This window comes from Schistocerca nitens, chromosome 4 (genome assembly GCF_023898315.1).
Source record: "Schistocerca nitens isolate TAMUIC-IGC-003100 chromosome 4, iqSchNite1.1, whole genome shotgun sequence".
Taxonomy (NCBI): Eukaryota; Metazoa; Arthropoda; class Insecta; order Orthoptera; family Acrididae; genus Schistocerca; species Schistocerca nitens.
In genome coordinates, this window is record NC_064617.1 from 174,128,987 (window position 1) to 174,273,165 (window position 144,179).

At 43.6% G+C, this 144,179-nt stretch overlaps 1 protein-coding gene across 5 annotated transcripts; it reads left to right on the top strand.

The window, feature by feature from the left end:
* Window positions 1-1,673: 1,673 nt before the first annotated feature.
* On the top strand, window positions 1,674-103,503 carry LOC126251640 (basic salivary proline-rich protein 3-like). Of its 5 annotated transcripts, XM_049952189.1 has the most exons (9): window positions 1,674-1,776; window positions 13,552-13,591; window positions 32,739-32,918; window positions 39,245-39,430; window positions 53,933-54,097; window positions 62,637-62,783; window positions 72,121-72,300; window positions 96,213-96,347; window positions 102,756-103,503. In XM_049952189.1, exons 1-9 carry the CDS (start codon window positions 1,714-1,716, stop codon window positions 103,073-103,075), a joined length of 1,416 nt encoding a protein of 471 aa, XP_049808146.1. In that variant the 5' UTR covers window positions 1,674-1,713; the 3' UTR covers window positions 103,076-103,503. The 5 variants fall into 5 exon arrangements, with proteins under 5 accessions (XP_049808146.1, XP_049808147.1, XP_049808148.1 ...); XM_049952190.1 differs by lacking the exon at window positions 96,213-96,347; XM_049952191.1 differs by lacking the exon at window positions 72,121-72,300.
* Window positions 103,504-144,179: the final 40,676 nt, after the last annotated feature.

Below are 144,179 nucleotides of genomic sequence, written 5' to 3' on the forward strand. Positions count from 1 at the left end.
CCAGTGTGCCGGCCAGCCTGGATGTGGTTTTTAGGCGGTTTTCCACATCCCCCTAGGTGAATATCCCGCTGGTCCTCATGTCCCACCTCAGTTACACGGCTCGCAGACACATGGAGACATTCACACTGTTCCGTGGATTACACTCGACACAGACAGTTGTGGTACACTAATTCCGTCTGGGGTATGGGGTGGCGGCAGGAGGGGCATCTGGCCACCCCTTCAATTAACCTTGCCAACTCCGATTAACCATGCCGACCCTGCGTCATTGCGGGAAGTATGCTCAAGCAAAAGAAAAGAAAAAGACTAGTAGATGTCACTTTGCCCAGTGAACCCCATATTCATTATTTTGAAGTTTAGTACCTTATTTACACTTCAACATTTTTTTGAAAAGTATGTTGTGCGTAAAAGTCACCAACAGTCAACGAAACTTGCACTTGTTGTAATTTTTTTGGGGTAGGCGAAAGTATATCCCCCCTCCCACCCTTGGCAGTACATGTTATTAAAAGTGTATTGATATTGCTAAGAGTGTGCTACAAGATATTTTCTTGTTCTGGACTCAGCTAACATACCAGTGCCTTTTTAAAAAGTAAGTTGTTAATATAAGTCATTTACAGTTACTGAATTATTTTTTGGCTGGGCATAAAGTAGCTGCAATCCCTTGGTAATGCGCGTTATGGAAAATACGTCGGTGTTGTTGTTGTTGTGGTCTTCAGTCCAGAGACGGGTTTGATGCAGTTCTCCATGCTACTCTATCCTGTCCATGCTTCTTCACCTCCGAGTAACTACAGCAACCTACATCTTTCTGAATCTGCTTAGCCTATTCATCTCTTGGTCTCCCTCTACGATTTTTAACCTCCACGTTTCCCTCTAATACTAAAATGGTGATCCCTTGATGCCTCAGAACGTGTCCTACCAACCAATCCTTTCTTCTAGTGAAGTTGCCCCCACAAATTCATCTCTTCTCCAGTTCTGTTTAGTACGTCTTCAGTTATATGGTCTAGCCATTTAATCTTCACCGTTCTTCTGTAGCATCACATTTCTAAAACTTCTATTCTCTTCTTGTCTAAACTATTCATCGTCCATGTTTCACTTCCATACAAATACTTTCAGGAAAGACTTCTTGACACTTAAATCTATACTCGATCTTAACAAACTTCTTCAGTGACGCTTTCCTTGCCAGAGCTAATCTACTTTTTATATCCTCTCTACGTTGACCATCACCAGTTTCTTTGCTCCCCAAATTACAAAACTCATCTACTACTTTAAGTGGTTCATATTCTATTTGAGCGATTTCCGAAATCTCTTGTATTTGGAGTCAGCGGCTGGTCGATGGCGTAGATGCTGATGAGATGAGTGAACACTTACCCGAGGTATTTTCCGTGCATCCAGCTATTACAGATGTTACAGGAATAGCTCTTAGCACAGAGGATGTGTGGAAACGTCTGGATCAGATTTGCGGGCGCTCGCCGTAAAACTCTGTCATTAACCTTCGCGCAAGTGATAATGACAAACTGTGTTATGCGAAAATTTGACACTCTGTTGTGAGTGCACAGTGCGTGGCGCTCTGTGACCTCTGCTGTCAGCAGCTGGACGGCCAGGTCAGCAGCAAAAAAAGCGCAATAAAAATGATACCCGGGCCACCAAGTTTCCGCCGGAAGGGTATAAAAGCGAGTCTGCAGGCACGCCGCTGTTAGAGCAGCAGCAGTGCTCACCATGGGAAGAGTCCGACACAGCCCGCCCCCGCTCTGGCTGGGGGCTGCCGTCGCAACCTGCCTGGTGAGTGAGTCCACATCCTCCGCTCACTTCCACGTCCACCGCGTCATTCTTACCGGGATTAGACAGTAGATAATACAGACCACGCGTGACGTCATTATGTTGAAACCGACATCTCGATCAGCTGACGAGAGCGGCTGTATCCCGTTGCACGCAACTTCTGGAACACTGTTCAGTTCAAGTGAACATAGCTACAGTAGTTTCAGCAAAGGTTTCTGTATTGCAGTGGCGAAATCTCGCGTAGCGTTTGGTCACATATGTGACGGAAAGTAATATTCCGTTCTGCAGGTGAAGTTGTTTGGGATTAGTGAATTTACACGCTCAAGCTAAGGACTGGTAGAGTTACCAAACGGGTGCGAATGGTCTTCTATTTGCCACTACTTATTTTTAATATGAATCGAATGATAAATATGATCGCGTTAAAAAAGAAACTTCTGTAGTTTGAGAGGTAGTACAATCGAACAAAACAATGAAAAAAGTTCCATAAAATTTCGGCCATGCAGCCGCATAAATTCGACATCTTCTTCTAATATTTCGGCTGTATACCGTCCAGGCATCTTCAGAGTGAGCTCACTCTGTACAATATTCAGCTAAAATGTTGGAAGAAGAAGTCGAATATATGCGGCTGCAGGCCAGAAATTTTATGGAACAGTCTTTGCGCCACCAAAATATGAAAATGGACAACGAAAAAAGTTCAGTAAACATTGCGTCTAAAACACATATCTTGGGTTATGTGCGCTTGTTGAAAAGGACATGTGTTTCAAGGCAGTAAAAATCAGCAAGTGCCAATAGCTCGTAAGATATGCATTTTAGGGCCATGTATACTGGACATTTTTGTTTTGTTTCAGTGCACACTGTCATCTCTGAAAATATTGTTGTTGTTGTGGTCTTCAGTCCAGAGACTGGTTTGATGCAGCTCTCCATGCTAATCTATCCTGTGCAAGCTGCTTCATCTCCCAGTACCTACAGAAACCTACATCCTTCTGAATCTGCTTAGTGTATTCATCTCTTGGTCTCCCTCTACGATTTTTACCCTCCACGCTGCCCTCCAATACTAAATTGGTGATCCCTTGATGCCTCAGAACATGTCCTATCAACCGACCTCGTCTTCTAGTCAATTTGTGCCACAAATTTCTCTTCTACCCAGTTCTATTCAGTACCTCCTCATTACTTATGCAATCTACCCATGTGGTCTTCAGCATTCTTCTGTAGCATCACATTTCGAAACCTTCTATTCTCTTCTTGTCTAAACTATTTATCGTCCATGTTTCACTTCCGTACATGGATACACTGGATAGAAATACTTTCAGAAACGACTTCCTGACACTTAACTCTATACGCGAAGTTAACAAATTTCTTTTCTTCAGTAACGATTTCCTTGCCATTGCATTTACAGTTTATATCCTCTCTACTTCGACTATCATCAGTTATTTTGATCCCCAAATAACAAAACTCATCTTCTACTGTAAAAGTCTCATTTCCTAATCTTAATTCCCTCAGCATCACCCTATTTAATTCGACTACATTCTATTATCCTCGTTTTGCTTTTGTTGATGTTCATCTTAAACCCTCCTTTCAAGACACTGTCCATTCCGTTCAACTGCTCTTCCAGGTCCTTTGCTGTCTCTGACAGAATTACGATGTAATCGGCAAACCTCAAAGTTTTTATTTCTTGTCCACGAGTTATAATTCCTACTCCGAATTTTTCTTTTGTTTCCTCTGATAATATAGAATACTTTTTTGCAATATCCTATTTACAGGGTGATTCAACTGCCCCTAGCTATAAGTTTTATGCAACCTGCAACGCTTTCAAAGACCATGTGTGAGATTTTCATGTTCTCTCGCTTGCTATATGCAAACTGTTGGTCCTGCAGAAAAAACTAAACTGGACGTTTTTGTAGGAACTTTAATGTGGATAAATTTTGGGGTGTAGTACATTTTCGCTGGAGGCCGTAGCTACCGAATTATTCAATAAAAGCCAACAAAAATGACTTTCAAAAGTATTTTTATTGAGTGACTCAAACGCTGTGTCCTGCAGCAATAACCAGTCCCAGTACAAAATTTAAGTACATAAAATTTCCTACAAAAAGGTCCTGTTCATTCTTTCTGTACGACAAAAAGTTTGCGCATACCAAGTGAGAGAATATGAAAATGGGGAACGTCGTTTGTGAAGGCGTTGCAAGTTGCATAAAACCCACGGGTAGGGGCAACTGATTCACCCTGTATAAAGGGCCTCCCTCCTAAGAGTCGTCAGGATCATCTTTTCTGGTGTTTCAGCAGATACCTGCAGTTCAATTTTGGAATGTGCAGGTGGAGTCACCTCAAACAGATATTGCTAATCACGTCTTTCATGTGACACCCAATGCCAACTCGAAGTGTTAGTTTGTTATTCACTGCAAACAAAATGAATTTTTTAAACAGAATTTTATGTACCCTTTCACTGTGGCGGACCGGAATTATGCTAGCGAGATATTCGTTTTACCGATATGTATTTACAGGGACAGTAAAACACAAATAATAACCAGTGCTCTAGCAGTGACCGAGCACCGCCATTGCCGGCCCTGACTGTTATCGCTATGCACCAGCGTCACTTGAAAAAAACTCGATTAATGATATATAAACCTTGCACCTCACATCCAAAGCTTGATGGATGACAGAAATTTTGAGACGAGAGGACGTTAATATCAAACTCAATACTCATTTTCTAATACAGCATGCTTCTTATATTAACATTGTTTCGCTGTCTGTACTGGACTCAGTGAAACGCATAGAACATAATCACTTATTTTTGTGAAAACCGGGCATTATGGAACAGAGACGTATCTCATTTCTTATAAAAGCATAATAAAATATTTCACATGTATTGTTGAGGAGTTGTCAAAGACTAAATACTTTCTGTCAAACCTATGTTTTCTTTTTTACTCCTGTGGTAGCAGCGAACTAATTGACTCACTTTGATACAAATACAGGAATTCAGCGAAGAACTGTAATTCTGTTGCTTGCAACATAAAAATCTTTCACACAGGGTTCAAAATGTTTCTTATCGTTACACACGGACAAACGTAAAGATGATAACTATCGTACTAATACTGGAAATTTTGGACAAGTTGCGTTAATTGTACTACTACATGAGTGATACTAATACAAGACATTCAACAAATGAGGAAAATCGTAAACGTCAGCTCTACTTCGCACAGTACGTGATGTTAGAAACTCGCTTTTTTGCTCTCCGTCACACGACTCAAAGGCTGATTTCAAACCTCAACATGGCAGAGACAGGGAGGAGCGCAGTCTGCGTTGCCGGGTCTGCTTCATACAGCAGGTGCTGGTGCTACGGAAAGGGGGCCTCCCGTAACAAATAAAACTTGTTGTCATCACTACTTATAATATGCTACATAGCCAATGATTTTAATGACAATAATAATAAATATATAATATGATTTAATATAATACTAATCTGTTTACATCAGCGCTTTACCGAGCGAGGTGGCGCAGTGGTTAGCACACTGGACTCGCATTCGGGAGGACGACGGTTCAATCCCGCGTCCGGCCGTCCTGATTTTGGTTTTCCGTGATTTCCCTAAATCGCTCCAGGCAAATGCCGGGATGATTCCTTTGAAAGGGCACGGCCGACTTCCTTCCCTAATCCGATGAGACCGATAACCTCGCTGTTTGGTCTCTTCCCCCAAACAACCTAACCTAAACGCTAAACATCAGCGCTTGGTTTGAAAGTTACCTGAAAGATAAAGTTCATTAATTTAAAAAATTAAAAACTAACGAAACCCCAGTCATAAGTAAAACTGAGAACAGATATTTGACATGCTACATCGTTGGCGAATTTCAGATTTTTACGTGATTTTTATAACAGTTGGAGATATTAAACCTATTTACTATTCTCCGCGGAGAGCAGAACTCTGCGATGACTTCCTGAAGACATTACTTGTAACAAAAATGTCGTAACCTGGACCCTAGGATATGGCGTCCCAGGCTTTTCAGTTGGTAGATCTCTGTGCAGTACGATCCTTCGTAATGACAGAGCCAGCTTTCGTGTTTGTTCTTGCAGATTTCGGGCCATTTCCCTTTAATTTATCGGAAACATATGTGATGGTGGTTATAATTCCATGTTCATGGGTGCTGATAATGTCGTGGATTCACCCCAGTTCCAAGAACTCCTGAAAATAGACGTTGAATGTGGATATTGCATCACAGACACAGTCTGTTCAGTATTGTCATTAACCCGCCCAAAGATGTAACCATGAAAGAGCAGCGCTTATTAGACGGAAGGGTTCCAGCAGCCGATCAGTTCCAGTCATTCCGCCAGGAAGGAGGTACACGGCTCGTGTTGTCTGTAGTTCAACAATGCCTAGACGGTCAATACCGCGGTTCGATCGCGTCCGCATTGTTACTTTCTGCCAGGAAGGGCTCTCAACAAAAGAAGTGTCCAGGCGTCTCGGAGTGAACCAAAGCCATGTTGTTCGGACCTGGAGGAGATACAGAGAGGCAGGAACTGTCAATGACATGCCTCGCTCAGGCCGCCCAAGGGCTACTACAGCAGTGGATGACCGCTACCTACGGATTATGGCTCGGAGCCAGCAAAGCTATCATGTTGAATAATGCTTTTCGTGCAGCCACAGGACGTCGTGTTACCACTCAAACTGTGCGCAGTAGGCTGCATGATGCGCAACTTCACTCCCTACGTCCATGGCGAGGTCCATCTTTGGAAACACGACACCATGCAGTGCGGTACAGATGGGCCCAGCAACATGCCGAATCGACCGTTCAGGATTGGCATCACGTTCTCTTCACCAATGAGTGTCGCATATGCCTTCAACCAGACAATCGTCGAAGACAACCTGGTCAGGCTGAACGTCTTAGGCGCACTGTCCAGCGAGTGCAGCAAGGTGGAGGTTCCCTGCTGTTTTGGGGTGGCATTATGTAGGGCCGACGTACGCCGTAACGGCTTTACGACACGTGAATGCCAACCTCCGACCGATAGTGCAACAATCCCGGCAGCATATTGGTGAGGCATTCGTCTTCATGGACGACAATTCGCGCCCCCATCGTGCATATCTTGTGAATGATTCCCTTCAGGAAAACGACATCGCTCTACTAGAGAGGACAGCATGTTTGACACACACAGTGGTTACGGTTACTACAGGCCACACCACAAGTTGGGAAACGGGGCCAAATTTCTAGTAGTTTACTGTCGAGTTGATATTCTCACACACAGATGTTTTATTCATATCTTACAGAAACTAGCAATACGGCAATAAACAGCCTTTTAAACACGCCGCTAACGGCAATCAAATCATTTATAGCAATACAACAATTTAAAAAAAATTTCTTTTTAAAAAAATGGAAGTGACAGTACGGCAATCAACAACCTTTCCAAAACACGCCGCTAACGGCAATCAAGTAATTTACAGCAATGCAGCAGTTTAAAAATTTCTTTTAAAAACGGCAATCAAGCTATTTATAGCAATACAACAGTTTAAAATTAAAAAAAAAGCAGAAGCTAACAGTACGGCAGTAACAGCCTTTCAAAACACGCCGCTAACGGCAATCAAGTACTTTGTAGCAATACAACAGTTTAAAAATTTTAAAGAACATTAGTAAACAGGCTACTACAGTAAATACAGAACTTTGTTAATAAAGTTCGGTGAGGTAGTGAAGCTACCCACACCGCCATTAAAAAAAAAAATCAAAGGCCTCAGCAAACACACGATTAATGGCAATAAAGGAATGGAGGAATTTAAAAGGTTTTTAAACAAAAGTGTCCTGGAATATCATTAGAACATAACAGATATGACGGACCCGTGTAAGGCGGCCACAAATCACCCACTCAGGGATGCTCAGGCTAGGCAGAATACTGACCAACTTAAATACGCCCGTAAACACAATTGCCACTCTCAGGCTGGTCACTGCACCGACTTTTAGCCAGCGAAAACTTGTAATAAGGTGGCTTAACTTGCTGACAGAATTAGAGCTAACCTCGTGCAAGGAAACATTACACCACACAGTCCTGAATGAGCGACCACACGATCAACCAACAAGAAGCATGAATTTACTCATAACACACGACATAATAGCGAAACAACTTCAATTACACTGGTGCCAGGGACAGGAAACCCGATCGCCGGAGGCCACAAGGCAGAAGAGACACTGGTTACGCAAACTTATTACTTAATGATCAAACCTTCCACTAACTTAACTTGCAATTATGCTCGAACAGGCAGTACACGACCTCCGATGGTAAGGATCCACACATCCGACCGCGCACGCGTCGCCAGTGTACCCAACACGCCACGGTCACGCGACAACACGCTCTGTCACCAGAGTTCACGTCTTCTCTGCAACGTTGACGGGTAGTGACCGCTCCTTCATGTTAGGTGTCTCCTTTTAAACTCCAGTGTTGAAACGGAGGACTTAAAGAAGCTTGTTAACGTCCCACCAAGGTGAAATGAACAGCAACTACTCGTGGGGCGATTCTGTATACAACCAACCCGCGGGGAGCTCTTCCGTCAACTCGACCGCTCGTTCCACACAACCGACATACATCACATGGCGACTCGGTACAACCGACCACGGCTAGTCCGCGCTGGCGAGCCACACTGCCCTCCCGTGTCCACCACACTCTCTCAGCGCACTCCGCCCCTACTTCCGCGCCACCACACAAGGTTACAATCGGTCAAAGACCTCACATCCTCCACAGCAGTTTCCCGGAAGCAAACGCAGATATCGATAGCAGAGGGAAAAGACAACCAAGCAGCCACTTAATGACAGACAACATATCAAACAAACATGTCATGGGAAGAAGAAAACCAATGCAATCTAAATACAAGGTGTAGCACGAGTCGATACACGGCTCAACCTCCTCCCCTCAAACTAGAACCTGGGGGGTGATATCGCGAAATAAACTAACTAGCAGCTTATAAAAGGCACAAGACAATGACCACGAAAGGCCGCAAGCGATACACTCGGTCGGACCCACCCCTGCAGAGGAAACATGCCCTCAGGCTACCTCGACATCCCTGCCCCGGGACGGCACCGACCTAAGACCGACAAGACGACCAACTCACAGCCATTGCTAAGCCAGCAACGAAAAATAGCGAGATACCATTTCGGGCTTCAACCATGCAGAGGAAGCATGCCACTGGCAATCCGACATCTCTACACAGTAGAAGGCACCGAGCTAAGCCTCACAAGATGAGCAAGGTTGAAGGGACTATTCGAAGCTGACAACCAATGAGCTAACAGAGGTTAAAGACCAGAGGGTAATGCTCGGAACCTAACGGACGCGGTTGATCAACACAAAACCAATTGTGTGTCGAGTTATCTGAGCCACTTAATTCAACTGACCCTAAGTCACGTACCCGATTACCGAGGTGAGCTAACTGCGCCCGCACCCTGTCTAATTGCCTGCCACTAGGCTGAGCATCCTCTAAGAAGGATATAGTATCTCTGAGACGATCAACCGCCTCACCCAAGAATTTTGCTGACGCCTTACCCTCACCAATCACTTCCGGCGTGATGACCACCGGAGACGAAAGTGCAGACCGTAAACGCGCTGCCAGCTCCGACACACTTCCTCCCGTGGGCTGCTGGCGGTTAGCCAATTCATACAACAAATGTTCCCTCTTCAACAAGTTTATTCCAGGACACTTTCGCGGTTCCATAATTACTAGGACGCTGAAACATAACAAACAAATCAGCTTTTGCGCCACACAAAGATTTCAGACAGTGAAACAATTTCTCGAACTCAACAGTAAGCAACTGACCAAGAGACCGTAACCACGCACTGCTACCAAAGCTGACACACACAGTGGTTACAGTTACTACAAGCCACACCACAAGTTGGGAAATACAAGGTGTAGCATGAGTCGATACACGGCTCAATGTTCTACAGACATGAACCCTATCGATCATGTCTGGGATAGACTGAAAAGGGCTGTTTATGGACGACGTGGCCCACTAACCACTCTGAGGGATCTACGCCGAACCGCCGTAGAGGAGTGGGACAGTGTGGACCAACAGTGCCTTGATGAACTTGTAGATAGTACGCCACAACAAACACAGGCATGCATCAATAAAAGAGGAAGTGCTATTGGGTATTAGAGGTACCAGTGCGTACAGCAATGTGGAGCACCAAATCTGAAGGTCTCGCTGTATGGTGGTACAACAAGTAATGCGTGGTTTTCGTGAGCAATAAAATGGGCGGAAATGACGTTTATATTGATCTCGATTCCAATTTTCTGTACAGGTTCCGGAACTCTCGCAACCAAGGTGACGTAAATTTTTTTTTGGTGTGTATATGTTAGTGAAACGTTCTTAGCAAATAGGAAAGTTGTATTTATGGATTATCGGCTTATGATTTGGATACTGCTACAGAACCGATTATAACAATAAATGAGGCTCAAGATCAGACAGGGGCGAAGAGGAGATGGACAAGGGATGAGAGGAAATATACACAGAAAGTGGAAAGGTGGGACGAGCTAGAGAGTGGATGAACTGAGAAAGTGGGCAGGAGATGATGAACGAGAAAGTGGTGTGAGAGGCGCAGGAGGGGATGGAGAGAGGAGGAGAAGATGGGCAGAGAAGAGGGGAGGTGATGGACAGAGGGAGAGAGCTAGGAGGAGATAGGGAGGAGAAGATGGACAAAGGGTGGAGGAGGTGATGGGTTGAGAGAGGGAGAAAGGCAGGAGGGGATGGAGAGGGATAAGAGGAGGGACAGAGATGGGGTAGAAGGTGATGAACGGAGAGATGGGGAGAGAGATGTCCCGGGCAACAGTAGGTGGACAAAGAAAGAGGGTGGAGGTGATTGAGGGGGGGAGGGAGGAGGGTGGAGAGTGGCAGGAGGAGATGGAGAGAGAGGGGGGGGAGAGAAGATGGTCAGAGAAGATGGACAGGAGAAGGAAGAGACATATATCCAATTTCCATACGTATTAGAAACGTGTGCGTTTGTCATTTTTCTTTCTGTTCATTGTAACCAGACCCAGCCACAGCAATGCGTGGCTGGGAACAGCTAGTTCTCTACAAAAATCTGAGTTTTCGACGTACATCGTCAGGGAAGCAAGGGTGACTATCGAAGTGATGGAATCACACATAAAAGACTGTGATAAACTGCATAAGAATATGTCACGAATTACACATTGCGATAGAAACAAAAACACCGCGGACGAAATATGATTGTTTCCAGTGTAATCTCTGGTCACAGTGGTCGCTACCACATCCTCACACATGCTCATAAATCAAAGATAATTGCAAAACTGGCGCTAAAAGCATTAGCACATAGGGAACATACACGACGCAGATCTGTAAGTCCACTGTGTTGGTGATAAGTTGAGAAAACCGTCCCGAAACACATGTGCTACAAAACGCCTCTGTTTCCTGCGCATGTACCCCGACATCAATATGCGATATGATCACCATGCACACGTACACAGGCCGCACAACGGGTTGGCATACTCTGGATCAGGTGGTCGAGCAGCTGCTGGGGTATAGCCTCCCATTCTTGCACCAGTGCCTGTCGGAGCTCCTGAAGTGTCGTAGGGGTTTGAAGACGTGCAACGATAAGTCGACCGAGAGCATCCCAGACGTGCTCGATGAGGTTTAGGTTTGGAGAACAGGCAGGCCACTCCGTTCGCCTGATATCTTCTGTTTCAAGGTACTCCTCCACGATGGCAGCTCGGTGGAGCCGTGCGTTATCATTCATCAGGAGGAAGATGGGACCCACTCCACCCCTGAAAAGGCGGAAATAGTGGTGCAAAATGACGTCCCGATACACCTGACCTGTTACAGTTCTACTGTCAAAGACATGCAGGGGTGTACATGCACCGGTCATAAGCCCACCCCACACCGTCAAACCACAACCTCCATGCAGGTCTCTTTGAAGGACGTTAAGGGATTGGTATCTGGTTCTTGATTTACGCCAGATGAAAACCCGGCGAGAATCACTCTCTAGACTGTACCTGGACTCGTCCGTGAACATAACCTGTGACCACTGGTCCAGTGACCATGTACTGTGTTCATGACACCAGGCTTTACGGGCTCTCCAGTGACCAGGGGTCAGTGGAATGCACCTTGCAGGTCTCCGGGCGAATAACCCATGTCTGTTCAGTCGTCTGTGTCTGGAGACAACTGTTCCAGTGACTGCAGTAAGGTCCCGAGCAAGGCTACCTGCATACTCCGTGGCCTTCTGCGGGCACTGATGCTGAGATATCGGTGTTCTTGTGGTACTGTACACTGTGGACGTTCAGTGCTGTAGCGCATGGACACGTTTCCTGTCTGCTGGAATGGTTGCCAAAATCTTGAGATCACACTTTGTGTCACACGGAGGGTCTCTGCTACGACCTACTGTTTCTGACCAGCCTCCAGTCGCCGTCGTATTCTACCCCTCATAACGTCATCGATACGTGTTCTTTGAGCTATTTTCAACACACAGTCACCATTAGCACATCTGAAAACGTCTGCACACTTACTTGCTCCACCGTACTCTGAGATGCACCAACACACCTCTGCGTATGTGGACTGCTGCCAGCGCCACCGTGCGACGACCGCAGGTCAAATGCACCGCATGGTCATACCTCGAGGTGGTTTAAACCCACAAACCGCCCGCCAGAGCGTTGTTTCACCATCCATCAGCACTATCCTTACTTTATGAACATGAGTGTAGTTCATCTGCCACTACCTTTACATGGGTTTCCCAAATCCGGTTTTCGTAAACCGATTTTGGAATACCGCTTCTGGTTGTCACTTAAACTCTCCAAAATCTACTCTGGAACTTCTTCAATCTATATTTGCTCACATGAAAACGCTGTACCGTTTGCAACGCGTTACAGGTGTCAGGTTTATACTCGCCTTTAAAAATTTCGACTTATCTTGTCGGAGTGAACTTTTATGCAGCGTAGGACAAGAACAAGAATTAGAAACAGATTCAGCGAGAAGTGTTCACTACCTCTCCAACCCCTTGCCCCCCCCCCCCCCCCCAATAAGTCACTGAAGAGAAACAGTCACCGTACTGACTGAACAGACCACGTGTGTGTAAAACCGATTATCGGAAAACCGATATTTGACGGGGCTGGCAAAATCGGTTTAGATTTTCGTATGTAAACTGGTTACGACAGTAGATGCCGACATCAGGTTTTCGTCTTTCACAAGTGGCATCGCATTTAAAGGTGATGTGTGTGTGATTCAGACACTTCTTTCACATTTCGGAGGTTTTATGAGGAAGAAATTGCTGGATATTGTTTGAAGCTCGGATTTTTGTAGAGAATTAACTCTTTGGTGTAACGTTTTCAATGCAATGGACAGCTTTTAATGGTAACTTCTCTGGCATTTTCAAATGCATGCATGGCATAACACAAGCAGGGAGTTCCCACTGTAGTGGGGATGCCTCTACGGCCTCATGCCTGACTGAAAACGCCAAAGAAGCGACCATTAACGGCCATCCACTTAAGTGGATAGTAGGCGCCACAGGGTTAAAACAACTAGTGCACCGAGAACATTTCATATAACACATCCGTTACTGAAAGACTCCGTAGTTATGTATTACTTGTTGTTTGCCGGCCGAAGTGGCCGTGCGGTTAAAGGCGCTGCAGTCTGGAACCGCAAGACCGCTACGGTCGCAGGTTCGAATCCTGCCTCGGGCATGGATGTTTGTGATGTCCTTAGGTTAGTTAGGTTTAACTAGTTCTAAGTTCTAGGGGACTAATGACCTCAGCAGTTGAGTCCCATAGTGCTCAGAGCCATTTGAACCATTTTTTGAACTTGTTGTTTCAGGTGACCGTGGGATTGGGATTGGCTGTACCCCAGGGTGCAGGTGAGTTGAGTAGCATCCAATAACGCAGTACGTGAGTGTACCTTATTATAATACTGTTCGGAGAACTGACGCTTAGGTCAGATGCTACTGTACAGAAGATCTGTTCTGTCTTGCCTGTAGCTCGAGATGGCGTTTCCACCGTATGTAAATTCATGTCGAACTAGTTCCGAAATATCACAGTATGCTAAGTGAATTATCATTGAAACTAGTTGTTTGTACAATGGACCATTCTTTAATAAAACTATTTTGGTATGCAAGACATTTTGAGCTCATGGAGCATTAAAGTTGTAGCTTCGTACTCTGGATGAAAACGATACTCAAAAGCTCCTTGTAGTAGGAACTATTTGTTGGCTGCAGTACAAAGACGAGTTCGGGACTGTATGGAAGATGTGTAGCTTACTCACCCACATGTTGCTAAGGTTGTTTCCACCACGCTGCAGAAGTTTCACTGGGAAGCCCTCACACATCCGCCATACAGACGCAACCTCTTCCCATGTGGTTTCCGTATTTTGGGAGCCCTGAAGAAAGACATTCGTGGACGTAGATTTGCGTTTATCTGGGTACAGTCGTGATTCCGTAGGCAACCGCTAACATTTTTCCATGGAGTCATTGAACGCCTTGCCTCGCAGTAGGATAAAAGTGTTAACAGTTATTGCCATCATTTTCGATATAATAAACAGTTTACTTACGTTTTTTCATCTGTCTCATTCTCATTTGACTACCCCGTTCATGTGGGGGCTCACATATATGGAGAAAAATACACGATACGTACATACTGTTCGAAGACGGAGTTATTACTGCATCGGGTTAACACGCAAAGAAGATTTCTGTATTTATTTCTGAAAAAATAAGCAGGAGATAAATGAAGAATTTAACTTTTGACTCGGGTGTGTTTCACTCTGGAAGGATTTCAGGGCACAGGCCACTGCAGTTCCAGTTAAATATCCCATGATAGCAAGAGAACGTTGTCACGTTTATTCTGAGAGCATCTGGAGGTAGAATAAACAGAATAACAGCTCTGATATCAGTAACATTTTACAAACAGACCAGAATGAACTCCACTGTGATAATGTTTAGCTACGCCGCTATTTTGCAGATAAACGATACGCGGTTTTCGTGTATACGCTATAGTTTACCAAACAGAAATATTACCGTCTGTTTGCTAACGAGTACTACGAAGTCTGCAGTGTACAGACGAATGGTGAATGAAGCTTTGATGTAACTTGTTAAGATAATTAAGCCAGAATTCAACAACGCAGCAAGCCACATATAATGATAGTACCGTGTTATGCTACTTGATCCGTATCTTCCTATATCCCAGATACTTCGCTAAAAGATGTACTTGAAGTGACAACAAATAAAATCAATTTTAATTGAAATGTGGTGCAGCAAATGAAAGGTCCGATGACATCCTCAAAACAAGAATGTAAACACGCTTTAGGCCAAATTTTACCGCACATTAGTTATTCAGCTTCTTTTTATTGTTTAATATGTTAAGATGTGGCTATTAAATACCGTTTTTTAACTGTAGTAATTGAATTACTGAAACTAGATTTATAATGTCACAAAATGATTGATCCACAAAGTTCCGAATTTAATTGTTGTGTTGTTGTGAATGAGAGCCATTTTTCAAATTTAAAGCAAAAATGATAGAAACCGGCGCAGCTGCACTCGAGGTCTTTTGCTTGTGATTTTGGACTCCAGTGAACCACAATCAGTAATTTGTCAACGTAAGTGTTCGCGATTACATTTTGCAAGTGACTGTTTCATTGTCCCAGTGGAGACTTAGAGACATTTGCGGTCACTTTGGTGATAGATCCTCGCTGATTTTCTGCGAATCACTACGGTGATGCAGCAGTGGGGAATAGAAAAATTTGAGGACTGTAAGAGCGTTGGAATTTTGCTAAGTTGAGCAGCTTTATATTTTGGAACTAGGCGGCTTAAAATGTCATGATTGACTTTGTGCATGTGTTTGTGACTAGATGGATTTCTGGAACATTTAAAAGCAATTAATGGGATTTGATCGCATACTAAAACAACCACCTCTTTAATTTTGCTTTCTGAGTCAGTGTGAGAACTCACTGAACGAACAAGTAGTTCATTCTTGGAAGTAGATAGTGTCGATTACAGTAATTTATGACATTTCGTACTAGTTTTTGTGAAGTATGTCCGTTTTCACAGGTGCTAGATCAGCATCCTTCAGTGTAGTTTGAAATTTGTAAGCAATTATATTATCAGGCCATAATGTTCGGCTGTGGGAAGCTTTCCCACGAGTAGACATGTGAGCTAAAGTAATGATAAAAACTGTACAGCAGCCTGAACCCCATATTTTCACATTCATGTAATGTATTTCTGTGCATAGTGACCACATTTTTTCTTTCTATACCGACGGCAACCTCACGGCAGGTGTCTGGGGATCCTGTGCCATCAGTATCCACCAGCTGACAATTGGCGTTTGCTGTAAACATTCAATAATAAGCCGCCACGTCTTGTTCAGTGCCTCGTTGATCTCCATCTGGAGTGGAGAGACTTGTACCAGACAGTAAATGGGTCTTTTGTTATGGAGCAGAAGAATGATAATCGTTCTTAACGTTCGTTGCTGTGGAGGGGGAAGGTATAGGACAGATTAAAACTACGTACCAGACCGAGATTTGAACTCGGGACCTTTGCCTTGGGCGGACAAGTGCTCTACCGTCTAAGCTACCCAAACACGAGATCATGCCCCGTCCCCATAGCTTTGCTTCTGCCAGTACTTCGTCTCCTACCTTCCAAACTTCACAGAAGCTCTCCTCCGAACTTTGCAGAACTAGCACTATTGGAAGAGAAGATATTGCGGAGACATGGCTTAGCCACAGCCTGGGGGATGTTTCCAGAACGATATTTTCACTCTGCAGAGGAGTGTGCGCTGATGTGAAACTTTCTGGCAGCGCACACTCCACTGCAGAGTGAAAATCTCATTCTGGAAACATCCCCCAGGCTGTGGCTAGGCCATGTCTCCGCAATATCGTTTCTTCCAGTAGTGCTAGTCCTGCAACTTTCGCAGGAGAGCTTCTGTGAAGTTTGAAAGTTAGGCGACGACGTACTGGCAGAAGTAAAGGAATGAGGACGGACCGTGAGTGGTGTTTGGGGAGCTCAGACGGTAGAGTACTCACCCGACATAGGCAAAGGTTCTGAGTTCGAAGCTCGGTCCGGCACACTGTTTTAATCCACCAGGAAGTTTCATATCAGCGCACAATCCGCTGCAGAGTGAAAATCTCATTCAGTTAGGACAATTCAAAGTGAAGATTGTGATTATAACCGGCTGTAATGTTTTTGCATAACTACATATCAATAAGAATTTTAAAAACAAGAGGTTCAAAATATTTTTACGTACTTTATGCTGTACTATACAGTGTGGTTCAGCTGCCCCTACCTATGGATTTTAATCACTCCACAATGCCTTCGAAAATCACGTGTGAGATTTTCATATTCTCTCACTTGCAAACTACTTGTCCTACAAAAAAACATTAGGAAATTTTATGTACTGAAATGTTATGTTTGGATACGTTTCTGCTGGAGGCCACAGTTTGCGAATTATTCTAGAAAAGCGAAATTGAAGGTCATTTCTTGAATAATTCTAAAACTACGGCCTCCCGGCCTCTAACGAGAACGTATCCCAGAACGAAATTTAACTGCATTAAATTTTCTACATAATGGCCCTGTTCATTTTTTATGTAGGACTAATAGTTTGTACGTAGCTTGCAAGAGAATATGAAACTCAGGTATGTGATATTCGAAGGCGTTGTGGGTTGCATAAAAACCATATGAAGGGACAGCTGAATTATATTTAGTTCTAATAAATATGGCGACATCAATTTTAACCCTTTACCCGCTGTAGGTGTCCTTTACATAGTACCTATCATCCGTTAGCATAGGTACATTATTGTCTTTGAAACGATCGTTTTGGAGACAGCACTACAAGGACGCCACCAATGGAGAGACTCTCAGCTGCTTCACAAGAATTCTAACTTGTTGACCTTTCGACTGTTAATCTGTGTACCCGTTTCATTTTATCATAGAAAAGATCTGTCTCTGGAGACGAATGAGTCAGGATGGTACTTTGTGGGATGGAGGGTTTCCCCAAGCAGATATCGCAGACCATAGTTGCTGCAGAGTAATTGGAATCTTCTGGAAGTACTAGAATTGTATGGCCATAAGACTTCGGCATGAATTCCCTTAGCCCTTAGTTTACTGTGTTAAGTGTTCCCTTGGGGATGCTTTCACCATAAGTGATATTCTCCTGCTTATCCTTCATTTACCAGTGGAGAAGACGTCGTGTTTTGCGAAATCCCAGCATAATCTGTGGGCTGTCTGGAGGTGTCGATGGGTTTAGAGGTAATAACCTATTTTCTGTTGCTCCTCCAAGACTTAGCCCAGTCAATTTACAGATGTGTTGAGATGTCGCCTGTCCAATAGGTGTTTTTATATCCGAAGCAGTTTCGGAAGTTAGTGTTATTGTGTTTTTGTGTTATTATCAGTATAAGCAATCCGCCTCGTTTCCTCAAGTTTCCGAGTCTTGAATTTTCCAAAATACGTAGGACATTCCCCTTATTTTAAATGCAATTGGGATACCATGCAGCAGTTAAGTGGAGTGGAGTTCGAGCTGGGGGTTGTGCAGAAGTGGGGCTAAATTTGACAATTATTTCATTTAACATCAAAGTACAGGGTATCCCAGAAACCTTTCCCTGATTACAGACGCGAATAAGGCAGAAAATATGACATGTAGACTTATATCTTTTAAATTGACGTGGAGGTTACATATTCTAGTTATTATGTACACACATCCGAACCTCATTTTGGGGTTAAAGGCTTGTACCTGTTTGGATACAACATTTCCGGGAAGATGCATTGGACTTGGTGGTCGCATCAATTGGCCTTCAGAATCACCCAACATATAACCACTGGATTTCTTCCTTTGGGATTACACCAAGTACTAAGTTTACCGAACGTCAGTGACTCTCTGGAGGCCGTTAGACACGGACCAAGAGCTTGAAGGTTCCATCTGCACCTTGCGAATATCTTTAGAAATGGTGGTTATCCAGACAGAGCCCCTTATGTGTATACTAAGCTAATAAGCAAACCAAACAAGACAGCGAGTAACACCGGTTGTTACCCCAGACAGAGCCCTTTATGTGTATACTAAGCTAATAAGCAAACCAAACAAGACAGCGAGTAACACCGGTTGTTACCCCAACAATGGTGTCAGCTGGTCGAGTAATAGAGTCCACATGGTTTTTCAGGTATCCCACTTTCAGCTGAAGTCGCTCATTAATGACTGGATCTCGCAGATTTTCAGCCTTACTGCGATGTTCATACCTACGTTTCACTCGCTGTTCCAAACAGTCCCAACCATTTTCTGCTGGATTAATAGTCTGATTTATCAGTCCAGTTGATCTGTGATTGGATGCCTGACTGTTCTTCAAGCCAAGGACACAGGTACTGGCAGAAGTAAAGCTGTGAGGACAGGGCGTGAGTCGTGCTTGGGTCGCTCAGATGGTAGAGCACTTGCCCGCGAAAGGAAAAGGTCCCGAGTTCGAGTCTCGATCCAGCACACAGTTTTAATCTGCCAGGAAGTTGCAGGGACACGACTGTTGTACACCCCAAAGGCGGAAGCGTATACATAATACAGATCGAGTTGTGAGACAAGGGACGACACTAGGTCACCGAGAAAGTGGAAATAAACATCCTGGTTCACGTTCACAGTACCTTCAATCAACGGGCCCGTCATGATACGAGAACCACCCACAAACATTGCAGAACCACCGCAGGATTGAAATACACCCACCCCATACTACGGGTTAAAAGTCTCGTTGGGTCATCGGTGCATCGATTCCTTTGCATAATTTGGAAACAGACGAAATTACGAGTAGTAGGAGCACGCTACACGTCTCCAGTCAGATACTGTCCAGTTTCGGTGTTGTTTGCGCCATTGGAGATGTCCAGATTTATATTCCTCAATGAGCAGTGGCCCCTTGAGAGATACTGGACTCCAAATATCCACTGTTCGCAATGTTCGCTCGCAAACTGGTTCAGAATCTGGATTCACTGACAGCTCTCTCATTGCCACTGACAAAGCGTGACACTCAAACTCTGTTGGCCCATCATGGGATTTCGGCTGGTTAAGTACTTGTCAATGTCAATGAAATTGCTTCTTGGATTGCAGGTGTGCTTTGTTGCTATCAACTCTTCGAATGAAACACTAGTGCAATGGCTTAATTCACGACATCCAGAGATTTATGTTTCTATATGACATTTTCGTTTATTTGGAGAAATGCATATGGGGCTTGAAGATGAAATAGTGAAATGCTGAAACCGGTAACCTTCAAAGTACAAATAAAATAACATCTTAAGTTACAAAGCTGTTCGTGAATTTCATTGACATTGACAAGCGTCACACTTGCTTCCCGTTTCCGTCGACTGGGATCTTTTTACATCCACCATGTTCTGAAATAGTGTTTTGTTTCTCCACCAGACAGTGCCACAAATTCCTCCAAAAAATCGTAACACAAGACACACACACACATACACACACACACACACAGACACACACACACACACAGACACACACACACACGTCATACTAACAAATGTAAATCCATCTGATGACGGAGGTTTAAATCTTTGAAACGCGTTGTACAAGTGTAAATCCATCTGATAATGGAGGTTTAAACCTTTGAAACACGTTGTGGGAATAAATAAACAGTGACTGGCCGTGTTACATATCTGCGACTGGTACATCCTTCCCTGTAGTCACAGTGCTAATAAATCAAGAAATCTGGCAACGTAATTCACAGTACGGTCATGAACACGTCCAAATACGGTGTCAATCCTATCATTCTGTCACTGCCACGATTCACGTCTGCAGTGGAGAATCACATGATCGTTTGGTACGAATTCCACGCTATCAACGGCGTCCCAAACTGACCAGTGTGCTATATTAATGGGTGTCTAACTTTTGCAAACCCTCGTAGCCAGTTTTGTAAAGGCCTCGTCGCTACTGCTGTGCCGAGTTGCCAGTGTAGTTACGGTAGGCCGAGTTTGTGAGTTCGTGAAACGGCTTCTGGTGCAGTACACCGCTAAGACTATTTCTCCCTGCCACGGTTACTCAGCTATGCGCCAGGTTCAGATAATGTGGTGTCACCGCCAGACACATTCTTGCTAGGTGGTAGCCTTTAAATCGGCCGCGGTCCATTAGTATACGTCGGACCCGCGTGTCGCCACTATCAGTGATTGCAGACCGAGCGCCGCCACACGGCAGGTCTAGAGAGACTTCCTAGCACTCGCCCCAGTTGTACAGCGGACTTTGCTAGCAATGGTTCACTGACAAATTACGCTCTCATTTGCCGAGACGATAGTTAGCATAGCCTTCAGCTACGTCATTTGTTACGACCTAGCAAGGCGCCATTATCATTTGTTATTTATCTTGGGATGCATGTACAGTCAGACCAATGTTCACCAATTATGGATTAAAGTTAAGTATTCCACCAGCTACGTACTTTTCTTGATGATATAATTACTTTACCTGTTCCAGACCTCACGCCAGCCTGCGTGAGCTTAAACGCGTGCCTTTCGGCTTCCTCCAAACCCCGTGAATTGGCTCTTGCCAATTCACAACAGATAACAGGATAGGAGAACGAAGGTTCTACAACACTCCAACAAATTAGTAACAAATGAGTTCAAATGGGCCGGCTGTAGTGGCCGTGCGGTTCTAGGTGCTACAGTCTGGAGCCGCGTGACCGCGACGGTCGCAGGTTCGAATCCTACCTCGGGCATGGATGTGTGTGATGTCCTTAGGTTAGTTAGGTTTCAGTAGTTCTAAGTTCTAGGGGACTGATGACCTCAGAAGTTAAGTCCCATAGTGCTCAGAGCCATTTTTTTTAGTTCAAATGTTTACTTATCTTTGTGACTAGTTGAATGATTAAGTCTGCAACACAGCTTGTAATATAAAACAGAAAAAGGCCCTCAATGGTTAAGTGCTAATTATCAAAGTAAAACTTCACAGTACATAGCAAATACAATTTACAACAACCGTCTGTTCACTTCTAAGAATTCACTAAACGACGTTTCCTGTTTAAGTCAGCCTTTGGACGATGATCTATAACTTCCGAGTAGGCTTCTGTCCGATCGTCCAGTCATTGATGGATTGTACTCGACATTTTGTGCGGTGAGCTTAGACTAGGTCGTGGAAAGTGCCAGAAAGGGTTTTCCGATTCAGCGACCATCCATTCTACAGGCTCGCCACAGACCTTAGAGGTTGAAGTTTTTGGTTTTTTATGTATTTATTTTTTCACATCTAGCCGGCCGGGATGGCCGAGTGGTTCTAGGCGCTACAGTCTGGAACCGCGCGACTGCTATGGTCGCAGGTTCGAATCCTGCCTCGGGCATGGCTGTGTGTGATGTCCTTAGGTTAGTTAGGTTTAAGTAGTTCTAAGTTCTAGGGGACTGATGACCTCAGAAGTTAAGTCCCATAGTGCTCAGAGCCATTTGAACCATTTTTTTCACACCTGATCGTCTCGCAGAAGACTTTCCAGAATAGTTCATTGTACTAGAGGACTGACAGCGTCGACCTTGCCCCAGAACACAAGGAAACGGCCAATTCCCTCCCCCATACACACACACACACACACACACACACACGCACGCACGTACACTCCATTTTATTTCTTGGACACGTAAAGAGTGTAATGTTTATTGGCAGAGTAAACGCCAGGCTTGAACTGAATTTGTGAATATTCGAAGCCTCCCCAAAAATTCAAACAAAAGAAAAATGAATATTTTGTTCTCGTATACTCACACATGATATGCTGATTAGGCAGTGATCTAAAGTAGGCTATGTTACGTCCAGCTACCGAAAAATCAGAAATAATCAACTACATAGCCTGGATGAAACAGGGAGTGACGTGTTTGACGACTCGTCGTCAAAATGTAAGATTTTAAAATGGAAAAGATAGCATTAGTGAATACTTTTGACGGTTTACTGTATTATTAGATCCGTGTGAAGTCTTTAAGCTGCTGTTGTAAGGGATTCTTTAGTTTAAATGAGTAACAGATTCATATTTCATTTAATTTTCTTCTCTCTTAAAAGACAGGTCTTCTCCTCATTGTATCACAATAATGATCCGCCGTTGTAGAGGGATGGTCAATTTTCAAGAAGGTGACACGAACGATCATTTGACGCAAATAATAAATGTCTTAAGCTTTGTGAACACTTTTTCTTCTTCGATACTGTGAAACAAATCTCTTCTACTGCTAGCTCATTGCTTTCCGTATTTTGGAAGGATGTAGTGTGGACCAAAAGAAGAAAGAATTGTCTAGTAAACATTGGCTATAAAATGCATATTTTAAGAGCTATGAACACCTGTTCAGCGGAATAGATTTGTTTAATAGTAGCGAATACGGAAAAGTGCTCATGTCACTTAAGGTGCGCACTTTAGAGCTACGTTTACTGGCTTTTTTCTTGTTTACGTCCATACAACCACCTTTCAAAATATGAAAATCCAAAAGCTTGCAGTAGAAGAGTTTTGCCTCACATTATCCAAGAAGAAAAAGTGTTCACAAAGATGGTGTTCAAAGCTCTTAAGGTATACCTTTTGTTGTGTTTTGTTTATTTTATACCTATCATGACTTAATGTAACCTGCCATAACCTGGACTAAACATTGCTGCATTACATCGCTGAAATACTCTTACCAAAATAAATGCGTTACGAGTATATGCCGTTCTTGTGAGTATGCAGCATAGGCGCCGCTTCGGCCTATAAATAGACATGGTCCTTCAGAATCTGGTCCGCAAGTAGATACAGGCAATTTCTCTGTCGCAGTTAGGATATAACGTTAATGGTCTACAAAATTACCGGAGGACTAATGACACTATGCAAGATAGTAATCATGATGTGTTAGGTGCTTGAGGTCGCGCAAGGACGCCGACCTTCATGAAACGGAAATGGCAAAGCCACCGTTTCCGTGTTGTTGTGACGACTCGCTGGGACTCATTTGCCGCATATCTCCACCACGTGTGTTGTGAGTGACGGCATTTCAATGACTGACGGAAGTTACGTTTGCTCTGACGTAATTTGATGAGTTACGTGTCCTTTGTCTCACTATGGGTGAGTACAGTCATACGAATCTGTACTTTACGTTGAGTACAACACATGTTACATGTTGATTTTGTTTTTTAAATGACTGTTTTTTTTTAGAAAAACTTTCACTGTATCTAGTTTCAAGGATGGTGAGAATCTTTTATGGATGGACGTTTGTTAATAAGTGAAATCACAGAACCCCAAATCAAGCTTACGTGTGTGCTCTGTTCACAAACAATTATTTCCATTGTTTGTACTATTGTGCCAATATACTTGGTCGTATTTGGGTATTACCGGGTAGTTGTAATTAAATCGTAGTTACTCACGGAGGACAATCATGGGTTGTAATTACCGTATGGCAGCAAAATTGGTAGATTTGCAAATGCGTAACCTATTTACACTGGAAAAAATTAGTTCCAATTTCGGCAAAAGTGTCGAAATCTGGCTGTGTACCGTCTTTGTATGACGATATGACACCCACGCTGTCATTTGAAAAGCGATAACGTGAATGAACAATAAGGATACCGAGAAGAGGGACCGTACGCTCTTAGTGAGACTGTTTTATGTGCACAGCAGCAATTACAGCGCTACACTGAAAGAGTAACGCCGACTAAAAAGCCAGAGGAAAGGCCAGATGTCATTAAGTGGTTTAAATGAGATAATAACGGAATTCGAAAACACGGGTGTGTTTGGTGTGGCACCTGAAAGAGGAAGACGTCCTACCCCGGTGGAAATTGTTGACGAGGTTGCTGTTGCTATAGTTTTATAACTGTCAATGCAGTACGTGCAGCGGCGAGTGCTACTACTCGTGCAGTGTCCATCCCACGGCCAACAGTACGGAAAATTTTGCGACCTCTTATAAAACAAGATCGAGGTGGTGCAGCAACCGAAACAGCCGGCCATACCACAATTCATCATGAGTAGTGACTGGCGTATTGTGACGAGCCACTTGCTCGGCCACTATTGACCAGACGTTTTCAATTGGTGAGAGATCTGGAGAATGTGCTGGCCAGGGCAGCAGTCGAACATTTTCTGTATCCAGAAAGGCCCGTGCAGGACCTGCAACATGCGGTCGTGCATTATCCTGCTGAAATGTAGGGTTTCGCAGGGATCGAATGAAGGGTAGAGCCACGGGTCGTAACACATCTGAAATGTAACGTCCACTGTTCAAAGTGCCGTCAATGCGAACAAGAGGTGACCGAGACGTGTAACCAATGGCACCCCATACCATCACGCTGGTGATACGCCAGTATGGCGATGAGGAATATACGCTTCCAATGTGCGTTCACCGCGATGTCGCCAAACACGGATGCGATCATCATGATGCTGTAAACAGAACCTGGATTCATCCGAAAAAATGACGTTTTGCCATTCGTGCACCCAGGTTCGTCGTTGAGTACACCATCGCAGGCGCTCCTGTCTGTGATGCAGCGTCAAGGATAACCGCAGCCATGGTCGCCGAGCTGATAGTCCATGCTGCTGCAAACGTCGTCGAACTGTTCGTGCAGATGGTTGTTGTCTTGCAAACGTCCCCAGCTGTTGAATCAAGGATCGAGACGTGGCTGCACGATCCGTTACAGCCATGCGGATAAGATGCCTGTCATCTCGACTGCTAGTGATACGAGGGATTCAGCACGGCGTTCCTTATTACCCTCCTGAACCCACCGATTCCATATTCTGCTAACAGTCATTGGATCTAGACCAACGCGAGCAGCAATGTCACGATACGATAAACTGCAATCGCGACAGGCGACTTATCAAAGTCGGAAACGTGATGGTACGCATTTCTCCTCCTTACACGAGGTCAACTGCTGTTTGTGTATGATAAATCGGTTGGAAACTTTCCTCATGTCAGCACGTTGTAGGTGTCGCCACCGGCGCCAACGTTGTGTGAATGCTCTGAAAAGCTAATCATTTGCATATCACAGCATCCTCTTCCTGTCGGTTAAATTTCGCGTCTGTAGCAAGTCATCTTCGTGGTGTAGCAATTTTAATGGCCAATAGTGTATGTCAATCAATGACAAGCCGAATAACAGTTTACATAAAGGGGCAGAGGTGAACCAACGCGTGATTGACTTGCTCAGTTTGTGAAGCTCTTTCTCTTAAATAAATCATCCAATTTTTTGGCATTGTAATACTTTGTTTGTTTGTACATCTACATCACCTGTATTGATTTCTGTCCCCATTCAGATAATTCCTACGTGCTGCGTTATGTTTTTGTTTGGCCATGAGCTGCAGATAGACTTGCATGCCACCACTCTTCATTTACTATGACTGATGAAATGGCATAGAGTTCAATCAACATGGAATGACGTATCTGTGTCATCCGAGCTCGGATACACCCGACTCCCAGCCACCCTAAAATCGTCGTTTCTGCCAGTAGTGACAGCTCTGTGTACCAGATTTCACACGTTGTACACTCCCAAACCATCTACAATTCTTCCTTCTAGACCGCATACGCACAAGATAAAATTAAAAAATTTTCTATCTTTCTGGTGTTGGTATTTTATTCTCCCACAGTGTACTTGAAAATTAAGTGCTTAAATGTCTCCTTTAATTATCTGTGACTGAGATCGAAGTGATACGGAATTTGTGAAGAAATTCTTTGCTGTTTAGGAGGTGTACCAAATCTTACACGGCTGTTCTCAGAAAACGGTGTCCTAATAACCATTGCTCACCTGAATCCCCCCGGCTGCGTCTGAAATAAAGTTATAAACACTCCAACACTGTTCATGACTGCATACACCGGCAGCAATCACAAAAACAGTTAAACAGCTGAGCATTACTCATACCCTGACGGATTCTCATGAGCCGTCTTAGTTTACAACGCACCCGCTCGTGTAAGACCACTGTCGCACTAACAGACTCTCCAAACACAGATCTCAGTCTCGCACCTGCTCGTTTCCCTGTTGTCTCTCTGGGGAGCTAGACAGACGATACTTATTTTTAAAAAATATGCTCCACAGAGCGCACAGAGCAGATTCGAATGTGCGTATTTACAGTTCCTTCGGAAACAATGTCCGCTGATTAGGATTGCTTGCGTCGATAATACGTGGAGCACATTGACCGAGGCACGCCTTGGATTTCACGAGTTTGTGCAGTCTAGAAAGTGAGACTCGGATTGTTACAACATGACTGCTTTTACAGGCAAACGCTTTCATCTTGTGGTGGTCGCTTTCTGTCAGTTCGCATCCTATTTAATATTCTGCTTTCCGTGCATCCAATTTTTGAATGGACTGTTGTTTACTTTAAAAAAGTAATTTACTTGAAAAGTTTTCAAATATGCAACCGATTTAAATTTATTGGCTCTACCACATTTTTCTTGAATGTTGATCGATCTTAGAATCTCCTTTCAAACGCATTTTAGGGGAAATTTTGAAGTACAGTAAGAAACAAAAAAGTCCGAGCAGCTGAAAAACTAATGATAAACATTACATGCTTAAAATCTAGAAGTCACAGATCACACAAAAATATATATATCAAGTAAGTAAATTCAGTGTAACAAACGGAAGAGGTTATAAAACTTGCAACATAACTAACTCAAAGTACACTTGGACCGTGGCACTACCAAATTCTTTAGAAAATCAAAATTACAATCTCACCACAGTTATTTAAAGGGAATGGGAAGCCCGGGATCACTGGTGTTGGACAAGCTTGTGATTGTTTTACAATTTTAATTTGACTCAAAAGAGACTTTATTATAAACTTCAATTCGGACATTTGCCCTCTTACTGATGCAATATACAAATCTTCACTTTGATTGAATTACATAAACACGAATAAGAATCATATTATTTTGCGGCCGCAACTAAAATCATTGATAGTAGGCACGGTGAATAATCAATTACAAACAATCGTTCTTGTTTAACCATATCTCAAAAGAGTAGTAACACCTTACACTTCCAATTCAAAGCTACACGTAATACCACAACTTCATAAAGAACAAAGAGATATTAAAGCTTAATAAAGCTGAACTGCCCAGATAAAGGTCGACAGTGAAATATGCTTATGCTAAAAAAAAAAAAAAAGTGGGCCAACTAAGATCGCAAAGCTTGGATACAGGAATAATACAAGTTGCACGTTCATTAAAGATACACAAATGATTAAATAAGAAGGACTAGCAATAACTCAACCAATAAAATGACATACAGAAAAGTCAATATTAACAAGGTGGCCTCACTTTAATTAACGGACATAATGACTGAATGATTCTCAAATTGCACTTAACTTTAGAGAACAGTGTTAAGGCCCACGGCAGTGTTTGGAAGCAATAACGCTAGGGCCGGCGGGCAATGCGAGCGTTCACTCCCCACGGCTTGTGCACAGGGTCACATAGCAGGCGGTATACATTTATATACAATCCGACCGGCCCTACAGTGACCGGTCGTGACACTAATCGATAACCGCGCCGACGCCAGGGAACGAGCAGTCTTAACAAATGCCCTCCAGCACAAATAGATGGCAATGAAAACAAAGTCAAATCAGCACGCCGCCAATTCTTAAGGAGCAATACTCTAACATTACCCGTCTCTCAGTAAATTAGCCGGAAACTTAGAGATCACTTCCAGTTGGCTGAAGGCACTTTCAAGATTAAATAAACATACCAAATGCTGCCCTGACAAATGATTAAACCATTAACTCTACAGCTGCCCGGCACGTACACAACCGCAGCCTGTCCCAAAGCGAACAATATGTCCTAAAACAACTTAAAATTTGCGTGAAAACCACTTAAAACACTCCACGGATGATCAAAAACGGAATGCGGAACATCAGCCTCCTTAAAATACCCATGCCGCGCGGGATTAGCCGAACGGTGTAAGGCGGTGCAGTCATGGACCGTGCAGCTGGTCCCGGCGGAGGTTCGAGTCCTCCCTCGGGCATGGGTGTGTGTGTTTGTCCTTAGGATAATTTAGCTTATGTAGTGTGTAAGCTTAGGGACTGATGACCTTAGCAGTTAAGTCCCATAAGATTTCACAAACATTTGAACATTTTTTGAAAATACCCACTGTGGAAGCAAGTTCAGAATCATCTCCGGCAGCTACCCATGCCACAATAAGTTCCAACAATCTTCTTAGTTAAACGCAGAATAAAAGCGATACGTAACTTGGAGCTTGCAAGTTACGAGCTGGAAAGCTGTTCAGCGTGAGACGACTGATCCAAAACAATTTTGAACGTCAAAGCGCCCAATGATCGGCTCGGTACATCCGGCGCGCAGCAAAGGTCAAGGGCGGTGAGCACGGTGAGGCCCATGCACCACGGTTAGGGTCGTGGGCTTGTTTTCAACACAAGGTGCCTCGTTGAACGCCGACCGGAGACTCCCTCGTCACACGTTCACCCGGAAAACCCGCCGGGGCAGCAGTCAGAGATAGCAGGACAGCCGAATATCGATGTCAGCGATGCAAATCGAACGCCAGTCGCCACAGCTCAACACTGACGGAAAAAAATCGGAACACCAAGAAGGAGTTGCGTGACATAAACGGAAGTTGGCATGCGTGTTTCTAGATCTAAAACATGGTCCTTCAGGGTATCAGACCGCATCGTCATAATTTAAAATGCGCCAACGTTTCGGCCAGCGTTGCAGCTAGCCTTCATCAGGCCCTGATGAAGGCTAGCTGCAACGCTGGCCGAAACGTTGGCGCATTTTAAATTATGACGATGCGGTCTCATACCATGAAGAATTTTATTGAAGAAGACAACGGCCGCGGAAGCCTACGCTTACACTAAAATATGATGTTTATTCATATTTGGCACCAGTCTCAAACGTGTGTGGCGATAGTAGCAACACAATGAGGTTGGCTTTGAATACACGCTGTAATGGTCGTGAGCGTTAGTTTCCTTTGCGATCGGACGTGGTGAGTTGATGTTAGGTAAAAACGCCTTTAAGGTGACAAAGACGCCGCCATCAACACCTCAGTATGTTTGAATGATGTTGTATGAATGTCTACAAGAGGCTGCATGTACCTTCTGCAATACTGCAGAAAGACTTGGCAGGAATGTAGCCACTGTTCATGACTGCTAGCTGCGATGTTGACGAGAATATACAGTCAAAAAAAGACCGGGCTCCAGACGGCCACGTAGCACAGTCGAGAGGGAGACCATCGTGTTCGGCGTATGGCTCTGGTGCAACGTACTGCATGTGCAACGGCAGCACAGTTACACAACGAACTGTTAAAAATCGTTTACTTCAAGGACAGCTCTGAGCCAGAAGCCCTGCAACGTGCATTCCAATGACCCCAAAACACCGCCATCTGTGACTCCAATGGTGTCAAAGGAGAGCTTATTTGAGGACAGGGTGGAGGTCTCTTGTGTTTTCTGATGAAGGCCGGTTCTGCCTCGGTGCCAATGACGGCCGTGTGTTGGTTAGATGGAGGCCGACTGAGGGCTTGCAGCCAACCTGTCTGCGTGCTATACAGGTTGGACTTACACCTATGGTCTGGGGTGTGATTTCGTATGATATCAGGAGTATTCTCGTGGGTATCATATGCAGCCTAACAGCAAACTTGTATGTCAGTGTAGTGATTTGATCTGTTATGCTGCCATTCATCAACAGTATTCCAGGGGATGTGTTCCAACTAGGTGAAGCTCGACCACATACTACTGTTGTCACGTAACATGCTCTACAGAGTGTCGACATGTTGTCTTGACTTGCTCAGTCACCAGGTCTGTCTGCAGTGGAGCACATCATGGGAGGACAGCTCCAGCACCATCTACTACCAGCATTAACCGTCTCTCATTGACCGACTATACCCATCAGGCACGGAACTTCACAAACTGACAATCTGCACCTGTACAACACAATGCACGCACGTCTGCATGTTTGAATTCAACATTCTAGCGATTACACCGACTATTAATGTACCAGCATTTCACATTTGAAATGGTTTATCTCGTGCTTGCATCAACCTGTGATCTTGCTAAGAGCTGGTTTCTCAGGATGGGACAGGATAAGATTTCGATTGTGGATGGGGCCATAATCAGTTACTCTCGGCTGCACAACAAATACGTAAACTTTATTTAAAGAAATTAAAATTTTAAAACAATCTCTTAAAAAAACATAATTGACTGTATGACGGCTGAAGGCCTTATCACAAAAAATTCCACAATTTTGGGGCCGAAGGCCACCAACAATAACCTCAAACAACAAACGACTGAAGTCCTGAATTATAAGTCAGAATCCAAATAGCACATTTAAAATAAATAACTTGCCTAAAAAAACTTACTGTAAGATGGCTGAAGGCCTTACCACGAAAAAAGTGAAATTATTTCTCGGCTGAAGGCCACACCAACAATAATTAGAAAATTACAGATATCCTTAAAACAAACATCACAGTCTAAGGAATCAGGACAAGCGGTTCTCAGCAAGTGTTCCAAGGGTCGGCCTGCGAAGGTAACTCAAACTTAAGGTAAAGTGAGACAGGCAGCCAAGAGCTGTACTCACGTAACAGGATGGAAACTGAAGCTAGGGGCAGCTTAAGCGCTGATCGACCGACTAACCAATCCGCCTAACGTCCGATCACCAATACAACGATGGAATATTTTTAGGCAAGGGCGAAGCGACAGACAGCACTACGTCTTGAGAAAACACCGAAGGAAACACTAGAACCAAGGTAGACCTCCCCGAAAATATGCACAGTACAATGCAAGAGGCTGTCAAACTACACGACGTGTCGGATAGCATCAACAAGACGAGGAAAGGTACACTGCCAGAAAAGTACACTAACATCCAGGGCAGGTAACTGGGGCGTTAGCGGCCACAAGGCAGAAAATACCGCTGGTTGCACTTCACTAATAAGAATAATACTAAATACAATGATGAATAACAAATAGGGAAAGACGGCTGCAATAGGCCCCGGCTTGCCCTCGCGCTGCACGGACCTGCTCGCTGCTGCGCGCCAACCGATCTGATTTCCGTTCGCAACTCTCCACCAAATCCAGTACGCAGACAGCATTAAAATAACTGCGCATTCAAAACCGCAAGATACACACGGATCCAGGAAAGCAATTCCACCAACAACTCACACTGTCAAACAACACGGACGAATTAAAAGTCAGCACAAACAAGCCAGAAGCGGTCGGATGAACAAATGCACGTCGTCCCCTGCGACGGCCGACCGAACGACCGACCAACGGTCGTCCCCACTCAAGTCAGGCACGAGAAAGATCCCAGTATAAATATTCGACGGTCTTATTGCCGTGAGGTCACTTCGACGGGCGGACACACATACACACACAAGTGAAAGTTGCACTACTCCAATATCACGGTCAATTCAACTAAAACTCGCTGAACCCGGTCCTTGACGTGGTCATGAACTCTCGCGACCACATCCTTCCGTTGGACAGTGCATGTGTGTCGCCAGCGGTCGGGCGAGTCCTTGCTGTCCGGACCTCACTGCTGCTCCGACGCAACTCCCTAGCCCGACACACGACGACCCGGAAATATTAGAGGCCGTTCCAAAGATGGTACCGCAGTACGCGCTATCGATAAACGCTGCTGCTGCCACTCACGGACAGACAAGGACAGCAAACGTAGTGGCGCCAGTAAACACTCTATGAAAACGAGACACCACTATCGCTATCACAAGATGCCAAGCTACCAACGGCATCAACGCGAGCCGCACACGGGTCACTTGTAATGTTAATCATTTGAATATCTTGTCTAGACATTTATATTCCCGAAATTTCATTGCATTAATTATTTCATTTGTGCTGCGATCTTTTCCGACAGTGTGTTAACAATTATTAAGCCTTCAAAATCGCACATTACATAAAAGGCAGCTTCAACCTAACAGATCAAATTAAAGACAGAAAGATTCAAGAAAGAATATGCATGGTACGGTTGGCTCTCGTGGTGGCTGTAATTGTGTTTTCCGCACCAGTGTGTGCTCGGATCTTTTTTTTTTTTTTCATGGCTCCCAGTAACTGTCAACATCTCTCCATAGCTGGCTCAGCAACATTCAAATCTGAATGAGTTTTGCATTACAAGACACGTCCCGCTGCTGTTTGACGAACTACCGAGAGTCCTTTGGTTGCAGGCTGGGCGCAGCTCCTGAGGCATCGCCGCAGCAGTAACAGCTCTTCACCACCGGAGCCTCCCAAGGACGCCAACGGCCGCCCCATGCCTCCCCCAGACGGCTACGCCCACGGAAGGGGGAAGAGGGACGCGCACAGTTTTAGTACAACCACAGCAGCCCCACTAGAATACATCAGTTCTGGTAAGTACGCATTATGGTGTACATTGATCATCCACAACGTTATGAACACCCACCTACTGTCGATATGAACGCGTCCAGGCGATAGTAGCGTCACATGGAGGCGAATGATTCCTAGTCAGACATCCGCACGGTGAATGTAGTAACAGTGAGCTTGTTGTCTGTGTGTAGAATGGGGATGGGTGAGCCGTGAGTTATTTTCAAAAATATATTTTTAAGAATTTATTTTATTTACTAGCGATTCATCAAGAACATTAACACACTTAATCACGCTATGTAAACATGGAAGTAGTTGCCAGGGAGTAACTGATGAAATCATAACCAAATTCCTCTTAACAAATGGGAATTTTACTCACTTTAACAGTGCCTAGAAGCATTTTTTAAAAGAAACATATTTAAAATTATAATCAGAAAGCACCCTCTAAATATCAAGTTACAATTTATTCAGAGGCAGAAAGAAACAAGTTTTGACTGTATGAGCTTTCGGGCAGAGAACCTTGCCTCTCCCTTTTGACACCTTTTGACATGGCAGTAGTTACGACCGCTCACAACAGCCTCTGAAAGACTACACTGGTGCAAATCTGCAACACACTAGATTACTTTAAACTAAAAGTTTTAACAATTTAAACAAGCACACAAACTATGCACCCCCATAGGAGGGATGGAAATGGTACAAAACACTAACAAAATATTAACTTTACCGCCGAAGATGCAACTTGATTTTAACTTCTCAGAAAAGTCTTATGGTGAAAGGGTGGGAACTTTATATACTGAAATGATCATTTTAGATAAAAGCCCATGAAATGCAATCTTATATAAAATTCTACAAGGTTGGCCAAACAAGTTAAGATGCTCTACAGTACACAGAAACCGATTCTCAAGATGATAGGCAAAATCAAAACATATTTCAGGTATTAGGCCGTTACACTCCAAGCAATAAATTCATTAACACGCCAAATCCGACAAACATGACAGAGGCAGCTACTAACGTACGGTAGATTGATAGGGAGATTACTGAACAACCCGAACCGCAGATTGCTCTAACCCGCCCCTACTCCACAAGGGAAAAACGGACCACCTAAATTATAAACAACCACGTTCCCGCGGGTGCGCAAACGGAGAATATTGGTGGGACGACCCCAAAGCAAAACGGCTGGTGACCTCACCAAGAAAACAAGTAGAATTTAACAAGAGTAAATCAAACAGCATATCACCAATCACTTAACTTCTAATAAACTGCGATTTCTCGAGAAGACCTGGCGTAGCACCCCCAAAACGCTCTCCCGAACCGTCCGCTACCAGCCGCTTCAACGGACGCAGGAAGGCGTGCCGATCTCCCGTCTCACGGCTTCGCAGCTCGCACCAGCCAGACCGATGTCGTGGGTTGACTCCTGTTGCTCTCGTGTCGACCGTGAAGTCACTACCCCTCGCTATACGGCGAGGCCCACTGTACTCACGTGGCGACCTCACATGCGCCGACGCTCAAGACGGACAAGTCATCTTGTGTCTCAGTACACGACCGACCAGCCGATCGATCCAACCGCCAATGACCATTCCCTGAACAAACTCGAGCAGACTGGCGGCATAACGCGCAGACTCAGATGCAGGAATTAAGCCCCGACGGGGCGACCACTCGCTGACTTCTCTTACTGGCGGAGTGGAAAGACTCTCATTTTGCCGGCCTTAAAGGTTGATCCGAACGACAGACATACTAGCATTCCGAACGACAGACAGACTCAAACTGCCTAACAAATGCGGACGAGAGACAGACTAGTAAGCTGGGGTCGAGAGACTGGCCCAGACTAACCGCCTAGCGAGCTCGTAGCGCCCCTTAAATGCACTTGAACAACAACCTTTCCCTTCCCACCAGAGGGAGACACCAAAGCTGCGACTGCCACAGCGGCGCCACCGCCAGAAACGGAGGGTGACTGCTTCACACTACGCGCTGCGGCGCGCTCTACAAAACAGCAATTTTTACCACGGCTCAATGGGGATGGCGATGTTTCTGAGTTTGACCGAGGACAGGTGGCCCGGTGGCTCGGCATGTGCATTTTGGAAACTGCACGACTTGTCGGGTGTTTGAGGAGTGCTGTGGTCGGTGTCAACACATGGAAAACCAAGTTGAAACCACGTCCAGACGTCGTGGGAGTTGAGCGGCCACCCCTCGTTATGGATGTCGGGCGTCTTATGTTGGACAGACTGGTAAAACAGAACCAACATCAGAGTTTAATGCTGGGCAGAGTACATGGCTGGACATACAGTGCACCAGACACCCCTAATGATGGGCCTCTGCAGCTGACGACCCATGCATGGTTTACGTGGCGTTGTCCACTTCTCCGCCTACCTTTGACGAAAGTGCAGAAACACGCTAGGCGGAAATGGTGTCACTGGGGTCAGGACTGGCATCAGATAGTGTTTTCGTACGAATCCAGGCTGTCTTTGTTTGAAAACGATAGTCGCATTTTGTTTCGCTGCAGAGAAGAGGAGTGGCAACAAAGTGACTGCATTCACACGACATAGAGTGTCAATTCAAGGCCTTATGGTGTTGGTGCGTGTCCAGGGCACTGTGACCAGCGTGACCTACGTGAACAATATCCTGCCACCCGCAGACACACATTTTCTACACAACACTCCAGACGCCATTTTTCAGCAAGACAATGCACAACCACATGTTGCTGCAAGAACAAGTGGCTTCTTGGTGTCGTAGTGCGTCAGACTTTTGCCCCGGACCTCCAGGTTACCAGACTTGTCTCAATCTCAAATTTGTGGGACATGGTGAAAGTACGGTTGCAGCAATGTTACCCAATGCCAACCACCACAGATGAACTTTGGGACCAGGTGAATGCAGCATGGATGTCTATATCACATGACGCCATTCACGCTTATATGCGTCAATGCTATCACGCATGGGACGAGTTATCAGGGCCCATTGCGGACTTTGTGCCTACTAGGCAGCAGAATACATGCTGAACCGAGGTGACTGAAATGCTAATCATTTCTGCAGAACATGCTATTGTAGATGTCCTGTGAATATGAACTTCGTATCTCTAGTTGTTCAAGGTGTTTTGTTTTTTTCCAAACATGAGTGTTGATTCATGATATCATGTTGTTCTACAGTCTATATCAAGAACGTAGCTATTCGATAATCATTACTTGATAAATACGTTTTGAAGAATACTTCACTTACTGACAAAAAAACTGTAGCACCCAGAACATGTAGTCGGATGTCAATGTCACTTCATACACGTACACACCATGGGCAGAAATGTAACTAATTATCGTTGCAATTTTCTGTAACAGGTAGACATGTCACCAGCCTGCTTTAGTGTTGTTTGTATTTGAGTTGTTACGTGGCCTGGTAGGGTATATAAGGGGAGCTAATGCCTTTAGATGCTGAGTGACCACTGTAAAGGACACGGAGAGGTTACGTACTCGTGTGACGCAACGTTATCAGCAAATGACCGAATTTCAAAAGTATCTCATTGTGAATTTCCATTTGGCTGGCTGGGTAAATCGTACAATATCCAGGTTTTGGGGGCATCCGTATGTGGCAGTGGCTCAGTGTTGGACTGTATGGAACGTGAGGGCTGGCATACGCGTGGTCATCGTTCTGGTCGTCGGCAACAAGCGAGGATCTCCGCATTTATTTAAATTCATTTTAAAAACTTAGAATTATCTTTCCTGTTAAACTGAAAGATATTGTGTCTCTAACACATGTGTAGCTGCCATCCAACAACCAGTAATGAACGCCCTGATCCATTGGCTGGAAACTACCAGCAGCCGGATAAGGGAAATACCGACCGATGCGCAGGTTCCCGTTAACACTACACAAACGACTGCGTTCAGAGTCGTGCCATGATGGGGAAGCATAGTCTGGTGATGAATGGCTGCATTGTGTTTAAGGATGAATTACACTTCTGCACTACTTTGGATGGTATGGCGAAGCCTAGGAGAGAGTTCCTATTCTTCCAACGTTTGCCATAGCGATGTTAGTCCTGGCATCACAGTGTGGGCAGTCATCGGGTAGGATTCCATTCACAGTTGGAAGTGATTGAGGGAACTGTGATGGCACAACGCTACGTCACAGACATTTTACTTCCTCAATAGTTACTTCCTACGAGACAGTATAACGCTGCAATTTTTCAACAGGACAATGGTCTTCAACCTATGGCATGTGCCTCTATGAGCTGTATACCGATTTTGGGATACTCCTGTGGCCAGCCAGAACATGCGTGGCACCAATTCGGATCTCAACTCCGTTCCAGTCGCAGTGTCCGCGATATCAAGGACCAGTTACAACTGTGGGCCAGCTTGCCTCAGGAGGGGACAACGACTTTGTGACGTCCTTCCCAACTTAGACGGTGCATCAAGGCCAGAAGCTGTGCAACGTCACACTGACAAGTGGCCTCATACTTTCAAGTTCTTTGTGAATGTAATCGATTTTGTCATCACTGAAATAACATCACATATCCACTCAATCTTTGAAGTATCATTTAGTTTTATCCGCCCCTTCTGGCAGTTGCACTATTTATTATTATTTTTTTTGCAGGATTGTGTAAGATGCATTGCGGTTTTTAACTGTGTACATTCATTTTTCTCGTTCATGCTATCTAACTAATAGGTTGTAGTCTTGATCTGTTCTCTCTCTTGGAATACATTCAGCCAAGACCTTCTCTCGCCCATCTATCATGATTGGTGTGGCTACCAGTACCTCCCCCTTATATTTCACTCTCATGGTGTCTAACTACACTCCTGGAAATGGAAAAAAGAACACATTGACACCGGTGTGTCAGACCCACCATACTTGCTCCGGACACTGCGAGAGGGCTGTACAAGCAATGATCACACGCACGGCACAGCGGACACACCAGGAACCGCGGTGTTGGCCGTCGAATGGCGCTAGCTGCGCAGCATTTGTGCACCGCCGCCGTCAGTGTCAGCCAGTTTGCCGTGGCATACGGAGCTCCATCGCAGTCTTTAACACTGGTAGCATGCCGCGACAGCGTGGACGTGAACCGTATGTGCAGTTGACGGACTTTGAGCGAGGGCGTATAGTGGGCATGCGGGAGGCCGGGTGGACGTACCGCCGAATTGCTCAACACGTGGGGCGTGAGGTCTCCACAGTACATCGATGTTGTCGCCAGTGGTCGGCGGAAGGTGCACGTGCCCGTCGACCTGGGACCGGACCGCAGCGACGCACGGATGCACGCCAAGACCGTAGGATCCTACGCAGTGCCGTAGTGGACCGCACCGCCACTTCCCAGCAAATTAGGGACATTGTTGCTCCTGGGGTATCGGCGAGCACCATTCGAAACCGTCTCCATGAGGCTGGGCTACGGTCCCGCACACCGTTAGGCCGTCTTCCGCTCACGCCCCAACATCGTGCAGCCCGCCTCCAGTGGTGTCGCGACAGGCGTGAATGGAGGGACGAATGGAGACGTGTCGTCTTCAGCGATGAGAGTCGCTTCTGCCTTGGTGCCAATGATGGTCGTATGCGTGTTTGGCGCCGTGCAGGTGAGCGCCACAATCAGGACTGCATACGACCGAGGCACACAGGGCCAACACCCGGCATCATGGTGTGGGGAGCGATCTCCTACACTGGCCGTACACCACTGGTGATCGTCGAGGGGACACTGAATAGTGCACGGTACATCCAAACTGTCATCGAACCCATCGTTCTACCATTCCTAGACCGGCAAGGGAACTTGCTGTTCCAACAGGACAATGCACGTCCGCATGTATCCCGTGCCACCCAACGTGCTCTAGAAGGTGTAAGTCAACTACCCTGGCCAGCAAGGTCTCCGGATCTGTCCCCCATTGAGCATGTTTGGGACTGGACGAAGCGTCGTCTCACGCGGTCTGCACGTCCAGCACGAACGCTGGTCCAACTGAGGCGCCAGGTGGAAATGGCATGGCAAGCCGTTCCACAGGACTACATCCAGCATCTCTACGATCGTCTCCATGGGAGAATAGCAGCCTGCATTGCTGCGAAAGGTGGATATACACTGTACTAGTGCCGACATTGTGCATGCTCTGTTGCCTGTGTCTATGTGCCTGTGGTTCTGTCAGTGTGATCATGTGATGTATCTGACCCCAGGAATGTGTCCCTTCCTGGGACAATGAATTCACGGTGTTCTTATTTCAATTTTCAGGAGTGTATGTTTTCACTCAAGTGTGTGCTCGGATTCATTTTTTTGTTTCCATGTCCCCCAGTAATTCGCATCATCTCTCCACATCTGGCTCAGAAAATTCAAATCTGATTGATTTTTTCATTGTAAGCACTTGTCCCGCTGTTGTACGACGAACTACTGAGAGTCCGTCGGTTGCAGGCTGGGCGCAGCCCCTGAGGCATCGCCGCAGCAGTAACAGCTCTTCACCCCCGGAGCCTCCCAAGGACGCCAACGGCCGCCCCATGCCTCCCCCAGACGGCTACGCTCACGGAAGGGGGAGGAGGGACGCACACAGCTTTGGTTCTGAAACAACCACAGCAGCCCCACTAGAATACATCAATTCTGGTAAGTACCCATTCAGAGATATAGTGACCAGTGAGAACATAGTGATCACCCGCCCCCTATCGATATGAACCCGTCTGGCGATAGTAGCCTTACTTGGAGATGAATGACTCCCAATCAGACACATGCATGGTGCATGTAGTTTCGACGAGCATGCTTTCCATGTTTAGAATGGGGAATGTGCACCATCTGAGTTTGACCGAGGGCAGATTGTAATGGCCCAGAGGCTCGGCACTAGGAATTCGGAAACCGTACGACTTGTTGGTGTTAGAGGAGTGCTGAGATGGATTGCCTCATTACAGTTGTCGGACGTCATATGTTGGTCAGACTGCTAAAACAGGACAGGAGGCGATCTGTGGCGGAACTAACATGAGACTTTGGTGCTGGGCAGAGTACAAGTGTGGCTGGACGCACAATGCACTGAACACTCCTAAAGACCTAGTAGAGGATAAACGAGCTGTTCGTGGATGATGCTGTTGTCTACGATGAACTCGCTACTCTAGAAAATTGTAACGTAATGCATAATGATCATCAGAGGATCGGCGCTTGGTGCGAGGATTTTCAGTTAACCGGCAACATAAATAAATCTACTGCGTTGTTTATGAAGACCAGTTATTGTATAATTGCGCGATTGTCGAAAAGTCACTGTAAACAGTCACGTCTGCTAAGTACCTGTATATAAAGACACGGTCATTTTTGTAGTGGAATGACCACATAAAATTAATTGTAGGAGTGCCAGATGCTAGACAGAGTTTCGTTGTAAGAGTGCTCAGAAAGTGCAGTCCACTCATGAAGGAGCTAGTTTACGAAAGTATTGTTCGCCAGTCGGGGGCGTACAGATAGACCCAAAACGCTCGCTTTCGTGTGACCGAACAGGTCAGTCCAAGGAGGATTTCCAAGTGTCAATAACCAATCTCGATGAAACTTAGCGGGTGTGCAGAAGAGGCGAAATAGTGCCATACATATTTCTTTTTTTGTGCCCAAGTTCACTTTTAAGTGTTGAAACACATCCCAAAAGGTAACGTGGCATTGTTGGTATGGAGAGAATATCTTTGGTTCCCATATAAAAATTGATATGTAATTGACGTTCTTGATAACTGTATAATGGAATTCTGTAATAATTTGAAATTTTGCAAACCACCCTACCACCATTAATTAGTTTTGAAAAATGGAAAATTTTGTTACAACATAAATTAAAGAAGCTTTCAAGCTACTCACACCCATGTGTAATAAAGCTGTTTTCTGAAGTACTATTTCCGGAAAATAAGCTGTATACAATGTGCTGTCAGAGTATTTGCAACATAGCTTATTAAAATACCTGAACATCGACCCACTGTCCATAATTGTGTTGTATAAATGGAGCTGATGTTTTAACTACTGACGACGCCTTTGGCACAATTGTTTTATCAATCTCCATTGCAGGATGTGATTTTAGTGTATTTTACTTCTGATGAAGGTATATTTAGATACACTGAATTTTTAATGAATCTTTATCCTGCAACTGTTTTGGCAGTCATCATTTACCGTGAAGAATTTCAACAGTTGCTGTTTCAGCCATGTTTAAAATCTTGAAATATCTAAACATTCTTTATTAGTCTAGTTGTTTATTATACTCCTTTTTGTTTTATGTTTAAATTGTTATTTTACGTTTTATTCTTTTGTTTTTAGTTTACCGTTTCACATACGTGGATGAGTTGGGGTTGTTTGGGGGAAGAGACCAAACTGCGACGTCATCGGTCTCATCGGATTAGGGAAGGACGTTGGACGAAGTCGGCCGGGACCTTTCAAAGGAACTATCCCGACATTAGCCTGGAGAGATTTAGGAGAATCACAGAAAACCTAAATCAGGATGGCCGGACGCGGGATTGAACCGTCGTCCTCCCGAATGCGAGTCCAGTGTGCTAGCCACTTCGCCACCTCGCTTGTTCACATACGTGTATTTTGTTATTGAAAATAATAACTCGTCATCATGATACAAAATCATCATTATAATATTAATCTGTAAATTGCTGCTTAAAACATAACATTTTGTAACATCTAACACATGAAATGAACGAAATTTGTTCACGTAATGTGCATGATGGAGAACACAACGAAAAATAAATAAATAAATAAATAAATAAAATTAGTAGGATGTTAAATTGTCGTGTGTGATCCACTAAATATCTTGATTTGTATCAGACATATTTCAGTATACTGCTAAGCCATGGCGAAAAGAACTGATGATGCACTAGTGACTGCAGCTTAATTATATTGTTTCTTAAGTGGAGATCGACATCTAACTCATTCAACAGAGCTAGATCTGAAAATCTGTACCTGTGCCGTCGAGTCCTTTGGGATCACCAGGTAAACAAGTCTCTTGTCCTCAGGAACGATGCTATATACTGTTCTTTCACACTGGCAGCCCTAAGAATCTAACAATAATACACATTTTTGTTCAAATGGCTCTGAGCACTATGGGATTCAACTGCTGAGGTCATTAGTCCCCTAGAACTTAGAACTAGTTAAACCTAACTAACCTAAGGACATCACAAACATCCATGCCCGAGGCAGGATTCGAACCTGCGACCGTAGCGGTCTTGCGGGTCCAGACTGCAGCGCCTTTAACCGCACGGCCACATCGGCCGGCTCACATTTTTGTCCTTCACTGGGAACGAAAACATGTTTCAAATATCTTTTGGAACAGTCAGATGTTTGTTTATCAGATTTCCGTGTTGTCACGAGGACATTAGGGCTTCAAAAATTCTCAAATTCTCGGTCCAAAAGTGTCATTAGTTTCTCCTAAAACTATGAAATGGCGGTTGTTCAGTGTGAAAAAACAGTTTTGACTACCACACGCAAGGACAAGAAACATGTTCATCTGGTGATTCCAAAGGTCTTGACGGCGCAGGTACAAACGTGGTACGTATACGTGTACAGCTTTAGACGTTGGAACAACTTCGTGCGAAGAATTTCAAAATTTCAGATCTAGTTCCGTTGGATGATTATGATGTCAATTTATAATTGAGAAACTATGTAATTAAGTTGCTATTACTAGTACATCATCAATTCTTTTCTCCACGGCTTACCAGTGTACTGAAATACGCGTGATATAATTTGGGATGCTTAGAGGATTACCCGCGACAATTTTAAATCCTGCTGAATTTTGTTTTGTATTGTGTTCTACATTATGTATATTATGTGAAAAAATTTCGTTCCTTTTATGTGGAAGATGTAAGACAACGTTATGTTTTAAGCATTTATCTACAGATTATCATTTTTGTAATTATTTTGTACCATAATAATGAGTTATTTATTACTTTCGATTAACAAAATACACATATTTGAAACGGTAAATTAAAAAAGAATAAAACGTAAAGTAATTTAGAACATAAACCAAATATAAGTACAATAAATAACTAGACTAATAATGAATGTTTATAAATTTTAATTAGGTACGTTGGAAATACTGTGACAGTACAATGGATACAGATTATTTTCCAAAAATAGTATTTCAGAAACCGGCTTTATTACACATGCATGTATATAACTTGAAAGCTTCTTTAATTTCTGTTGTAACAAAATTTTTCATTTTTTAAAATTAATTAATGGAGGTGGCGTAATTTGCAAAATTTCAAATTATTACGAAATTCGGTTATACAGTTTTCAAGAACGTTAATTACAAAATGGTTCAAATGGCTCTGAGCACTATGGGACTCAACTGCTGAGGTCATTAGTCCCGTAGAACTTAGAACTAGTTAAACCTAACTAACCTAAGGACAAACATCCATGCCCGAGGCAGGATTCGAACCTGCACGGCCGGCCGTTAATTACATATCAGCCTTTAAACGAGAAACATTTTTTATAGGTCAATGTTTCGGTGTTATTCCCTCCACACCTAATATGCCAGACTACTTTTAGGGATGTGTTTCACACCTTAAAAGAGTAATTAGCAACAAAAAAAAAATCAAGAAACACTTTATTTTGTCCACTTTACACACCCGCCAAGTTTCAAGACCGTTTATTAACACTTGGGAATGTTCCCCTGTTAGTAGATGCAGAATCTTCAGACGAAGGGGAAACATACAAGAATGTGTCGGTGTGATGGCGTCAGAGAGTGCAATATCAGGATGTAAGTTCTAACATGAAAGAATGACTGGACTTCGGGAATCGGGTTTGTAGTTCCATGACATTGCGGCTCTTACATGGCACGCTGCTGCGACAGTGCTGTATGCGAGAAACCGGTGGATAGAGCGGGGACCTACACAGCAATGAGCGGGTACTGCAACACACGCTGTGCCCATCACGCAGGATCTACATCTACATCTACATCCATACTCCGCAAGCCACCTGACGGTGTGTGGCGGAGGGTACCCTGAGTACCTCTATCGGTTCTCCCTTCTATTCCAGTCTCGTATCGTTCGTGGAAAGAAGGATTGTCGGTATGCCTCTGTGTGGGCTCTAATCTCTCTGATTTTATCCTCATGGTCACTTCGCGAGATATACGTAGGAGGGAGAAATATACTGCTTGACTCTTCGCTGAAGGTATGTTCTCGAAACTTTAACAAAAGCCCGTACCGAGCTACTGAGCGTCTCTCTTGCAGAGTCTTACACTGGAGTTTATCTATCATCTCCGTAACGCTTTCGCGATTACTAAATGATCCTGTAACGAAGCGCGCTGCTCTCCGTTGGATCTTCTCTATCTCTTCTATCAACCCTATCTGGTACGGATCCCACACTGCTGAGCAGTATTCAAGCAGTGGGCGAACAAGCGTACTGTAACCTACTTCCTTTGCTTTCGGATTGCATTTCCTTAGTATTCTTCCAATGAATCTCAGTCTGGCATCTGCTTTACCGACGATCAACTGTATATGATCATTCCATTTTACATCACTCCTAATGCGTACTCCCAGATAATTTATGGAATTAACTGCTTCCAGTTGCTGACCTGCTATTTTGTAGCTAAATGATAAGGGATCTATCTTTCTACGTATTCGCAGCACATTACACTTGTCTACATTGAGATTCAATTGCCATTCCTTGCACCATGCGTCAATTCGCTGCAGATCCTCCTGCATTTCAGCACAATTTTCCATTGTTACAACCTCTCGATACACCACAGCATCATCTGCAAAAAGCCTCAGCGAATTTCCGATGTCATCCACAAGGTGATTTATGTATATTGTGAATAGCAACGGTCCTATGACACTACCCTGCGGCACACCTGAAATCACTCTTACTTCGGAAGACTTCTCTCCATTGAGAATGACATGCTGCGTTCTGTTATCTAGGAACACTTCAATCCAATCACACAATTGGTCTGGTAGTCCATATGCTCTTACTTTGTTCATTAAACGACTGTGGGGAACTGTATCGAACGCCTTGCGGAAGTCAAGGAACACAGCATCTACCTGTGAACCCGTGTCAATGGCCCTCTGAGTCTCGTGGACGAATAGCGAGCTGGGTTTCGCACGACCGTCTTTTTCGAAACCCATGCTGATTTCTACAGAGTAGATTTCTAGTCTCCAAAAAAGTCATTATACTCGAACATAATACGTGTTCCAAAATTCTACAACTGATCGACGTTAGAGATATAGGTCTATAGTTCTGCACATCTGTTCGACGTCCCTTCTTGAAAACGGGGATGACCTGTGCCCTTTTCCAATCCTTTGGAACGCTACGCTCTTCTAGAGACCTACGGTACACCGCTGCAAGAAGGGGGGCAAGTTCCTTCGCGTACTCTGTGTAAAATCGAACTGGTATCCCATCAGGTCCAGCGGCCTTTCCTCTTTTGAGCGATTTGAATTGTTTCTCTATCCCTCTGTCGTCTATTTCGATATCTACCATTTTGTCATCTGTGCGACAATCTAGAGACCGTCGTCTTGTCCGCATGGCCGCAACCGGCAGATCAGCTTCGTTCCAGTGTTTGCTCGACGTTGGAGCACTGCAGTCAGAAAGACTTCTATAGCATACAATCTCGCCTTCTCCTTACTCAGTATAACCTGAACAGCAACCTTTAGGTCAGGGAGATTTTAGAGCCCGAGTCACTACACCTTCTGCACGCAGCTCCGCAAGCCACATTTCAATAGGACAAGACCCGGCCACAAGTTGCGGGGGCTGTGCAAGCATTATTTAATAGGTGAAGCACACTAGAATCTGTGAAATACAAAACCAGACAGTGAAAAGTGTATGCATGACGAACGGGGTGTCCTTGTAACAGTAACCTGCGTGACCATAGGCACAGGGACGTCTAAAAACATTGAAAGTTATGCGGCTGTGACAGCACACTTCCTAACCAGGTTACACACAGCCGTTTTGAAAGATAAAGTTTCATAACAACAATTGCTCTGTGGAATTTCGTAGCTCCTCGTGCAGGAAAACATCCCACGAAATATTAAGTTTCTTTTGTTCATCGTTAACTGTCGCAGATAGCTATGCACTATAACAACTGTACAATTTTTTATACTTCATAGTGGTATATCACATTTTCGTAGTACGTGAATACAGGACTGCAGTCAAAGAACGTAAGACACACTTGGAGTAGCAAACGTACATCTGTTTTCGCGTTGTGTGCGCAGTCGACCGACTCTATTCTGCAGTCTGCTCCTGTCGATTGTTACCGAGCGAACGAACACGTTTCAGCCGCCGTTAGGGACTCGTAATAAATCACCCTTGTATTCTCCTTGCAGAACACACAGATATCTTTACGTTGGAGAAACTTCCAAAATGAAGACACGCTGATTTTCAAGGTGGAGCTTTCCCTGAACACCCAAAAAGCAGACTTCTGCAACCAAGGTGTCCACCAAGTTAACTGTCCTTGTGAAAAATGTATGGAATTGTAGAATAAACATGCAGAGTAGGATTAACGCCAACATCAAGTCTCATGGAGACAACTTGATTTTTTAGAGATGGTAAACTTCATTTTTAGAGATGGTAAACTTCATGACTGCACGTCGTGCTTTCCCATCGATCTCATCATATTCTCTTCTCACTCGCTCGCCGTTTCCACATTTACATGACAGCAAGAGCTTATCAGCTTTTTGTCTGTCTGTGTTCTGTTGAGGGAGTCACATGATGTACGGCATCATTTGTCTCTATTGAGCGAAAATGGCGAGCAGGGAATATGTATTGCCGGCTAAACATCAGCGAGCCTGAGCCATGTTAATGAGGACTAAGCGAAGGCAAGTCTGTGGAGCCAGGTCATCATTCACACATTACGCTGTGTTGCTCGGTAGTCGTTTATCTCGAAAGGAAGAGTGAGCAGCGAACATACGAAATGAAGAGTGGCCACTGTCGTTAGTAGGTTAAATATTCGTGCATGTTTTCTCTTACTGACTCGATTTCATTAAGTGGATTTTTTTTTATTTCAGTTGTAGAAACCGTTTCGAACCAGATTTATCAGATTTCGCGATACTAAAAGTGTTTTACTTGAATGTAGACAGAAACTTAGGGTAAATTTTAACTTACAGAGTTCGTAATTTCAAAACAATCATCTGATTTTACAAAGGAATATTTTTTACATAAGTGCACGTACAACTTTAAGGTAGGTAATATAGTTCACAAAATGTTCGATGTTCCTCCACCAGATGCACAATAAACATCCAGACGATAGCAAAATTAGTCTTTTGCTTTCTCGAGCACGCGGGGCGTTACTGCATTCACTCCTCTTGCTACGCATCTTCAGAGTTATGCACTGGTTTACAGAATTCGCGAGGGCCCTGATCACGCCGTTATGCTGAAGTGCACAGGTTCACCGTTTCTGATATAGCATAACATGGACGAAGACGAAGTGCTACCAACATCTTGTCTACAAGCGTGAGGTTAAAGAAAAGCATACGTGCATTGTCAGACTGTTTTAGACAATGTCGAATACTATATTTCTGCTGATTAATTTATCCCATATGTTTATTTGATGTGTTCATAAACTATCGCAAAAAGCACTATTTAGTACGCACTGTTCAAATACAAATGTACACTACTGGCCATTAAAATTGCTAAACCACGAAGATGACGTGCTACAGACGCGAAATTTAACCGATAAGAAGAAGATGCTGTGATATGCAAATGATTAGCTTTTCAGAGCATTCACACAAGGTTGGCGCCGGTGGCAACACCTACAACGTGCTCACATGAGGAAAGTTTCCAACCGATTTCTCATACACAAACAGCAGTTGACCGGCGTTACATGGTGAAATGTTGTTGTGATGCTTCGTGTAAGGACGAGAAATGCGTATCATCACGTTTCCGACTTTGATAAAGGTCGGATTGTAGCCTAACGCGATTGCGGTTTATCGTATCGCGACTTTGCTGCTTGCATTGGTCTAGATCCAATGACTGTTAGCAGAATATGGAATCGGTGAGTTCAGGAGGGTAATACGGCACGCCGTGCTGGATCCCAACGACCTCGTATCACTAGCAGTCGCGATGACAGGCATCTTATCCGCATGGCTGTAACGGATCGTGCAGCCACGTCTCGATCACTGAGTCAACAGATGGGGACGTTTGCGAGACAACAACCATCTGCACGAACAGTTCGGCGACGTTTGCAGCAGCATGGACTATCAGCTCGGAGACCATGGCTGCGGTTACCCTTGACGCTGCTTCACAGGCAGGAGCGCCTGCGATGGTGTACTCAACGACGAACCTGGGTGCACGAATGGCAAAACATCATTTTTTCGGATGAATCCAGGTTCTGTTTACAGCATCATGATGGTCGCATCCGTTTTTGGCGTCATTGCGGTGAATGCGTGTATTCGTCATCGCCATACTGGCGGATCACCCGGCGTGATGGTGCCATTGGTTGCACATCTCGGTCACCTCTTGTTCGCACTGACTGCACTATGAACAGTGGGCGTTACATTTCAGATAGGTTACGACCCGTGGCTCTACCCTTCATTCGATCCCTGCGAAACCCTACATTTCAGCAGGATAATGCACGACCCCATGTTGCAGGTCCTGAACGGGCCTTTCTGGATACAGAAAGTGTTCGACTGCTGCCCTGGCCAACACATTCTCCAGATCTCTCACCAATTGAAAACGCCTAGTTAATGGTGGCCGAGCAACTAGCTCGTCACAATACGCCAGTCACTACTCTTGATGAACTGTGGTATCGTGTTGAAGCTGCATGGGCAGCTGTACCTGTACACGCCATCCAAGCTCTGTTTGACTCAATTCCCAGGCGTATCAAGGCCGTTATTACTGCCAGAGGTGGTTGTTCTGGGTACTGATTTCTCAGCATCTATGTACCGAAATTGCGTGAAAATGTAATCACATGTCAGTTCTAGTATAATATATTTGTCCAATGAATACCCGTTTATCATCTGCATTTCTTTTTGGTGTAGCAATTTTAATGGCCTGTAGTGTATTACAACTTATCATAGAATTTTACGAAAAGTCTTTTTTAACTAAACAAAATATCGCGAACATTCACGAATTAACTTTTGCCTTCGAAATTGTCTATGTCTACTTTCAGTCCACAGCCATAATGAAGTAGTGTTACAGGGAGGACTACCATGGAAATATGCAATTGTAGCAGTAGTGGTAGATACCTAACGAAATCCACTTAAAGAATTATTCAGTACGACAACTGAGTCAAAGCAGTTGACGGAAGCAGAAAATGCAGGCATTAAGAAAAGTACAATTCTGCAAGTTCTTCGCCTTTAGGTCTACAGCGCACAGAATCAAGTAGCGACAAAACCTGTGGCGGAGAAGTTGTCTTAAGATATGTTTACTGATTGTCGATCTGTGTGCTAGTGCGTCTTTACATAATAAGTAAAAGTGTTGTCTCCATTGAGATTAGAGTTGGAAACTAACACAGGTGAACATTTTACCACTGAGCTAGCATACAACTGTAACAGACATCGCTGCCTTGTTGCCTCAGTCATGGCTAAGAAGGATAATTCAGAACCTATACGGCAAAGTAAGCTACAGTTGCTTTAGGAACAATGTTCCTGGCGACAAAAACATGAATTTTCTACCTTCGCTTCATCCCTTAAGTGAGAGTCATTCATAACATTTAATGCAATCGAAAAAAATACACGGAGTGGATTTACCAGGATAATTAAGAACTACCCCAGGAAGTAAATCTACAGCCACATAGTTGCCAAACGCTTTTTAAAATGTTGCTGATTCTCGATTAGACTAGCGACACGCAGAATACGTGTGCTCAGCTGATGCGTTTTCTTCACTGGGAAAGCTTGCGCCGGCTGCCAACGCATTGCCTGGTAGTAGAAATACCTGGTAGTAATCAGTAAGTTTTGTTCGCATCTCTGTAACTACGATTTAGGTCTAAAGTGTAGTTACGAATAACATTCAGATGCACCGACTGCAATTCGTACATCATAAATAAAGAGCAGGGGAAATTATTTTGGCGGTTCTCCTCTAGTTGCTGTCATAGCTATTTTTGTTTTTCTGTCTTAAGCGAACTGCTCACTAGCGAAGATATTCATTCACCGGAAGCGAATCGCTTTATTGGCGTCAGAAGCCACTAATAATATTATGAGTAAATTTCTATAATTTAATATTATTTACTTGGAAACAGCTTTCCTTGTGAATGCTTGCACTGGCACCATCTGTAATACATAGTAACACAAATTAGAAAGACAACTTAACAGATATTACAAAGCGCGAACATCCACAAAGAAATTTCAATAGCTACGAATAACATACAGTTTCAAATCATAAAAACAATACCTGTAAGGAAATTTTTCACAATGACCAAAAAATAGGACCCAAAAGCCGCAGAAAGACAGTTAAACGAGTGAATAATTACAGTGCAAATTCGATTCCAGCTACTGATGGTTAACACTCGTTTCACAGCACTTCCCGCATTCGTGACGTCAATTTGACGTTACACGCAATATTGACGACAGCCCGATCGCTTATCGACTTTGTGGCAAGGGAATGATTTTGCTCTTCGTTTCACTCGTAGCAATTTAAGTTTAGGTTCATGCCTAACCACTCTCTCAGAAATCACCACAAACTCGGAAATAAACAGCGAAATATTTTCAGCAAGGAATAATATGAATGTTACACTTATTCGTTTCACTAGCAGCAATTTAAGGTGTCGTCTTAGGTTCATGCCTAACCATACACTCGAAAGCGCCACATATTCGGAAATAAAGAGCCAAATACTTGTGGTATGAAGAACATGAATTTTATTGCTGCTTATTTCAGTCGCAGCCTCCCTATTTGGTTCTTGATTAACCACACACTCGGAAATCGCTAAATATTTATCTCAATCTACGTTGTATAATCAGAATGAAATCTAAATAACATCTAATACTGCAGAACATACATATACTAGTTTCATAAGAAGGTCGCAACACCGACATGAACAGAAAACTATTTACATGCGGCGAGATATAAACCATTATCTTTCAGCTCCAGAAACAACGACGTTATCTATTACGCTAACACTTACTCGTTTGACTTTTGTTTCTTGATCTGGTTAGCATAGAATTTCTTGAAGGCTTATGTCATTGATGCATTATTAAATGACATTTAAAGATAAAGATGACGTGTTCGTGAAAAATTTTCGATGTTTCGTTAGCTTGGAACGACATACTGCAAATTATAATACTATCGTGTTTCATACTTAATTTGTAAATTAATGACGATAACAATTCACATCTGAAGAGCACTCGCATATGAACGGACTAACCGTCGATAAATCCTTATGTGACGTTCAGTTATAGCAATAATTATAATAAATCATTCCAAGAATGAGGTGTTTCTATAAATCTCTAATACGTGTACATGAAGTCTTGTGAGACGCCTGTATCAAACGGTAATGAAAGTCGATAGCAGTTCCTGTTGTCGTCGATGTTAAGAGTGACGTCAAACTACTGGTGATGCTCTGTCAATAAAAGGGAAAAGCGCCTGGTGAATGTGATTTTTAGTTTTCACAGTTGTCGCATTTTGATTGTAGTTTATTTCCCTGTTGTTTCACTATCTTGTCCGCCCAGATAGCTGAGTGGTTGCCGGCACGATAGCTCAGCGTGTTTGGTCAGAGGGCTGCATGCTCTCTGTAATAATAAAAAAAAACTGAGTCAAGGAATCAGCGATCAACTTGAACGGATGTCTTGTGACGTCCGCCCAGACCAAACGCAACGAGCTATATCGAACAATATGAGGAAAAGAAAGGAAAGAGTGGTCAGCCCGGCGGTCTGTCAAGCCAAGGGGCCCGGGACTAGGTGTTGTCCTCATTATCATTTCATCATCATCAGTGGAAGGCAACGCGAAACCACCACTGGAAAGAGTTCCCTAGACGCTCATGCAGAGGACCTCTCGAACGAGGCTTCCCCCATAACAAGACCGGCCGTAAGGCGGAACACAAAGTTTTTCACTATCTTGCAGTGACGCAAAGCTGCAGGACGCGGATTCGTGTATAATAAAACACATGCTGCATTGAGGTACCAGTAAGAGTACGATAAACCTGTTTTGTACCGTAATACCCCATATTAACCCATAAAAATCAATAAATTAGTTCACTATACGAATCGAAAGACATTTTTTAGTTACGAGCGGTCTCCTAAAGAGCCATGACTATCACCTGTGCTGTCACGTATAACAGTGTTCACATTTATATGGATCAGCGATATTAATCATGTGTTGCTAACAAAAAAGAGAACGATTTTCAATATCAGTTGTATACCAGTGCAAAAGTTTTCAAATCGATGCTAACGATGTGACTGTAATGGTATTGTGCTTTGTATTTATTCTTGATGTACAAGTTGCGAATATGGAGAGTACATTTAAGTCTAATAACGGTCAATCCTTGTTGTTGTTGTTGTGGTCTTCAGTCCTGAGACTGGTTTGATGCAGCTCTCCATGCTACTCTATCCTGTGCAAGCTTCTTCATCTCCCAGTACCTACTGCAACCTTTTGAACCTTCTTAGTGTATTCATCTCTTGGTCTCCCTCTACGATTTTTACCCTCCACGCTGCCCTCCAATACTAAATTGGTGATCCCTTGATGCCTCAGAACATGTCCTACCAACAGATCCCTTCTTCTAGTCAAGTTGTGCCACAAACTTCTCTTCTCCCCAATCCAGTTCAATACCTCCTCATTGGTTATGTGAGCCGGCTGGAGTGGCCGAGCGGTTCTAGGCGCTTCAGTCTGGAACCACGCAACCGCTACGGTCGCAGGTTCGAATCCTGCCTCGGGCATGGATGTGTGTGATGTCCTTAGGTTAGTTAGGTTTAAGTAGTTCTAAGTTCTAGGGGACTGATGACCTCAGATGTTAAGTCCCATAGTGCTCAGAGCCATTTGAACCATTTTTTGGTTATGTGATCTACCCATCTAATCTTCAGCATTCTTCTGTAGCACCACATTTCGAAAGCTTCTATTCTCTTCTTGTCCAAACTATTTATCTTCCATGTTTCACTTCCATACATGGCCACATTCCATACAAATACTTTCAGAAATGATTTCCTGACACTTAAATCTATATTAGATGTTAACAAATTTCTCTTCTTCAGAAACGCTTTCCTTGTCATTGCCAGTCTACATTTTATATCCTCTCTACTTCGACCATCATCAGTTATTTTGCTCCCCAAATAGCAAATTTCCTTTACTCCTTAAGTGTCTCATTTCCTAATCTAATTCCCTCAGCATCACCTGACTTAATTCGACTACATTCCATTATCCTCGTTTTGCTTCTGTTGATGTTCATCTTATATCCTCCTTTCAAGACACTATCCATTCCGTTCAACTGCTCTTCCAAGTCCTTTGCTGTCTCTGTCAGTCAATCCTTATGTAGTATTAAATAAAATTACCGTGTAAATCATTTATTTAAAACCTTATGTAGTATTTAAATCCTTATGTAGTATTAAATAAAATTACCGTGTAAATCATTTATTTAAATTGGGCATTTACTGAGCTGATGGCGTTCGTACTCAAAACTTTACTCACATACAACATAAAGCTGTCAAGAACATTTCTCTACCATGAACCAACCTTAAATTCATCCCATAGTGTTATCATATCGCAGACTTTAAAACAAGTAGTCTGGCAGTCGGTGGATTGCACAAGGTGATAAGAAGGAATCTTGTTTTAAAGGCCAATGTCGTATCGCAGTTTCAAGAGTCCAGGCACATGTTTTCGGACTTTCTGTAGACATAATTCTGCACACACACACACACACACACACACACACACACACACACACACACACACACACACAGGTGCGAGCGCGATAGCAGGCAGAGAGAGAGAGAGAGAGAGTGAGAGAGACAGAGAAAGAGAGTCGTTGTTTTGAAAGTTGTGTCCCATTTGTCGCTGTCGTAAGATAAATAACCTATGTGGAACTAAATAATCATTCAGTACATAGCCATAAAACAACTTGAAAGGTGGACTGGATGCAGCTACTTCGCGACAGCTTAACAGAAGTAACCCACGTTCATGTGTAGAGTATATCAAAACGACCGTAAATAATGACTTGTTAAGGACATCAGTGAAACAGCCCCTCACCGACTTCCAGTTCTATAGAATCTGAAACTTACTGTGAATTTTGATCATACATAGGTTCTGCCAGAGAGAAGCGCAGCAGTGTTGATGACGAGGCAGCGGCGTCACCTCACGTCCTGGAGGTGACAGGTGGCAGGAACCGTCGTTCCAGCAACCATTCGGCGCCACCAAGAGGCCCGCCCCCCAACCGAGGGCGCAGGGCTGCTGGGGACCTTGAGAGTGGTGAGTGCATGCGGCTTTATATACGGAGGCTGTGGATGTGAGAGGCGTACCAGCAGCAGGTGCACCAAGGCATTGTTAGCCGTGTTGCGACAGTCTAGGAATACATGACATTCCTACAGATCAAGGAAAAAATAAAAAAAATTACAACTCGGCTGGCAGATTGTAATCAAACTGCATAACGCATTTTTATCTTCCATTTCCAGCAGCCCTCTCTGTCATACTCGAATCTGGACGTTTCTCAAAAGCATCTATCGTTATTTGATAAAGCTTTTCTACTAAACGCCATCCCACCTTATATTATGTTACACTGTTTTATCTCATTACTTACCTGACGTCCGCGGCTCGTGGTCTTGGAGTAGCATTGTCGCTTCTCGCGTACGGGGTCCCGGGTTTGATTCCCGGCGGGGTTAGGGATTTTCTCTACCACGAGATGACTGGGAGTTGTGTGTCTTTCATCTTCATTCATTCGAAAGTCGCCGTAGTGGCGTTAAAGAAAGACCTCGCGAGGGGTCTCCCGGCCACCAATCCCATACGCTCATTACTTAACTGACTGTTTTATCTGTAGTATTCTTCACTGTTCTCTGCTGTATTGGAAATGGCTATGTCAAAGCTGAGGTGGGAAGGTAAGGGAATTAGAATTAATGGAAGAAGGCTTACCAACTTGAGATTTGCTGATGATATTGCCTTACTGGCCAAAGACTTCGCAGAGCTCCAAAACTTAGTTACAGATCTTGCATCGGAATGTCAGCTGGTTGGCTTGAACATGAACCTTTCCAAAACAAAAGAAATATCCAACAAATGGGTCCCAGATGGAGATGTGAAAGTCAAGGACAGTCTACTAGAAGAGGTCAGTGAATATGTCTACCTTGGCCAGATTATAAATATGAAGGGAGACATAAGGCCAGAAATCTATCGACGCATCAAGCTTGGCTGGCAAGCATTTGGGAAGAATTCAAAAGTATTCAGATCAAAAATGCCAGTAAATCTGAAGAAAGCAGTATTTGATCAATGCATTCTTCCTGTGATGACGTATGGTTGCGAGACATGGACACTGAACTCATTCACAAAAGGGAAACTTAGGACAGCACAGAGAGCCATGGAGAGATCAATGCTGGGCTATACAAGAAAGGACTGGAGCCGGCCGCGGTGGTCTCGCGGTTCTAGACGCGCAGTCCGGAACCGTGCGACTGCTACGGTCGCAGGTTCGAATCCTGCCTCGGGCATGGATGTGTGTGATGTCCTTAGGTTAGTTAGGTTTAAGTAGTTCTAAGTTCTAGGGGACTAATGACCCCAGCAGTTGAGTCCCATAGCGCTCAGAGCCATTTCAACCAAAGGACAGGAAAAGGGCAGATGACATCCGGTCTGTGACGAAGGTTAATGACATCTTAGAGAGAGTAGGTTCCTTGAAATGGCAGTGGGCTGGCCACGTTGCAAGAAGAAAAGACAACAGATGGACGAAGCTGGTACTGGAGTGGAGTCCGAGAGAGCACCGGAGGCCTAGAGGAAGACCACCAGACAGATGGGACAAAGACATCAAGAAGATCGCTGGTAACACCTGGCAGAGAACTGCCCAAGACCGTCCCACTTGGAGAAGACTTCTGAAAGCCTACCTGAATCCACAACTCGAAGAGGCCACATCATCTAATGATTGAATTGGCTGATGATGATGATGATGATGATTCTTCACTATTAACTCTTCTTTCAGTTTCTTAACATCAATGTGCTGTGTGTGTTGATGAGCCGTTTCAGAAAGCAGCAAACTATAAATGTGGTGGCTATTTATTCTATCTTATTCAGTCTAACTGACTCGGAAATCTACTTCAGGGACTACAAAAATGAATTAAAACTGTTTATCAATCAGAAAAGAATATTTGATTGGGCAGCAGAGGCACGTGGCCCATTGAATTAAACTCAAAGGAAGAATGTACAGTAAAGAGAAATGGAACTTCGTTGACAGTTTCATATTGCTTATAAATTGCTCGTACTGAAATGGGATATGCTCAGAGATCATACCAATGTGCGAGTAAACTGTAGGGGAGAATAATCCAGTTTACGGCGCCTGTGACTCATTCCTTAAGCAGTTACTAAACACAGCCTTCCGAAATGCCTTCAAAAAAGAAGACGAAGTAAATATTCAGCTGCCAACATGATTAGCGTAGAAGTAAATATCTTCGAAGTAGTGAAGCAAATTAAAACAATTAATAAAAGCAAGTCTTCTGGTCCAGACTGTATACCAATTAGGTTCCTTTCGGAGTATGCTGATGCATTAGCTCCATACTTAACAATCCTATACAACCGTTCGCTCGATAAAAGATCCGTTGCCAAAGACTGGAAAGTTCACAGGTCACACCAATATTCAAGAATTAATCCACTAAATTACAGACGCATATCGTTCACGTCGATAAGCAGCAGGATTTTGGCAAATATATTGTGTTCGAATATAATGATTTACCTCGAAGGAAACGGTCTATTGACACACAGTCAACGTGGGTTTAGAAAACATCGTTCCTGTGAAACACAACTAGCTCTTTATTCACATGAAGTGTTGAGTGATATTGACAAGGGATTTCAGACCGATTCCGTATTTCTGGATTTCCGGAAGGCTTTTGACACTGTACCACACAAGCGTCTCGTTGTGAAATTGCATGCTTATGGAATATCATCTCAGTTATGTGACTGGATTTGTGGTTTCCTGTCAGAGAGGTCACAGTTCGTAGTAATTGACGGAAAGTCACCGAGTAAAACAGAAGTGATTTCTGGCGTTCCCCAAGGTAGTGTTATAGACCCTTTGCTGTCCCTTACCTATATAAACCGCAAAACGATATAGAAAAGATATCTGAATGGTGCGAAAAGCGGCAGTTGAGCCTAAACAACGAAAAGTGTGAGGTCATCTACATGGGTGCTAAAAGGAACTCGTTAAACTTCGGTTACACGAGAAATCAGTCTAATCTAAAAGCCGTAAATTCAACTAAATACCTAGGTATTACAATTACGAACAACTTAAATTGGAAGGAACACATAGAAAATGTTGTGGGGAATGCTAACCAAAGACTGCGTTTTATTGGCAGGACACTTAGAAAATGTAACAGACCTACTAAGGAGACTGCCTACACTACGCTTGTACGTCCTCTTTTAGAATACTGCTGCGCGGTGTGGGATCCTTACCAGATAGGACTTGCGGAGGACATCAAAAAAGTTCAAAGAAAGGCAGCACGTTTTGTATTATCGTGAAATATGGGAGAAAGCGTCAGAGAAATGATTTAGCGTTTGGGCTGGACATCATTAAAAGAAAGACGTTTTTCGTTGCGACGGAATCTTCTCACGAAATTCCAATCACCAACTTTCTCCTCCGAATGCGAAAATATTTTGTTGACACCGAACTACATAGGGAGGAACGATCACCGCGATAAAATAAGGGAAATCAGAGCTCGTGCGGAAAGATATAGGCGTTCATTCTTTCCGCGCGCTGTACGAGATTAGAATAATAGAGAATTGTGAAGGTGGTTCGATGAACCCTCTGCCAGGCATTTAAATGTGATTTGCAGACTATCCATGAATATGTAGATGTAGAAAATTCCACAGCGCTTGTGAGACACTTTGTAGAAATTTTTGTCGGCGTACAAGATGGTACTTCATGAAATACATTTTTACCTTCTAGGACGACCGTAATCGCTATAACTATTAGTGTTGTTTTATTTTTAGAGATAAAGAGAACATAGTTCTGATTCTGTACGAAAATAAAAATTATTTTTAGGATGGTAGTTTAGGCAGTGAATCGCAAACAGAGATGATCAGTCGGGGCTTACGATTGTTGATGATGGGTAGGTCTAAGGAGACCGCTGTAGCCCTTCTCTTTCCAGGGACGATAAAAACATAGAGAGCTCGATCTGCCCTGTTGCTAAATCGCACCTATCTTTTCGAAGGGGCGCACTAGATGGCCTCTTTCTATTTTTTGTCAATTCGGCCCCGTCGCGCACAAGGACGGAGGTTGGGCTGTCAGCAGTTGCAATTCCCCACTTTTCAGCCAAATAAATGATTTTAATTTTCAGATGCCGCTAAAAATGAATGTTCAATTTAAAAAATTATGGTAAGTCCCGTTGGGTAAAAAACGAAAATCTGGTTTATTGATTTTGTTTAAGGTATTCACACAGAGGAATGAAGTGATGATTCTACGTAGACTGCGAGGGATACCGGTGGGAGTGTCATAAGATCTGCAGTTTTTTGAGTGGCGTGTAGCATGGGTTTTATGTCAGTGGATGTCTGATTGAGGGACTTGGGAGGGTGACGAGGAAAGACATTGTGGACCAAGCATAGGGATATGTGTCACCCTTTCCTCACTGTCCTCATGTGTGACATACGATAGCAGAAGAATGATCGCATAGTCTACTTCGATTAAAGCATTGTTTCGCTACACCTAGGTCGTCTTTATTCCAGAGATTACCCATTTAACTACCGGCGCATTTTTGTTAAAATTAGTTGTGGCCTATACTTACCTATTACGACCCTATGTCTGTTCTGAGGCCTACTTGATAAGGATTCCAAAGACTGGAACAGTATACTAGAGCTCGTCGAAAATGGTGGCTCTGAGTACTATCGGACTTAACTGCTGAGATCATCAGTCCCATAGAACTTAGAACTACTTAAACCTAACTAACCTCAGGACATCACACTCATCCATGCCCAAGGCAGGATTCGAACCTGCGACTGTAGCGGTCGCGCGGTTCCAGACTGTAGCGCCTAGAACCGCTCGGCCACTCCGGCCGGCCTAGAGCTGGTCGCTTTAGTGTCCTGTATGTAATTTCCTGTACAGATGCGTCTCACTTACCCAGAACTCTCCCGATCAATCTAAATCTTTAGTTCGTCTTTCCTAATACTGATTTTACATTTAATATCGCATCTTAGAATTACCCCTAACTAATTACATGACAACACATACTCCAAATGTTTAGCGCTAATCTTGTAATCTGATACTGTCGTGTTTTTTATCTGTGTTGTAGGCATTACCTGATGGTTATCCACATTTAAGGGCAGCTCCGATTCATCACAGCAAGTGGGCATGTTGTCCTAGGCTTCCTGTAATTCCTTACGATAATCCAGTGCGATGCTTTCCCCAACACAACAGCGTCGTCAGGCAAAATTCTAATAGCGCCGCATATCCTCTATGATAAATCATTCACACATATTGAAAACATTTGAGGTGCTGTTCGACTTCCTTGTGTTCACCCTGTGTTACGACATCGTGCTGAAAAAGCAACGGCTCCCAATTTTTTATGTGAAAACTCTTAAAGCTCTTTCTAAAAAAAACAGACGTTACTAACATCTACATCTTTACTCTTCGTTTCAACATAGGCAACCTGGCGACGGACATATTTTTCCCAGCGAGAGACCAGTTTGTTGATAACGTCACTGTAGATTGTTTAACTTGGTTGATGGAGCCACCGCCTCACATCTGGTTGCACCGCTTCGTTACTATCAAACTGAAGTCCTCGAAGGTGTTATTTAAGTTCTTTAAACAGACAAACGTAGGATGGGACCAAGTCTGGACTATATGGAGGACGATCGATGACAGTGAAGCCAAGGCGTCGGCTTGCTGCAGACATAACAGCGCTCGTGTGTGGTCTGGCGCTGTCATACGTAAGGGGAAGGTGCTCCATGTGTGGACGAACTCTTAGAATTCGAAACTCGATTACAGCCCGCTGTTTCTCACGCCTCGACATAGTAACGTTGCACACCGCCATGTTGCACAATTCGCAGCCCTCTAGCGGCAGAGGGCTGCAAATACACTACTGGCCATTAAAATTGCTACACCAAGAAGAAATGCAGATGATAAACGTGTATTCATTGGACAAATATATTATACTAGAACTGACATGTGATTACACTTTCACGCAATTTGGGTGCATAGAGCCTGAGAAATCAGTACCCAGAACAACCACCTCTGGCAGTAATAACGGCCTTGATACGCCTGGGCATTGAGTCAAACAGAGCTTGGATGGCGTGTACAGGTACAGCTGCCCATGCAGATTCAACACGATGCCACAGTTCATCAAGAGTAGTGACTCGCGTATTGTGACGAGCCAGTTGCTCGACCACCATTGAACAGACGTTTTCAGTTGGTGAGAGATCTGGATAATGGGCTGGCCAGGGCATCAGTCGAACATTTTCTGTATCCAGAAAAGCCCGTACAGAACATGCAACATGCGGTCGTGCTTTATCCTGCTGAAATGTAGGGTTTCGCAGCGATCGAATGAAGGGTAGAGCCACGGGTCGTAACACATCTGAAATGTAACGTCCACTGTCCAAAGTGCCGTCAATGCGAAAAAGAGGTGACCGAGACGTATAACCAATGGCATCTCATACCATCACGCCAAGTGATACGCCAGTATGGCTATGACGAATACACGCTTCGAATGTGCGTTCACCGCGATGTCGCCAAACACGGATGCGACCATCATGATGCTGTAAAGAGAACCTAGATTCATCCGAACAAATGACGTTTTGCCATTCGTGCACCCAGGTTCGTCGTTGAGTATACCATCGCAGGCGCTCCTGCCTGTGAAGCAGCGTCAAGGGTAACCGCAGCTATGGTCGCCGAGCTGATAGTCCATGCTGCTGCAAATGTCGTCGATCTGTTCGTGCAGATGGTTGTTGTCTTGCAAACGTCCCCATCTGTTGACTCAGGGATCGAAGCGTGGCTGCACGATCCGTTACAGCCATGCGGATAAGATGCCTGTCATCTCGACTGCTAGTGATACGAGGCCGTTGGGATCCAGCACGGCGTTCCGTATTACCCTCCTGAACCCACCGATTGCATACTGTGCTAACAGTCATTGTATCTCGACCAACGCTAGTAGCAAAGTCGCGATACGATAAACCGCAATCGCGATAGGCTACAACCCGACCTTTATCAAAGTCGGAAACGTGATGGTACGCATTTCTGCTCCTTACACGAGGCATCACAACAACGTTTCATCAGGCAACGCTTGTCAACTGCTGTTTGTGTATGAGAATCGGTTGGAAACTTTCCTCAGGTCAGCACGTTGTAGGTGTCGCCACCGGCGCCAACATTGTGAGAATGCTCTGAAAAGCTAATCATTTGCATATCCCTGCATCTTCTTCTTATCGGTTAAATTTCGCGTCTGAAGCACGTCATCTTCGTGGTGTAGCAATTTTAATGGCCAGTAATGTATGTAGGCGTGAAAAATAAAGACTCAGCGGAGGAGCGCCTCTGAAGGTGTCCAGCGCAGTCCTGGACGAAACTTGAGGAACAGAAGAGTTTCTTGGACTACGAACTCACATCCCGAAAGATTTACCATAAATTAAAGATGTACAACGTTAATAACGTTTGTTTTCTTTAAAAAGCCGCAAGAGTTTTCACATAAAAAAGTCGGAGGCATTTCTTTTCAGCACGCCCTCGTACTGTCATTTCTGCAGAACATTCAGTGTCCTAATGTAGAATACCTAGACCGTATGCAGCAGCTAAAAAGTGAATCCTAATGCTGGTTTTTTCTAATTCGATTGCTGTATCAACTTCAAACTCCAATTTCACTTTTCGCCGCTCTCTGGATACTATTCTGAGATAAATTGCGATACATATCAGCAAACTGAAACAGCACAATAGCTACTACAAAGTTACTTCACAGTGTATTTTTTTTTCATACGTTAAGATGACAAAACACCCATTTTGCCTGATGAGCGTTAATGATCTGATTGAAACCTGCATGAGAAGGATTGCTGTGTATAACAGTTGGGATATTTTTGGCAACCACGGTACGCATTTTCTTGAAGAGTGGCCATCTGAAACTGGTTAGTGCCCCACAGTCCATAAAAATTTCGAGATGCCTCAGGATTTATTCTATCACCGATCCCCTCTTTTAGTGAAGTTGTGCAACACAATTTTTTTCTCCCCGGTTCGATTCATGTCTCCTCATTGGCTACTGATCTACACGTCTAATCTCTGGCATTTTCCTGTAGCACCACATTACAAAAGCTTCAGTTTTCCCTTGGTCTGAACTGTTTATCGTCCATGTTTGTCTTCCGTACATGGCTGCATTCCAGACAAATACCTTCAAAAAAGAACGTTTAACACTTTTCTTTTCCACAAATGCTCCAATCTATATTTTATGTTTTACTTCTCCCATCGTCAGACATTTTTCTGCCCGCTACTATTTCTTGTGCCTCATTTCAAAATCTACTTCCTTTAGAATATTCTGAAGTAATTTCATTGAATTCAATTACCCTTGCTTAAGTTTTATGCGTGCTCAGTTTAAAACCTCTTCGCGAGATGCGGTCTATTTCGTTCAACTGAACTTCCATGACCTTTGCCGTCTTTGTCGTATTACAACTCCTAACGTTTTCGCTTCTCACCCGCAGCCTAAATTTCTTTCTGGTGAACTACAAATCTTAGTGTTCATTTCTTCTCCCTGGATTTCAATTTCTGTTATTTATTATATCTCTTGAATTAGCTGATAACATGATCATGCAGAAGTTATTTAGACGCCGAGACGTTACAGCGACGCCTGTCATATATTTTCTGCAGCTGCTGCAGATGGTGGAGTCGGCCAGTGGGACGATGCACAGCAGCCAATAGCCTTAGAGAGGGAGCGGCGCGCCAGCAACCATTCTGGTCCTCCCAGAGGACCTCCACCCGGCAGGGGCCGCAGGCAGCTGGAGGAGGAGGAGCCAGGTAGGATGCAGCTTTGCGTTACGTACACTATACATATATGAGGTGCATTGTGCTGCCACCTACTGCCAAGTACTCCATATCAGCGACCTCAGTAGTCAGTAGACATCGTGAGAGAGGAGAATGTGGTGCTCCGCGGAACTCACGGACTTCGAACGTGGTCAGGTGATTGGGCATCACAGGGTGATAGGACATCTGTTAAGAGATCAGCGAATATTTTCCATTTACTAGAGGGAGGTATAGAGGGTAAAATCTGTAGAGGAAGACTGAGATTGGCACACATCCAGAAAATAAATGACGTACGTTGCAACTGCTGCTCAGAGATGAAGAGGTTCGGACAGGAGAAGAATTCGTCAGAAGACTGATGAAGACGTATTCCATTTGTATGTTATTGCCGAGTAACATCTCAGTCGACCAAGCTGTGCCGCGTTAACTGTCGCTTTAGTCCCATGTGAGCCGAATTCCGTCGCACCAGCGAGTCGAGCTCTCGCATTGTTCCGGGTTGTTATGAGAATTGTTAAAAAATTGGTTCTAAGATTTCGATGTTATCGCAAGAGTGATCTTGTTGGACATGAACTTACTAAGAAAATCAGAAATACGACGAATATTAACAAATGTGTATATTGATGGCATGTTCTTAGTTCAAAATACACTCCTGGAAATTGAAATAAGAACACCGTGAATTCATTGTCCCAGGAAGGGGAAACTTTATTGACACATTCCTGGGGTCAGATACATCACATGATCACACTGACAGAACCACAGGCACATAGACACAGGCAACAGAGCATGCACAATGTCGGCACTAGTACAGTGTATATCCACCTTTCGCAGCAATGCAGGCTGCTATTCTCCCATGGAGACGATCGTAGAGATGCTGGATGTAGTCCTGTGGAACGGCTTGCCATGCCATTTCCACCTGGCGCCTCAGTTGGACCAGCGTTCGTGCTGGACATGCAGACCGCGTGAGACGACGCTTCATCCAGTCCCAAACATGCTCAATGGGGGACAGATCCGGAGATCTTGCTGGCCAGGGTAGTTGACTTACACCTTCTAGAGCACGTTGGGTGGCACGGGATACATGCGGACGTGCATTGTCCTGTTGGAACAGCAAGTTCCCTTGCCGGTCTAGGAATGGTAGAACGATGGGTTCGATGACGGTTTGGATGTACCGTGCACTATTCAGTGTCCCCTCGACGATCACCAGTGGTGTACGGCCAGTGTAGGAGATCGCTCCCCACACCATGATGCCGGGTGTTGGCCCTGTGTGCCTCGGTCGTATGCAGTCCTGATTGTGGCGCTCACCTGCACGGCGCCAAACACGCATACGACCATCATTGGCACCAAGGCAGAAGCGACTCTCATCGCTGAAGACGACACGTCTCCATTCGTCCCTCCATTCACGCCTGTCGCGACACCACTGGAGGCGGGCTGCACGATGTTGGGGCGTGAGCGGAAGACGGCCTAACGGTGTGCGGGACCGTAGCCCAGCTTCATGGAGACGGTTGCGAATGGTCCTCGCCGATACCCCAGGAGCAACCGTGTCCCTAATTTGCTGGGAAGTGGCGGTGCGGTCCCCTACGGCACTGCGTAGGATCCTACGGTCTTGGCGTGCATCCGTGCGTCGCTGCGGTCCGGTCCCAGGTCGACGGGCACGTGCACCTTCCGCCGACCACTGGCGACAACATCGATGTACTGTGGAGACCTCACGCCCCACGTGTTGAGCAATTCGGCGGTACGTCCACCCGGCCTCCCGCATGCCCACTATACGCCCTCGCTCAAAGTCCGTCAGCTGCACATACGGTTCACGTCCACGCGGTCGCGGCATGCTACCAGTGTTAAAGACTGCGATGGAGCTCCGTATGCCACGGCAAACTGGCTGACACTGACGGCGGCGGTGCACAAATGCTGCGCAGCTAGCGCCATTCGACGGCCAACACCGCGGTTCCTGGTGTGTCCGCTGTGCCGTGCGTGTGATCATTGCTTGTACAGCCCTCTCGCAGTGTCCGGAGTAAGTATGGTGGGTCTGACACACCGGTGTCAATGTGTTCTTTTTTCCATTTCCAGGAGTGTAGTTGAAGCATATCTCTGGATGATTTGTAATGGGCTTCTTATTTATACCGCCTTTTAAGCTAGAAGAGAGCTTGCGGAATGGGGTGGGTGGGTATCTATTTAAAACCTCAATTAATGCGCTTGTGCAATTACAACGCTTGATCTGTGAGTCGGCGTATCATCCAAATGCAAAAAAACACTTTTTTTGTTCGCTAATGTAGATCGCTTCAGTTCCATCTTTCTAGAAAGCGTCTACTTACGCTAATCATTGTTTCCCATTTAAAAGTAAAAGCCATCATTCTTGTCCCGCCACATTAGTACGAATCTGATTTTGTTGCAATTACACCTTCATCGTTCGCGTTTTTTGTCTTCAGGCTACTCAGGTGTAAGCACCTTTCATCTGGGAAAGTCCTTAAGATTAAATTCCTATCTTTTACAACACGATTTTCTTTGAGAAGTTTTTTTATACACTTAAAAGACCCTACACATATTAGAGAATATGCACCTTCATATGCCAAACTTTTATCGTGATAGTATGCATCTTATAACTTCTTTCAAATGGGATTCACAGCCTGTAAAATTTTGTTAATTGTATCCAATGTTTTGTTATTCCAATGCCACGTAACGTCTGTAAGTTCGTTTTCATTGACTGACTTCGGGAGTGTAATGTCTGGCCTAAATTAATCTCACAATGTGTGATGGCAGCTCATATACTTTCATGCAGATGCATTTGAAGTTTGACATTAGGTGCGCATGCCTGATACATTTGCACATACTGATGATTTTGATAATGTTCACCACGGTCGAAAGCAGCTGATGATGTGCAACGTGTAGACTTCTGTGTAATTATTATAGTCAATAACGTAACACTGAATCTACTTAATATTACTCGTCCATACAAGTGGGATGCGTATAATCTGATCAATGAAATGAATCCTGTCTTCCCCGAACACTCCAACAATATTGTGTGTGTGTGATTGGATCAAGCTGGCCGGGGTAGCCGAGCGGTTCTAAGCGCTACAGTCTGGAACCGCGCTACCGCTACGGTCGCGGGTTCGAATCCTGCCTCGGGCATGGATGTGTGTGACGTCCTTAGGTTAGTTAGGTTTAAGTAGTTGTAAGTTCTAGAGGACTGATGACCTCAGAAGTTAAGTCCCATAGTGCTCAGAACCATTAGATTGGATCTTATGGACGCCCAACGGCGAGGTCATCAGCGCCCTTACACTTATTAAAACAAACTTATGAGCAGATGAACTAAAGTTGTTGTTCATGTACGCACTCGAAATGGCCACACAGTCACTCTATCTCAGATGCACTCTTACATGCATTAAAACATGTTAGGAGGGGAGATAGATAATCAAGAAATTAAAACACAAAGAAAACAAAACACAGAAGAGCTAACAGAAAAGCACAAGGAAATGTGACTGGCTAACGTTGTATTCTTGTATAAAATTTATTTATCCGATAGTAAACAGTCATACTAAACAAAAGTGTGTTGTCGCTGCGTGATACTTATTTTTCACTATTTTACGAACCGTGCCATAGTGATTACCCAAGGCAGCTGTTAACAAACATTGCGTATTTATCTGTACGAAAGACTGAACAAAAATCACATCACAGGATGTGTACTTTCCAAGACTGGTCGTATGTAAAATCGATTAGCGGGTCTAAGCCTTCCATTCAGTCTCTTGTTGACCAGCCTAGTTTGGCAGTTGAAGATAGCAAGAAGAAAGCCGAAGTTATTAATTTCACGTTCAAGACATCGTTCACGCATGAGAATCGTACAAACATAATGTCATTTGACCATCGAACAGACTCTCGTATGGACGACATAGCAGTAAGCATCCCTGGAGTAGAGAAACCACTGAAAGATTTGAAAGCAAATAAATCACCAGGTCCGGATGGAGTCCCAATGCGAAGAGTACTCTACGGCATTAGCCCATAATCTAGCCTACATTTATCGTGAATCTCTCGTCCGACACAAAGTCCCAAGCGACTGGAGAAAAGTGCAGGTGTCTCCAGTATATAAGAAGGGTAAAAGAACGGACCGGCAAAAATTACAGACCAATACTCCTAACTTCTGTTTGTTGCAGAATCCTTGAACACTTTCTCAGTTAGAAAGTAATAAACTTTCTTGAAGTTAAGCAGCTCATGTCCGCGAAAGCATCCCTCGTGCGAAACTCGGCTTGCTCTTTTCTGACATAATTTCCGGAAAGAAATGGACACGGTGCCCCATTGCAGGCTGTTAACGAAGGTGTGAGCGTATGAAATAAGTTCACATATATGAGTGGCTCAAAGACTTCTAATGTAATAGAACCCAGTATGTTGTCCTCAACGGCGAAACAAGGGGAATCTTCAGGAGTGCCCCAGAGAAGTGTGACAGGACAGCTGTTTTTTTAGGTTAGATGGCCTTGGGCAAGTACAGAAAGGGCAACAGCCTCAACGGGTGCAGGGAAAAGTCAGGACATGCGGGGACCAAGCAGCAATCGGTATTGTAATTGTAAACTGTCGAAGCTGCGTTGGTAAAGTACCGGAACTTCAAGCGCTGATAGAAAGCACCGAAGCCGAAATCGTTATAGGTACAGAAAGCTGGTTGAAGCCAGAGATAAATTCTGCCGAAATTTTTACAAAGGTACAGACGGTGTTTAGAAAGGATAGATTGCATGCAACCGGTGGTGGAGTGTTCGTCGCTGTTAGTAGTAGTTTATCCTGTAGTGAAATAGAAGTGGATAGTTCCTGCGAATTATTATGGGTGGAGGCTACACTCAACAACCGAGCTAGGTTAATAATTGGCTCCTTTTACCGACGTCCCGACTCAGCAGCATTAGTGGCAGAACAACTGAGAGAAAATTTGGAATACATTTCACATAAATTTTCTCAGCATGTTATAGTCTTAGGTGGAGATTTCAATTTACCAGATATAGACTGGGACACTCAGATGTTTTAGGACGGGTGGTAGGGACAGAGCATCGAGTGACATTATACTGAGTGCACTATCCGAAAATTACCTCGAGCAATTAAACAGAGAACCGACTCGTGGAGATAACATCTTGGACCTACTGATAACAAACAGACCCGAACTTTTCGACTCTGTATGTAGAGAACAGGGAATCAGTGATCATAAGGCCGTTGCAGCATCCCTGAATATGGAAGTTAGTAGGAATTTAAAAAAAGGGAGGAAGGTTTATCTGTTTAGCAAGAGTAATAGAAGGCAGATTTCAGACTACCTAACAGATCAAAACGAAAATTTCTGTTTCGACACTGACAATGTTGAGTGTTTATGGAAAACGTTCAAGGCAATCGTGAAATGCGTTTTAGACAGGTACGTGCCGAGTAAAACTGTGAGGGACGGGAAAAACCCACCGTGGTACAACAACAAAGTTAGGAAACTACTGCGAAAGCAAAGAGAACTTCACTCTAAGTTTAAACGCAGCCAAAACCTCTCAGACAAACAGAAGCTAAACATTGTCAAAGTTAGCGTAAGGAGGGCTATGCGTGAAGCGTTCAGTGAATTCGAAAGTAAAATTCTATATACCGACTTGACAGAAAATCCTAGGAAGTTCTGGTCTTACGTTAAATCAGTAAGTGGCTCGAAACAGCATATCCAGATACTCCGGGATGATGATGGCATTGAAACAGAGGATGACACGCGTAAAGCTGAAATACTAAACACCTTTTTCCAAAGCTGTTTCGTAGAGGAAGACCGCACTGCAGTTCCTTCTCTAAATCCTCGCACAAACGAAAAAATGGCTGACATCGAAATAAGTGTCCAGGGAATAGAAAAGCAACTGGAATCACTCAACCGAGGAAAGTCCACTGGACCTGACGGAATACCAATTCGATTCTACACAGAGTACGCGAAAGAACTTGCCCCCCTTCTAACAGCCGTGTACCGCAAGTCTCTAGAGGAACGGAAGGTTCCAAATGATTGGGAAAGAGCACAGGTAGTCCCAGTCTTCAAGAAGGGTCGTCGAGCAGATGCGCAAAACTATAGACCTATATCTCTGACGTCGATCTGTTGTAGAATTTTAGAACATGTTTTTCGCTCGAGTATCATGTCGTTTTTGGAAACCCAGAATGTACTCTGTAGGAATCAACATGGATTCCGGAAACAGCGATCGTGTGAGACCCAAGTCGCTTTATTTGTTCATGAGACCCAGAAAATATTAGATACAGGCTCCCAGGTAGATGCTATTTTTCTTGACTTCCGGGAGGCGTTCGATACAGTTCCGCACTGTCGCCTGATAAACAAAGTAAGAGCCTACGGAATATCAGACCAGCTGTGTGGCTGGATTGAAGAGTTTTTAGCAAACAGAACACAGCATGTTGTTATCAATGGAGAGACGTCTACAGACGTTAAAGTAACCTCTGGCGTGCCACAGGGGAGTGTTATGGGACCATTGCTTTTCAAAATATATATAAATGACCTAGTAGATAGTGTCGGAAGTCCCATGCGGCTTTTCGCGGATGATGCTGTAGTATACAGAGAAGTTGCAGCATTAGACAATTGTAGCGAAATGCAGGAAGATCTGCAGCGGATAGGCACTTGGTGCAGGGAGTGGCAACTGACCCTTAACATAGACAACTGTAATGTATTGCGAATACATAGAAAGAAGGATCCTTTATTGTATGATTATATGATAGCGGAACAAACACTGGTAGCAGTTACTTCTGTAAAATATCTGGGAGAATGCGTGCGGAACGATTTGAAGTGGAATGATTATATAAAATTAATTGTTGGTAAGGCGGGTACCAGGTTGAGATTCATTGGGAGAGTCCTTAGAAAATGTAGTCTATCAACAAAGAAGGTGGCTTACAAAACACTCGTTCGACCTATACTTGAGTATTGCTGATCAGTGTGGGATCCGTACCAGATCGGGTTGACGGAGGAGATAGAGAAGATCCAAAGAAGAGCGGCGCGTTTCGTCACAGGGTTATTTGGTAACCGTGATAGCGTTACGGAGATGTTTAACAAACTCAAGTGGCAGACTCTGCAAGAGAGGCGCTCTGTATCGCGGTGTAGCTTGCTCGCCAGGTTTCGAGAGGGTGCGTTTCTGGATGAGGTATCGAATACATTGCTTCCCCCTACTTATACCTCCCGAGGAGATCACGAATGTAAAATTAGAGAGATTCGAGCGCGCACGGAGGCTTTCAGACACTCGTTCTTCCCGCGAATCATACGCGACTGGAACAGGAAAGGGAGGTAATGACAGTGGCACGTAAGGTGCCCTCCGCCACACATCGTTGGGTGGCTTGCGGAGTATAAATGTAGATGTAGATGTTCTCTAGGTACATAAATGATTTGGCGGACAGGGCGAAGCAATTCACAGCCGGCTGCCAGATTTATTACCGGTAGGTTCGAGCAACAAGTACGTGTTACGGAGATACTTCGGGAACTCGAATGGGAATCCCTGGAGCGAAGCGGACGTTCTTTTCGTGAAACTCTATCGAGAAAATGTAGAGAACCGACATTTGAAGGTGACTGCCGGACGATTCTATTGCCGCCAACATACACTGCGCGTAATGACCACAAAGATAAGATAAGAGAAATTAGGGTTCATACAGAAGCATTTAGTCGGTCGCTTTCCCTTCTCTCTATTTGTGAGTGGAACTGGAAAGGAAATGACTAGTAGTGGTACAAGGTACCCTCCGCCACGCGCCGTACAGTGAACCTCCATCACCATCCGTGCGCTAACTTGCGGAATATCTGTGTAGATGTAGATGTGGATGTAGATGCTTAACGAAGTCTCCCACTGTTATGTAACAATTTGCTGTTATGTCTTCACGGATTTGTGTAAGGAACGCAATGCAGAATCATACAACAGCAAAACGGGAACATGTAAACCGATAGATTATGTTGCTAATGAGCATCGCTTTTTGCAAAACCCGGTATCTGATCCTCAACTTAAAATAAATTTAATTTAACGTTCGTAAATAGATTCACTAACAAAATACTCGCATATAGTATTCTTGAGTAGTTGTGTCTGTCTAGGGGTTTCGTCAAATAGCAATAGCGAATTTAAAGGGAAGAGTGAAAAAAGGGAAAAAAAAAAGAATTTCCGCACTCGTTGCACTACCGTTTGGTCAAGATCGTGGCCGTTACAGAGGTGCTCAGGTGGTTGTTACAAGAAAGCCGTGGCACATCAGGTATTACAATGCTTTCAGAATTTCGAGTGCTTCCTGTCAAGCAACTGAGATTAAACATAGATCAAAAAATTTAGAAATTTGCGGTAAATTGCTATGGGACGCAACCGCTGAGGTCATCGGTCCCTAGGCTTACACACTACTTAATCATACTTAAACTAATTTACGCTATGGATAACACACACACCCATGCCCGAGGGAGGACTCGAAGATCCGACGGGGGAAAGCGTGTGGACCATGGCAAGGCGCCCGAGACCGCGCGGCTACACCGCGCCGCTAAACATAGATCAGCCGGCATATGTGTTGCTCCGTGATCGCGCAGTAAAATTAGAGAAATCCAGGACTATGTACAGGACTATCCAGCAAGATTTTGTCTTCCACCGCCAGCTTTCGAACCACCACTGCATTCGCATTTGCAGTTTCCTCAGAAAGCTCCTCATTAACAGAACCTGTCAAATTCTTCCAGGACAAAGACATAGAGTGTTAATAACGTTTATTTTACCTAGAAAGCTTTAGGAGTTTTCACATAAAAAATTGAAATGCATTATTTGTCTTTATGACCGCTTAAAAACTGCTATGGCGCACAAAAGTCAGTCTGCCGAAGCCATTTAAACATGCAAAAATCAATGGCGGGAGAAAATTTTCCTGATACATCAACTATTTAAAATTCTCTGAGAGCGATGAGCAGGTTTTCATCTATCCCCCACATTAGTGCATTCTGAATCGACTCAGAACTGACCAGGGCAGATAAGGAGCATTACCACAACAATGGGGACTGAAGTCCCCTACTCAACGTGACTACGCCAAAGAGAAGTAAACTGTACATCATGTAATATTTGAATGTCCTTCAAAGCATTCATAGTGACGATGAATTACCTCCACAATTTGCCTACAGATCCTTTTGATTGGATTCTAGACATAGGGTTATAAACCCATTAGTAATGGGATATGGTGTGTGTGTAGAAATCTATCTATTTGTTCTAAATAGTCATCTAGTATTTTCTTCATTGTATGATAAATAAACTGTTATAGTTAAAACTAGTGCTGGCAGTAGCTGTGCTAGACCTATGTTGTTGTTATGTTACAATTTTGTTGAAAGACACCCTAAAGTGCTACAGTGGTGCATGGTGCATGTTATGCACAGAGGCTGTGGACGATGATGGCCAGTGGAAAAACACATGGCAGCCAGTGGCAGTAATGAGGGAGAGGCGGGCCAGCAACCACTCGCGACCTCCCAAGGGGCCTCCACCTGGCAACCATTCAGGACGTCCCAAGGGGCCCCCACCCAGCAGAGGCCGCAGGCAGCTCGACCAACAGGCACCAGGTGGGTCGAAGGAACTGGGAAAAAGCTAAGAAAACAGGCCTCCACACACAGGATCACTGGTCCACCAACCTGCTCATGCAGGGGGTTAGTCTCAATCCACTTGCCTGTGTATGGCTGATGGGCATGCTGTCAGGTCTGTGGTTTGGGTGCATCAGTTCCACTGGCACGCACCTACCTACTTTCCATGACCACTACCTGCCAGCTCACACTCTGTCAGTACAGTATTTTCTTCATTGTATGATATATAGATTGTTACACTTACAACTTGTGCTGGCAGTAACTGTGCTAGACCTATGTTGTTGTTATGTTACAATTTTGTGGTGGTTCACCAAGCAGCTGATGGGTTGAGTGAGATGCTCGCCAACCTTAGCTACAGCCCATCAGACTGGGCGTGTATGCTGGCGAGTGCTTATATGGATGGACTGTGGGCTATCACGTGAGCAGGTAGGTACTTAATGGTGGAACTGATGCATCCAAAACACAGGCCCAACCGTGAACTCATCAGCCAAACACTGGCGTGTGGGTGTGGACTGACACCCTCAGTGAACAGGATGGCTGAATGGTTAGGCTGTTTTTGGGGGCCTGTACACACACTATATTCAGTGCTAAGGTTCAGTGCAGGACCAGGCCACTAAGCTAAAAGTAGTTGTTGCTAGAGTAAGAACATCGTTACCACAAAATAATCTGAGACAATGATGTCACATTCCTTGAAGTGTAGATGCACTGTGAAGCGTTTAGCAAGCATGGAGAAGTATTTGTCTGTATGAGGGTTTGTGATTCGTCGAGGATGGCTGCTACCTGCCCATACTGAAAATCGTTTTTAACCAAATAAAAACACAGTAGTAAAATTCTTCTGTAGCTACGGTACCTAACACGCACCAGTACCATGTTGCTCGAGACGTTAATACACTGAAGCGCGAAAGAAATACAGAGATATGTAAACAGGCAGAATACGGCGCTACAGTGGACAACGCCCATATAAGACAAGTGTCTGGAGCAGTTGTTAAATCGGTTACTGCTCCCACAATGGCAGGTTATCAAGATTTAAGTAAGTTTAAATGTGGTGATATAGTCGGCGCACGAGCGATGGAACACAGCATTTCCGAGGTAACGATGAAGTGGGGACTTTCCCGTACGACCATTTTACGAGAGTACCGCGAATGTCAGAAATATGTTAAAACATCAAAACTCTGAAATTGCTGCGGCCGCAAAATGATCCTTCAAAAACGGGACTAACGACGACTGGAGAGATCGTTCAACGTGACCGAAGTGCGACCGTTCCGCAAACTGCTGCAGAATTCATTGCTGGGCCATCTACAAGTGTCAGCGTGCGAACCATTCAACGGAACATCATCGATAAGGACTTCCAGAACCGAAAGCCCCCTCGTATACCCTTGATGACTGCACAATACAAAGCTTTACGCCTCGCCTGGGCCCGTCAACACCAAAATTGGTCTGTTGGCGACTAGAAACATGGTGCCCTGTCGGACGAGTCTCGTTTCAAATTGTATCGAGCGGATGGACGTGTACGGGTATGGAGACAATCTCATGAATCCATGGAACCTGCATGTCAGCAGCGGACAGTTCAAGCTGGTGGAGGCTCTGTAATTGTGTTTGCAGTTAAAGTGATATGAGACCCCTGATACGTCTAGATACGACTCTGACAGGTGACACGTACGTAAGCATCCTGTCTGACCACCATTCATGTCCTCTGTGCATTCCGACGGACTTGGGAAATTCCAGCAGGACAGTGCGACACCCCACACATCCAGAACTGCTACAGAGTGGTTCCAGGAACATTCTTCTGTGCTTAAACACTTCCGCTGGCCACCAAACTCCCCAGACATGAACATTATTGAGCAAGTCTGGGATGTCTTCCAACGTGCTGTTCAGAAGCGGTCTCAACCCGCTCGTACCCTTACCGATTTATGGACAGCCCTGCAGGATTCCTGGTGTCAATTCTCTCCAGCACTACTTCAGACATTAGTCGAGTCCACGGCACTTCTGCGAGCTCGCTGGGTCCCTACACGATATTAGGCAGGCGTACCAGTTTCTTTGGCTCCTCAGTGTAAATAGCTCAACTGATGATGATGCTAGAACGTTTAATCACCACAACTCGGTCGGCCACAGGATTGCATCTGGTCACATGACCTCCATGCACCTTTACCCTGGATTAGTGTTGCTAGTCGCATGGGATAGCCAAACTCGCTCTTGGTGCTGTTCCAGAGGAGTAGGCTGTTTACTGATCCTCGTTTCACCTCCTCCTTACTCTGTCTCATTGCTGTCAGTCCGCAGCTCGTGGTCGTGCGGTAGCGTTCTCGCTTCCCACGCCCGGGTTCCCGGGTTCGATTCCCGGCGGGGTCAGGGATTTTCTCTGCCTCGTGATGACTGGGTGTTGTGTGATGTCCTTAGGTTAGTTAGGTTTAAGTAGTTCTAAGTTCTAGGGGACTGATGACCATAGATGTTAAGTCCCATAGTGCTCAGAGCCATTTGAACCATTTGTTGTCATCAGCACAAACATGACGCTGTACTCTACATGCATTCATTATGGTTACATTGAGATAGATGTCTCCTATTTATTTTTCGCAAATACTTCGTTAATACGCATAGCTTGTCTCATATTTTGTACATTGCATCGCCGTTTCTCCAAATTTGTATTCGTAATAGGCTTTGTGGTGTATTTGCACTAAGGGTCTGGCGCGTCAGAACATGCAGACATACATTATGCACTCTGGATTGTCACATCGAATTAGTCCACACCTGCAAATAGCCAACGATTGAACGGATTTTCAAGGCAGTCTGCTGTTGCGTCTTCCCAAGCAGCTTCAAAGAATTGTATACATGTACTGACGTTTGATAAATCACAAACGGTGCCTCTATTTACGAACTGTGATTTGAATCAAAAGAAAAAAGAGATGCTCTATCCATTGATATGTGTTCGTTTTCTATATATCCAGTTGCTTTTTTGCTGTCGACTTCCGAATCCTCGGAGGTACTTGCAAGAAGCACTACATATTATGTATGGTCATTCAGCTGCCCCTACCGATGTTGGTTTATGCAGCCGGCAATGTTTATCTGGTCTTCAAAAACCAAGCGCGAGATTTTCTTATTCTCTCGCTCACTATGAGCAAACTATTCGTCCTACAGAAAAAAACGAACAGGACCTTATTATAGGAAATTTCATTTAGTTAAATTTTGTGCTGGGCAGATTTTCGGCAGAGGCCATAGTTTTTGAGTCATTCAAGAAAAACGCACAGATGTGACCTTCAAACGCACCTTGCACTCTCACACTCAGAGCCCACAAGAGCTCTAGTATATTGCTCATGGCACTCCCTCGTACCCCTGCACAAAAATTTGCGACGTCACAGATTGTTTCCCACATCCGTCCATTCATGTCACGCCTCCGGCTTAGTCGAGCATTTACGTTTTGTGAAACTGTCATTATTATACCTTTTACCTAACACTCACATCGTTGTATTCGTTAGGCCTTCTGCACACGATATTGCTGTGCTTGTAAGAGTTAAGTTGGGATCGAACCGTCTATGCAATTGGTTTTAGCGTAACTTTTACAGAAATCGATTTCTTTGCTTAACGTCACAGGCACTTTTAAATTGATAACGTGATGGAATAGCCGACGATGCTGATAGCGTAAGAGCCCAGTCAACAGAGACCAAGAAAGGTCGAATATCGGGCATAGTTCGTGTAGTCGGAAATTTTTGTACTGTGGTAAGGGGGGAATACCACGAACAATGTTCTAGAAATCCTAACTAGTGAGGGTTGAGTGTGGGGTTGATGTCCATTTGAAGATCACTCTTGTACAGTTTTCCTGAATAGCTCGAAAACCGCGACTTCCAGCGGAAACGTATCCCAGTACAAAATTCAACTACATTAAATTTCCTACAAAACGACACTCTTCATTTTTTCTGCAGGACTCGCGTGTAGCGAATGAGAGTATATGAAAATATGGCGCATGGTTTTTGAAAGCTAGTGGGTTGCATAAAATGACAGCGATAGGGGCAGTGGGACCAACCTGCACATATCTCGGAAAAAATTCTATTTCGCAACAAGACTTCTAAATACAAACATCAAAAAATCAGTCAATACATATTGAATCAATGAAACGGGTAATACAAAAGTACAGAAAAGCAAAGATAATAAAGTAAGTAACACATTATTATCGCATGCTGAACCAAAATTCAAAGTAAGACACATACATGACACAATTTTCGAATCTGGTCACCAGTCCTCTGTAAACAATGGTCGTAAAGTAATACCAATCGTTCAGTTCCTCACTGACAGAAATCCATTGCATTGTGACAGAGTCATTCGAGAAGTGCTGTCTGAACGCCCTCTTCATTATAAAATCTATTTTCCCCCAGATGTTCTTTCAGTTTCCAAAAAGGTTGAAATAGCATTATGCAAGATCTGAACTGTATGTCGGGTCGACATCAACAATGTCTGTGCGGTCTGGCACCATTTCACTCTGACTGGGCGCGACAGTGCAATTGGTCCATATACGAGGTGCAACTATAAAGTACTGAGACTGATTTTCTTTGCAAGATGTGGCAACCCAGCACGCTTGCGTAGGCACAATATCTTTGACCCTGGGTTATAAGATGCTTCTAGTCCAAGCGGCACATCGATGCAACTGCTTAGCCGGCCGGTGTGGCTGAGCGGTTCTAGGCGCTTCAGTCTGGAATCGCGCGACCGATACGGTCGCAGGTTCGAATCCTGCCTCGGGCATGGATGTGTGTGGCGTCCTTAGGTTAGTTAGGTTTAATTAGTTCTAAGTTCTAGGGGACTGATGACCTCGATTGTTAAGTCCCATAGTGCTCAGAGCCATTTGAACCATTTGATGCAACTGCTTAGTCGTGAGTTGTGCTGTAATAAGTTAACACGTGTTTGTGTCTCTCGCCACGGAAATGGAACTACATAATATTGCGCAACGGTATGCCATTTCTTTTTGAGTTAAATTGGGTGAAAACGCGACGACAACTTACAGTAAGCTTCAGAAGGTTTATGGAGTGGAGCTTATGTCAAGAGCTCAAGTTTTTCGTTGGCATAAAATGTTTAGTGAAGGCAGAAAGAATGTTGAAGATGAAGACCGCAGTGGACGACCATCAACTTCACGGACGGATGTCAACTTGGCCAGGGTGCGTGAAGTCGTACGATCTGATCGAAGATTACCCGTGAAAACGATCATCAATCGATAAATGGTTCGTCTAATAATAACAGAAGATCTTGGTATGAGAAAGAATTGTGCAAAAATGGCCTCCAAAAATCTGACACCACTACAGCGAGAAACACAGGAAAATGTGGCAGCCGATCTGTTAGAGCAAACGGAAATCTATCCAGAATTGTTGAGCCGTGTTATCACTGGTGATGAATGTTGGTTTTTTCAGTACGATCCAGAGACAAAACGCCAAAGTTTGCAATGGTGTTCAAAGGGATCATCCAGACCAAAAAAAGCTAGCATGTCAAAGTCAAAAGTGAAATGCATGCTTGTGTGCTTCTTTGATTGAAAGCGGATTGTTCATAAAAAAGTGGGTGCCTTCTGGACAAACAGTTAACCAATATTACTGCAAAGAAATTTTAGAAAGACTTAGAAAGAATTGTTCGTGTCCTTGTCAACATTGCTGGATTCCTCATCACGATAATGCGCCATCCCATACTGCTCTGTCAGTACAGCAATTTTAACCTCAAAATAAATTTCAGTACTACCACTGCCACAGTATTCACCAGATATCGCTCCGTGCGACTGTGTTCTATTTCCAAGAGTCAAAACGGCGGTCAAGGGACACCATTTTCAAACAACACAAGATGTCCAAATAGCTGTGACGAGGGTCTTGCAGGATATTACAGAAGATGAGTGCCAGAAATGTTACCATCAATGGCAGAAGCGCTGGAAAAAGTCAGAAGGGAACTGCAACATTTTTTTTCACATCAGTCTCATTATTTTACTGTCGCACCTCGTACCGCCGGAATTTCGTTATGAGTATGAGGACAAATGTAGACTTTTGCTCAGAAGAATCGTTTTGTGGTGCGTAATTCAGCTTTGGAATACATTTCCGCAACTTACCCTCAGCCTGTGATGCACCTGTTATCAATACCGCAGCATAGCTGAGCCTGCGGGAAATCTGGAACATTTACTCTCGTCTTACAATGCGCCACTCTTACTGCGCGATGGTCTTAGAATGGGACGGCGTATATAACTAGCTTTATGAAGATCCTCCATGTTACCTGCGATACTTTGCCTCAGGAACATTGCCTTGTAAGGACAGAAAACACTGCCTTGGCAACGCTTTTCCATGTCAGTAATGTATGGTGGAACAGTTCTCTACGTTCGCAATTTGTGGAGCCAATGTAACTCGGAAAGAAGTACAAATGATTATTCAAGAAATAACACGTTACATGCCGTAAGGTGCTATGATCTCTGTAGTTCTTGTGCAATACTGTGATAAATCGTAGCCCTATGGTTGTGTAAAAAACTCTTGTAAACACTTGTCAACGACACGCAGGCCGTACATCACTCAACAAATCAAGGAATTCGACATAAAAGTTTTCTGCGTATGGTACCGCGTCGTAATGTATAAAACTATTGCTGCTGGAGAAAAAACTAACGTTTCGGCCACAGCTGCTGGTAGACCCTGAAGAAGTCTGCTGCAGCCGTGGCCGAAACGTTGGTTTTTTCTCCAGCAGCGGTAGTTGTATAGTGTACATTATGACGCGGTACCATAACCAGAAAACTGTTATGTCGACTGACGCTGGCCGCGGAAGCCTACCCAAATATAAAATCAAGGTAATGTTCATCAGAAATCCCAGTTTTGGTCAGGCAAATATTCCTTCCTATATTTTTGATTCAACTATCCCTGACAACCACTCTTCTCTGCTGTCCGTTTCCTAATAGTATACAGCAGTACTTCGCACAACCGAACTGCAACCAGAGAAATTTGCTGTTACACCAGTATATACAGATGTACACCTTTTGTGTGCCTCATACCGGTAAGTGTGAGTAGCAGTTTAAAGTTTCCAAATGGCTCCTTCAGATCGGAAAGGAGGGAAGTTTCTTCCCATTGTGGGAAAGTACCGCTTTCAGACTAGGTTTACTGGAATGTGTGAAGAACTGTCATTCATTTACACTAAAATCGTATCGCGAATCGCCTTCCTTTCAGAAATATTAAGCAATAAAGTATGACACTCACTTTGGTAATGCAAGGAAGAGGATTCCAATGTTTTTAATGATGAAACTTTGGTATTGCAATGAAGAAGGTTTCATTTTTTAAAACATGAAGCTAAAAGCTCAGCCTGTTGCACGGGCGAATTTAAACCATGAACAATAACTCTGAGATAAACTTGAGACAAAGAGTATTACTCATTTGATTCACAGTGGACTGGAAATGTAGGGTCGACATTTTTATTTCCTTCGCTGTCTTTTTAGTGTATTCTCCTTCATCTGCTGTCACGTTCTCACCAGCTACTGGTATCGGCAAGTCTTCACTGTGACATAACACCCTATAGTGGACAGCAAATTAGGATACGGCAGAGTTTTTCTTGATTTCGAGGTGATACTGTCCATTTTTGTTACACAAATCTTACATTCCGCAGTGTGTCTGCAGGTTCCCTCCACATCAAAAAAGCAGCAAAAGACCTGTGACGTGATCTTTTTAACCAGCCCATCAGGAGTATACAACATAATGGGCAGCATACGCAGTGCTGGTCACCAAGCTTACACCCGAAATAAAGTTCGCAGCGCTTCTTAACAACAAGATTAAGTTCCATATTTTTTTATTTCAGGTTTCATTCTCCGCGAAATTTGCGCTATGATCGTAGGTACGAGGCATTTATCCTTCTGAATTAACGCAAAACTAAACCGCAAATCTTCAAGAATTTAGGACGACAAGCAATCATTTCCCAAATTGTAAGAACCGTCAGTGCTGATATGCAAGTGGCAAAAAACACAACTCGATTCCTCATGTCCGAAAATGACTCGTCAGCAATGCTGCCAAATTACCTTTTGACACGACTGTCACATATAGTTATGCAATATTATTTTTATTTTACGCCACTGTTTTGCAGTTATTATATTGAGAGTAATGGGCATGTCTGCTAGGGAGGAATGTTCAGCGTATGTTCTCGCTGGGAAGGGGCTACCGGGGTGGTCTCAAGCTCCTGCTTGTCGCCAGAATGCGGCCAGTCATTCTCAGCATGGGTGATGAGCGTCACCAGGGAGCTGAGCAGTTTTCGTAGAACTGGACCAGCGGTCTGAGCTTTGTATCGAGAGAGGCGGCACCTGTATTAGCTGGGGGCAAGGACCGCCAAGCCGCCACCACTGCGCCCAGAGACTATTTGAGCGTGATATTTAGCCTTTTCTGTACGGACATCAGAAGACAGATTGATGTGCCCCGACCCCACCCTTTTTTTTGAAATCAGTCTTCTGACTGGTTTGATGCGGCCCGCCACGAATTCCTCCCCTGTGTTAACCTCTTCATCTCAGAGTAGCACCTGCAACCTACGTCATCAATTTGCTGGACGTATTCAACTCCCTGTCTTCCTCTACATCTCTACAGTTTTTGCCTTCTACAGCTCCACCTAGTACCATGGAAGCCCATATAGCGCGTGAAAGTTGATTGCTTTTGCTCCAAAATTTTGGGATATCCAACTAAATGAGTCGGCCCCACCTCTGTAGTTAGTTGGCGCGAAGCGGCCGATCAATTGGTGGGACAATGCTACATGTCGCTACTAATATATTGTTTGTTAAGGTGTGTATTGTATGTCTAAAGTGGGAAGTTAGTTTCTGCTGCGTTCACCTGTTTTTATTTGAAGTTAGCAATATCCTTGTTATTCGCATTGACAAAAACATAGAGTCGTCACCTTCTCCACTTTTTTGTTTTTTTTTTTTTGTTTTTTAAGTCGTGCAGTTGAGACCTCTAAACTAAATGTCGCGGGATTTCGTCTTCCGGCCGTCGTCTGGTGGTGATTGACCCTTGCTAGCTGATTTAGAAGAAGCGTGTCACAATTTCCGTAACACAATCCACATTCTGAGCAGCTTGCAGTCTGATTTTTCTGCCACGCAACTTTGTGTCGTCTAGTTAAATATTTTTACCGGTTTTCGTCTCGTTAACTTTGAATTTGCGAGCTGCACCGATGAGCAAGTTGTGTTTCGTTTTCCCCGTGTAGTCTTCCATAAAATTTGGTATCCCCCACTTCCCCCCCCTCCCCCCTCCCAGGGTTATCGTAAATTTATCTAATTTCCACTGAGTTCTTAGACAGCTTTGATCTCTGTCAATTTTTATGTGAGTTCTGTTCATTCAGAGGAGAAAAATGAAAAATTATTATACTTAGTCTTTACTTTTATTTCGAAATCCCTTAACCATCCTACAAATTTCGCATGCTTACGTAACCCACAAAACAAAACAAATATATTTAATCTGTTATTTTCATTGTGCTCTGTGGCCAAAAATAGCAATCATTATTTCACGTTCAGAACAGGGAACGTGCATTACACTGTCCAGATTTTTTTTTTTTTGCAGTCATCTGATCTGATGCGGCAGGACATGAATTCCTTTCCTGTGCTAACCTCTTCATCTCAGAGTAGCCCTTCCAACCTACGTCATCAATTATTTGCTGAATGTATTCCAAACGCTGTCTTCCTCTACAGACTTTGCTCTCTACAGCTCCCTCTAGTATCATGGAAATCATTCACTGATGTCTTAACGGATGTCCTATCGTCCTGCCCCTTTTCCTTGTCAGTGTTTTCCACATATTCCTTTTCTCTCCAATTCTGCATAGAACCTCCTCATTCCTTACCGTATCAGTCCACCTAATTTTTACCACCCGTCTGTAGCACCGCGTCTCAAATGCTTCGATTCTCTTCTGTTGCTGTTTTCCCGCAGTCCAGGTTTCGCTACCATACAATGCTGTGCTCCAGACGTACATTCCCGGAAATTTCTTCCTCAAATTAAGGCCTATGTTTGATACAAGTAGACTTTTCTTGGCCAAGAATGCCCTTTTTGAAGTGCTAGTCTGCTTTTGATGTCGTACTTGATCCGTCCGTCACTGGTTATTTTGCTGCCTAAGCAGCAGAATTCCTTAACTTCATCTACTTCGTGACCATAAATCCTCATGTTAAATTTCTCGCTGTTCTCATTTCTGCTACTTCTCGTTGCTTTTGTCTTTCTTCGATTTACTTTAAATCCATATTCAGTACTCATTAGACTGTTCATTCCATACAGTAGATCATGAAATCCTTCTTCACTTACACTCAGGATTGCAATGTTATAAGTGAATCGTATCATTGATATCTTTTCAGCTTGAATTTTAATTTCATTCCTGAACCATCCTTTTATTTGCACCATTACTTTTTTGATGTACAGATTGAACAGCTGGGGTGAAAGAATGCATCCCTGCCTTACACCCTTTTTAATCCCAGCACTTCGTTCTTGGACGTCCAGTCTCATTATTCCCTCTCAGCTCTTGTACATACTGCATATTACCTGTGTCTCCCTAAAGCTTACTTTTTCTCAAAATTGCACCATTTTAATTGTCGAAAGGTTATTCCAGGTCGACAAAATCAATGAAAGTGTCTCGATTTTTCTTTAATCTTGCTTCCATTATCAATCGCAACGTCAGAATTGCCTCTCTGGTGCCTTTACCTTTCCTGATGCCGAACTGGTCGTCGTCTAACACATCTTAAATTTTCTTTTACATTCTTCTGTAAATTATTATTGTCAGCAACTCGGGTGCATGAGTTTTTAAGCTGATTGTACGATAATTCTCACAGTTGTTGCAGTGTGGGTGATATTTTTCTGAAAGTCAGATGTTACGTCGCCAAACTCGTACATTCTACACACCAACGTGAATAGTCGTTCTGTTGCCACTTCCCCACTCATTTTAGAAATTCTGGTGGATTGTTATCGATCCCTTCTGCTTTCTTTGCTGTTAAGTAATCCAAAGCTCTTTTAAATTCTGATTCTAATACTGAATCCCCTGCGTCTTATAAATCGACTCCTGTTTCTTCTTCTATCATATCAGACAAATCTTCCCCCACTTGTATTGCTGTATCCCTGCATTTCGTTGAACACTTTCCTACTTTCTTCTTTCATCGATCAACTGAAGTATTTTTTCTGTTACCCATAATTTCTTCGCAGTTGTCTTCTTTGTACCTACGTTTTTCTTTCCGACTTCTGTGATTGCCCTTTTTAAAGATATCCATACTCTTCAACTGTGCTGCCTGCTGAGCTATTCCCTATTGCTACAGCTATAGCCTTTGAGAACTTCAGCCGTATCTCGTCACTGCTTAGTACTTCCGTATTCCATTTCTTCAGTATTGATTCTTCCTGACTAATCTCTTAAACTTCAACCTGCTCTTCATCACTATTACATTGTGACATACCTGAATCTACGTCTGCTCCTGGGTACGCCTTAGAATTCAGCATCTGATATCGGAATATTTGTCTGACTATGATGTAATCTAACTGAAATCTTCCCATATCACCCAGCTTTTTCCAAGTATACCTCCTCCTGTTGTGATTCTTGAACGGAGTATTCGCTATTACTACCTGAAACTTGTTACAGAACAGAAACTAGCTGAAATTTATTATAGAACTCAATTAGTCTTCCTCCTCTCTCATACCTTGACCCTAGCCCATATTCTCCTGTAATATTTTCTGCTACTCCTTATCCAACAACTGCATTCCAGTGCCCCCTCACTGTTAGATTTTCATCTCACTTTAAGACCTGCGTTACCTTGTCAATATCTTCATACACTATCTCTTCATCTTCGGTTAGAGGCGCCATGTCACTGACTGCGCGGCCCCTCTCGCCGGAGTTTCGAGTCCTCCGTCTGGCAGGGTTGTGTGTTCGTTGTTCTTAGCATAAGTTAGTTTAAGTTAGTTTAAGTAGTGTGTAAGTCTAGGGATCGATGACCTAAGCACTTTGGTTCCTTGGAAATTCACACATATTTGAAGATTTCTTCATCTTCAGTTTGCGACGTCGGCATTTATACCTGAACTATCGTTGTAGTTGCTGGTTTTCTGTCGATTCTTATAAGAACCACCACATCACTGAACTGTTCATACGCATCCTCTGCCATACCTTCCTATCAGTGGTGTAGCGTGGTTGTAAAGGTTGGGGAGACTCTGCAGTTATTATAGGGAGACAAAATAGTACAATAAATAATAATTTAAACAAATGAAACAAAATGCATCAGATAAAACAACAACAACAACTACTACTACTACTACTACTACTACTACCACTACCACCGCCACTGATAATAATAATAATAATAATAACTAACTTGTTCAAGAAACGATGACAAATTCGTAAAACTCCAGCAGCAAGAGAAAAAGCACTTATATTTTTTTCTTGTACACAAGTGCAATGCGCCTGTCTTTTCTTCCCACGAATAAGTCTATAACTCGGTCTACAAAGATCTGATCACTGGATAGCTCTCCAAGTAGTGTCTTTTCTATTGCTAACGTGCTCAAACACGACAGCCGGATGTTGGACATTGAATTCCTTTAATTCTTCACTCGTTTTAAGAGTACTCATGCTTCGGTCACAGCTTACTGTAGTTGCGGGTAGGGTCAAAACCAAACGCAGGAACTTCGTTGTTTCTTCATAAACGAAGTCTAAATCGTTGTTGACAATGTACTTTAAGAGGGTTCTTGGAGATAAGTGTTTTTTCTCATCAGCGTATATGTTACACAGTTCATTTTCAAGTTGTTCTTGTTTGAAAAAAGGGTACTGTTCTAATAATTGAAGCAGTTTCAACTTTGGGAATTCTTTTTGATAGTTCGGGAAACATTTTTCGTTCAAAAGTTCAGCAAACTGGATTTGGGAAAAGTCTTGAAACCTTCTTTCCATCTGAACAATTTGCAAATCCAGTATCTCGTAAGTTAGTGCCCTGAGAGATGTCTTTTGACTGTCACAGAATGATAAGTTGCCATTCAAACACAAGCGACATTTAATGCATTCATCAAAGAATGTTTCCGTTCTTAATTGTCGTAAGTTTCTCAAAACAGTTCTTATTTCGTTGTGGCAAGCAGTTATACTGACAGATTTTGACTGAAGAACATTAAAGAGATGATCAACATAAACAAAGCAATCTCGGTAGAAGCAAAGCAAGCAGACAAACGTAGGATCATCCATCCGTCGTTTCATTTCCACAGCACAGTTCAAAGATTCTGGGTCCCACTGAGAGTCTGTATCATCAAATATATAATTAAAAACACTATATAGCCCTGATAAATGACAAGATGTTGTTGAAACTGCCCTGGAACGAAAGTTCCAGCGAGTGTTGCTTGCATGTGGCAGTTTAAATCCTTTCTCAGTTAGCAATACAGTTCGTTTTGATGATTTGCTGAAAAACTAATGGAATACAGTAAGCTCACTTACAAACATGCGCACTTGTCGTATGATTTTGGAGGCATGTAAGAGAACCAAATTCAGTTGGTGTGCATAACAATGAATAAACAGCGCATAGGGACAGAACTGCTTCACCAATACTTGTAGCCCTCTTCCTCTGCCCGCCATTACTGAAGCGCCATCATATGTTTAACTAACCACTTTTCCTTCCACATTCCATTCTTTCAGTACTGTATGAATAATGTTTGACAAACCTTCAGCAGTTTTATTTCCAGTAACATCGTAAAATCAAACGAATCTTTCCTCAATTTTGTCTGCAATACAATACCTGAATATTATACTCATCTGACTCTTGCATGACGCATCTAATGTTTCATCAGCCTGAATCGAAATGAATTTCAGATTTTATTTTCTCGTTAACTGCTAGAGTTATCATTTCTATTACATCATTCTGTATATCTGGAGAAGTTCCTTTAAAGGTTGAAGATGATGACAGATGGTCTCGGATTAACTGCTCTCCTTGAGCTAGTAAATCCAACAATTCCAGATAGTTACCTTTGTTGCTGGAGGATTCGTCTTCTCGATGGCCGCGAAAGGGTAGTTCTTGTTTACAAAGAAATACAATTGCCTGAATAAGACGGGCCAATACTTTCCTGCTGGATGCAGCTTGTTTGTTGTATTTTATTGTTGTCAGACGAGCGGCTTCAGAAAGGGCGTGCTCATTCTACTTTTGCCCAATAACTGAAATGATTCTTTGTTCTGCAGGTGACGTTTTGATATCTGATGCTTTTGTGCTTTCCTGTCAAAGTTCTTTATTGTACAAATGACCTCATTGCATCATTCCTTTTCACCACCAAACAGAAGACATATATAACAATATAATCTGTTATTAACTGCATTCGCAGTCAGCCAAGCATACTTTTCGTACCAGGCTGTCTGAAAAGTGCATTTCTGTTTGGCTTCACTTAAAACTACACTGAGTATAGGAGTAGGTCTTTTGTCCTTCAATTCGCACTTTTTTCCGTACGTTAATGTAGAAAAAAGCGTTTTTAATAAAAATTATATAAGGTGTTCAGTTGCTGGCTCACTCATGTTGGCGACGCAACGAAAATATGCACTAAAATCACACAAGAATGACTATGATCACAAACCGCGCGACTGTTCACTTCCGTGTTAAAAGCCAGCATGTAAGCGGCAGAGACTAGTCTCGATTCCTGCTAGCAAGTGCAGCGCACCGGCCTTCGTGGAAGAGGGAAAGTGGAGGGGAGCCGAGAACGCCACTAACGCTCAGGCGCACACAGCCAGGTGAAGGAAGGGAGGCAGAGACTGGGAGCAGTCGAGTCTCAAGCAGGCAGATACACCAATACTCTGCGTGTGGCGCGGGCTACAAAACTGATGTCTTCGCACATTTAGTCCTCTCACAAGGGAACCTCCCCATCGCACCCCCCTCAGATTTAGTTATAAGTTGGCACAGTGGATAGGCCTTGAATTACTGAACACAGATCAATCGAGAAAACAGGAAGAAGTTGTGTGGAACTATGAAAAAATAAGCAAAATATACCAACTGAGTAGTCCATGCGTATGATAAGCAACATCAAGGCGCACGGCAGCTCAGGAGCGGTGTGGTCCCGTGGTTAGCGTGAGCAGTTGCGGAACGAGAGGTCCTTGGTTCAAACCTACCCTCGGTTGAAAAGTTTAACTTTTTATTTTCAGTTTATGTAACAAACGCTTATATTTTCATCAATTTTTGGGAGTGATTATCACATCCACAAGAAAACCTAAATCGGGCAAGGTAGAAGAATCTTTTTACCCATTCGCCAAGTGTACAAGTTAGGTGGGCAGACAACATATTCCTGTCATGTGACGCACATGCCGTCACCAGTGACATATAGAATATATCAGACGTGTTTTCCTGTGGAGGAATCGGTTGACCTATAACCTTGCGATCAAATGTTTTCGGTTCCCATTGGAGAGGCACGTCCTTTCGTCTACTAATCGCACGGTTTTGCGGTACGGTCGCAAAACACAGACACTAAACTTATTACACTGAACAGAGACGTCAATGAACGAATGGACAGATCATAACTTTGCGAAAATAAAGATACTAAAGTTTTCAGTCGAGGGAAGACTTGAACCTAGGACCTCTCATTTCGCAGCTACTCACGCTAACCACGGGACCACGGCGTTCCTAGCGTCCCGTAGCCCTTGAAGTTGCATATCTTCGCATGGACTACTCAGTTTGTATACTTTACTAATTTTTTTCATAGTTCCACACAACTTCTTCCTGTTTTCTTGATTGATCAGTGTTTAGTTTTTCAAGGCCTATCCACTGTGCCAACTTATAACTAAATCTGAGGGGGGTGCGATGGGGAGGTTCCCTTGTCAGTAGAAAATTGTTTATATTTTTGTTATGAATTACTATTGCATCTTTTTTAAGCACGAATACAGGGGAGACTAAGTCTCAAAGTCTCCCCTCACGCTACGCCACTGCTTCCTATTCATAACGATTCCTACTCCCGTTTGTTACGGTGTAAAGTCAAGTGCCTACACGCCAGTATGGAATGACAGAGAATACGGCAGCCAATCACACACTGACTGACCCATCTCCAGGACGACGAAGCGACAGCAGTGGCCTCTATGTGAAGAACACGTAAGCGCCGCTCCCGAATGGTCGCGGCCCAGTGGAACAGCAGCCTCAAGACTAGCGACTTGAACAGAAGCGTCAAAGCTCATTGTTTGTACTGAAGAACATTGATTATTTTGCATGTCGCCCTTCGCTTGCGACACATCTGTGTAACATTCAAAGTTACGTTTTGTCGTTTACTTTTTTGTAATAAAACTCGTTAATATGATTTGCTTGAGTTATTGCCTAGTGAACCAAGTACGTAGGATGCCTAGATTTTCGGCAGCTGTTGATATTACCCTGTACTCGTCTGATCACAAATCCTTTTCTTCTTTCCATTTCCCTTCACTGACCCCTACTATATCTCGACTGAGCCCTAGCATTTCCCTTTCCAGATTGTCTGCCTGCCCTACCACGTCCAGATTCGTAGAACATTATCCTTTCGTTGGTTATTCAGAGTCTTCTTCTCGTGTTCACCTCCCCTGTGGCAGTCCCCTCCCGGAGATCCGAATGGGCGACTATTCCGGAGTCTTTTGCCACTGGAGAGATCATCATGACACTTTTCAATTAGAGGCCACATGTCCTGTGGATACACTTTACGTGTCTTTAATTTCCATTGCCCTCTGCATCCCCATGCCGTTGATCATTGCTGATTCTTCCGCCTTTAGGGGCAGTTTCCCACCCCAAGGACAAGAGAGTGCCCTGAACCTCTGTCCGCTCCTCCACTCTCTTTTTTCAAGGTCGTTGGTAGGGAGGGTGACTTTTTAGGTCAGAAGTCTTAATCCGCCAGTGCTGATTATTAATTAAAATTTAAGGGGTGGCAGCTTTACAACCAGATACCGATGACGTTTTGATTACTAATCAGAGTCGCTACCCCTATACCAGATATAGCATACAGCAACATTTTTATAGAATATTTTATCATAGCTTAGGCCAATGGCTTATTGCACCGTTCACTCAGACATATGTCCTACAGGAAGCCAAACGTTTCAACCTTCATTTCCTGGAGGTAGGAATGTGAAGTGAGAGTTAAGTGTGGTAGTTTCATGTACGTGTTGCGTTTATTTTCTACAAACATACCTGCGTAGTATTTAAGTTAAGACACAGACGAACAACCAACATGAAGCGTTTTCAAAGACTTCGATAACCAATATAGAGGGAAGGAAGTCTCATGAAAACTGAGTTCGGTAATCAGAAACGTAATTGAAAGTCGAATTCAGCACCCAAAGTTTTGTAAAGATTCATATTTTAATAAATGTATTTTTCATTTATTGTTCCGTCTCGATTTCACATTTATTACGATATGACCAGTTTCAGTCACAGTTGATCTATTTAATTGTCTAGTATCCCTTCGCGTCTATACAGGAACTACACATAATAATGCTGACAGTGTTCTAACGTATAGCTGAGATACAGATACGACGGGTTGCTTACGAAACTACTTAGCCCTGAAATTATGGACTATGATCGAACCGTAAAAAATCTTCCACTGGGACAGAACAATAAACGACATATAGATTTTTTAAAACATCAACACAGTTGTTGGAATTAATGTGTACGAGCAGCAGCGAACGTGCCAATAAATTTCAATAGATCACGAAAACCGATAGCAAGTTACATGCTAGCGAACGGAAAGTCCGTGAAAATGCTGGTAAATTTAGACACATCCTGCATTGGTTCAGTTTACGATGTTAACAAGTTAAACAATGGCGTCAGGTTACAGTGATACAGCAATGAAGGCGGGAAGACTGTAAAACTATATACATTTATTTTTAGCATGAAGGCTTATCATGTTAAATATGATATGGGCGAGTCTGTTTGAGACCTTTTTTATAATGTTTTGCTGACGCATGGAGTAACAAGTGGAGTAACGTTAAAATCCGTGCTCGTATAAATTTGGCTGAGAACGTTCGAGCTCCATGGTCCAGACGAGGTATGTTTGTCAGCTAGAGACGTCGTAGCGGAGAATGCCGATAAAGCTATATTACGTTGCTATTATAGTAGTCGGTCTTTGACGTTCGTTACAAGTCGAAATTACTTTGAGATGAATGGCTGAAAGTCATTTCTTGTACACGCTGTGTGCATGAAATACTGATGTAAAGGTCTTTATGTGAAGTAGAGAGTATATTATGCTTACCTTAGAAGTTATAACTCACTTCGTAATAGCTTTTCGTGGAAATACGATAACGTAACGTTCAGTGAACACGTACCAGCGCAGCCGCAAGGAAATTCTAAGTGCGCCGGCCGGAGTGGTCGAGCGGTTCTAGGCGCTACATGCTCACAATGCCCTCGAAAGCACACCGAAATACCGTACGCTCTTCGCAAATTATTTACGCAGCGTTTTCGTTAAACCCCCACTCAGCTGGGGAGTGCCAAGCTGCGGTTAATGTTCTGTGCCGCATCACACTAACGGCTGAACGTTCTGCCTTGTCAGCCATGAGCGAAGGAAGAGACAAGCTGCTGCAAGGATGCTGTTTTCCTTGCGGCACTAGCGGAGCAGAATGCCTCCGTTGCAGATGTCCTTCAAAGGCGCTATTGGAGATATCAGATAACGATGGCGAGGCTCAAAGTGGAACCAGTTACATTATTGAAGAACCTTTTAGTTGGAATTCCATCAGCGATTTATATTTTTATTTTTTGATTACTCTTTTATGCCACCTTTGTTGTTGTAACACTTACTTGCAACAGTTACTAGAATTCTTATTTGTACACGTTCCCTAAATGTACTCATGTAAAAAAAAAAAAAAAAAGAAGTGGCAAAGGGTAGCCCTAACCTTGATTTCCCATATTTCCCCTGGTATATAGGTAGCTCTCTGGGGTGGGTTTACTCAGGAGCCAATGCCTGAAGTGGATCACATCTTAGGTTTTTTAAGGGGCTTTTTAAGGGAAAAAGTGGTAAATTAGAAACAATAAAAATAAACAAAAAAAGTGAAAAGATAAAAAAGGGGGTAGCGTAAAAAAAGGGGGTAGCGTCTTTGATTCATAATCAAAATGTCTTCGGTCCCGGGTTCGATCCCCGCCACTGCCTAAATTTTGATAAATAATCAGCATTGGCGGCCGAAGACTTCCGGCATAAGCAGTCAGCCTCATTCTGCCAACGGCCTTGTCAAAGAGGGCGGAGGAGCGGATAGAGGTTCAGGGCACTCTCTTGTCCTAGGGGTGGAAAACTGTCCCTAAAGGCGGAAGAATCAGCAATGATCAACGACATGAGGATGCAGAAGGCAATGGAAACCACTGCATTAAAGACACGTAACGTGTATCCACAGGACATGTGGCCTGTAATTGAAGAAGTATCATGATGATCTCTCCATTGGCAAAAGATTCCGGAATAGTCCCCCATTCGGATCTCCGGGAGGGGACTGCCAAGGGGGAGGTTACCATGAGAAAAAGATTGAATAATCAACGAAAGGATAACGTTAAACGCGTCGGGGCGTGGAATGTCAGAAGCTTGAACGTGGTAGGGAAACTAGAAAATCTGAAAAGGGAAATGCAAAGGCTCAATCTAGATATCGTAGGGGTCAGTGAAGTGAAGTGGGACGAAGACAAGGATTTCTGGTTAGATGAGTATCGGGTAATATCAACAGCAGCAGAAAATGGTATAACAGGTGTAGGATTCGTTATGAATAGGAAGGTAGGGCAGAGGGTGTGTTACTGTGAACAGTTCAGTGACCGGGTTGTTCTCATCAGAATCGACAGCAGACCAACACCGACAACGATAGTTCAGGTATACATGCCGACGTCGCAAGCTGAAGATGAACAGATAGAGAAAGTGTATGAGGATATCGAAAGGGTAATGCAGTATGTAAAGGGGGACGAAAATCTAATAGTCATGGGCGACTGGAATGCAGTTGTAGGGGAAGGAGTAGAAGAAAAGGTTACAGGAGAATATGGGCTTGGGGCAAGGAATGAAAGACTAATTCAGTTCTGTAACAAGTTTCAGCTAGTAATAGCGAATACCCTGTTCAAGAATCAGAAGAGGAGGAGGTATACTTGGAAAAGGCCGGGAGATACGGGAAGATTTCAATTAGATTACATCATGGTCAGACAGAGATTCCGAAATCAGATACTGGATTGTAAGGCGTACCCAGGAGCAGATATAGACTCAGATCAAAATATAGTAGTGATGAAGAGTAGGCTGAAGTTCAAGACATTAGTCAGGAAGAATCAATACTCAAAGAAGTGGGATACGGAAGTACTAAGGAATGACGAGATACGTTTGAAGTTCTCTAACGCTATAGATACAGCAATAAGGAATAGCGCAGTAGGCAGTACAGTTGAAGAGGAATGGACATCTCTAAAAAGGGCAATCACAGAATTTGGGAAGGAAAACATAGGTACAAAGAAGGTATCTGCGAAGAAATACTTCAGTTGATTGATGAAAGGAGGAAGTACAAACATGTTCCGGGAAAATCAGGAATACAGAAATACAAGTCGCTGAGGAATGATATAAATAGGAAGTGCAGGGAAGCTAAGACGAAATGGCTGCAGGAAAAATGTGAAGACGTCGAAAAAGATATGATTGTCGGAAGGACAGACTCAGCATACAGGAAAATCAAAACAGCCTTTGGTGACATTAAAAGGAACGGTGGTAACATTAAGAGTGCAATGGGAATTCCAGTGTTAAATGCAGAGGAGAGAGCAGATAGGTGGAAAGAATACATTGAAAGCCTCTATGAGGGTGAAGATTTGTCTGATGTGATAGAAGAAGAAACAGGAGTCGATTTAGAAGAGATAGGGGATCCAGTATTAGAATCGGAATTTAAAAGAGCTTTGGAGGACTTATGGTCAAATAAGGCAGAAGGGATAGACAACATTCCATCAGAATTTCTAAAATCATTGGGGGAAGTGGCAACAAAACGACTATTCACGTTGGTGTGTAGAATATATGAGTCTGGCGACATACCATTTGCCTTTCGGAAAAGCATCATCCACACAATTCCGAAGATGGCAAGAGCTGACAAATGCGAGAATTATCGCACAATTAGCTTAACAGCTCATGCATCGAAGCTGCTTACAAGAATAATATACAGAAGAATGGAAAAGAAAATTGAGAATGCGCTAGGTGACGATCAGTTTGGCTTTAGGAAAAGTAAAGGGACGAGAGAGGCAATTCTGACGTTACGGCTAATAATGGAAGCAAGGCTAAAGAAAAATCAAGACACTTTCATAGGCTTTGTCTACCTGGAAAAAGCGTTCGACAATATAAAATGGTGCAAGTTGTTCAAGATTCTGAAAAAAGTAGGGGTAAGCTATAGGGAGAGACGGGTCATATACAATATGTACAACAACCACGAGGGAATAATAACAGTGGACGATCAAGAACGAAGTGCTCGTATTAAGAAGGGTGTAGGACAAGGCTGTAGCCTTTCGCCCCTACTCTTCAAACTGTACATCGAGGAAGCAATGATGGAAATAAAAGAAAGGTTCAGGAATGGAATTAAAACACAAGGTGAAAGGATATCAATGATACGATTCGCTGATGACATTGCTATCCTGAGTGAAAGTGAAGAAGAATTAAATGATTTGCTGAACGGAATGAACAGTCTAATGAGTACACACTATGGTTTGAGAGTAAATCGGAGAAAGACGAAGGTAATGAGAAGTAATAGAAATGAGAACAGCGAGAAACTTAACATCAGGATTGATGGTCACGAAGTCAATGAAGTTAAGGAATTCTGCTACCTAGGCAGTAAAATAACCAATGACGGACGGAGCAAGGGGGACATCAAAAGCAGACTCGCTATGGCAAAAAAGGCATTTCTGGCCAAGAGAAGTCTACTAATATCAAATACCGGCCTTAATGTGAAGAAGAAATTTCTGAGGATGTACGTCTGGAGTACAGCATTGTATGGTAGTGAAACATGGACTGTGGGAAAACCGGAACAGAAGAGAATCGAAGCATTCGAGATGTGGTGCTATAGACGAATGTTGAAAATTAGGTGGACTGATAAGGTAAGGAATGAGGAGGTTCTATGCAGAATCGGAGAGGAAAGGAATATGTGGAAAACACTGATAAGGAGAAGGGACAGGATGATAGGACATCTGCTAAGACATGAGGGAATGACTTCCATGATACTAGAGGGAGCTGTAGAGGGCAAAAACTGTAGAGGAAGACAGAGATTGGAATACGTCAAGCAAATAATTGAGGACGTAGGTTGCAAGTGCTACTCTGAGATGAAGAGTTTAGCACAGGAAAGGAATTCGTGGCGGGCCGCATCAAACCAGTCAGAAGACTAATGACAAAAAAAAAAAAAAAAAAAAAAAAAAAGCCAGTACAGTGCTGCGTAATTAATAATAGAAATTTAAAGTGGTATATATTTCGTAATTTCAAATGTTTTAACTGTACATTCAGAATAGTACTTATCGACCATAAACCGAAAAAAAAATTATTCCTTTTCATAAATTTTAGCTTGAAGCATAACATATTGTGTATAAAATTACATGAAAGTTTTCATAAAGGCAGCTGAGATAATACTGACCTGTCCAAAATTCGAAAAATATTACTGGTATCGACAGTTACTTTTGAGGAGAAGTAATGCTAGAGGAGGATGTCCCGTTACAAACCTCACACCTCACCGTGTCAGTTCATTGTGTATTTTAGATCCTTACAAAATACAAATTGCAAAAAATGGTTCAAATGGCTCTGAGCACTATGGGACTTAACAGTGGAGGTCATCAGTCCGCTAGAACTTAGAACTACTTAAACCCTGCTAACCTAAGAACATCACGCACATCCATGCCCGAGGCAGGATTCAAATCCTCGACCATAGCAGTCGTGCGGTTCCAGACTGATGCGTCTAGAACCGCTCGGCCAACAAATTGCATTTTATAAGTAATAAAAATTAGTTGATCGCATAAGTTCTGCACTTTTATGAAACCAAAGCAATTGCTTTTGATGCAAGAACAGTTTACATGCACAAACATAAAAAGATTTATATAATTATTGTAATATTTTGCGTTCAATGGAAGGTTCTTAATTATGAACAAAGGGAAGAAAAAAATGGCTCTAAGCACTATGGGAATTAACATTTGAGGTCATCAGTCCCATAGAACGTATAACTACTTAAACCTAACTAACCTAAAGACATCACACACATCCATGCCCGAGGCAGGATTCGAACCTTCGACAGTAGCGGCCGCGTGGTTCCGGACTGAATCGCCTAGAACCGCTCGGCCACAGCGGGCGACGAACAAAGGCAAGAGTTCCTGCTTTTATCGATAAGCGTGAAAATTGTGCATGAATAACAGAAATATGTTTCATACAAGCTCGACGAAGTATTGCAGTTCCAATACTTGACAGGGTTTTGTTTTGCATTTTGTTTTCTTAATTTCACCTCTTTTTTCCGGAAATTGCGTCTTCTTTCACTTTTGATAAATCTGCACTGCTTATTTTCATTTTTGCTACTACATCCCTGTGTATCACATTACAGATCAAAAATTTTCGAATAAAACCTGAATAAAACAATGGAAATTTCAATTTTGCTGTAACTACTGTTTATTTTTAAGTAACAGACATAAGGATATCTATGTAGAACAAAACTGTTCCGCACATTACGTGGCCCTTTATGTATCCTCAATCAGTCTCTAGTCGGTCATCGCTTCCGATTTCTAGAGGAAATTACTAAGGCACTGATCACACAAACATGCAAACAAAGTGATCGAAATGAGCTAACGCCCGATAGATATGCAACACACCTAACGCACAGGTAAGGCGGATACGATCTGAACTGAGGAAGGCTGCTGGGAAAGCTACCATAGCCTACTCATACTGAGGAAGACTACTGGGAAAGCTACTGTAGTCTACTCATACTTCCTATAGTCTCTGGTAGCCTACAGTAGTTTTACGACTCCAGTCGCTATGAAGTAGTGCGTAGTCCACAACGAAGAAATGGTAATTCGTAGTGTGGTGCGTATCTCACAGGGGCAGAGGCCGAGGACTGGGAACAGCTGGAGCAGAGTGAATCGCCGGCAAGGGAGAGACGGGCCAGCAACCACTCGAGACCTCCCAAGGGGCCTCCACCCGGCAGGGGCGGCGGCCAGCTGCACCACTCAGCAGGTCAGTCCCACCACCGGCACCGCCTCTCAAGAAATCAGTTACAAGTCACAGTTTTCACAGTAACAAATTTACTGTATGTGGTTTTCTCAGTCAAAGCTAGATGTCACAAGAAGCAAGGAGCAACCAATCCATGTGCAATCTGCTGGACCAACTTGGCACTTCTTTCAAAGAACCTTGTGTCACGCTATCGAGTCTGACTGTGATTTCATTGACAAATCGCAACTAAAATTCACAATAGCGACTGAAAGTAACATTTAACATTCAACTCCTTGCGCCACCCGTTGACCAACGTTCGTGGTTCGTTCTAAATCCCCTTTTACACGACTGACTTTCTTGTCTCTCGACGAGACCCGGTCCATAACCCGGTTTCGCAGAAACTTCACACAGTGAAAAAGAAGCCAAAATAAGCGAACTTGCGTCTCGCTTTATCCGTAGATACGTGACCGTTTCTGAGAAAACGACCGTCAAGGTGCGGGATGAGCTCAACCCAATTGATGGCATAAAATCCGATTATGGTTTTTATTTATTTAGTTTATTTTATCATTTATCTACCGATGTCCGTAGAAGGTTACTATACGAATGTTTCTTATTAAGTCAAAGGATACAAGGGCATTATATTAATAGTAAGGTTACAACTGGATTTCACATTAAGTGTCATACGTTTCTTGTACATGGTGGTTTTTCCACTTACAAACTCTACGGATTGGTCGATGAGAGGATACGGAACAAAAAAGGTCTTATGAACTTACTTCCTGAAATTCATGGCTTCCATGCTAGAGACCATTTATTCAATTATACTTCTTTACAGGGACTGCGGTCTAGTAAGCGCTGTATCATGGGGCCACAGTTACAGTACGCATGGTTTCCTCGTAAAGGTGATGCTGTTCGTCATACGCATGCCCTACCGCCCTCTCCTGCCATAGTAATGGGTAATGTTGTGTCAAATTCACGTCTCTTGCTGGATGTGATATAGCGTTGTACACAAAGGTTCCGTATTCGAATCGAAAGCTTGCTGACATGGTGTTTAGTTATGGAAAGGTAAATGGCAAGATCGGCGACCAGCAACGTCATATGAGGATGCCTATCACCACCGAAAACAACCACAGCATTCAATTTTTGCAACAGTGTTTCGCAGTTTGTCGGAGACGGGGTCGTTTCAGGAAGCAGGAAATCAAGAAGGACGTACCCGAAATGTTGGGACACCAGACTTGGAGGAAAACATGATTAACACTGTGGCAGGGGACCGCCGTGTCATGAACCAGCCAGTTGGCCCGCCAGTACAGGGTATGACAGACGACGGTGTGGATCATTCTCCACGACAGTTGTTACTGCCGTTATCACTTGCAGCCGTGTGCAGGGCTTACTAGCGATAGACTTTCCACATGGGGAGCAGTTTTGTCTCTGGTTTCTTCATCAGGCAACCACGATTCCGGAGTTGGTGTCATCAATCCTATTCACAAATGAGGCCATCTTTATTCGGAGTGGTATCTTCAAATGTTGGGTAGTAGCATGGTATGGTGACAGCGAATTATTAGCATCTGTGCAGCCGGAATGGGTGGGCCAGGATAATTGCCGACCTTGGTTTGGGACAGTCTTCCTTCCACATCGCCTAAGAGGCGGCAACTATCAGCGTTTCTTGCAGGTGACTTTGCCTACTCTACTGGAAGAAGTGCCATTCATGATTTGATGGATTATGAGACTGCTGTATGACGGTGCTCCACACTACTTCGCCGTTAAGGTCCCGACGCATCTCAATCGTGTCTTCCCTGGCCGACGGATTTGGCGAGGGGGTCCAGTTGTATGGGCTGCTCGTTCACCGGATCTCAGACCGTGCGATTTCTGATTATGGGGCCACCCCAAAAGCATCGTGTATGCAGAGCCCATTGCAGATGTGAAGACACTGGAGCAACGTATTCATGCTGCCATTCACACTGTTTGGATGAAGCGTGACCGATGTGAACGTATGTGTTGAGGCACATGGAAACCATTTTCAACACATAATGTTACTGTGGCTGCATTTTACGGCGCTCATTGGACCGCAGTCTCTGTATGTGTGCTGTGGAAATCACTGTGAAGTGTGCGGCGGAGGGTACGTAGGTACCACATGTTATAGCTTGTTCCTTTTCCAGTACCGCATGGAGTGCAGGAAGACTTACTGATTAAATGCTTCTGGGCCTGCTTTATTAGAGTACTATTTTTTTTTCATGGTTCCCACAGGACGGTACTTACGAGGCTGAAGAATATCTTTATATTCTTCACCTAAAGCTGATTCTAGAAGTTTTCGCAGAATTATAACCGTCTATCTTCAAGAATCTCTCAAATCATGGAAGCATTGGCGACTGAACCACATTTGGCCAACCTCTGCTAATAGCAGTGCCAAATTCAGAATAAGCTTAGGAAAATGAAAAAGGTCTTTCTTGTTGTAGTGCACTGAAGGGTTACACATCTTTAAAACTTTTTTTTTAATATGTCAATATGCAATTAACATTTTAATAATAATTAGAAATTATGTAAACATTTTATCTGTTTCGTAATATGAAGGCTATTCGGAAAGGAAGGTACGATTCGACGCGAAATAGAAACCACAGTGAAAATCCTGTGAAGCTTTACACAGCTGTGTTGGGCAGTGTTCCTACTACGCCCATCGATCGCATCAAGTTGCTCTTTTCAGCTCTGAGCGCCCAGTGAGCACGTACAGATGCCTAGAAAATAGTGTCTTCCGCAAAGTATGAGAGCCTGGTGAGAGATTTCGCCTGATCTCATGCAGTCCACATAACGTACTTGTCGTGCGTTTCCTTCTTCGTGCCAATTCTGACCTCTCTGCAGGGTCAATGAAGACGCTGCCACAGCGCTTTCTATGGGAGGTGTTTGATCATCCACAATACAGCGCGTAATTCGTCCCCCCCCCCCCCCCCCCCCGAGTTTAATCTCTGCTCAAATAACCCGGTGGCTATGAGGAAAACATTTTGGCACGGACAACGAGCAGTACACCATTGTAGAGAACTGGCGGAAAGCACAGCCGGCTGCTTTCTATGACGAGGTATTGGAAAGTTGGTACAACGCTATGGCAGATGTCCAAGTCGGAGCGGAAACTATGTAGAGGAGTAGCTACAAGGTGTAGCTAACTGTTGCAAATAACACGTTTTTGATTTTCGCAGTGGGTTTCATTTCGCGATCCATAGGACCTTACTTTCCGAACAGCCTTGACATAAACGCTTCTGGCTCAAGAGCGGCATGTTTTACCGTTGCCAGCCTGCATTTATGGTGAGAGGGACAAAGGATGAAAAAACAATAAAGAAATAAAAGGCAGGTAAGGCTCTTGTTTGTGATTTGAAAATGTCAGTGGTTTTTGAGGAATTTGTCAGCTCGCATTCCCGCAAGTTATTCTCACTATTCGAATCAAGCCATGTTCATGAAGTGAGTTTGGGAGGCAGATACAGGAATCGCACATTGCCATTCTGTACTCGTTTGCCGTCGCCTTCCTCCAACATGTTATGATGTGTCAAGTGTGTATTTGTGCCAACAGAGTGACTGTGGTGAGAGCTTGTAGAATATGTTGTTATATTAGAGTTTTTATGGATGAAAATTAGTTAGCTGTTTGTTCTTTGTATCATGCGTACGACTAGCCATAATGATGTGGAACGAGTCATTCTGCATTTACATAACACTTTCACATGTAGCCATATATTTGTTTGCATGATGATCGTCTATTTTTTAAATACTGTTATGAGTTAATAATTCCCAGCTACCACCTTTTACACATTACAAAATTTGAAATTCTTCTGCACAGTAGAATGAGTTGCCAGGGAGAAACTTCTTTAGTTTGTTTTCAGATTTTACTTTCTTGTCCGTCAGACAATGGGTTGGTGATCAAAAATTTTGGTGACAGCATTGTGCACCCCTTTTCGTTCTAAACACAGCCTTAATATGGAGCAATAAATGTTTTCTTCTGGTATTGTAATTATGCATGTCATTGTTTCTTTTGAAGTGTAATGGATTATATACAAGAACCTTCATGAGGGAGTAAATAAACTGTGAAGCAGAAGTCAAGACTCCTTAAACACATCTCTACAAGATGATCGTGAGTGAGCATCACACATTATTCTTAGAGCACGTTTTTGACCAACGAACACTTTGAATACTGAAGTTGATTTTCCCAATACAAGGGAAAGGTGTGGATGAAACGCGGTGCTAATACGCGGCCTACTCCTTTCGAACAGCACCATGGGGATGACTGAGCTCACCTCCCCATCCTATGAATTGATCACCAAGCCATCACACTCACTTCAGTGAGACACGGAAGAGAAGTTTGGAATTCAAACCAGAGCATTGTTGCGAATTTGTTGATTAGAAACTGTACGCCGTCACCTCTCCTAAACCTACCGGTGAAATACAGAATGGATTAAAAACAGTCTTGACCGGAATGAGATATTTGTTTGAATGGTAAATGGTTTTGGCCAGAGAGTGACCATCTTCAGACCATTTATTCATTGATAGTAGGTGGTGGTGGTGAACGGAGTAGGTGTTGTGACTCCGCTAACGTCAACGAATAGCTGACGTTCGTGGCTCCACGAACGTTAACTACTCGTTGACGTTCGCGGAGCGACAGCACACGATCTGTTCACCTCCACCTCCTACCATGAGCGTATAAACTCTGAAGAAGGTCACATTCTGATCGAAACCGGTTACCATTCAAACAAATATCTTATTCCGGCCAACACAATTTTTAATCCATTCTTAAAGCACTTGAGCTAGACCGCTGATTGTCTCCACGAGAAATGTTCTGTGAAATTATTGGCGATGCAATTTTCTTCCACCACCAGTATCCGAAAAACTCAATTCAAGCACTCTAGCACAGCGCTAGCGATCTCTGGGTCGGGTTTTTCTCTGTTAATCGAGGCAAAAACCGTTCACTGGTATCTTCCTAACGGCAAAATTTTTGAGTGAAATTGTTAACTTTTTGGAAATTTGTGGTACGTTCCTATGGGACCAAACTGCTAAAGTCATCGGTCCCTAGGCGTACTTACTACTTAATCTAACTTAAACTAACTTACGATAAGGACGACACACACACACACACACACACACATGCCCGAGGGAAGACTCGAACCTCCGACGGGGGGAGTCGCACAAACCGTGGCAGGGCGCCTTTGACAGCGCGACTAACACGCGCGGCGAAATTGTTGAATAAGACACTGTATTAAATAAAGAGTGTCGTTTCAGTAACTGCGACATGGTCAAGTAAACAAACAGTGATCCAATACTGTCAAATGTTTTTTATTCCTGTCTTTGATCACAATATCAATTCTTTAGACGACACTCGGTTTCAGTCCGTATGTAAGTTGGCTGTTTAGGTTTTTTTTATTGGTAACTCCACGTAGCGCTCTGTATGAAAATCACTGGCTGTGCTGTGTGCAGTCTGTGGCTGGTTTTCATTGTTGTAATATTCGCTATTGTAGTGTTGGGCAATTGGCTGTTAACAGCGCGTAGCGTTGCGCAGTTGGAGGTGAGCCGCCAGCAGTGGTGGATGTGGGGAGAGAGATGGCGGAGTTTCGAGAGCGGATAATCTGGACGTGTGTCCATCAGAGACAGTAAATTTGTAAGACTGGATGTCATGAACTGATATATATATATATTATGACTTTTTAACGCTATTAAGGTAAATACATTGTTTGTTCTTTATCAAAATCTTTCATTTGCTATCTATGCCTATCAGTAGTTAGTCCCTTCAGTAGTTACAGTCTTTTATTTAGCTGGCAGTAGTGGCGCTCGCTGTATTGCAGTAGTTCGAGTAACGAAGATTTGTGTGAGGTAAGTGATTCATGTAAGGTATAGGTTATTGTTAGTCAGGGCCATTCTTTTGTAGGGATTATTGAAAGTCAGATTGAGTTGCGCTGAAAATATTGTGTGTCAGTTTAGTGTTGATGAGAATAGGTAAAGAGTGAAATGTCTGAGTACGTTCAGTTCTGCTCAGCTGTTTGAAAATCAAATAATGTAGGAGGTTTATCAGCACAGTAATTCATTAATTTTTTTATAAGGGGACGTTTCACGTAATGACCATCCTCAGATCTTTTTACACCATGTTCTAAAGTGACAAGGCCATAATGGCATCGTCATAACATATAAATGCTGTGCTGCTTATATTTATATGTTTTGACGATGCCATTATGGCCTTATCACTTTAGGACGTGGTGTAAAAAAGATCTGAGGATGGTCATTAATAACTGAAACCGGTCATCGTCTAAGGAATTGATATTGTGATCAAAGACTGTAATAAAAACTTTTAAAGAGTGTCGTTTTCTTTCCCTCCTTCGTATTGCTTGTCATTGATGGGTAGTCTCCTTCCCTAGTGAGATGGGAAGGACGTGTGCGCCTGTGATGTCACGGACGCCTTTACGTGGGTTGCAGAGGACGAAGAGGCAGCGCACGCGATGCGACAGCGGCGGGACTCGACATCGGACAGCAGCAGCAGCAGCAGCGAGGACAGCGCTGACGACGACGACGACGACGAGCAGGACGAAGAAGATGAAGACGACTCCAGCTCCCGCGGTCCGCCCCGGCGCGGCCGGCCGCCTCCGAGGGGCGGCCCTCAAGGCAGGGGCCCGCCCCCCAGGGGCTGCGGGCGCCGCCGCCCCCCCTCAGACTCCGGCACCAACTCCACCTCCACAGACACCGACACGGAGACGGTGGAGAGGTACTCCAGGGGCCGCGGCAGGAACAGGGGCTGACCGCCGCCTGATGTGTAAACGCTTGCCAAATAAACCATCCCACATGCACTGAACTACAAAAATTCTTTGTTATTTCTTACTTTTATTTTCTATCAGCCTCGTAATCGAGCTGCAATTTCCTAATTATTCATTTATTTGAAGGGTGGGCAACGAAAACGTTGTAAGCGCCATTTTTATCACGAAGCGTATTTTCAGAGATGTTGTGTTCTCGGTACTCTGTTGCATGTCCCAAAACCTGACCCAGGTACCAAACCATGGAGAAAATCTGTGAAAATGAGTTTAGTAGATGGCGCATCGCTTATGTGACAAGCTTTGTTTTTCTGTGGAGTTTAATAATTTAAAATATTTGAGAAGTGTTTTTTGTTGTCTATAGCTGCTGTATTTCTGTGCTTGCATTACTTCAAATAAAATGTAGTGCCTCAGTACTAGGTCACTCGAAACAAAAGCGTACTTGACGTATTATACACTACTGGCCATTAAAATTGCTACACCAAGAAGAAATGCAGATGATAAACGGGTATTCATTGGACAAATATATTATACTAGTACTGACATGTGATTATATTTTCACGCAATTTGGATGCATAGATCCTGAGAAATCAGTACCCAGAACAACCACCTCTGGCCGTAATAACGTCCTTGATACGCGTCGGCATTGAGTCAAACAGAGCTTGGATAGCGTGTACAGGTACACAGCTTCAACACGATACCACAGTTCATCAAGAGTAGTGACTGGCGTATTGTGACGAGCCAGTTGCTCGGCCACCATTGACCAGACGTTTTCAATTGGTGAGAGATCTGGAGAATGTGCTGGCCAGGGCTGCAGACGAACATTTTCTGTATCCGGAAAGGCCCGTATAGGACCTGCAACAAGCGGTCGTGAATTATCCTGCTGAAATGTGGGGTTTCGCAGGGATCGAATAAAGGGTAGAGCCACAGGTCGTAACACATCTGAAATGTAACGTCCACTGTGCAAAGTGCCGACAATGCGAACAAGAGGTGACCGAGACGTGTAACCAATGGCACCCCATACCATCACTCCGGGTGATACGCCAGTAAGACGATGACGAATACACGCTTCCAATGTGCGTTCACCGCGATGTTGCTAAACACGGATGCGACCATCACGATGCTGTAAACAGAATCTGGATTCATCCGAAAAAATGGCGTTTGCGATTCGTGCACCCAGGTTCGTCGTTGAGTACAACATCGCAGGCGATCCTATCTGTGATGCATCCTCAAGGGTAACCGCAGCCATGGTCTCCGAGCTGATAGTCCATGTTGCTGCAAACGTCGTCAAACTGTTCGTGCAGATGGTTGAAGACTTGAAAACGTCTCCATCTGTTGCCTCGGGGATCGAGACGTGGCTGCACGATCCGTTACAGCCATGTGGATAAGATGCCTGTCACCTCGACTGCTAGTGATAAGAGGCCGTTGGGATTCAGCACGGTGTTTCGTATTACCCTCCTGGAACCACCGATTCCATATTCTGCTAACAGTCATTGAATCTCGACCAACGCGAGGAGCAGTGTCGGGATACGATAAACCGCAATCGCGATAGGCTATAATCCGACCTTTATCAAAGTCGGAAACGTGATGGTACGCATTTCTCCACCTTACACGAGGCATCACAACAACGTTTCACCAGGCAAAGCCGGTCAACTGTGTATGAGAAATCGATTGGAAACTTTCCTCATGTCAGCACGTTGTAGGTGTCGCCACCGGCGCCAACATTGTGTGAATACTCTGAAAAGCTAATCGTTTGGATATCCCTGCATCTTCTTCCTGTCGGCTAAATTTCGCGTCTGCAGCACGTCATCTTCGTGGTGTAGCAATTTTAATGGCCAGTAGTGTATATATGCAGACTGAAATGAGGAATAAATATTTGTACCAAGGGCGAGATATGAACCTGAGTTTCCTGCTCACTAGGCATATGCGCTAACTACTGTCACCTTGGCACAGTGGCTTTTCACAACTGCCTGGCCTATCCTAACATGCCTCCCTCGTCAGTCCAAATTCACTTCCGCACCTCCGCCCACTTGGTATTCCTCCTAAACTCCAACAGCATCGCAGAATGTCTCCAGCTGTACTGAAACAGCATCTCACCAGCGAACGAAACGGGGGACCTGCCTAAAACCCAGACATGGTCGTCTTAATCAAACGAAACTCTGCGGCTCCAGAGATCTGGGTTTGAATCCCAGTTTTACCACAAATTTTCATCCGCTAATTCAGTCTGCATATACAGCGTGGTCCATTGATAGCGACCGGGCCAAATATCTCACGAAATAAGCGTCAAACGAAAAAACTACAAAGAACGAAACTCGTCTAGCTTGAAGGGGGAAACCAGATGGAGCTATGGTTGGCCCGCTAGATGGCGCTGCCATAGGTCAAACGGATATCAACTGCGTTTTTTAAAATAGGAACCCCGCTTTTTATTACATATTCGTGTAGTACGTAAAGAAATATGAATTTTTTAGTTGGACCATTTTTTCTGCTTTGTGATAGATGGCGCTGTAATAGCCACAAACGTGTAAGTACGTGGTATCACGTAACATCCCACCAGTGCGCACGATACTTGCTTCGTGATACATTACCCGTGTTAAAATGGACCGTTTATCAATTGCGGAAAAGGTCGATATCGTGTTGATGTATGGCTATTGTGATCAAAATGCCCAAAATGCTATGTATGCTGCTCGGTATCCTGGACGACATCATCCAAGTGTCCGGACCGTTCACCGGATAGTTACGTTATTTAAGGAAACAGGAAGTGTTTAGCCACATGTGAAACGTCAACCACGACCTGCAACAAATGATGATGCCCAAGTTGGTGTTTTAGCTGCTGTCGCGGCTAATTCGCACATCAGTAGCAGACAAATTGCGCGAGAATCGGGAATCTCAAAAACGTCGGTGTTGAGAATGCTACATCAACATCGATTGCACCCGTACTATATTTCTGTGCACCAGGAATTGCATGGCGACTACTTTGAACGTCGTGTACAGTTCTGCCACTGGGCACGAGAGAAATTACGGGACGATGACAGATTTTTTGCACGCGTTCTATTTAGCGACGAAGTGTCATTCACCAACACCGGTAACGAAACCGGCATAATATGCACTACTGGGCAACGGAAAATCCACGATGGCTGTGAGAAATGGAACATCAGCGACCTTGGCGGGTTAACGTATGGTGCTGCATTATGGGAGGAAGGATAAATGGCCGCCATTTTCTCGATGGCAATCTAAAAGGTGCAATGTGTACTGATTTACTATGTAATGTTCTACCGATGTTACTACAAGATGTTTCAGTGCATGACAGAATGGCGATGTAGTTCCAACATGATGGATGTCCGGCACACTGCTCGCGTGCGGTTGAAGAGGTATTGAATAGCATATTTCATGATAGGTGGTTGGTCGTCGAAGCACCATACCATGGCCCGCACTTTCACCGGGTCTGAAGTCCCCGGATTTCTTTCTGTGGGGAAAGCTGAAGGATATTTGCTATCGTGATCCACCGACAACGCCGGACAACACGCGTTAGCGCATTGTCAATGCATGTACGAACATTACGGAAGGCGAACTACTCGCTGTTGAGAGGAATGTCGTTACACGTACTGCCAAATGCATTGAGGTTAACGGACGTAATTTTGAGCATTTATTGCATTAATGTGGAATTTACAGGTAATCACGCTGTAACAGCATGCGTTCTCAGAAATGATAAGTTCACAAACGTACATCTATCACATTGGAACAACCGAAATAAAACGTTCTGTATTTTAATTTAAAAAACCTAGCTGTCACCAATTGTTCGTCTAAAATTATGAGCCGTATGTTTGTGACTTTTGCAGCGCCATCTATCACAAAGCTAAAAAAGTGGTCCAACTAAAACATTCATATTTCTTTACGTACTACATGAATATGCAATAAAAATGGTGGTTCCTAATAAAAAAAACGCAGTTGATATCCGTTTGACCCATGGCAGCGCCATCTAGCGAGCCAACCATAGCGCCATCTGGTTTCCCCCTTCAAGCTAGACAAGTTTGGTTCTTTGTAGTTTTTTCGTTTGACGCTTATTTCGTGAGATATTTGGCTCGGTCACGATCAATGGACCGCCCTGTATACATCATAGATGTCTCTGGAACCTTAGAGTTTCATTTGGGGAAAATAATTCCTGCTTTTTTTTGTCGAAAACTGACATTAATGAGATCGTGTCTGTGTACATAATACAAGTTGATACATGCAAAAAAAAACAGCCATTGTTAGTAACAGTATTTTCTTTAACAAATAGTGCCGTTACCGGTTTCGAACAGACAGGTTCATCTTCAGACGGCTATTCACGTTTCATCACATTTACTTTTGCTGGCTGCTTCTTTTCCAACAACTAATGTGATCAACAATAAATGTAATATAAACGTTAACAGGCGTCTGAAGATGAATCTGTGAGTTAGAAACCGGTAATGGCGCTATTTGTGTAATGAGTTCAAATGGTTCAAATGGCTCTGAGCACTATGGGACTTAACTTCTAAGGTCATCAGTCCCCTAGAACTTAGAACTACTTGAACCTAACTAACCTAAGGACAGCACACACATCCATGCCCGAGGCAGGATTCGAACCTGCCACCGTAGCGGTCGCGCGGTTCCAGACTGTAGCCCCTAGAACCGCTCGGCCACACTGGCCGGCTTGTGTAATGAGTAGTATTATTAACAGTGGCTGGTTGCTGTTTTATTGTTTAAAAGAATCCTAAAAACTTTCTTATTGGTACTTAGAATCGATCAGTTTCCCGCAGCACAATTCTGTGAGGACAGAAATCAGTTATGTATAAAGTACATTGATTTTTTTTTATACTATCATGACAAACTGTCGGATTTGACAAAACTTCTTCCATTTCCGCTCTTCATTTGTTTTTTATTGACCTACAGACTTAATCATCCTGTTGAGTGTGGGGTCAATTGTTCCTTTCTAATATCTGATCAGGCATTCTTGTATTATATTACATTCTTCACGACTAAAATAATTTCACCTGACAAAATATTACTCATCCCTTAATTCTGGGCTGTAAGTGTTGCCATTGCCCCGTTACCATGTCAAAATACAATCTGTCACCCGTCTAAATCGCTGCCACACAAATCCGATAAAGCATTGAAGCGATTTATGCGGACTACATATTAAAAAAACCTTTCACTCGCGAACGAAATTGATTAGGTACGTCCGTCACATTCGTGTCCGTTCTCGACAACAACCCGCACAGAACTTTTAACAATGACAATGGTGCTGCTGCCTCAAACCTTTCGGACAATCAGGGGTTAGGTTAAAATGGCTCTGAGCACTATGGGACTTAACATCTGAGGTCATCAGTCCCCTAGAACTTAGAACTACTTAAACCTAACTAACCTAAGGACATCACACACATGCATGCCCGAGGCAGGATTCGAACCTGCGACCGTAGCGGTCGGGCGGTTCCAGACTGTAGCGCCTAGAACCGCTCGGCCACAATGGCCGGCCAGGGGTTAGGAAGATCCTCGCTTTCTTATGAGGTACGGCTCCACTCAGCCAGTAGGCATCGAACATGCTGGCTCCAGATGGATTGTGACGCAGTAATTTTCAACCGAGACGTCTACATCTTATAATAGGCGCGCCAGCAGCAGGGCTTGTTACGTTTTGCACAATATTACAATTTCATTGTCACTAATTTGCCATAAAAGTAACAAAATATTACTGCTGCTTGTTGGGAATATGGTAGATAATTTCCTAACAGGAGATACCAAATTCAAGACCGTTTATTCGTGTTTTCACTAAACTGCTTGTAAGATGCAAAAAAAGTCCAGCAGCCATATGATATCCGAAAGGGTAAAGAGTGTGGATGAGGCAGAAGACATTTAACTGGTAGAATGCACTCCTTCAAAAATCACACACACAAATTCTACACGTATTTATGCTTATCATTTATTGCAGATTCAACACCTTTGGGAAGGAGATTAATGTACCCGATAGGAACTTTGTCGTGATTCTTGAAGTTTGCGCCGATGTTACGAATATTCTACGAGGTTTCGAGATTGCAGCCGGATCATGTTGACTTCTTGCCATAATATTTCGGCTGGCGGCCGTTCAGGCATCTTCAGGCAAATGGAAATGCCGTGTGGGTGGGGCCTCCCGGCGGGTAGATCTCTCGCCTGGTGCAAGCCTTTCGAGTTGACGCCACTTCGGCGACTTGCGTGTCGATGAGGATGCAAGGATGATGATAAGCATAACACAACACCCAGTTCCTGAGCGGAGAAAATCTCCGACCCAGCCGGGAATCGATCTGGGCCGTTAGGTATGACATTCCGTCTTGCTGACCACTTGGCTACCAGGGACGGACATCTTCAGGTGAGTATCTGCCATTGGAGACTGCTAGTTAACGGTGTCAGCTTTACAGCAAAAATTGGAGCGGAGGCGCGTGTGCATTGGCGGCTGTCACAGGAGAGACCCGCGCGCTCGAGGAGATTTCTTTTTTTTTTTCCACTGACGTCGCTAGACGCGTTATTATGAATAAAATGTTTTCTCTCAGAAGAAATTAAAGAGATCACCGGGTCGCAAGCCTTGCCCAGTTGAAAGCTGCAGTCACGATTTGTAAGATCTTATGTTAATTACTGAATCCCAAAAAGATCTCGCCGGGGTCAAGATTTTTGTGGCAGAATAATCCATAGAGTGTCCTGTGGTAACAGAATGCTTAGATACGGCAGACTTAATAGGCTGCGAAATGCGAGTGTGGCGCTCATGTTCAACGCACCTTTCATCTGACGCATGTAACCATTGCCACACTGGCAAGATATTTTGTACATTCCGGCCTTCCGCAGTCCCAGATCGTCCTTTACTGAACCTAGATGAGCACTAATTTTCGTCAGCGTTCGGAAGGTTACTTAAACTTGATGTTTCCTTAGGATCCTGCCTATTTTAGACGAAAGGTTGCCGACATATGGAAGAAACGCCCTGGACTTGAACAGCTCCTTATCTGACGTCTCTTTTTAGCGCCGCGAGCACGCGTTCCGACAGAGTACAAACATGTAGTTTCACTTTTACTCATGCGCCCGCTCGCCACAGATGGAACAGTATCAGCAGAGAGCGCGGATAATGAAAGAGGAAGAACTTCTGACAAATGGTATTTATGATGCTTTTATTCTAATTATGACTCAATGTTACAGCAACAAACAAGTTCATAAGCGAAATTTTTTAAGAGGGAAGTTTATAATGGTTTATTCCAAGATGCTATATTCAGTAAAATACGAATTTAAATTTGAGATGCTCAAAAACGGATAATAAAACAGCATGTCAACATATTCCTTATGTATTATTTTCACAATACAATGGGAGAAGCTAGTGTTAATCGAATCTTTCACAGAAAAGTTACATCAAAACGATGTCACTTGGTGCAACTAGGAAAGTTAATAGCAGCTGATGAAAAAGCAACTTAAGACACCCCATATTGGATTTCACTGCATTTCGTTGTTTTTGTATTATAGCTTATGCGCTCTGAAAGAATACTGTTTCAAGGTAATGACGCATCAAAAATACCAGTTAATGACTCATCGGCAGTAAAAGCCTTTGGGAGTTGTTAACAGGAATGATAATTTCACTGAGAGTTGTAGGCATCCATTGTGGTATTGTGACGGCTGCCAATGCGCATGCGCCTCCTCGCCAATTTTTTTCCATAAAACAGATACCGTGAACTAGCAGTCTGCAGTGGCGGATACTCACCTGAAGACGCCTGAACGGCTGCCAGCCGAAATATTGTGGCAAGAAGACAAAACGGTCCGGCTGCAATCCCGAAACCTCGTAGGATATAGGAATTTTGTCACTGGTTAATTGAAAATGTCGAATAATCTCATTAGTACTGTTTAGTGACGAAGCCACTTTCACAGATAACTCACTTCAATGGTTCGACGAAAACTCACATCCCATTGTGTATTCAAGTTCTCAAGATTGCTTCTTTGTAAGTCTTTGGTATGGTATGATATACGTCAGTTGACCTGGCCTATTGCGTTACCACATCGTCTTACAGGGCATCGTTATCTAGACTGTCGTAAAAACGAGCTTCCATTATTATTGGAAAAGGTTCCTTTGGCTAAAACGGTGGGTATGTTCTTCCAGCACGACGGGTCATCTGTACGTTTCAGTCGTCATGTGGCACATCTACGAAACCTAACATTCCCCGGAACCTGAATCGGTAGAAATTGTTACATCTCTTGGCTGCCAAGGTTTGCAAACGTTACTCGTTTGGATTCTTATTTGCGGGGGTGATTGAAAAGTGAAATCCAAAAAGAGAAAGTAAAAAAGATAGATGAATTAAATGTTCTGATTTACGAGTAGTGCTGCCCTCAGAAAATAGCACTACGACGACCTCTGAAGAGCTACACGCTGTGTTGTCAAGAGCATTCGAAAGTGCATTGAAGTCGGAGGTGCAGTTTATGAAAATAAAGTTTTCACTTAATCATTTGCATTTGCTTGACACTTTTTGTGTGTATTTGTTTGAGTTAAATTCTGCCTCTGTAAACAAAATATTGGATACATGTTACATGAAACGTTTTATTCGAATAAATCTTCTAAAACACACTGTCCCTCCCGACACACGCTGCATAACATCATCTTCAGATATATCAATACCACGTCCAGTCGATCGACTACAGAATAAGACAAGCACTTCAGATAGCGTACACATCGAGTCTAAAAAACTAAACTTCCCCCGAACAGGCTATGGTGGCCCAAGGGTACCAACCGGCTGCCGTGTCATTCTCAGCCCACAGGCGCCACTGGATGCTGATATGGAGGGGTATGTGATCAGCACTCCGCTCTCCCGACCGTATGTAGGTTTACGAGACCGGAGCCGATACTTCTCAGTCAACTAGCTCCTCAGTTTTGACTCACAGGGACTGAGTGCACCCCGCTTGCCAATTGCGCTTGGCAGACCGGATGGCCACCCATCCAAATGCCAGTCCAGCCCGACAGTGCTTAACTTCGGAGATCTGACGGTAACCGGCAAGACCGTTGGCAGACATTGAATCTATATTGTGCAATTCCCAATTGTTTGACGTATGTGATATTTTCCCATGAGATTTCTACGTCCCTCTGTCATCGCAGTTTGATCAGTATTCCAGCTACACTCTCCATGAGTCAAATAAACCTTTCGCAAGGCCTTCTTACATTCTATGCCGCTGTTAGTCCAACCAGATACAGATCTCAACCATTTTGAGTTTCCTTGTGCATGATGTGCGAATGTTTCGCATACAACTTCTCTTTTCGTAAAGAGATTACAAGTACCTCGTAAACTGTCGACAATCTGAAACCTGAATTTGCTCTTACGTACAACTGAGCGGGGCATGGTTGCATCACTGCCACCAATTAACTGAATTGCATGCTTGATCCCTATAAGGATTCATTAATAGGTTAGCCCAATGCAACAACATTTGTACTATTTACGGAGTACGTTTTAGCTATTGAAAGAGAGTTTATAGTAGATGCATCATGTTGATATTTTGTCACAATCTCATTAGAGATTAAAACACACATTTTCAAATACTAACTAGTCATACATTACCACATCGTTTGTGGTACTTTCGGAGTACAGTAATCGATAAGTCATCATCGTAACTGATGCACTAACAACTGACTAATAAATCGTCCATCCCATTTACTTCAGATAAAATGCACTCTAGACAAATTTTTAAACACAAAATGGATAGCGAACCTAAGATTTTTTTAAAATCTGCTAGAAACTGGATGGAATAATGATACGATATTAGTATAATTAAAAAGTAATCTCATAACTGAACTCTGTTTTGTCTGAAATACTTTTTGATGTGTGTCATGGATTTCATATCATCTAAAAATGTTACCGTCACCAAGATGTTGCGCTACTCTTGAAGAAATAATAGCATCTTTTTGTGTGTTGGTACATATACTCAAACACATCTGCTACAACGGAAGAAGAAGAAGAAAGCACACTCAACTTTCTAAGCAAAAGTGTAAGAAAAGACAATCACAAATACACCGAATACCTATATCAACAGACACAATGATAAATATAATTTCAAACTACCCACAAAATTACAAACAAGCTGCAATCAGATACTCGCTAAACAGCCACAATAAGATCCCTGTAAACTCTTCAGATTAACAAAAAGACCTAACCATTATAAAACAGATGACATTTAAAATGGATACAAAGAAACACTAGTAGATAAAGTTAACAGAAAAATAGATGCACAACTTATAGTTCTTTGGGGATAATACTAAGGATTGGTATCAAATACTTACCACAATTTGACCAAGACCACACAGATTCTGAGTGATACTGATCGAGAAGTAAGTCTGTCAATGTTGACCACGAACGATAATGATGAGGCAGTGGAGAAACTGATTCACAGCAGTCGCAGATTTTCCGACGATGAGTAGATTCATGCGCCGGTTCTCGAACTCCGTGATCAACGAGTGCGGAACTTAACGATCAGAAGGTTCCACCGTTGTTTACACAAACCTCGCCACAATGGCGAAAAATAGTGTCATGTGCGTGCGTCACTTTGAAATGTAGTGCAACATCCAATAAAAGTTATTTGGCCGGCTATGATAGTGTGTATTTCATTGTTTGAAATCCCATCTCATCGTATGTTGATATACGAGAATGAAAGAAGTTTATTAATACTAGATGAATTTATGCTGGTGCATTGTTAACTTCAATGTTTTGCTGCATGATGACACGTTTATGTATAAACCTGGTACTCCTCGTGTGCCGTTCTAGAAAGGTCACTACCGAGCGGCATAACAGATGTGTACATTGAGACATTACTGCTCCAGAAAACGAAATGGTGAAATACAGCTTGAGTTGTTATTGTGTGCCATGCCGGTGAGTGTAATCGTTAGGCTAAATAAACAGCAAAACACGTTTCAAGGTGGTGACTTAAACTAATACCAGAAGGTGATAGAGGCTCTGGAATGTTGAGAATGGAAACGAGTTAAACAAATTGTGAAGTATCTGAGATCAAGCGAATAAAATTGACAAGCAGGCAAAAATTTGCAAGTAGATCAGCACACGAAACGCCTTTCAGACCTTCACACCACCCAAGGACATCCTCCAACGTAGAACTTTGTGGAAATGTAGTGTTCGCTGCTCTATGTCATTAACACAAAGTAACATAAATAATAGGAAAGTAGTATTTTACTTTATTGTTATTATTATGATAATTATTATTACTAGAAGTAGTAGTAGTAGTAGTAGTAGTAATAGTGCTACTAGTATTGCAAAAGTAAATCACTGAATGTGTTAGGACATGCAAGGAATGAATTTTATCCATAGTGGATGCAACATCTTTGCACTTCCTGTGGCTAAGTTTTTTGAGCAGAACCTACGAGTTTCTGTGTGAGCAACATCTTTACATCTGCTACATCTAAGTTCTTTGACCACAGCCCACATGTTTGTGTATAAACATAGTGTATTTCACGAGTGCACATCATAATAGTGTAATATGATAGTGATATATGGACGTGAAAATGACCATAAGTGTGTAACTAAGTGGCAAAACTATTATCACAGCATAACTGTAATAATGGTGCTTCATCTTTTTGTAAGTACAGATATATTTTCGTCAAATGCTGCCTTACCACTTAAAATTGTCCCACTTGTATTTGTGTAGTCACCAGCAAATAATTTTTTTGTATTTATACAGTGATCTCCAACAAAACATGTAAATGAGTGTATAAACACCTGCAGATGGGCGCAAGCCCGAAACCGGTCGTGTGACGAATAAACAACCTTTTATTGTGACTGGTAGCGGATATTTTTCTACAACCACATGTAAAGAACATTTTGCAAACGTTATCGTTTAGTATTTCTGGAAATATGATTACTTGCTGTGGTGCTATTGATGATCAGCCTTTCCATTAAAAGACTTAACATACACGGTTAAACAACATAATTATTTTGTGGAGTTCATATTTCCAGTGTTCTCTGAGCAAATTATTTTTAAAGAGTATGGTGGAATGTAGGTTTCTTGTCCGACGTAAAATATCTTTCTCATTCCCCTTACGGTGCACGGTAACAGTGACTATTTATACAGATCTTTCATATGTAAAATTAGTGTAACGATTATTTTTGCCGTCACTCGAACGAGGAGCGTGTTGCTTTTCATTGCCTCATTTTTGCTTTACTTTATGTACCGTTGCAGTGATGTGCCCGAATAATTTACGAATTGGCATTCCACGCACGAATTCACGTCATAAAATTCATAATACTCTTCCATTTGAAACATTTAACAGATGGAGGTGTTAGATTGCCATGAAATGGATTTTCATTTCTCGCTTTTGTAATTACATTTGGTCTTATCGCAACGACACGTCCGTAAGCTCAAAGCGTTTGCGACTCTTTTGTGTCCTCCTACATGTGTACAAATTATTTACATTCGAAGCAGCCACCGGCGTTTAAACCGTATGCGGAATGGGTACTGCCTATCCTGCCAATAGTTCTCTCACGATTTTCGATGCAGTGATCGCCAGGTTCGCGGCTTCAGAAACCACAACCGTGCAGCACTTAATATTTTTTGACAAATGGAAAAACTCTTCATATCCATAACAGTAACGGGTGATTTATTTCCCTGAAAGCCCGGTTGATGACAAGAGAGGCATGTAACAGTCGGACGCGAATGTAATGAGAGCAAAAAGCAGAGCTTGTAACGAATTGGAAATCTGCCTGCATTCGCGGCGGCATGCGCTGTGGGAAAACACGGGATCTGCTCGCTTTGTTTGAAGAGCCAGAAATGGAGACGAAATTTTCGGCGCAATATTTTCCCCTCATTAGAATTACAGCGGCACACATAATTTTCAAAAGCAACGGCGGCGTGTGCGTTGTCCTGCGAGCGTAAAACTGCGGTGGTGTGGAAGGGCATTCAGTAGAACGTGAGCACGGAGGAGAGTACGGGAACTGCCATAGCACCGTTGAAAGCTTTGAAAAGGAGGTGAAAGGTATGGATGGAGTAAAAAATGAGGGGAGATTTTGTTTTATTGAACTGTGTGGTAGGGGAATTGGAGGGAAGGGTTAAAGAAGCTGCCCACTGTAAAAAAAAAATCAGAGGAACATGTCATCTGAATCGTGGAAAAGTTAAATTGTGATAAAGATTTTTATCAACTCCTCGTAAGTGTAGACACCTCTCTGCCGGACGAATAATTCATTGTATTTATCTGTATACGTTTCTAAGTTACCAACTTAGTGCAGGTGTTCAACCTCCCTCTGGTCAACCGAATCTCAGGAACAGGACTATAACCAGGGTCATGGGGAGATGCCATCTTAATTTCGTTTCTGAAGCCCTGAAGCCAGAGAAAGACCTTACTTGCCTGACTGGATACCACAGCGTCAACCTGTCGACCAGCGAAACAAAAACCTAGGAGAAGATGGTGAACTGGTGTGTCACGTGGGTTCTCTAATCCCGACACATCTTCACTGACACCTAGTGTGGATGCAGTAAATATAATTCCATAACTGATAATTTGACCCTACTGTATTGGATGTGCTGTAATGCTCAAATGTTTCCGAATGACCTAGGTTACGTTCCGCCTGATTTGCCTGCTAACCACAAAATGTAACATTCTTGCAGGTCCTCTAATCTCTTTTTGGTACAGTCCTTTGATTGTACTAAATGGTTACTACAAGAATCGACTAGAGAATACTGCTCTGCATGACAATCAATTCAGACGCAAATTGCCGCGCGGGATTAGGCGAGCGGTTTAAGGCGCTGCAGTCATGGACTGTGCGGCTGGTCCCGGCGGAGGTTCGAGTCCTCCCTCGGCCATGGGTGTGTGTGTTTGTTGTTAGGATAATTTAGGTTAAGTAGTGTGTAAGCTTAGGGACTGATCACCTTAGCAGTTAAGTCCCATAAGATTTCACGCATATTTGAACATCAGACGCAAATTAATAAGACGTAACGTAAATATCAGGTAACACATTATTAGAGATGACACAGTTTTAGCGCTTTTAAACTCCAATTTATCGCAATAAATGACATTTCAAAAAGTAGTTTTCAACTTGCGATTACATGAGGAAAATTTTTGTATTGGACCAGGTCCTGGGAGTCCTGTCTACCAATTACTTTCTGAGTTAACTGACCGCAAAAGAACTGAAACATGTTTTTAATCCACAAATTGGAAAGTGTCAGATGTTTAAACGTAAAATGTGTGTTGGACGCGAATTAGAACCCAGCACTTAATGGGATAGCTTAATAAGCATATTGATTTTTTAAAAATCGAATTTTTTCGTCAGTAGTGAAATGACAGAAACCGAAATGAAGAGACGAAATGTTTTGCCTTGAAAAAATTCAAAATCGGTGCCTACCGCTGTCGTTCTCTAGCTACAAATAGACATTAAATGTAGGTTTATTTCGCCAGTAACGAGGTGTGCATAACACTAAACTTCGAGTAACATGACGAAAAGTTGTGTGTTAACTGGAAATCGAGCACCGCATTATCACTGACTACACACGACGAGGTGATACCTATCGATGTTTTTTCGCCAGTAGCTAGGCGTGGCTTGTTGAATCTGAAATGATATTTTGAAAAGTTCTGCTTCTGACTGGGAGTCAAAACGTGCAACAATCGTTATTATTGACAACTCATGAGGAGAAAAAACGTACTTCATATTCACCCGGATTTGGTCTCCACATGCTATATCTGGAAGTTACAAGATCAAAATTTTTGTGCCGGACCAGGATTCGAAACCAGACGCGTGCCTTTCTTGGAGATCTTGGAGATACGATGGAATTGTGTCATCATGAAGGGGTCAAATACTATGAAAGAGGAGATCTGATTTAAAGCCCAGGTTTTCAACTTTTCAAACACATTAAGAAGTAATTGCCCCGTTACCTTACACTGCTTGTCGCGACTTCCACCCTCTGTCATGGTCCAACTTACACCTGCTCTCCATAAGTCATTAGCGAACTGACATCATGTTTTCGTGGATCTAGAACCACAGCTCAGCTACGTGTCCTTTAATTGCCATTGCTAGAGACGAAGAGGTTGTGTTCGTGCTCGTTAAAAATGGTTCCCTAACGGAGAATCGAATCCAAACCTTAAGAATACCAAGCTACCAATGATTCTATCAGGCCAGTGTACTACACAAATGGCTATCTCATGATTTTATAGTAACTCTGGGTGAGAATTCTAACTCCCAGGGAGTGGATTACAGCCTTTCCAGAACATCAATTGCCTTGTTCATCTGCATCGCTATTCAGCAGAGGCCTCATCTACACAGTACGTACTTTCGACTTTGTGATCACTGAAATAAACTCATGTAACGGCCATCTGCGCGAACTGACAGCAGGAATTGCTGCTTTCCATGTCAGCTGCCTTGGTGTTGTTGTATTTACGGTGTAGTGGTAAACGTGGCACAGCGTAAGCACAAATTGGGGATATCGATCACACTCGTCTCTTTACGCAGAAATTGGGCAGGTGGAAGTAAGAGTCACGCACTGAGGGCTATGTACAAACTTAATTATATATGTAGACAGTTAATCCATTCCGGCAATCGAGAATCTCGTTGATTTTCACCTGTTATCGACAATGGTACTGGTAAGATATTGGTCCAAGGAATTCTAAGATTTTCGAAAATGTTTTAATTTCAAATTTGGTAACAAATGACAAAAGAAATTTATTTTCGTGTGGTATCATTTCTGATTCTCTTCCTGTACTTGTGCCGTGAAACCTTTCTTCTTTCCAAATTTCATGATTCTACGTCAAAGGGGAAGTACACTAAAGGTTTTAATGAGTGGGTTTGCGCCTTAAAAATATTTTACATAAATGGCCGTATCTTGGGATTGATTGACGGAGAAGCTTAAAATTTTTACATCACCATGGAACTATAAAGCTCAGTATATGACACAAATTTTAATTTTACATGCCTAATCGTTCCCAAAAACTTGGGTCTTAAGAGCCATAAGGACAGACAGACGATCGAATAACAAATGAAAAAGCATTTTAGTGTGGTATAACTACACATTTACAGTTTTTGGATTTTTTCCTTTACTGCTAAAATTGGCTTCTTGCCAAATTTCATGATTCTACGTCAACGGAAAGTACCCGATAAATTTTGATGAGTGAGTTTTCGGGTATGAAAATATTTGACATAAATGGCCGTATCTTTCGATTGCATCGACTGAGAAGTTTAAAATTCCTACACCTCCAAGGGACCATAGACCTTAGTACTCCACATACATTTGAATTTGATAGACCAAAATTTTCAAGAGATAAAGGATTCTTCACAGACGGACAGACAGATAGACAGAAAGACGGACAACAAAGCGATCTTATAAGCGTTCCGCTTTACAGATTTAAGCACGGAATCCTATTAAAAAAAAAAATTGTGACATTTCGTTCCCTTTGGCTTTAACAGAGGGTTGCAGGTAGGGTAGGCGGTTGTAGTCATTTGCGACGGGTAAGGGTATAGCGCACCAAAGAAATCGTGTCAGAACATGGTTTTCGTTTTTCGAGGAGGATCGTTTCGACATGGACTATTTGCCACACTCAAGAAGACCAACAAGCTTTCATGAAGGCTGTTTTTGGGGCCTGCCACTATTTTCCACCCGATTATTGGCAGATGCGATTAGCTGATTACCTACGGCCATTTAACCTTTTATGTGAGACACTTGTGTTAAGTGGGCAACCTTGGGGGAAAAGAAAGAAAGGTTGAGCAGGAATAGACATCTCGTCAACGACGTTATCGTTGCAGACGAAGCAGAAATCGAATGTGTCCTTTCAAAGGAAATACTCTAGCATTTTCCTTAATCGACTTAAGGAAATAATGGAAAATTTTAAATCAGGATGACCAGATAAGAATTTGAGGAAACTCCTGGTAGCTTCATAAAATGGAAATATTAGTTGATCCTAATAAAAAATATCTGAAGGAAAGATCAGTGTGGGTCCACAAAATGTAATGTTGTGCGTCTGGTGGCACAAAGAAGGTGTTTTACGTTACGAATTGCATCCCAAGCGCTTGTCCACTGCGCTTGGCATTTGCTGCTAACAACTGAGACAACTTACAATCGCCATATAAGAAGGAAACTGTATCAAGAATTGTTACTGTACGCTAAGGGCCATCTGCACTTTACTGAAGTCATAAAAGAACCTATCCAGGACTTTGGCTGGAAAGCCATATCGACAGCACTTATTCTTCTAGCCTTGGCCTTTGAATGTTAAACTTTTTGGCTCTTTATCGAACAGACACCAACAAAATTTCTTTTCGGACGAAAATGCGCATTACACTTGGATTTACATCTTCAGCTCTGAACTAGTAGCTTTCTACAGGCATAGAATACATCAACTGCCTGAGCCCCATCAGACTGTTTTACTTAATGGGAGACAATACATTATGGATTAATTTACCACGTTTTTGTTACATTCGGTAAACTACTGAGAAGCGATAACAAAATACGCATTGATTTGGTACAAATGAATTACAACTTACCATGATAACCTTACAACGAAAGTCAACATGAATAAAACAAATAGTATCCAATACAACCCTGCCCAAAATTTATGCATTAATAAGATATTACGCAGTTTTGACCTTGATATGGCCTGTATCTACGTAAGGTACTATGACTCACCCGGGAAACTTTTCTCAACGGCCACAAAAGTATTTAAATATGGTAGGAGAGAAGACCCAAAAGAAACTCAATTAAGAAATAGTTAAGTGCCACACATACATTTATAAAAAAACCAAAAGTTATGCCAGTATTAGCAGGAGAAAATAAGTTTTAGGAGGGGTGCAACCTCATAATTTCTTAAATTTTTCACTTTTAGATCTAGGCGATACTTAATCAAGGTTGCAAGGAGACTTAAGAGAGAGAAGTTAAGATTTCCTTACTGATTTTCGATCTGAAAGTTTGTAGATCGGAAAGAGAAGACATAAAAGGCTGATAAATTGTCTAGGTCACCAGTGAGATTAGAACCAAGAGATAATGTTTCACAGAGCAGCCACGTTACCACATAGCTAGCAAGCTTGTACATTCTGCCGTATTCTGTTATTGCCATAGTGAGTGATAACAAAGGTAACTCACAGCAAAAGTATAAGATTAGATTCTGTGTGGAATGACCATTCTGGTATCAAATCATAAATTGGCGATTATTACATTTAAGTGAGAATCATTCAGATTATTTATCGGAAATGACAAGAAAATTTCAAATGAGTTTCGCAGAATAATTCTGAATCACTCCAGGATGTATGTCGATGGTTGCATAGTTCCCAAGTGCGTCGTAGACTGTTGCCACGTCTCCATTAGACTAGTGACAGAAAGGATACGCTTGCATAATTGATGTGTTCCTTGGGCTGGCTAGTATGAGTACTTGGGGAGCTTACACTTCCTATACGTAGCAGTGCCAACTGCCACCATATTGAACGGGAGTCGAATTATCTTAAGTATAGGTCAATGAGTTTTATTTGCATTTATGTAACTATGGTCTGAGTCTAAAACGTAATTATGAATAATGATCATGCATCGAATGCAACTTCAATATGATAATTGAAGAGCAGGAGGAGCTGTTTGGGTGGCTCTCCCCTTCAGTAGCTATCAAAGCTATTTCCTTTTTTGTATCTTAAATGTACTACAAAGTGAAAAGCTCATTCACCATAAGCGATTTGCATCTTTAGCATCATCATATGCTGTTGCCATTATTGTGAAGTAAAATTATTTTTAGTATTATGGATTTAAAAATAGGTTTTCTTAAGATTGCTTTCATTGGCTCCACCTCTAACACGTAGTAACACAAACGAATGAAGAAACATAACAGTGATTGCCAAAAGCGAACATCCAAAAAGCTGCAAATAATTAAGGCAGTCTTGTTCATCGACTGAAAAGTAAGACTCAGAAAGCCGTGAAGAAAATGAGACAAATGAATGAGGGCAGTGTAATTCGATTACATCTTTCGATAACATAAAGGAGAAGCAGCTGTGATGAGAATGTGGAACAAGGAACACAAAATATCTTGAATATGTCATCCTTAAGCTAAACTGTTGTTGAGTCCATAGAAACCAAAGCAATGAAAATTATCATCTACTCATAATGATTACAGTATGAGAGGCGGCACACTATTCTCTCACTTTAACAAGATTATCAATCAGATTAATATTCATATTTTTTGGACATGATGCCGGTGTTCCCCAGAACCACATTTGCTATATGTAGTTAATAACTTTTTCTACATGAGCAAATTGTGGGCAGGATGTTCTTGTAATTACATTAGAAATCTGTAGAGAGTTTGTACTCAGGGGACCATACCAGAGGCGACTGACGTCAGGGAACGAGATGAATTGGGAGCTATAAATGCTGAGCACAATGACCTGGCCATGTGAATGATTCTGAGAAACAGTGTTCAGTGGTTCTTACCTACAGAGGGAGGATTGGATAGAAGGGCACTGATTCACAAAACATTTTACCTAGGCCAGGCGCCAGTCCATCATGAGACATGGCCAGTTAGCTGAAAGTCAGTGGAGAAAGCCATTTAAGAGTGTACTGTAAACTGAAGTTTCCTCAAAATGGTGAGAAGATCAAAAAACTTCGTGCATTCTCATGTTAGATGCTGTGATGGTACTAAAAAAGCAGCTGTCTTACATGTCTAGTGTAGACTGTAATCGACCTCAATGCCAGGAGCGGTAAAAGCATATATTTCAGGGGCACAACTGTTTTGGAAGCTTTAAAGCCTTTTTTCATAAACTGAAAATGGTTGGCCCTGAAAGATTACATCACTCCATAATCAGGGATTGTTGTTCCATGTAGGTATGTGGTTTTTGCCAAAACGTGGCCATGCTTACCATGACAACGACGCCTCCCTAGTCTCTCAGTCAGGAGAGATTTGGAGTCACTGATTGGCTCCTCTCAAGATATGCAAAGTAGGGACTTGATCCCCCTGCGTGGGAACACCAGCGCTGTGTTTCGCTTGGCTACCAGGTCAACAGAACATTCAAAAGGGGAGATCCAACGAGTAGAGGATAGATAGTTCGATCGATTTTTACAGCATGATGCCAGTTTCATTTTGCTAATTCGGGTCCTGGCCCAGAAAGATTACGACGCCTCCCTAGTCCTTCAGACAGGAGAGATTTGGAGTCACTGATTGGCTCCTCTCAAGATATGCAAAGTAGGGACTTGATCCCCCAGCCTAGGAACGCCAGTTCTGTGTCTGGATTGGCTACCAGGCCAACAGAACAGTCAAGAGGGGAGATCCAACGAGTAGAGGATAGTTCGATTGATTTGTGAGTATGGGAGCAGTTTCATTTTTCTAATTCGGGTCCTGTACCATTCCTCCAGGACTTCGTCTTCTAGTCCACTCCTGGTTGAGAACCTCACGTCTTTTCCTGGTGGGTGAGATTTGTGGTCTGTATCTTGTGGCAGACTAAGACCGTGTGGCAGTATCCAACTGCACCCACAGTGGAGCTGCATATTATCTCGGACATATCGTATGTCAACGAGGGTGAACATATTCGTCCTGAGTCGGTCGTCTGACGTTTGACAGCTCCAACGAGCACCGTCGTGCCAGTGAGTCAAATTGGTTTGGCGAGAACAGAAAACGGGTGCACATTACACTGAAATCTGGTGGGATTTCAGGTCTCTGATAGGGAAGTTCCCCCACGTTCTGATCATCAAAACGCAAGACCGTATTGTCTGCATATTTTCGTGGACACGTCAGAACATTACAGCTGCTGCAGCGACCGCTCCTCGCCCACAGCGGCCGATTCCTGTTGCCGACTGGATCAAGGTGAAAGGGTAAAATACTGCTGCACCGGCGTAGGACAAATCATATTCACAGCTCCCTATTCATAGGTGAACCATAGTTAGTGATTTACTTGGTTGTAGTCATCTGAATATAGTTGGACCTCTCAGTGGGCCGGCCAGTGTGGCCGAGCGGTTCTAGGCGCTTCAGTCTGGAACCGCGCGTCCGCTACGGTCGCAGGTTCGAATCCTGCCTCGGGAATGCATGTGTGTGATGTCCTTAGGTTAGTTAGGTTTAAGTAGTTCTAAGTTCTAGGGGACTGATGACCTGAGATGTTAAGTCCCATAGTGCTCAGAGCCATTTGAACCAAATGGCTCTGAGCACTATGGGACTTAACAGCTGTGGTCATCAGTCCCCTAGAACTTAGAACTACTTAAACCTAACTAACCTCAAGGACATCACACACATCCATGCCCGAGGCAGGATTCGAACTGCGACCGTAGCAGTCGCGCGGTTCCAGACTGAAGCGCCTAGAACCGCTAGACCACCGCGGCCGGCGCTCAGAGCCATTTGAACCATTTGAACCTCCCAGTGGATTCATGTAAACAAAGGCAGACTGCGTTGAAAAAGGGATTAATTCAGGGGAGAAATTGCGTAGCTTCCACACGAATGTATGTTTTGCTAATCAAACACCATCCCTTTTCTGATTTGTGTTTGTCTCCTTTTTTTTGTTTTTTGTAAGATTTGTCAGCTAATTGTACGAGATGAGTCGTTCAATAAGTAATGCCCCACATTTTTTTAAAAAAAAACTATTAATATACATAGACAAACGTCCTTGTTCGTACTTCAGTTTTAGTGTTTGTTCTGTGCACCGGTGAAGTTTCGAACCGTTCTGGCAGATGGCAGAGTCGCAATACAGCGTCAAAATGGCGTCTACATACGACTCCCGTCCGCCTCCGTAGCGTAGCGGTAGCGTTACCGCCTACCACGCAAGGGGCCCGGGTTCGATTCCTGGCGGGTGACTGGGTGTTGTGTGTCCTTCACCAACATTTTCATCGACTCTCAAGTCGCCGATGTGGCGTCACCAAAAGAGGACTTGCAATACGGCGGCAGAGCAACCCCGAATGGGGTCTCCCAGCCAACAATGCCATACGATCAATTCATTTCATATGACTCCCATTATAAGCAGCGTGCTGTTATTTGATTCTTGTGTGCAGAAAAAGAAACCGTGGTGAACATCCATAAACGTTTGTGTGCAGTGTATGGTGATGCTGCAGTTATAGGAGTACAGTTGGGCGAAGGGTAAAGATATTTGCAGCCTCAGGAAATGCAGAAACAGACCTCCTTGATCAGCCACGCTCGGGACGTCCTGTCACAGCCACTTCTGCAGACCTGCCGAATCGTGCGGATGCTACTATCCGTGCCGACCGGCGCATCACAACTCGGCAATTGGCGCTACAGCTGTCGGTCAGCATTGGAAGTGCGCCTGCAATGTTCGAGACTCTCGGATATTCAAAGCGGTGCTCACGATGGGTTCCACGAATGCTCACAGCGGGCCACAATATTCAATGAAAGGTCATTTCATCTGAATTCTGAATTGTTGGAGCGTTTTGAGACCGACGGAGAGGCCTTTCTGTCACGGATCGTAACGGGGGACGAAAGCTGGGTGCACATCTTTGCGCCGGAAACAAAAAGGCAGTCCATGGAGTGGCATCATCCTCATTCACCACAAAAGAAGAAATTCAAGGCAACCCCCTCTGCCGGAAAAGTCATGGTGACAGTCTTCTGGGATTGTGATGGCGTCATTCTCGTGGATGTGATGCCAAGAGGGTCAACTATCAAATCAGAGGCATACGTGAAGACGTTGAATAAACGCAAGAACCGTTCCCGACGGGTTCGGTCGGACAATAATACAGCAGAAATCTTGCTCCAACACGATAACGCACGCCCACACAGAAGTCTGAGTATCCGGGAACACATTGCCAAATTGTGTTGGACATCATTGCCTCATCCATCCTACGGTCAAGACCTGGCAACCTCGAACTTCCAACTTTTAGGCCGCTTAAAGATGCTCTACGGGGAACACACTTTGAAGATGACGAGAGCGCCACTCATGCAGTGAAAACATGGCTATGGCTACAGGACAACAGCTTTTACGAGCAGGGAATACATGCTCTTCCACAACGTTGGCGTACGGCCATAGAACGTTATGGAGACTACGTGTAAAAAAGGGACTTGGACGAGACATGTTAATGTATATTGTCACCAGATTCTGACTCTTAACAATATGTATGTTCTGAGCAAAAAAATGTTCGGCGTTACTTACTGAACGACCCTCGTAGTAATAAAAATATTAATAAAACTTATCACTTTTTTGTAAACTTCAATACGCCACTGTTCTCATTCTTACCCCCTCTACTATTCACTGTTTTTATTTTATTGTGGTGTTACATGAGTAGCTTCACTCAGAGATATATTTATGATAAAAGCGTGTGGCGGCTTGCACATATAACTGATGGTGATGCTTTGTCAATACGCTAATAAAGTATTTTTGTACCTTCGTTACAACTACAAGAAAATGTCTGCTTTTTTTTTTCTTTGCTCCACCAGATTCGTTTCTCCCTATTGAATTAAAGCATCATCAGTGGCAGTAATTTCTGCTTAGTTTTTCACCTACATCAGAAAATGCCATTTGCTAGCACGTTTTTGGTTACTTTATTCACCAGGCATTGATAATTATGGTATAATTTTACGCTGGTTTACAGAACTATCCATTTTTGACGTTAAATACACCACTTTTCACTGTTTATTTGCTTGGTTTTCGACGATACGCACCAGTATTCAGCACCTGTACCTCTGCAGAACCGTAGATTTTGACGTGCGGTACGATAGACATTTTGGAAAAAAAAGATATTAGGACACTTGCAGTTCGTTTTTAGTTGGAGAAACAAGATATGATTAAAGCATTTAGTTGGAAATTGTGAAAACAAAGCAAAGTATCCAACAAATTATTTTCTATTAACAACTACCATCAAGAAAGTTCCAGTGCCATATAGTGAAGGTGAATCTGACCATTATGACAGCAATTCCTCTCTGTTAACAAAAACTGTTTCCTTACTATTTTTTCTGATGTGGTGTGGCCCACCACTAACTCGTTTTTATCCTTCAAAGTACGTGGAATCTTGACTTCTTCGTGGACAGACTCTTTTTTTGGAGAGAAACAACAAGGAAAGAGAGAGGGAGGCATATGCAAGTTACCAGATATAGACTGGGACACTCAGATGTTTAGGACGGGTGGTAGGGACAGAGCATCGAGTGACATTATACTGAGTGCACTATCCGAAAATTACCTCGAGCAATTAAACAGAGAACCGACTCGTGGAGATAACATCTTGGACCTACTGATAACAAACAGACCCGAACTTTTCGACTCTGTAAGTGCAGAACAGGGAATCAGTGATAATAAGGCCGTTGCAGCATCCCTGAATATGGAAGTTAATATGAATATAAAAAAAGGGAGGAAGGTTTATCTGTTTAGCAAGAGTAATAGAAGGCAGATTTCAGACTACCTAACAGATCAAAACGAAAATTTCTGTTCCGACACTGACAATGTTGAGTGTTTATGGAAAAAGTTTAAGGCAATTGTAAAATGCGTTTTAGACAGGTACGTGCCGAGTAAAACTGTGAGGGACAGGAAAAACCCACCGTGGTTCAACAACAAAGTTAGGAAGCTACTGCGAAAGCGAAGAGAGCTTCACTCCAAGTTTAAACACAGCCAAAACCTCTCAGACAAACATAACCTAAACGATGTCAAAGTTAGCGTAAGGAGGGCTATGCGTGAAGCGTTCAGTGAATTCGAAAGTAAAATTCTATGTACCGACTTAACAGAAAATCCTAGGAAGTTCTGGTCGTACGTTAAATCAGTAAGTGGCTCGAAACAGCATATCCAGACACTCCGGTATGATGATGGCATTGAAACATAGGATGACACGCGTAAAGCTGAAATACTAAACACATTTTTCCAAAGCTGTTTCACAGAGGAAGACCGCACTGCAGTTCCTTCTCTAAATCCTCGCACAAACGAAAAAATGGCTGACATCGAAATAAGTGTCCAAGGAATAGAAAAGCAACTGGAATCACTCAACAGAGGAAAGTCCACTGGACCTGACGGGATACCAATTCGTTTCTACACAGAGTACGCGAAATAACTTGCCCCCCTTCTGACAGCCGTGTACCGCAAGTCTCTAGAGGAACGGAAGGTTCCAAATGATTGGAAAAGAGCACAGGTAGTCCCAGTCTTCAAGAAGGGTCGTCGAGCAGATGCGCAAAACTATAGACCTATATCTCTGACGTCGATCTGTTGTAGAATTTTAGAACATGTTTTTTGCTCGAGTATCATGTCGTTTTTGGAAACCCAGAATCTACTATGTAGGAATCAACATGGATTCCGGAAACAGCGATCGTGTGAGACCCAACTCGCTTTATTTGTTCATGAGACCCAGAAAATATTAGATACAGGCTCCCAGGTAGATGCTATTTTCCTTGACTTCCGGAAGGCGTTCAATACAGTTCCGCACTGTCGCCTGATAAACAAAGTAAGAGCCTACGGAATATCAGACCAGCTGTGTGGCTGGATTGAAGAGTTTTTAGCAAACAGAACACAGCATGTTGTTATCAATGGAGAGACGTCTACAGACGTTAAAGTAACCTCTGGCGTGCCACAGGGGAGTGTTATGGGACCATTGCTTTTCACAATATATATAAATGACCTAGCAGATAGTGTCGGAAGTTCCATGCGGCTTTTCGCGGATGATGCTGTAGAATACAGAGAAGTTGCAGCGGATAGGCACTTGGTGCAGGGAGTGGCAACTGACTCTTAACATAGACAACTGTAATGTATTGCGAATACATAGAAAGAAGGATCCTTTATTGTATGATTATATGATAGCGGAACAAACACTGGTAGCAGATTACTTCTGTAAAATATCTGGGAGTATGCGTGTGGAGCGATTTGAAGTGGAATGAACATATAAAATTAATTGTTGGTATGGCGGGTACCAGGTTGAGATTCATTGGGAGAGTCCTTAGAAAGTGTAGTCCATCAACAAAGGAGGTGGCTTACAAAACACTCGTTCGACCTATACTTGAGTATTGCTCAACAGTGTGGGATCCGTACCAGATTGGGTTGACGGAGGAGATAGGGAAGATCCAAAGAAGAGCGGCGCTTTTCGTCACAGGGTTATTTGGTAACCGAGATAGCGTTACGGAGATGTTTAGCAAACTCAAGTGGCAGACTCTGCAAGAGAGGCGCTCTGCATCGTGGTGTAGCTTGCTCGCCAGGTTTCGAGAGGGTGCGTTTCTGGATGAGGTATCGAATATATTGCTTCCCCCTACTTATACCTCCCGAGGAGATCACGAATGTAAAATTAGAGAGATTCGAGCGCGCGCGGAGGCTTTCAGACAGTCGTTCTTCCCGCGAACCATACGCGACTGGAACAGAAAAGGGAGGTAATGACAGTGGCACGTAAAGTGCCCTCCGCCACAGACCGTTGGGTGGCTTGCGGAGTATAAATGTAGATGTAGAAAGAGGGAGAGGAGGCATATACAACGAATTCGTTTGAAGGGTTTGGACAGTTACAGAAACTGTAAGTTAAAACATTTAAGAGTTTTCCCTTATTCAGTATGTTGTAAAAAAATGGCTCAAATGGCTCTGAGCACTATGCGACTTAACTTCTGAGGTCATCAGTCGCGTAGAACTTAGAACTAATTAAACCTAACTAACCTAAGGACATCACACATATCCATGCCCGAGGCAGGATTCGCTCGGCTCCAGACTGTAGCGCCTAGAACCGCACGGCCACTCCGGCCGGCAGTATGTTGTATTTCAAATGTACATCTAATTGTTCTGTTTTGTAACAAATCGTAAATTTAGAATCAATGTTTAACTTAAATAATAAAACATGTTGGTGCACATGAGAGCTTTATTTTTTGCCAGTACGTATGTTGTGTTAACACTTTTAAAACTCTCAGAAAACTACAAAATATCGCTTCAAGACGTCTAAATTACAAAAACAACTCCCGCATGGTCACAATACTGGTACCTCTTGTTTTACTGTGGTACTTCAGAACAGCCAAAAGCCAAAATCATGATTACCGGTAGAACGATCTATGCAGAACTTTCATTTAAAAAGTATTACATGACTGTGGTCCCAAACCATGGTACAATTAAGATCTTTCGAGGTACTGTCACCTGAGCCCCACCCGTTTGTAAGATTTACAAATAACTGCATCTAAGGAACGACAGAGAGTAGAGAAAACATTTTAAAGATATTTTCGCTCCGTAATTCTTGACATATTTGTGTTTTCTCTTGAAATACACTGTACAAACAGTCAGCATTGATTACTTACCTTTAAACAAGAAGCGAGACAGGAAATTTCGGTTTGCATCAATCACCTTGCAATTTCCATGTGGCACAAACCACGTATAGATCCATTATTTGGTTCTCATGGTTACAGTTTGTCACTCTCTTCCCCACCCCCCACCCCCTCTTCCCCTTAATATGACTTAGCGACACATCCACTTGTAACGTTCCACATATGCCGAGGACGCTAATAGTAACGTCTATAAAAATATAAAATATTTTGGTATAGTAGTAAATTATTTGATTACAATGAACTATATAACAGATTTTGATACAATAACAATATTTGTGATAATCAGTGCTTAGGACATTGCTTTGACACAATATCCAAGAAATTGTAATTAGAAGAAATACAGCATTTTAAAAGTATTCGCCAGAAATTTGAGATGTACATGTGATGACATGCAGTTACGTTACGACGTGTAACAGCAGCGAAAACTCACGACTTTGGCAACGCCGTAATTTATACAATACAAAATCGACGTATGTAAGCAGGGCCCAGCATTGTCAGTGTATCTTTTGGGAATATGACTGTGAACAGAAGTCTGCAGGCGACGGACATATGACAGTTTAAATGTGGGGATTGCCGTTTATTTCAGTTGTTTCCATTAACGTTCGCATTGTGAGTCGTTCCGTTATTTTTTTTTTTTCCTTCTTAGTCAAAAGTCTTTTCTTTTCTCTCCCGCATTTCCCAACTTACTGTGATTTTATATTTCTACCTGCCTGCTCAAGCACTATATTGGATTTGATGTTTATAACAGCCTACGAACGGCGCCCTATTCCTAGCTGGAATGTTAGCTGCAGGCGCTCGGGCCGCTGGCCGATTTACGTGGGCAGACAACTTCCTGGGTTAAACATTGCTTGAAATTTCTAGAATGCCTTGCCATTTGGAGACTCAACTTTCATGCTACACACACTATCAAAAGTATTGAATCATGCCTTTATTTCGAAATTCATGACTCATGAAACAAAAATTGTTTTTGAGTCATGTGTACATATTCATTTGCAACGTGTCTCCGTCAACAAAAAAAAGGGGGAAGTAAAAAATCGTCTGTTTCCCAAGAGGATTCTTTCAAAGCTCTCCTGTGCAATGTCAGAACATGGCGGATCTTCAAATTCCTTGGACGTTGGCTTAAAATTGTCGTGGCTTATCACCAATGAGATCAATGAACCAGTCCGGGTACAAATTTTCCCGCCCTTCAGTAGCGATTCTACGTAAGGTCGCGCAGAGTACGTGGTCATTGTTGACGTCTAAAACCAGCTCTTCTGGTGATTCTGATGATCCTAGCTTGATGAGGGAACATATTCGTGAAAACAGCATGACGAGCACGCGTGTTATCAGTCAAGATGAAATCGTCACCAAAATGTCCCACTCCTGGTTGCAGAACCTCGTCACTATACCACAGAGCAGTGAGATAGCCCTCAACTACCACAGGAGGTATAAGGGGCTCTATGTAGCCCCACCCTAGAACAACATTCCGCCACTACCTTGTTGTACATGTGGGATACAGTTTTGGAAGTGTTCGACATTACCACGTTGTCTCGATACACATTGTCTGCGAGTATTGGGGTACAAACAGCTCTAAACTTCGATTTTAAACACCATCTGACGCCAATCCTAGGGCATCAGTTCTGTATGACTTCTTGCCCATCTGTAACGGAGATCATCGTAATTGTGGAGTACGATGTGGTGCTCGCTATGGTTGCCACGAATGAAGATGCGCATCAAGCAATCGTCTCCAAACAGTTTGATACGACACATGACGTCCTCTAGCCTCTTTGAACCTGAATACGTTTCTGGAGAACTCAACCCACAGATCCTTTGACTCAATAGTCGCAGATATCGTTCAAATTGTATATATGTCGAACATGGACGGCCTTTGTGTTACCCAGCACTACTTGTCAACTCGAACCGATTCCATATCTGCGCCACATTACTCTTACACATTGAGCAGCTTCCGTGGCTGACAAGCCTTCTGCATGTAACGTGATGAAGTAGAGCTGATCGTGGGTTGTGACTGTCCTTCATGACATGATGGATGTTGACACTCTCCTTGTAAGGCACTCTTTATTTGCAAATAAGAGCCTATTATACTTTATTTCCAGTTTTCTATTTGACATGCATGAAGTGAATGTATCAGTCTACAGTATGTATGGAGTAAGAAGCGAGAGGTAGGTTCCCACGCTGCCTAGTAGAGGCGGTTGGTCGCCTGGCGCTTTCAGAGCCAGTGGGACGAGGTGCCGATGCAGAAATCGCTCGTGACGTCAGCAAAGACATACCGAGGCCCACGAGAAAGACAGGCCGCGGCGCGTACGCGACGAAGGTAGTCCTGAACTCGCTCGCTCGCTCAGATCAGCAGACAAAATGCGTTTCTATACCTGTTAACTCGCAGCTGGGCGGGTAAGTACTAACGAGAATTGCATCTTCCAGTGGAATCTGCTGTTATGAAGTCTCACTGATTAACAGTACCACAGCAAAATTTAAGATCGATACTCGATATAAATGTTGTAACGGCGTGTTTATAGCATTTAGTCTCTTCTACTTAAGGGGCTCCGGAACGCCCTATACTTGCAATGTTAAAATAACGCTTATAAATTACATCTTTCCTCACAAAGTATTTGAGGTAGGAAGTTGAACTTTTTACAGATTATTTATTGGAATATGGGCTACAACTTAACACAGGGATTTTACAAAATTTTAGTTCAGTTATTAAAGATGATTTTTTTTTCAATTGTAATGAAAATTCACAACATTTTTTTGCAATTTTTTATTTATATATTAAAAAATATACAGTTTCTTGGAAAAAGGCTGTGTTAAATTATGCAGAAGGTACTGTGTAACATTTACTGAAAGTTTGGAAGATCCTTAGAAAACATGTAATTAGTATGAGAAAATAAAAGTTTTGGGAATCGAGCGACAAAGATTGGATTAACTTTTTAGTGCATTCCAGGTCCATAGGATGGATTATCTTCATCCTCTGCAAACTCCTCCTCCAGCTTCCTCTTGTCCCTCCTCCTGTTTACTCTTGCTTGTATTTCTAGACTCTTTACAGCCCTGTCTGCAGCCCGAAGGCGTTCCTTGTCTAAAGCAAGCATCGCTCGTACCATGTTAGAACCTATCTTCATTCCCATATTTCTAAATACCTTGCACCTTACAATGTTGCCATCATTGAAAGTCGCAACAGCATCATACACACCAAAGTGAAGTGTTTCTATTCCAACAAATACAGTCTTGGGGATTCTCGACCATATAACACTATTTACACTTTCATTGGGGTTTTGAGTTTTTCCGTGAATACACTTTTTCAACAGTTCAGGTGCTGCTAAGTCTCTGAAAATAGGTTTTATCACCTCCATTATTGCATGAGGCAGACTATGCTTATGAGTGTACACTTCACCAGTTAGCAATCCTTTGTTATATTTACACCAACTGTCTTCTTCTTTGGGACACAAGCTATGTTGGGGATTTTCATCGTCTTTATTGTTTACAGTAATAACACATACCTTTGGCTTTCCAACATTTCTCCTTTTCTTAAAAGCCTTCAGAGGATTTCTAATAACTTTACTTTTACTCATTATTATACTTCAACAAAACAGAGACTCAAGAAACAGAATTAATTACGAATATTTTCGAGATAACGACAGAGTAAATAAACACGAAACAATCGACAATCACACCAGCGATATATATTGAACCATCACAGGTTAGCCACAACACATACTTCATCTCACATCACTAAAATGTACCTGATGAACACGGACGTTAATAATAACACCATTTGACAGCAGTTTAACAGCGCCACAGTGGGTCACGCCCATGTAGAACCCATTTCAAAAAAAATTTAAAAATAGTTGTAGTCTTCGGAATTGAATAAATTATATATCTATTAAAAGGTAATAGTCTGCAGATTCAGAAAACGCAAAAAAGTAAAAATTGAACTTTTCATGATTTTGAGCCTTTCCGGAGCCCCTTAACAGTACATGCTGGTAGTGGCGCCTTATGCAACTGATAATCATTGTAGCATGATTTTATTTTATTGCACGCTGGTACAGCCGTAACAAATTATAAGTAGACCCATGGACTTCCCATCACTATAGGACTAAAAATACACTCCTGGAAATTGAAATAAGAACACCGTGAATTCATTGTCCCAGGAAGGGGAAACTTTATTGACACATTCCTGGGGTCAGATACATCACATGATCACACTGACAGAACCACAGGCACATAGACACAGGCAACAGAGCATGCACAATGTCGGCACTAGTACAGTGTATATCCACCTTTCGCAGCAATACAGGCTGCTATTCTCCCATGGAGATGATCGTAGAGATGCTGGATGTAGTCCTGTGAAACGGCTTGCCATGCCATTTCCACCTGGCGCCTCAGTTGGACCAGCGTTCGTGCTGGACGTGCAGACCGCGTGAGACGACGCTTCATCCAGTCCCAAACATGCTCAATGGGGGACAGATCCGGAGATCTTGCTGGCCAGGGTAGTTGACTTACACCTTCTAGAGCACGTTGGGTGGCACGGGATACATGCGGACGTGCATTGTCCTGTTGGAACAGCAAGATCCCTTGCCGGTCTAGGAATGGTAGAACGATGGGTTCGATGACGGTTTGGATGTACCGTGCACTATTCAGTGTCCCCTCGACGATCACCAGTGGTGTACGGCCAGTGTACGAGATCGCTCCCCACACCATGATGCCGGGTGTTGGCCCTGTGTGCCTCGGTCGTATGCAGTCCTGATTGTGGCGCTCACCTGCACGGTGCCAAACACGCATACGACCATCATTGGCACCAAGGCAGAAGCGACTCTCATCGCTGAAGACGACACGTCTCCATTCGTCCCTCCATTCACGCCTGTCGCGACACCACTGGAGGCGGGCTGCACGATGTTGGGGCGTGAGCGGAAGACGGCCTAACGGTGTGCGGGACCGTAGCCCAGCTTCATGGAGACGGTTGCGAATGGTCCTCGCCGATACCCCAGGAGCAACAGTGTCCCTAATTTGCTGGGAAGTGGCGGTGCGGTCCCCTACGGCACTGCGTAGGATCCTACGGTCTTGGCGTGCATCCGTGCGTCGCTGCGGTCCGGTCCCAGGTCGACGGGCACGTGCACCTACCGCCAACCACTGGCGACAACATCGATGTACTGTGGAGACCTCACGCCCCACGTGTTGAGCAATTCGGCGGTACGTCCACCCGGCCTCCCGCATGCCCACTATACGCCCTCGCTCAAAGTCCGTCAACTGCACATACGGTTCACGTCCACGCTGTCGCGGCATGCTACCAGTGTTAAAGACTGCGATGGAGCTCCATATGCCACGGCAAACTGGCTGACACTGACGGCGGCGGTGCACAAATGCTGCGCAGCTAGCGCCATTCGACGGCGAACACCGCGGTTCCTGGTGTGTCCGCTGTGCCGTGCGTGTGATCATTGCTTGTACAGCCCTCTCGCAGTGTCCGGAGCAAGTATGGTGGGTCTGACACACCGGTGTCAATGTGTTCTTTTTTCCATTTCCAGGAGTTTAGTAGGATTCCATAATAGCGGATTCCAGTAGAAGATTCAGTTTTCGTTTGTACGGACAGGCCTAGTTACGAGTTAACAGGTGTAGAAAAGTAGTTTGTCTGCTGATTTGAGTGAGAGAGCGAGTGCAGGACTACCTTCGCGACGTACGCGATGCGGCCTGTCTTTCTCGTAGGCCTCGAGAGATACGTAGGGAAAGTACATTTATTCTGGCGCGAAACAAGTAATTGCTGTTAATAAATATTTGCCCTTTTGCAATTCAGTGATTAGCAGGAGTCTATGGGTCATAAATAGTATCTTTCCGTCATTTTACAGTGCCAGGAAATGTTGACATTAATAAATAAATGAATAACTTTGGCATAATCTAAGACATACGATCTTATATGAAGCATATCGACTGTACCCTCCAGTTACAGACCGTGCGCCATAGTCGGCAGTCCTCGATACGATGCCTTTCGATTTAGTCATGCGATAGACCATGCTCTCATACCGTTAACAATTAGCTTATAATCAGTGTGAACAAGTCTATTTTATGGTGTTTCTTAAATAAACGCTCCATCATCGCATCCTGTGCTAAAATTATTAAAAAGAACTCTTCTTCCAGCTTCATTGCGTAATACATAGGCAGTAGCACTGCACTTTAAGAATCCAACAGCACTGCTATGGGTCTCCAAGGGGACATAAAACTACGAGAGCGTCTCCACATAACAGGTACGAAGAATTCCTACACGGCAGCTCACTAAGTCAGTTTTAAGGACGAACTGGCTTAATTATCGCCAGACTTTGGTGGGAAAGCGTCATCAGTTATAACGTATACCCCTTACACCATCGTCTACGGATTCACCGACTAAACTGAGACATTTCTGGAGGTTTAGTACGAGTGGGGGTTTCCCACACCCTGTTCCACAGACATCCCTAAAGAGTACCTACTGATGCTTTACTTTCGACTGCAGTGCTATAATCCATTTGAGTGAGGCGTCCTATTCATAGATAGTGCTTATGTCTACTGCGTTTACGAACAATAACAGGGGTGACCTTCCGATCGGTACAGGAATAGTCACAATAGCAACACACCTCCGCAGCATACTGCGGTGATGCATGTTCGAGGGTAATCCCAAAAGTAAGGTCTCCTATTTCTTTATAAGTACAGAACTCTGTTTGTGTGGCAGATGGTCACACTGTTTTGAAGATTGCTTCACGCGCTGTTTGTAAACATGCGCACGCCGCACTGAGGCGCTCAGTCTTTGCTTGGCAGCCGTTGAAAATGGAGCTCTCGTTGGATGTTACCGCCAAGTGCGAATTGCCCGCAGTTATTCTGTTTTTGAACGCAAAGGGCACTGCGCCGATTGAAATCTATCGCTAATTGACGGAAGAGTATGGTGAGTAGTGCATGGATGTCAAAAATGTTCGTAAGTGGTGTAGAGAGTTTGCAGCTGGTCGAACCGAAATTCACGACGAACGAAGGAGCGGGATACCGTCAACTTCTGAGGAGACAGTGTTGAAGGTTAAGCAAAGCATTGTTGAAGATCGGCGGATCACCCTGGATGATCTCTGCACTATGGTTCCTGAGGTTTTCCGAAGCACCGATCACACGGGTGGCGAAACCTGGGCATACCACTTTACACCTGAGACCAAGCAACAATCACGCCATTGGCGGCATCCTTCATCGCCAAAGCCGAGGAAATTCAAACAAACACAGTCGGCCGGTAAAGTCATGACAACCGTTGTTTGGGATCGGAAAGGGGTATTGTTGGTCGACTTTATGCCCACCTGGACCACAATTAACGCTAACAGGTACTGTGAGATTTCTGAAATTTTCCCGGCGTATTTCTTCTTCTAATAATTTCCGGGTATGCAGCCGGATCCCGTCGACATTCTGCCACGATATTTCGGCCCAGAGACGTCCGGCCATCATCAGGTGAGTATACAACTACTGAAGAGCCCAGGTGCAGTCGCGGTATTTATGCCGAGTCTCGCGCATGCGAAATGTACTGGCATCCTACAGCGCATGCGTCAGGTGTTGACATGCGCAGCATAGCCGAGTTGTACGTGCTGCCCTCGATGGTCAAAATAAAGGTTCATCTAGTCATTGAGTATCGAATGACACTGTCGATTCCACTGTGATTGTATAATTTTAATAACAGGATTCCAATTTTTATCCAGCTGAAAGCCGTTGTCACGATTTATAAGATTATTCAAATGGTTCAAATGGCTCTGAGCACTATGGGACTCAACTTCTGAGGTCATTAGTCCCCTAGGACTTAGAACTAGTTAAACCTAACTAACCTAAGGACATCACAAACATCCATGCCCGAGGCAGGATTCGAACCTGCGACCGTAGCGGTCTTGCGGTTCCAGACTGCAGCGCCTTTAACCGCACGGCCACTTCGGCCGGCCTTATAAGATTATTGGCAAGACGTATTTCCAATGATTCCTTGATTACGGAATCCCAAAAACCGGAAACCGGGGCTAAAATTTTTGTTCCATTGTATTCCATGGAATGTCCCAATGAAATACAGTGCTCTGCTACTGCCGATTTTGACGGTTGCCGCAGACGGGTGTATCTTTCATTTTCTATACATCGTTCATGGGCAGTTCTTGTCGTCTGGCCAATATATGCAGAGCCACATTCACAGGGAAGGAAGCAGGCGTCTACAAAATTCCCTGTGAATGTGGTTCTGCATATATTGGCCAGACGACAAGAACTGTCCATGAACGATGTATAGAACATGAAAGATACACCCGTCTGCGGCAACCGTCAAAATCGGCAGTAGCAGAGCACTGTATTTCATTGGGACATTCCATGGAATACAATGGAACAAAAATTTTAGCCCCGGTTTCCGGTTTTTGGGATTCCGTAATCAAGGAATCATTGGAAATACGTCTTGCCAATAATCTTATAAATCGTGACAACGGCTTTCAGCTGGATAAAAATTGGAATCCTGTTATTAAAATTATACAATCGCAGTGGAATCGACAGTGTCATTCGATACTCAATGACTAGATGAACCCTTATTTTGACCATCGAGGGCAGCACGTACAACTCGGCTATGCTGCGCATGTCAACACCTGACGCATGCGCTGTAGGATGCCAGTACATTTCGCATGCGCGAGACTCGGCATAAATACCGCGACTGCACCTGGGCTCTTCAGTAGTTGTGTACTCACCTGATGATGGCCGGACGTCTCTGGGCCGAAATATCGTGGCAGAATGTCGACGAGATCCGGCTGCATACCCGGAAATTATTAGAAGGTACTGTGAGACTCTGAAAAAACTCAAACGGGCAATTCAGAACCGGAGAAGAGGAATGTTGAGCAAGGGCGTACACATTCTCCATGACAACGCTCGCCCACACATGGCTCGGCAAACCGTTGTTCTCCTGCAACTTTCAGTAGAACATAATCACCCACTCACCCTGTAGTGCTGACTTGGCGCCCAGTGACTATCACCTGTTCCCTAGGTTAAAAGAGCATTTGGCCGAAAAGCGATTCAGCTCCGACGACGAGGCGGAAGAAGAGGTTCATAACTTTCTGAACAGCATGGCGGCGAGCTGGTATGACATGGGCATACAAAAACTGCCACAGCGTATACAAAACCGCATAGACAGAAATGGTGATATGTCGAAAAAAAGCTAAATGTTCAGGCTGTAAACTGATGTCAACCACTGTAGAAATAAACAGGTCTATGTACTTATAACAAATAGGAGACCTTACTTTTGGGATTACCCTCGTACCTTAGTCGCCGATTGTTAGCCGATAAATGTGGAAATTAATATACGCAAAAATATAAATGCTTTTATTGAGAAGTTCTGTGGAAGGGTGGCCATGATCCCCACTACCTCTGTCGTTGATGCTCGTGTCCCGCGAGTTGCCTTCCTGACAGTCGTGTGCGGTGCGAGGCTTCCCGGACAGGACGCACCCCTGCTGCCGGCAGCCGTGAGAACAGCGGCGTGCGATGTGCAGTTCACGCGGAAACTGCTAATGCAATCATAACACGGCGCCACAGCAGCTACCCGCTAACACCCGCCATGTGGGAGCTCCCCCACACTCAACAGCTGAGCGTAGCTTTTACTCCACGAAATGACGGCATCGGCGTGCTCGTTTCATAACTGCAAAACAAATTTCACATTTGTGTACCGATATACCTTAGTGACGCTTGACGGCAAGTAAATACACTGAGATGACATTAGTCATGGGACAGTGATCTGCACATATACATATGGCGGTAGTATCGCATACACAAGGTGTAAAAGGGCAGTGTGCTGGCGGAGCTGTTATTTGTACTCACAAGGGAACCTCCCCATCGCACCCCCCTCAGATTTAGTTATAAGTTGGCACAGTGGATAGGCCTTGATAAACTGAACACAGATCAATTGAGAAAACAGGAAGAAGTTGTGTGGAACTGTGAAAAAATAAGCAAAATATACAAACTGAGTAGTCCATGGGTCACATAAGGAATATCATGGACAATGTGAGCTCAGGAGCGCCGTGGTCCGGTGGTTAGCATGAGCAGCTGCAGAACGAGAGGTCCTCAGTTCAAGTCTTCCCACGAGTGAAAATTTTACTTTCTTTATTTTTGCATAGTTATTATCTGTCCGTTCGTTCATTGACGTCTCTGTTCACTGTAATAAGTTTAGTTTCTGTGTTTTGCAACCGCATCGCAAAACCGTGCGATTAGTAGACGAAAGGACGTGCCTCTCCAATGGGAACCGAAAACATTTGATCGCAAGGTCATAGATCAACCGATTCCTCCACAGGAAAACACATCTGATATATTCTATACGACACTGGTGACGGCATGTGCGTCACATGACAGGAATATGTTGTCGACCCACCAAACTTGTACACTTGGCGAATGGGTAAAAAGATTCTTCTACTTTGCCCGATTTAGGTTTTCTTGTGGATTTGATAATCACTCCCAAAAAAGTGATGAAAACATAAGAGTTTGTCACATAAACTGAAAATAAAAAGTTAAACTTTTCACTCGATGGAGGATTTGAACCAAGGACCTTTCCTTCCGCAGCTGCTCACGTTACCACGAGACCACGGCGCTCCTGCGTTCCCACTCTCCTTGATGTTGCCTATCTTCCCATGAACTACTCAGTTTGTATATTTTGTTTATTTTTTCACAGTTCCACACAACTTCTTCCTGTTTTCTCAATTGATCTGTGTTCAGTTTTTCAAGGCCTATCCACTGTGCCAACTTATAACTAAATCTGAGGGGGGTGCGATGGGGACGTTCCCTTGTCAGGTAATTCAAACGAAAAGGTTTCCGACCTGACTACGTCCACGACGACGGGAGTTAACAGACTTCGAACGCGGTATTGTAGTTGGAGCTAGACGCATGGGACATACCATTTCGTAAATAGTTGGGGAATTCCATGTTCTGAGATCCACAGTGTCAAGAGCGAGCCGAAAATACCACTCACCACGGACAACGCAGTGTCCGATGGCCTTTGAATAACGACCGACAGCAACTGGGTAGAGTTGTCAGTGCTAACAGACAGGCAACACTGCGAAAAACAGCCTCAGAAATCAATGTGGAAAGTATCCGTTAGCACAGTGCGAACATCGCATGCAGCGCCTCTCCTGGGCTCGTGACCATATCGGTTGCACCCTAGTCGACCGGTAAACCATGAACTGCTCAGATGAGTCCTGATTTCAGTTGGGTAAATCTCATGTTAGACTTCGAGTGTGGCGCGGACACCCCCTCCACCCCCAAAAGCCATGGGCCCAAGTTGTCACCGAAGCACTGTGTGGAAGCTGGTGGTGGCTCCATAATGGTGTGGGCTGTGTTTACATGGAATGGACTGGCTCCTCTGGACGTTTGGCAACTTAGAGACCATTTGTGGCCATTCATGCACGTCATGTTCCTAAACAAGGATGGAATTTTTATGGATAACGATTCACTGGGCCGAAATTGTTCGTAATTAGTTTGAAGAACATTCTGGAAAATTCGAGCAAAGATTTGGCCACCCAGGTCTACCGACATGAATGCCATCGAACATTTGTGGGACATAATCTAGAGGTCAGTCCTGCACTGTCAACACTTTCGTAAATATGGACAGCTATAGAGGCAGCATGGCTCTATATTTCTGCAGTGGACTTTCAACGACTTGTGGAGTCCATGCCACGTCGAGCTTTTTTTTTTTTTTTAGTACCATGAAAGTCATTTCCTCATGTATTAACAAGTGTCCTGTCATCCTGTCCCTTCTCCTTATCCGATTCCGTCCAGAACCTCCTCATTCCTTGCCTTACCACTCCATAAAATTTTCAACATTCGTGTAAGCATAGGCTTCCGCGGCCGTTGTCTTCTTCAATAAAATTCTTCAGGGTATCAGACCGCATCGTCATAATTTAAAATGCGCCAACGTTTCGGCCAGCGTTGCAGCTAGCCTTCATCAGGGCCTTACGTTAACTGCTAAATGAACACACTTGGTTCCTTAAATAGCTGCACGAGAAAACCGTGTCGTTACTTGATTGGCTGTAAAAGGAGGAGGAGGAGGAGGGGTGAAAGGTATGCTTTATTGGTGTTTCCTTTATTATCTGTCATTGGCTGAAATAGCTGTTTTCTATTGGTCTTTATATTAATCCACCCCATTGGAGGAGACGGACGAATGGCGAACAGGTGATGGCTGTGACGTCACACTGTTTCCATGCTGTCCAGAAGCCGGCTGCGGCGTGCCATTGCTTTGTGTGCTCGCGACCACCACTGCGGCCCTCCGCGCGTCCGCTTGGGCCGCCACGGCTCTGCCGCCGCTCCGTAGCCCTGCTATTGCAGGCAGCCAAGACCTCGGAAGCTTGTACCCGTCCTCTCTATTCATGTTGGCGGGTCTTTTGGCTATTTCTATCGCCTCTCTAATCTTTCTTTTGAAAGTGAGAGGCTGTTTCGCCAGGACTCGGGCTTCTTGAAAAAATATTGGTTTCCCGCACTCGTCTCGGTGTTCCGCCACTGCTGACTTAGTGTGTTGTTTCAGGCGGATATATCTTTCATGTTCCGAGAGCCTTGTGCTAATCGGACGTCCCGTCTCACCTATGTAGACTAATCCACACTCACAACCAATTTCATATACGCCAGATGTGTGTAGTTTGTCAACTGCATCCTTGGTAGAACCGAGCATGTCTGATATTTTGTTTCTGCTTGGGAAAATTGGTTTGATGTCGGCTTTTCGTAGAATTTTGCCAATACGTTCGGTGACCCCTTGTACATATGGTAACACAGCAATGCTCTGTGCCTCCTTCTCCTCTTCCCTATTAGTCTTCTCCCTTGTCGACATGGTGCTGTCTATCATCTGCTTCCCATAGCCATTAGTTCCGAAGATGGACCTGAGGCGTTCAAGATCTGTCTTCAGATGTTCTTCGTCGCTTATCCTGTACGCTCTCTTCGTTAGCGTGTGCAGGGCGGACTTCTTCTGCGAGGGGTGATGGTGGGAGGAGGCGTGAAGGTACCTGTCCGTATTGGTTGGTTTCCTGTACACTTTGTGGCCAAGTTTACCATCAGGTTTTCGATAAACTTCCACGTCGAGAAAAGGCAGCACCCCATTCTTCTCTGTTTCCATTGTAAACTGAATTTTCCTATGCTGTTGGTTAAGGTGCTTGTGGAAGTTCTGTAACTCCTCTTCTCCGTGGGGCCAGATGACGAAAGTATCATCCACATAGCGAAGCCAACAATTTGGACGTAATGGTGCGGACTGGAGGGCTGTCTCCTCAAACATTCGTTTGTAGCACCACGTCTCAAATGCTTCGTTTCTCTTCTGTTCCGGTTTTCCCACAGTTCATTTTTCACTACCATCCACACTTTATTCCAGGCGTACGTTCTCAGAAATTTCTTCCTCTAATTAACGCCTACGTTTGATATTAGTAGACGTCTCTTGGTGAGGAATGCCCTTTTTGCCATCGCTAGTCTGCTTCTGATGTCCTCCTTGCTCCGTCCGTCACTGGTTATTTTACTGCCTGCGTAGCTGAATTCCATAACTTCATCTACTTCGTGACCAGCAACTCTGATGTTAAGTTTCTCGCTGTTCTCATTTCCACTACTTCTGATTCCTTTTCTCTTTCTTCGATTTCCTCTCAGTCCATATTCTGTACTCATAAGATTGTTCATTCCGCTCACCAGATCATGTAATTCTTCTTCACTTTTACTCAGGATAGCAATCGTATCATTGATATCCTTACACCTTGAATTTTTATTCCACTGCTGAATCTTTCTTTTACGTCCATCATTGCTTCTTCGATGTTCAGATTCAATAGTAGGTGGCAAAGACTACAGCCCTGTCTTAAATGCTTTTTAATCGGAGCAATTCGTTCTTGGTCGTCTACTCTTATTATTCCCTCTCCCTACAGTTTACCCCTAGTTTTATCAGAATTTTATATTGTCGAAGGCGTTTTCCAGGTTGAGAAATCCTATGAACGTGTCTTGATTTTTCTTTGGTCTTGCTTG

What these genes read in the sequence shown, in the direction of transcription:
- LOC126251640 (XM_049952189.1), top strand. Translation starts at nt 1,714, where the DNA reads ATGGGAAGAGTCCGACACAGCCCGCCCCCGCTCTGGCTGGGGGCTGCC. An exon ending in ACTAGAATACATCAGTTCTG is followed by an intron (nt 32,919 to 39,244) that starts GTAAGTACGCAT and finishes CGTCGGTTGCAG; the next exon opens with GCTGGGCGCAGCCCCTGAGG. An exon ending in GCTCGACCAACAGGCACCAG is followed by an intron (nt 72,301 to 96,212) that starts GTGGGTCGAAGG and finishes CGTATCTCACAG; the next exon opens with GGGCAGAGGCCGAGGACTGG.